At 43.7% G+C, this 118,481-nt stretch overlaps 3 protein-coding genes across 16 annotated transcripts; 2 read left to right on the top strand and 1 right to left on the bottom strand.

Moving 5' to 3' along the window:
* Nucleotides 1–486: 486 nt before the first annotated feature.
* lyl1 (LYL1 basic helix-loop-helix family member) lies at nt 487–18,259 on the top strand. Of its 6 annotated transcripts, none has more exons than XM_088603494.1 (5): nt 759–1,501; nt 1,855–1,961; nt 6,748–8,295; nt 14,084–14,178; nt 15,624–18,259. In XM_088603494.1, the coding sequence occupies exons 3-5, from the start codon at nt 7,712–7,714 to the stop codon at nt 16,163–16,165; spliced, it is 1,221 nt and encodes a 406-aa protein (XP_088459620.1). In that variant the 5' UTR covers nt 759–1,501; nt 1,855–1,961; nt 6,748–7,711; the 3' UTR covers nt 16,166–18,259. The 6 variants fall into 6 exon arrangements, with proteins under 6 accessions (XP_088459622.1, XP_088459623.1, XP_088459620.1 ...); XM_088603495.1 differs by having other exon boundaries at nt 759–1,557; XM_088603496.1 differs by lacking the exons at nt 759–1,501; nt 1,855–1,961 and adding an exon at nt 487–533.
* A 2,247-nt stretch (nt 18,260–20,506) lies between these two features.
* On the top strand, nt 20,507–45,195 carry prkcsh (PRKCSH beta subunit of glucosidase II). Of its 2 annotated transcripts, XM_088603490.1 has the most exons (19): nt 20,508–20,868; nt 22,612–22,672; nt 25,125–25,228; nt 25,667–25,783; nt 27,105–27,200; nt 27,514–27,571; nt 28,265–28,382; nt 28,637–28,766; nt 29,031–29,115; nt 29,517–29,595; nt 30,116–30,202; nt 30,882–31,037; nt 31,667–31,757; nt 37,797–37,866; nt 38,460–38,549; nt 41,044–41,118; nt 41,500–41,599; nt 43,620–43,769; nt 44,157–45,195. In XM_088603490.1, exons 3-18 carry the CDS (start codon nt 25,135–25,137, stop codon nt 43,758–43,760), a joined length of 1,587 nt encoding a protein of 528 aa, XP_088459616.1. In that variant the 5' UTR covers nt 20,508–20,868; nt 22,612–22,672; nt 25,125–25,134; the 3' UTR covers nt 43,761–43,769; nt 44,157–45,195. The 2 variants fall into 2 exon arrangements, with proteins under 2 accessions (XP_088459617.1, XP_088459616.1); XM_088603491.1 differs by lacking the exon at nt 22,612–22,672 and having other exon boundaries at nt 20,507–20,868.
* Nucleotides 45,196–48,850: 3,655 nt separating this feature from the next.
* Nucleotides 48,851–94,235, bottom strand: elavl3 (ELAV like neuron-specific RNA binding protein 3). Of its 8 annotated transcripts, none has more exons than XM_088603498.1 (7): nt 93,654–94,235; nt 72,165–72,384; nt 71,211–71,314; nt 64,909–65,062; nt 63,801–64,029; nt 60,228–60,266; nt 48,851–56,459 (listed from the first exon to the last, which is right to left on the bottom strand). In XM_088603498.1, the coding sequence occupies exons 1-7, from the start codon at nt 93,660–93,662 to the stop codon at nt 56,111–56,113; spliced, it is 1,104 nt and encodes a 367-aa protein (XP_088459624.1). In that variant the 5' UTR covers nt 93,663–94,235; the 3' UTR covers nt 48,851–56,110. The 8 variants fall into 8 exon arrangements, with proteins under 8 accessions (XP_088459624.1, XP_088459628.1, XP_088459627.1 ...); XM_088603502.1 differs by having other exon boundaries at nt 48,851–56,438; XM_088603501.1 differs by having other exon boundaries at nt 63,801–64,026; nt 93,654–94,234.
* Between the last annotated feature and the right edge of the window lie 24,246 nt (nt 94,236–118,481).

Genomic DNA, 118,481 nt, shown 5'->3' with positions numbered 1-118,481 from the left:
CGTTGGTCTTGTCATCATTGAAACGTTTCCTGTCTTTTGACTGAAATGCACGATCAGCCATGCGGACAGACTGTGGAACAGCGATTTTTGCTTGAGTTGCACAGTGAAAGCTGGAGAACATGGCTTTCAAAGTCCTGTTCTGTTTTAAAGGCTGCATACTCACTCGCATCTTTACATACAGGTGAAAATGCGCAGGTGAGACGTCCTTCACTTAATTCTGGTGTCACCTGGCACATTTCTGACTCTGTGCAAGGTGAGAAGCCTCACTGTCTCACTGGACAAAGGGACTTGGCACTTTCAGTGCCCAGTTGGCACTAAAGCCACAATGTCACTGACTGTACTATTGCCATTAGTTTCCATTTTCCTTTCACGAAAAGCTCTAGATGGGCTGTTGACGTCTTGAGCAAATGGTGCAGAAAAAGGGAAGTGTTTTCCAGGATTCTGCTTTTTTTTTCCTCTTTTGCAGGATGAAGCTGACCAGGGGGCACCAATGGCGTCTCACAGCACACCGCCTGCATGGAGAGCAGAGCTGTGTAAGATAGTTCTCTCCTGTAGTGCGTCCGTCTGTGTGCGCGCGTGCTTGTGTGTGTGTGTGTGTTGTTCCACCATGTTATAAGCCCATTTCCTTTTGGGATTGCTCCAATTCCCTGTTAGGCAGGACTGACCGGGGGAAAGATGGAGCTGGTTGTTGGGGGGGGGGGTTAGGAGTGTGTGTGTGTGTGGAGGCGGGGGGGCGTTTCCTTATCTAACAGGCACAGGCAGCTTTTGAGTCACTTATCAGCTCCAACCACATTGCAAAAGAGCATCCTCTTGTCCACTGAGCGAAGGAAATCTCTCCACAACAGAGCTCTGAGCTGCAGAGAGCCAGCTCTTTCCAATAGGCAGCCAGTCTACCTCCCCACTAGAGTGCAGGGAGAGAGGGAGGGAGAGAGAGGGAGCGAGGAGGGGTGGGAGCTGCCTCTTCACTGGTTCTGAATTTTTGGTGGCCGCCGCAGTAAACAAGTGACAGTAGGCGCGCGTTCTGCAGAGAAGACCGCTTTTGGGGATGAGTGTTCTTTCGCAGTGAGGATTTGCCAGCCTGGCTTGGAGTCCCCTTGGCTTTGGGGCAGCCGAAGACGTCCTCCCGTCGGCCTGGATGGTGAACCGTCAGCCTGCCCCCCCTCCTACCCCCATCAGCTGGGGGCTGTGTCGGTCTCTACAGATCGCCTCGCGCTGACTGGAAGGGCCATCAGCACCTCCACCGCGCGCCCACGGACTGGGGTGCCCAGCAGTGGGGTGTGTGCGCGTGCCTGCGTGTCTCGGGGGAAGAGGGGTTCACAAGGAGTTTGGTGCTGAGAACCCGGGAGCTCGTTACAGCCAGGACGTCAGAAACGGGATTAAAAAAAAAAAAAAGGGGGAGGAGAAGAAATTAAAAAGGAGTGCTCGCCCGAAAACAGAGGGGGAGAGGCAGCGGTGGAGGTGACGCGTGCTCCTGACTGTGGACATGGACTGGACACACCAGGTGAACTGGGCTGGGGGTTCGTTTGTGGTCTGTGAGCGTACCAGTGGGTTAACATGGTGAGTGAACCATCACAGTTATCCCCGGGGTGAGCTGTGCTGCTGTACAGGCAGCAGCAGTAATCATGATATTGCCTGCAGGGGTTTTCGGATTTTTATTCAGAAGTATTGTTTTTTCTTTTACAATATGTACTTGGACAAATCTTGATTTGTTTGCTTAGTACCACAAGTAATGGCTGACTCTGCTTAGGCTTTGAAAGAATATCACTTAGACTTTGAAAGATTATTTCTTGGGCATTAAAAGAATATTGATTTTGATCCCAAGTCTCTTTGGTTGCAATGTGTGTTGTGTTTCAGCCTGCGTGTGTGCTTTGCTGGTTCGTTATGCTGAGAGAAAGAGAGCTCACTGGTGCTTGATGCAAAGACAAACAGAAGATGAGATTCCTTTGGAAATGTTAAAAAGGGTGAGGAGTTTCAAACTATTTCAAGATTAAGGAGCTCCTAGAAACTGTTGAATTCTAAAGTTTTTATATTTGTGCACAAGTTCAAAATATTGTCATTCATTAGATTTAATTACACTTTCGTTTTAATTTTTTTACAGGTTTCCTGTTCTTAATTAAATCTAAAATAAAAGAAATGTACATATTAATAATTCGTATATAAAGATTTTCATAATCAAAACCTTAAACTCAACTATCTAATTGCTAGCTGTGCGTCATTTATAGTCTGTTTTTGAAATTCGTCAGTATGGGGAGGATTGATTTATTATACGTTATTCTCTTACATTAATACACAGACATGAGAGAAACAAAGAAATGTAGCGGTCAATTAGACAGTATTTCTAAACCTGTGTCGCCCTTCTGGACAGGCCGACGAACTTTCCTAACATAAGTGACATCTAAATCTACTTGAAACCGTGGCTGTTATTCTCCAAAGCTGTTTTCCCCAAACAAAACGACGCTTTACATTCAGATGGAGAACAATTAAAAGCTTAAGCATAATTACAGCCGGTTGCCTTATCGTTATTTTGTCAAGTGTAGTTTTCATGCACGGTCTATACCATATTCTTGATTTCCGATTCTTTTCGAAGACACGTTTCAATATTCTCGGGAATTAACCGGGAATCAATGTTACCCAGAACTGGGTACTCCTCGCCTTTTTCGTGTTGCCCGAAATCCAAATTTTGCGCTTTATTCCGCTTTCTGTGGCGTGACAGTTATATTTGGATGTAGATATGTTGCAATTCCTCCAAATCTTAAGCAACCGCCGAGAAAAGGGAACATTTTCATATTATTAACATTGCATCATTGAACCGATGAACTTTCTGCATGAAGACATCTTGTCGTTTATCGAATCAATTTACTGCCTTGTAGGTATTCAAATAAAGTCTCGTGACAATAAATGTTATTATTTTATTATTTTTACATTTAAAAACATAAAAAGTTGTAAAATAAATTATTTGTTTATGAACGGCCTGTAGGTAAAGGGTAGTTAATAATAACATTAATAATAATACAAATAAATGATATAATTCATTATAATTTGTTAAACAGTTTAAACACGAAACGCCCACACCAGATCACGAACATTTCTGTGAGGCATTTAACGTGTTCTTTTAACAGTAAAAATCTTAGTGGACTCCAGTAAACAATTTGCCTGTTATAGTTAATGCGTTTTTGTAATTTATCTTTCTAAAAGACATTCGATTTTTAGTCCGGCTGGAAGTTTAAGATATATATTACAAAAAGCAAGCTTGAAATATTTTTATTTTATTTTATATCCATAAAACCCAGTTCAATTTCGGAAACGGGCTTTTCAATAGATTTTTTTCCCGTGCCTAAAACGGGTTTTAAGAACCTATTGAAGAATCCTCGTAGGGTTAAACCTGATTCTTAGTACAAATGACTTCGATAATGTGCGGCTCCAGTGCGCTCTGTGCCCAAATTATTTTCCCAAAGAGAGCAGCCTGTGATCGAAAGCAGGTTTCAAAACGGCATGAGGTGAACGTGTTACGTGTTATTGAATTAATTGGAATCGCCTGCTGCGAATAACGACAGAATTGTAATACTCAGCAGGAATTCAAATTCCTAATTCAACAGAAATCGCCAATTGCTGCTATAACCCGAATTATTGCATCGTTTTATCGTTTTGTTGGTAAAGTTCGCATAACAAATAGTATCGATGAAATAATAATAATTACAAATGACTAATATTTTTTTATTATTATTGTTGTTGTTCTTGTTTCTTGTAAGATTCTCTATTATTTTGATCACATCAATGCCATTTTATCGAATATATGCATTTTGAGCGATAGCACGCTGTCAGTGCTACATTTCATCTTCATGACGAAGGTGTATAAGCTTGCTAGCAAATAGAACCAGTCGGTTTGTCAGTCATGTGGTCATAACTGAGGGAACAAAGCCTTCTAAAATAAATACGAAGAACTTCTAACAGCGGAACCCGTGTAAATACTGTAGCATTTATCGATCAGAGGGTAGTTAACATCTAAGGCCACGAATCTCTACTGTAGGTAACTCTTTCAGTCTCACTGATGACCGTAAATTTGTCTTCAGTTATAATTGCACACAAGAATAAAAAAAAAAAAACAGGTAAGAGACAACACAGTTAAATTTGACCCCAAAAAAATTAACAAAAGCCTTCATTGACGTTGTCACCCCGATCTGTTGTTTCATCTTCTACGGTATAATGTACATCTGAACAAAGGCTTTACATTTCCCGAAGTCAGATGTTTCGGTCGTTTGCGTGATAAATTCAGTTTAGCTCGGTCACACGTACCGGACCCGCGCTGGAACATTTTCTCTCATCCCGTCATTTCAGGGGGTAACTCATATTGTGGACCATATGCCCCATCACCAAAAGAGCCAGGTGGAGGCGTGTGTTTTCCCCCCAAAACACCAACTTCCAAATTACCGAGGAAGACAAAGGTCATAAGGTTTTTTTTCTTCACTCTAGCTCAGCACTCTTACATTGAACAGGGATTCGAACAGCCCATGCTGAGATCGCCAGAGCTGACCTCCATCCGCACAAATAATATCAGTCTCATTAGGGGTCCTCAGGATCTGGCACCTGAAAGGACAATGGTCCAGCATTTTTATAGATGTCCTTAGGGCATTACATACTTTAGTACTGGGTAAAGATATTGAATGGGTTTAGCTACAGAAAATAATACAAACTCCTTTAAATAATTGATTAATTGGTTAAGTACTGAAACTACAGTATGTGCATAGCTTAATGACTTAATTGTATAAATTCCCTTCTTTAATTGATCACAGTGAAATTATTCTACATCTTTAGAAATAGTTCAGGTGGGTAGCTGTGTCAGCATGCGTAGGCTGCAGAAGAACAAGTGAAGGTTTATTCAATGTTGAAAAGAGAAGAAAAGAAACACATTGCAGCTATGGAATAAACCTTTACTTGCATCTTTAGAAATAAGTGATTTATCACATGCTGGAGGAGGGGTGGAGCTGACACATATTTCTCTAAAAAAATGAGACTCCCATGAGACAAATATGGTTGTAGTTATTCATAGGCAAAAGCTAGACTCCCTGAATAACTATTACCTTCAATTATATTGTATTGGATTAGACCATCTGCAATGTTATTACAGTGGAGCGTGAATAGATTAAATTAAGTCTTTGCAGTATCTTCTTCTTGCTGTCATATTCAAAGGCAGATATGATTTTGGATTAAAAAATGAAGTATTTTAAAATCTACATCCAGCTTGATTTTCTTGATTTCTTCCTCCACAAGAAACTCTGGCTCGTCTGTCGTTGTCTTCAATTGAAATTGCCATTGTCTTTAATTGACTTTAATCTGAATGCCTGTGGGCGATTGAGCGCATTAACACGCGAGTCATATGTAAGGCTGCCTCAAATCATCGGAGGGCCGATCCTTCACTTTGAACCTCCTGTTCTTGTGCTCTTTTCAAGCTGAGCACACTCGTGTACACACACGTGTACTGAGAGAGGCACAGGGTTTCTCATTCTGCAGCACGACACCAGGAGGATGCAACAGCTGCTGCTGTGCCTCTCGGCGCCTGAGCTCAGTTTACACAAATCGAAAGTTCTCCTTGCGTTGGCCTGAACAAGCAGGAGCCGAATGAGGCTTGCGTGTTCTTGATCATCAAACAAGATGGACGGGTGGCTCTGGATGGGAGGAGCAGAGTCCCCCTGGGCGAGGGGGAATGAGACATAGGCTTTTGACCTGGGTGGTGCAGTGGGGGTACACCTGGCTGCTGCGCTTTGGGGGAGCTGACTCAACTTTCCAGGGCACTGGTATTGAGGTGTTGGCTTACAAAGCAGGTTCAAGCTCATCTTGGGATGACACAACCCAAGAGAAGTACAGAAAAAGGCAAATTGGTTTTGGATGAAGAAGCTGAGTTCTTGTGTGTGTGTGTGTGTGTGTGTGTGTGTGTGTGTGTGTGTGTGTGTGTGGGGGGGTAGTTTTTTTTCAAGAGGTTCAGACCAAGTCGGGCAGTGAAAGCTGAAGATTCCTCTTAAGGATGACAGCAAGGGCTCCAATGACTGAGTGAGTAGAAATGACCAAGGCCTACAGGTGGTGGTTTCATAGCCCACAAGACACGACCATTGTAACCTGTTTCCTTTCAGCAGGTTTCGGTATCTTATTATGGGGTGGCATTGATTTGTAAGTTGTTTTTCTTTAAACGAGAAGTCTGCCTTTTTCACCCAGTAAACTCTCAGCGGCGATATTTACCAGCGTTTCTGGGTGTCCAGGCTTAAGAGAGCCTAAGGTCTAAAATTGAACTACTTGATGTGAATTTCAGGCACTCCTCTGAAATGTTTTCATGTAGCCTGACCTGATAGCAGTTCAGGGCCCCCTGGGTTCAGAAACCAACCGAGCATCTTTTTTTCCGACGAGAACTTAAAAGGGTTACTTTAGGATTCTTCTCCAGGAAGAAGAGGCCATTTAGCCTGTCTAACTTGTGTACTAGTACATAACTGGTCCCAGCATCTCGTCCAGCTGCTTTTGGGAAAGAGGCCAGGGTACCGACCTCATGACTTCACGGCTGGGAAGATTGTTTCATTCGTCCACCACCCCTCTCGAATGAGAAGTCTGCACCAGAGACAAGGGTTCAAGCTGGGCCAGGAGCCAGCGCCTTCACTCGGAAGCCAAGTCTGGTTTTCACACATACAGTATGGGTGCTGCAAAACGTTGAGGGATGTAAAAAGACCTGCCTGAAGTTTCTTTTGCGTGTCTGTGTTTTTCCAGGTCCACACTGGAAGACTTCAGAATTCCTCTCTCCTCGGAAGACTTAGAGTGATCTGAGTGAGGAGCAGCTGATCATGTGAGCTCTGCAGGTCCCTGGAGATTACAGTCGCACACAACACACTCGCTCGGAGACGGAGCTTAAGGGAGGTGGTATCCAGTCTTCCACACAGCTGCTCATGGACCTCCATGGAATTTGGGAGCAGCATCCCAGTGGGTCCAGTGCATTACAAGCCCAAATCCGGCTGCTGGTTTTAGTGCTGGCGGGGCTTAGGGTCCGGCAGGCAAGATAACACAATCAGGACAGCCAGCCCAGCCAGGGAGCATCCTTATAAACACAGATCCAACGTGAGAACTCCAACACCAAGGCCTGAGTGAAGGCGGATGGCCAGACTCTCGGGGAGGGCCAGCGGAGAGAAACCCCTCCCCCCAAGCGGGCTCTGAACCCAGTGCGAGCAGCCACACATGACATCGCGGCTTTCGCACACGTCTCGGAAAACCTACCGGCCGCCTTAAAACGCCCGAGGGCGGTTCGCCTCGTGCGGAGAGGCGCGGCGGGCCCATCGCGGAGAACACGAGAGACGGCCAGACTCCAGGCCTGCCGAGGGGCAGAGACGCGAGGGGCGTCGCGGACACAGATGCCAGATCTGTAGAAAGGAGGAGAGGGGAGGCAAAGATACATGCATGGATGCCCACAGGCGTCCTGTATAACGGCATATGCGCTCTCTTGATCAGCCGCCCTCTTGCAGGCTCACGCCCACCCGCAGGAGAGGAGCATCTTGACATGCAGAGGTGATACGGACAGCCTCGAATATTTCCAGCCCCCGACAGACTCTCCCCGCCGAAGTGACCCCCGCGAGCGCTCCAACAGGAGGTCGAGCTTCGCGCAGCAGAAATATCCCCCCCCTCCGCCTCCGCCAGAGCACAATTCAAATTAAAAGGCCAAAGACTCAGACAAAGAAGCAAAATGATGGAAAAGCTGGAGCCCAGCGGCTCTCCCGCCCCCCCGGCCTCTGCTGCTGGTGAGCGCCAGAGCCCTCTCCAGACTGCATCTCCGGCAATTAGCAGCCCGCTGCCTAACGAGCAGGAGAGCGAGGGAGGCACATCCCAGGCCGCGGCCGCCGGCTCCCCTGGGGGGGCGGCCACCCCGAGTCGCCGGGAAGCAGCTGAGCCTGTTGCCATGGAAACCACCGGTCAAGCGAGGACGCCCCCTCTTCCTTCGACCCCTGCTTCCTCCTCCTCCTCCTCCTCCTCTGAACTGGCCCCCCTGCCACCCAACGTCCCTGTCATCAGCCTCGGCCACAGCAAGCCCCCCATGCCCCCCATGCCTGGCACGCCAGCTTTAGGGAGCAGAGTGGTGCCCACAACTGAACTGACTGCCCTGCACCCCATCCCCTCGTTAGTGCAGTGCCCTACGGACTCCCGGGTCTCCCAGCTGGCCGCCCTGACCGCTGCCACCCCTGGAATTCCAGCCCAGATGTCCCCCGTGCCCGTCCTGCCCAGCACCCTGCTGCCTCCTCAGTACCTGCCTGGGCATCCCTTTCTGAACAGGTAGACCCCCCGCCCATCTGTCCGTGTGTCTCTTTCAGGTTTGAGCAGAGCCAGCGGTACGATCAGGCATTGGGGCAAACAGGATGAGAAGGGGGCAGGGAGGCCGCACTCAGCTGTTACGAGGAGGAATTTTGGGTTCCGGAAAAACACCGGACGCCAAATCCGTGTTGAGTGGTGACCAATCCCAAACCTTGAAGGATAGGTACAGCGATGACAAATACAAATGTATGTGTTATTTGTCACATGAGGCTAGACTTACCTGCTGTTGGGACTTGGTGAGGACTGGGTGAAGGTCAGATAGGTGTTAATATAGAAAAAAACAAAGAATCGTAAGAGGGTGTGCTTTCTTTTTCACATTACTCTACATCCGTGACACGAAACAAGTGTCAGCCTTGGATCAGTGCTGGGGTGGCTCAGAGCAGTGCTCAAAGCTCTGGATCTCTAGCCCAGAGGCTGCAGGCCCGAGATCCCACTGTGGACAGTATGATCCCCTGGAGCAAGAGGCTTTGCCCTCATTGCCCCAGTCCACTACGCAATAGCACTGGGTACCAGCATGGGAACTCTGTGATGGACCCGTGTCCCATCCAGAGTGGAGTCACACACTCTGTCTGCTTAACGTTACTTAGATTGGGAAGATCTCTTTCCTGATGAGCCACAAGCCTTGAGAACCTTTTTTTTTTTTCAGTAATTTAGGGCGTCATTAGTTGAATAACTGTATGGTCCAGATTACATCAAAATATGTCCAATCGCAAATGAACAAACGCAGTAGCTGGCAGCATTTTCAATGTTGTTCTAGATGTAATATCTTCCTAGAGGCCTGTGATTTGTGATTGATTTCACCTGGGCTTGGGTCAGGGACGCAGGGGTGAAGAAATACATGCTGGGAAGTGAAGTTCAAGACCAAGGCAGGAAGTGAGGTCAGTGGCTTGAACTAAGAGATTTGACTGCTTTCGCAAAAGGTAGCTTGTGAACACTTCCCATAGTCCCATGCACACCAAGAGGTGGTTTTGAAAACTTGGTGGTAGTCATCAGTTTTGACCCTGAGACATGGGAGTACAGTACTGCAGTGAGCTCATAAGTGTCTTGTGCATCTGGCAGAGTGTAATGGGCATTATATTAATACTCGGGGGTTCAAAGGGACATTGCTACTTTGCTGAAAGACCTACAAATACAGAAAAAAACATTTGAATCTCAGCTCAGGAGGGAACCCCAACATTTTAAACTGGGGGCAATTACACAAGGTGCAACTGAAAGGCCAATGTAATGTGTTGTGTTGCACAACTCTTTGTAAGCATCTTACAGGTGCAGAGGACTTCTCTGATAGGCAGGGCCAAGCTCTGCAGTCTACACCCTGCACCCTTGATTATTTGATTTTGACCTTAAGGTTGCTGTGAAAATCAAAAGGCCTATAGCAGCCCTTGATGACCAGAGCTGGAGGCCCTTGACCTGCTGTACAGGACCTGTCCCTGCAATGGGCCTTTTCTGGTGCAGCTCTTCTTGGTTCACCACACATTGCCACACAGTTCCTGCCCCTGCAGGAGAGCGTTGCGATACTGGGCCGGCCACAGCCCACAGCCCACAGAGGCTGCACAGCTGTTGCAGCCTTCCGTCCCCGGGAGAAACACTTTCACTGCTGGCCAGAAGGACATCCTTTCATCTAGGTGGTAATGGGCCATTGAAACCACCCCTTCCACAGATCGATAATTGCTCTTGAAAGTTCCAGTTGTGGAACTGTATATACTCGGCTATACCTGAGGAAGGCGGAGCGGTGGCTCTGTGGCTAAGGATCTGTGCCTGCGGCTGGAAGGTTGCCGGTTCATATCCCGCGGCTAGCAGAGGAATTCTACTCCGTTGGGCTCCTGAGCAAGGCCCTTAACCCCAACTGCTCCAGGGGCGCTGTATAAATGGCTGACCCTGTGCTCTGACCCCAAGCTTCTCTCCCTGTCTGTGTGTCTCATGGAGAGGACATTGGGGTATATGAAAAGACAAATTCCTAATACAAGAAATAGTATATGGCCAATAAAGTGGTCTTATCTTATCTACTGGTGTTGCACAGAATTCTATAGGTTGTACTTTGCCAAAGGGCTTCAGAAAACTGTGCAGCACTAATTAGTTTTTGCTAGGGTGCTTTAGTTTTTCTCATGGTCTTATTCCTTGTATAAATGGAGCTGTCTTTTTCCTGTAGATCAATTTTTCAAGCTCTTGTTCAATACGCTGTGTAGTATAGATCAATATCTTTTTTTCCTGAAGGTCCTTCATACCAGGATCGGTTAAAAATACATAATAGTTCATTTTTCAACTGCCTATTTAAATTAAGCAAATGTGGATACTAGAAAAGAAGAAAACCTATACTATTTATAGATTAGGAATATGTATAAATTGTGAAATCTTTGTTTATTTAAATTTGCTCATTGGTTGAAATTAAGCACTCTTTGATTCAAATTCCTTCCCCCTGTCTGAATAGCAGCCCAGGTCTTAGTATGCTCATGGGCTCTGCTCTCTGATACAGCGTGACACAGATGCAGTGTCTAATTACTGACGCTCTGCTTCCAGCATGTTTCAATTCATCAAGTGTAATTTGTACCTTTAAATTAAAAAGTGTCTTGTAGAAATGATGCAGCAGAGCCTGCTTAATAAGAATGGAAAGCTTATTTAAAAAAAAAAACCTTAACTTGTATTTGAGCTTATTTTCTATTTTCCTTCCTGATTTTTTTCATGATTTCTTAAAAAAAGACATGCACCCCCACCTCTGAAGCTTCGCTGTGGTGCTTTTTTACAGTATGTGTGTGGTTTGTGTCACGGTTTTTCACCACACACTTATCACATTTGTGTTCAGTGAATGGCACCTACCATAACTGTCTGTTCTTTGCTGTGATTTCACTTTCACTGTGCCTTGCTGCGTTTTCTTGGCTTTTACCACACTATACTGCAGCACAGCTCTGTAAGGGTTTATGGGACTGATTGTCACTCCTGATCCCCTGGGGCCTCTGTGTTTCTCCTGTTTTGCATTCTTCACTTGAATCAGCTGTTCACTTGATGGGTTTTAATTCCCACTATTTCCAGGGATTAATAGTTTAATCCACTATTTGAGGATTAATAGTTAGCTGCAAATCCAGGGGGACTGTGGCCCTACAGGGCCAGGAGTGACTGGCTCGGGTCTATGGGCTAGAATCAGGAGCTGTGAAGATGTTTAAAACATGTGAAAGATCCGAAAGTAGTTTGATCGTCATGACTCCGGGTGGCATATTGGCGTACAGTATATGTCCTTGTCCTCATGGCTGGGCTGGCTGCTTCAGGACCCCACAGCTCTTAGTTCTCTAAGAAAAGAAACCCACCCAGCTTTCTGTCTTGCTTACACTCCCTTGAGATCAGTGGTGCTTCTCAACCCTGCTGCTCAGAACACTGTGTTATCATTCCAGATGACACATCTACATCTCCAGTGCTAACTGATGACTTACAGTAATTCATCTGCTTACTTGTACTTATTGTACTTACTTTTACTTATCTCTTTGGTCAGTCCTGAGTTTCAATAACATCTTATTTCCTTATTTCAGGGGGTTCTATTCCCAACAACATCAGCACGCAGGACCTTACTCAGCCTCTCGACTTGCTTGCTGTTATTTCTGCCTAAACAGCTCTTAATAAATATTATGATAATAGTTGGGCAATTGATGATGAAGAGACATGGGTGGGAATGGCACTGTATCAGACACGCCTAGATCTGGGAGTGACACTGTATCACACACCCCTACAGCTGGGAGTGACACTGTATCACACACCCCTACAGCTGGGAGTGACACTGTATCACATACCCCTACAGCTGGGAGTGACATCGTATCACACACCCCTACAGGTGGGAGTGACACCGTATCAGACACCCCTACAGCTTGGAGTGACACTGTATGAGACACCCCTACAGCTTGGAGTGACACCGTATCACACACCCCTACAGCTGGGAGTGACACCGTATCACACACCCCTACAGCTGGGAGTGACACCGTATCACACATCCCTACAGCTGGGAGTGACACTGTATCAGACACCCCTACAGCTGGGAGTGACACAGTATCACACACCCCTACAGCTGGGAGTGACACCGTATCACACACCCCTACAGCTGGGAGTGACACCGTATCACACACCCCTACAGCTGGGAGTGACACTGTATCACACACCCCTACAGCTGGGAGTGACACTGTATCACACACCCCTACAGCTGGGAGTGACACTGTATCACACACCCCTACAGCTGGGAGTGACACCGTATCAGACAGACCTAGATATGGGAATGACACCGTATCAGACAATCCTACATCTGGGAGTGACACCGTATCACACACCCCTACAGCTGGGAGTGACACTGTATCAGACACGCCTAGATATGGGAGTGACACCGTATCACACACCCCTACAGCTGGGAGTGACACCGTAACACACACCCCTACAGCTGGGAGTGACACTGTATCACACACCCCTACAGCTGGGAGTGACACCGTATCAGACACACCTAGATATGGGAATGACACCGTATCAGACACTCCTACATCTGGGAGTGACACCATATCACACACCCCTACAGCTGGGAGTGACACTGTATCAGACACGCCTAGATATGGGAGTGACACCGTATCACACACCCCTACAGCTGGGAGTGACACTGTATCACACACCCCTACAGCTGGGAGTGACACTGTATCACACACCCCTACAGCTGGGAGTGACACCGTATCAGACACACCTAGATATGGGAATGACACCGTATCAGACACTCCTACATCTGGGAGTGACACCGTATCACACACCCCTACAGCTGGGAGTGACACTGTATCAGACACGCCTAGATATGGGAGTGACACCGTATCACACACCCCTACAGCTGGGAGTGACACCGTATCACACACCCCTACAGCTGGGAGTGACACTGTATCACACACCCCTACAGCTGGGAGTGACACCGTATCAGACACACCTAGATATGGGAATGACACCGTATCAGACACTCCTACATCTGGGAGTGACACCATATCACACACCCCTACAGCTGGGAGTGACACTGTATCAGACACGCCTAGATATGGGAGTGACACCGTATCACACACCCCTACAGCTGGGAGTGACACCGTATCACACACCCCTACAGCTGGGAGTGACACTGTATCACACACCCCTACAGCTGGGAGTGACACTGTATCACACACCCCTACAGCTGGGAGTGACACTGTATCACACACCCCTACAGCTGGGAGTAACACTGTATCACACACCCCTACAGCTGGGAGTGACACTGTATCACACACCCCTACAGCTGGGAGTGACACCGTATCACACACCCCTACAGCTGGGAGTGACACCGTATCACACACCCCTACAACTGGGAGTGACATCGTATCACACACACCTACAGCTGGGAGTGACACTGTATCACACACCCCTACAGCTGGGAGTGACACAGTATCACACACACCTACAGCTGGGAGTGACACTGTATCACACACCCCTACAGCTGGGAGTGACACTATATCAGGGCAGAAAGAGAAACTGGAAATCAGATTAATCAGTGATGAAGAAGCCAGTGGTTAGCTAGAGCAAAAACCAGCAAACACAGCGTTCCTCCTGGACCAGAGCTGGGAACCACTGCTCAGGATTGTTCAGGTAGTTGCAATACTGGTTTTGTGTAAAAATAAAAGGCTCTGCTGCCCGCTGTATCAGTGCTTTATCCGTGGTGAGCAGTGGCCCTGGGCTTGTATGCACCCGGTAATCTTTTCTACTTTCCCTCCCTCTGTGCCAGTCCTTACCTGGGGTCATCGGCCAGCTTTGGAGTTTTCGCCAGCAGCCGCATGAAGAGAAGACCCTCCACGCACTTCGAAATGGACTTGCCTGAAGGTTAGCTCCCGCCTGCGGCCTGCTGCCTGCAGTGTGTCAGCGGGCGATGGCTTGGCACCACCCTGCCTTCAGGGACAGTATCGTAGCGTCTCATGTGGGCGCAAGGCTCACGGAAGAGTCCCGAGCTGGTGGGGCTCATAGAATCCAGAAAGCCACTAAGAATGACAGATTTAAAACTAAATCATTAAAAATATAGATAGTCATATCTATATATCTATTTCATAGTCAACAGGAAAAAAAGGTCTTTGTGATCAAACCGCCATCTGAACCACTTAATGTCTATATTTTAAAGAAGTTCAGGTGGGTAGCTGGGTCAGCATACGTAGTCTGCAAAGTAACAAGTAATAGGTTTATTCCATGCTGAAATGAGAAGAGAGAAAAAACAATGTTTCGGCTGTGGAACCTTCTTTGGGTGGGAAGACCACCCAAAGAAGGCTCCACGGCTGAAAAGTTGTGTTTTCTTTCTTCTCTTTTCAGCATATTGTAAAGAATATTGTCAGGATGTTTGATTTCAATTTTTACAGGATTGAAAATGTAATATTCAGGGTCAACCTGTAACACATCCTGGCTTGGGAAGAACAGGTCACATATTGAAGCAGGCATGTCTGCAGAGTGTTTGTGCTTCTGAAGTTCCAATCATGGAAGGGCTCTGGAGATTTGTGCTAGTTGATTTTGAAACCTGATCTCTGTGCCTGGGAGGGAGAGGAAACCGTAACGTGGGGCTGTGTGAGTTATCAGTTCCTGGATGGCCACGGTATTTTCTGACCTTGGTATAAGCAGTCTCTCAATCACTCAAGTGTTCTGACTATCTGAATGACTGGGGATCTCTCGGTGCTCTCCAGGCTCCTCCTAGCTTTTTATAAGATAGAGCAAAAGCCAGAATGTCAAGCAATATGTCAAGCACTGACCTGAAACCCAGCAAATCTTCAGTTTGTCCCGTTGTGTGCATGTATGTGTATGTGTGTATATTTGTGTATGTGAGGGTGTGCAGTGTGTATGTCTCTGAGTCTATGTTTGTGTGAGTGTGTACAGGTTTGTGCAGGTCTGTGTGTCTGTGAGTCTATGTGAGTGTGTGCAGGTCTGTGTGTCTGTGAGTCTGTGTGTGTATGTGAGTGTCTGTGAGTCTATGTTTGTCTGTATGTGAGTGTGTGCAGGTCTGTATGTCTGTGAGTGTGTGCAGCTGTGAGTGTCTGTGAGTCTATGTGTGTGTTTATGTGAGTGTGTGCAGCTCTGAGTGTTTGTGAGTCTGTGTGTGTGTGTGTGTGTGAGGGTGTGCAGGTCTGTGTGTCTGTGAGTCTATCTGTGTGTGTATGTGAGTGTGTGCAGGTGTGCAGGTGTGCAGGTGTGCAGGTGTGTGAGTCTGTGAGTCTGTGAGTCTGTGAGTCTGTGAGTCTGTGAGTCTGTGAGTCTGTATGGATCATGGTCAAGTCAATAATGAGAACCAGGCGGCTGTGTTGCAGGCCCGCCCCAGAAGCTGGCCCGCAGGGTCTTCACGAACAGTCGGGAGCGCTGGCGGCAGCAGAACGTCAACGGGGCCTTCTCCGAGCTGAGGAAGCTGATCCCCACGCACCCGCCCGACAAGAAGCTCAGCAAGAACGAGATCCTGCGGCTGGCCATGAAGTACATCAACTTCCTGGTCAAGCTGCTCAACGACCAGGCCTCCGACCAGGGAGCAGGGGGAGCTGCAGGCGAGGAGGACCGGGGGGAGGGGGAGAACAACAAGCTGGAGCTCCACGCGGACCTCCCGCGGGCCCCCCCCGGCCAACCGCACGCCCCCCCACCGCAGCCGGGGCAGGCCACCGCCTGCCGAGGCAGGGACTCCTCCGATTCCGTGGTTGCCACAGGGACCTCCCCCGGCTCCAGTTGCTACGGCGACACGGGCAGCCCCGACAGTGAGGAAAGCATGGAGTCCAGACTGACGGCCAAGAACGGGCTGGAGCTGAAGGAGCCGATGAGGATTGTAGCCGCTGTTAACGACCAGCGGTGACGCTGCCCCCGAGAGTCAGGCTGCAGGATGCGAACTGAGACGTGAATAAACGGGGCAGACTCTACGAAACAATTGGCAGGGCCTTTTGCTGGTGTCTGCTGAGCGTTTTGATCACGTTTTTCTGTAAAGGACGTCAGAGCACGTGCCCTAGACTGGGCCGCTCAAGCTGCCATGAACTGGGAGGAGATCAGCCATGCTGCTCCTCCAGGAACTTCTGGTTGCGACTTCTCTAAAGGATCGTGTATTTTTTTTATGTGGGTAGAGAAAATGACATCACCTGGGGTCTCATTATCAGTTCTTCTTCATGACGTTCTTGTTTTTGTATCTGTTTGGCTGCTGTGGTGGTGCAGTGAAGTTTAGGCATTTGTGGAGGATGCTCGTCATGAATTCATCTCGTACTGCTCTTAAATTATTGCCTAGTTGCTCTACTGATCTGCGCAGCCTTTGGCTTCCTGCGAGTTGGCTGATGTCTGCGGTGTTTTCAGCAGAAATCCATGCCTTTGTGTATCAGAACCACTGGACAAGGTCTTTTTCTTTGGGCTTTAATCAAGTAAGGGCAGGTGACACAACGCTGAGAAGCCAGCTTTGTCGTCATTTTTAACGTCATTTTTGAAGAGAGTGTGCGATTCACGAGCCTCCCCCTTTCACCTTTCCCTCCCTCTGGCTTTCCCAAAATGCTGCTTTAATGCAACCCTCCTTTTTATTTCCATCACCAGTCAAAGTAATATTGTAGCAATCCTGGGACATGTTTTGCCTTTTGCTTTTCAGCACTAACAGGCCTTTCTTGTCTCTGTGAATATTGCATGGCTCCTCACATCATGGTACAATAAATAGAGCTCCCTCTCATTTCACTGTTCCTCTATTCAACATCCTCTTATCAGAAGCCCAGGAGAAAGAAAGAAGTGCCTTTTTAAGCAACAGTACTGGCGGCTGCGGGCTGGTCAGATCAGATATGTTTAATATCAAAGTACTGTCTCTGAAAAACAGTAAACCAAATAGGCATTTATTCCTGTCCAAAGAGATTAGCCCAATACTCTGCTTCGGAAAAAGTGCAGCATGTGAACCTTTCAGTTTAAGACCTAGGGCTATCATAACCAGTAACCCCCCCCAAAGATCTCTATAGACACAGTCCAAAACACTTTCCACACAAAAGTATGAGGATCTCGACACATTTCCCCAAAAAGCAGCACTAGAAATACTAAGGGTTATAGATTTTCATTAGAATTGTATTAAGTGTAAGCAAAAATATTCTACTGTATCTACAACGAAGGGGATAAAGTATTTTTCAGTGTTTCTGTATTAGACACCTGGTGTTAAAAAATGTGAAGGGGGCGTGCAGAGCAAATGAACGCATTGAGTGAATTAGGGGTGGAGCTTCCTTTTAGAGTTCTAAATCTTTCCAATACCCCTGTGCTTCATTCATTCATATCCCTCTCTGTATAATCTGTTGCATTCTCGGTTGCTGTTTCTAATTCAGTTGGCCTTGCTAGCTATTCCTACAGTTCCGCCCCACACCAGAGTTCTGAAAACTCAAAGGCAGGAAGTGACTTGGGGAATGTTTTTGCAGTTGCACCATCATGTTACACCAAGGGGCTGAGAGTTATGCTAGAAAGTGCCCCCCCCCCCCCCCCCATTCCTTCCTGTCTTTAAACTTTACTTCTGTCCTTAAGATGTTTCTTTTTTTGCTTTGGGGGAGAAAGAGGGACAAATATAGTTCATAAGATCTTTTAATGATCTATTGGAGCTGTCGTGATATATTATGACAAAGAAGGGTAGTGTAACTGCATGGGATAAATACGGAAAAACAGAAAGATAACACTGTGTGGATTTACTGCGTTGACCTTTTGTAAGGGTGTTGTCCCAACTAGCAGCGCAATGGCTGGAGCCAAGCATAGTTCCAGGAAGTGAGCAACAGTCTTTCCAATTGACGATTCTTTGTTTTTGCAAAAGTGTGAGAGCATGGGCTAGCAGTTTGGGGGATAGGAGGGACTGAGGTTTCGAAATCCTGAGAATCATCGGGGTCTCGGGTGCGTGTGTGAGTGGATTGATTTAACAGTGTGTGAAATAAAATCAATTTGATTAAAAACAGAAGAACAGGACGCGTGTGTTACTTCGCCTGTGAGGGGCAGACCCAGGTGTGTCTTGGGCACAGGCAGTAAGATCCTTATCTCCGGTGGTCATGTGAGATAAAGGGACAGAGAGTTCTCGAGCAACGCACGCAGCACAACAGGGTAGGACAGGAAGCTACACGGTGAAAAGTACCCCCATCGGACCAGGCATGAATTCCCCTCCTCCCCCTCGCACCCAGGGCCGGTATGCTGGCATGGAGGGTGTGCCAAGCTGTCAGAAGCCTGGAATGGTAGCAGTTAGTGCTGTCTCATCGTCACCCAGCACTCTGCGGCTCTTTTGGGTGCCCAGCACCAAACGGAAGGAGAGAAAGAAACACTAAGCCAGCTCTCACACGCTGTGCCCCCTGTCCCTGCACAACAGGAAACGATCTTGCATAATGTCGGGCAGCTGCACACTTCTCCCTCAGATGCTGTCGTGAAGCTGCAGCCTGTGTTTTTTAATACAGCCCGGTTCGAGCACAGGGCGGCTCCAGTACTGACCATGCTCAGCTGTGTTTCCAAAACACAGGCCAAGTGCAGGCTGCAGGGAAATTCACAGCAATAATAGTCGAGGTGTGTGTAGCTCCTTTCATAGGATAGCCTGCACCAATAAGCAAGGGAGAGGACAGCAAGACGTGGCTGAAGTAATGAGGTGATGGTGCCCAGGCAATGTACTCTACACAGGGGTGTCCAATGGTAAATTAAAAGTCGGAATTAATAGCAGCTAATTAATAGCTACCTGAACAAACGTCATGGTCCTCTCTTGTCATACAGACTGAAAGCTTTTTAGAGGGAAAAAAAATTGCAAAGATGGGAAAAATTACATTATGGTTAAAACTCATATTTAGGATAGAGAAAAAGGTACAAGACTGCAGTAAACGTGTGATGTGTTGTGTTTGTTGTCTGTAGCTGCACACGTCCATGCTGGGGAGCTAGGGCCCCCTCCCCCGGTTTACCCCTTTCTACTCAGGACGGGTCACGCCCACTGCCTCCCGGGTGATAATGCAGGCGCAGATGTAGCAGCTGCCTGGCTGTGAGGCGGAGATAAACGTTTGACTTGTCTACTGGTGCACCCACACGCTCCACCTCTCCGATCAAGATCCAGCATCCACCCCCAAAACGGTGATTATTTTTATGTCCGTATCCCGTGGCGCAGTGGTTAGCATTGGGAGTCTGCTCCCTGTGTGCTCATGGGTTCCCCTCACGGTCCTGTGATGGACTAGCGTCCTGTCCAGGGTGTACCTGGATGGGCTCTGGCTCCCCCCAGACCCTGAACTGGACAAAGAGGTTCGAAAAGTAAACATATATTCTAAACTCATCTCAGATGAAGGCCCCTCTCGTCATTCCTTCCCTCTTTACCCCTACAGTCTGTTCAATCTCACTTTTGCACCAGTGAGTTAAGGTCTGTTACTCTTCGTCCATCAGATCAGACACCAAAATGTACTCATACCCCTCCTTTAAATGTAAATGTACATCAAACCAAGAGCTTCAAGTTTCAGTACAATATCAAAAATAACGACAGACATTATTTTACTTCATCACAGATATTTTTTTTTAGTCTTAATGTTTTAAAGTTAAAGAAAGATCTGTTTTTTTCCACATCTTAGTATTAGACATTTACAATTCCAAAGTATACTGTATCTCCTTTATATGTAAAATAATATGTGGAATAGTTTTTATTATTTATTACATATTATTGGGGGATTTTTTTGGGATAAGAAGAGCTTTGTAAATACAACGAAAAAATATTAACAGCGCTCGATGATAACTCTTTGGCGCCACCTTGTTGTTATACAGCAGTAAATAATATTATCCATTAAAGAAACTGATTGATACCCGTTTACAGCAGTTATGCACAATATTGAAGCAAAATATTAAAACGGTACAATACAATAATAATTTTATTTATTTTATATAGCGTCTTTAAAAGTAGCATCTCAAAGCGTTTTTACAGTAGGTGTAAAAAAGTTATAAGGATAGGCAAATTACAAAATAAGCACATCTAAGAAAAACGAGCGGTTAGAAGTAAAGAACCTGTTACCGAAACCCAAATATGAAAACAGATATGAGTGTGATAAACTATTACACTGAACATGATTTTAGTTTGACCGTTTTTGTTTCAACACGTTGTCTGCTGTGTTTAAGCGTGTTCACACCTCTGCACATCCGGTGAGGTCAATTCGGACGCTTTTGTGTGAGCCCAAGGCAAACCTGTGGGTTTCCGATAAGGTCAAAACACAACGAGCGCGGATCACCGCAACAGGAGCGTGTCTGGAGGTTCCCACGATTAAAGAGGAGACGGCTCGTTCCGTGGGAGCGGCCCTGGACGCGAGGACTGTCCGGCAACAGCCCCCGGTTCGCGGTACCAGAACCGGCCCCGCGGCCTTTCTCGCCTCCCGGACTGGGCCCGGTCCTTTCGGCGGCTGAGGGGCAGAAGACAGACGACGCCCGGCGGGTCTGTCTGGGAGAAGCGCTCCAGATGTGGTGCCCGCTCAGGGGGAGAAACCCGTTCTGGAGTGGTAGCTGACAGCTGGGCGGAGAACCTTATCAAACTGGAAAGCAGAGACGGGGAGGTACACCGGGAAACAAACAGGGGTAACGACTGGTAACTGTGTGTTAACTGTCTAGGACCCCCCTCCTTTAACGGGGGTATGATAGAGGGTGATAGACGGCCGTGTTGCCCGTTTTGGCCGCACGATGGCGCTGGGGCCCTGGGTTCAAGTCCGGACCTGGAGTGCTGTCTGTGAGGAGTTTATATGTCCCCCCATATTCGCGTGGGGCTCCTCCCAGAGTCCAAAGACATACTGGTGGATTCGTTGCCTTCTGGGAACTCTGGCCCTAGTGCGAGTGCGTGTCTGTGTTTTGTGCCAGTTTGTGCCCTGTGGTGGACTGGCGTCCTGTCCAGGGGCTACCCTGCCTTGCGCCCGTTGCTTCCCTTGGAGCCCGGAAGTAGTTGAAGGGATTAGAAAATGGAAGGATGTTAACAGCACATTAAAGGAATGTGTAGTTAACTAATATTCTGCAGATGGTGGATGCTTGATTAAAATAGATATAGGACATCCTGTTCTTTCTTTTAACGACACTGAAAGACGGGGGGACCGTATTAGTAAAAAGCTGCTCCGGGCGAGGTAGAGCCGAAATCAGCTGTCCCCGGACCCCGTTTACAACATTGTTAGAGCCCTGCGACCAGAATAGGTTTGCTGGAGGAGTGCTACTTCAAACTGGATTCGTAGGAATGCTAGGCTTTTGTGGACCGAAATGAACTTCTAAGGGGGGGGCATCCGTGCGGTTTGGCGATTTTTCTGTATGATTTGGTTACTGTCCCCGTGTGTGTGTCCCGCCATGGGCCGGTGTCCGGTGTGGAGATCTCATGGCCTCTGTCTGCCAGGCTAGACCCCCGCTTCTTCCTCCGCAGGGCGAAGTGGTGTTGGATGAGGGGTGGATAGTCTTATCTACCAAGCGAGTGCCAAAGAAATGATCCTCTTGCGTCGCACACCCGGCCTTCATAAAACCCATCCTTCCGCATTCCTTGCTCCGCATAGTGGTGTTTTCATAAAGCTACAGATCCCGTCCCAAGAGTCCCAGCTCTGAAAGAAATTGACAGTGAACCGGTGCAATTGAAAATATAAACCAATTTCGGGTTTAGGATTAACTCGAATTTTTTTTCTACATATATATTGTTTTATGTGTTTTTTGTGTTTTCTTTCTTCTCTTTTCAGCATGGAATAAACCTATTGTTCCTTTGCAGCCTACGCATGCTAACGCAGCTCCCTACTTGAACTACTTAATCCTGTTTTAACCCAGAAGGCGGACCTGCGGTGCAATTAATTGATCTCCGGTGGCGCGAGAAAATGATAAATGTCTTTTAAATGCATTTACAAATGGGTTTTGTTTGTCCAAGGACTTCTGAAATAAGTACTGAGGTTGATAACTAATTTTGCCTAAGAAAAGGATTTCCCGAAATGAGAGAAAAAACGAGGCGATCTTTGACAAAATCGTTACGGCAAGGTTCTAAACTGCATAAAATACATAAAAACAAGATAATATATACAATATACACTATAGTTACACACGTCTTCGAGGCATGCTAACATATTTTTACAGATCAGAGAAAGATGTCTCTCGGTAGATAACATAGTATGGTTTTCATTATTAATACTTTAAAACGTAATAGATAAATAGATAATACATTCTATAGAGATGTTAGTAAATGTAATTAAGAATAACCGTCGTAGAACTTTCTTTAAGAAAAATGCCTTGCTGGGTAACTGCCTTAAAAAACTACATTTCCCAGGGTGTCATGCCTCGCTTCCGTTCTGTTTTTTTTCCACCAATAAGATTCAGCCAACCCAGTACGAAGCAGACGTCGTTTCCTGGTTACGGACAGTGCGCGGAGGAGGTAAAGCGATTTTCTTTTTATTATTTTAAAATAACGTGTGTCGTATAATATGACATGAGCTGTATAAGCATTCTAAACGGACATATCGTTTTAGTGTCATACACGGTCGCGAAAATAAAACCTAACGGCACATTTGGAGCTCCAAAATGTACCGGTAGCGGAACCGGATTGTGGCTGTTCAAAGATCGCCTCGTTTTTTTTTCTATCATTTCGGGGAATTATTTTCTCGGGCAAATTAACTAGAGTTATCAAACTCAGTATGTATTTCGGACGTGGTTAGACGAACAAACCCATTTGTAAATGCATTTAAGAGACATTGATCATTTGCTCCCGCGACCGGAGATTAATTCATTGCACCGCAGGTCCGCCTTCTCGGTTGAAATAGGATTATCTGCAATTCCCCCTTCATCCTTTTCTTCTTATATTTTAATGGTTTGGGCTTTTCCTGTAGGAGCTAGGACACGAGCCATGCATTTCACACGGGACTTTATTTTTACCTGTCTCGCTCGAAAGATGGTGCTCCGAGGATATTAGCGGTAGTTTAGTAAATTGGCCCAGCGAGTCAGTGGCCCCTGCTGGCAAACCCATTTCCCTCAAACCAGTCCTGACCGGGAGTGCCTCTGTCTGTCCCGGTTTTAATTTCAACTGAACCCTTAATTAGGCTTATTGAACAAGTTAAAAACCAAGTGTTGTTTATCCTCACAGCACAGTCAAATAAATATTCTTCCTGCATCGCTTCCAAAAAATAGAATGAGAAGAACTGTGCTTCAGATTAATTTAATATTTCTGCTCTTTTATAGCTTTCTGAACAACCCTTACTAGTTGAACTAATGCTGTGCAGACACACGCAGGAATAATGCTCTCGTAATAATTGAATCGTCCGGAATGGTAGCACAGTGGTGAGCACGGCTGCCTCACGGTGTTGGTGTCTTGGACTCAGTTCCTGGGGTGCTCTCTGTGTGGAGTTTGTCTGTTCTCTCTGAGGTCACATGGGTTTCCTCTCACAGGCCAACTACATATGGGTAAGTTAATTGGGTTGTGCAAAAAGTGTCCTTGCTGTGAGTGTGTGCAAGTCTTTGTGTGTCTATCCTGGCGTCCTGTCCAAGGTGTACCCTGCTTTGTGCCTGTTTCTTGCTGGAATAGGCTCTGGTTCCCCCCTGAATTGGAAGAAGAGGATCGAAAATGGATGGATTTAATTCAAGAGCTGCCCTCCACTATTATAGTTTAAAAAACACCAAATAGGTTGATTTAAGGGCTTAACGAGGCAAGCTAATAAATTCAGTTGGAAGGAAAACCAGAAGCCACACTGGGAATCCAGGATAAGGTAATTCTGCATTGAACCAAAGGTGCAAAAGTCCTGTCCTCAAGGGACAGAATTCACCAGGTTCTGTAGGGCCTTCCTAAGGAAGGTTCAAAATATATTAAGTTTGTCCTAATAATCTGCTCATTTAGGTCATTAAGAACAGAGGAGGAATGAAATCCTATTTTCTAACCATTTTATCTGATTCAGGGTTGCGGGGGAGACAAGGCTTATCCCAAGGCAGGATACACCCTGGACATGACACGAGTCCATCGCCAGGCACACACAGACACAAACTTACACACCGGGGACACTTTTCCCAGAAGATAATTAACCTACAAGTGTGCCTTTGGATTGTGAGAGAAACCCACACAAACACGGGGAGAATATATCCACTCCACACAGTTCAGACCCCAGGAATTGCAGTGTATTATTCACACGCTCACCCCCAGAAAAGCTCAGTGGTCTCCAACCCTGGTCCTGGAGAACTACAGACATTACAGGTCACCCCATTGGTTTCGAAATGGTTGGGTTAATTGCGTTTTGACAACTGAAGCAGGTGATTTGCTCAACAGCAGTTGTTTAGCAAGTGACAAAAAATAAAATACGGACATCCTATGCTTCATAAAGATTACAGATCCTGAATTAACGGAATTACCTAATTTACTGACCAAGGCTAATCTCTTCCAAATTTTTACCAATCGCTAATTTAAAGGCTGATTTGGTCAGTCTGGCTTGCTGCTCAATTCTCTGAAGTTCTACCAATATACACGTAAATTGGTTTGCTTGTCAGTGCATCAAAGCTCTTTGTTGTCCCTTACTCATTTGATTTTGTGAGTGCCGTAATCCTTTATATCTCTCCCTTAAATGGTCTTGATTTTTGATGCAACTAGCGCTCAACACTCGATTCAAAATTTGTACTTCTCTACGTGATGTGTTGACACATTCATTCAGGAGGGGATGTGCGAGTCTTGTTTGCAGTTGAAAATAATTGATTAATAGAAGAAAAGAATAATAATTTCATTCTGACTGAATGGTTGGGTGAAAAAAAGCATACTGTTGGTTTTTGGGCTGCAGCCTGAGAAAGCCTGATTCTAGAAGTGTTAGCATAGTGAGAAAGCAGTTGTTAAAAAACAATTCTGTGTGTTTCAGGTGCTGCAAGATGGCCTGTTCTCAGCTTGTGTTTTTCCTAACCCTGAGCTGCTTGCTGGTTGCTGCTGTGGAGATACAGAAACCCAGGGGGGTGCCTCTCACCAGTGAGTGTCTGTCACCTGCTCTTTGCTTTGGCTCTTGGGATTCCAGCTGGCACACTCCGACTTCCACTTTGCTTTTGGAGTGTTTTTCATGCAGAGTAGTCAACCTTGATGATAGGCTGGCGGGGGGGAGGGGATGCTGTGTTAAAGCACAAGGCCTGGGGGTAGGGCCAGGGTCAGACTGTAAAGAAGCCTGGGAAAGAGGTTTAGTTTAGATTTAGAAATACTTGAACACAGTGCTTGGAATAGCAGAGGAGGTACAGTAGAGAGATTTCAGATACTTCTTAAAAGAGATTAGGATGTGCTTTAGTTGAAGTCTTGCAGAAATGGTCTTGTTGTCGCTCTCTGTTCTGCTATGTGCAAGGACACAAATGTTGCAAATTTGCAAAAATGCTTTCTACACCTCCCCCAGTGTTTTTTTCTCCCCAACTGCATTGGTAGATCGCCACTTCTACGAGGAGTCCAAGCCCTTTACGTGTCTGGACGGTACCAAGACCATCTCCTTTGACCGGGTCAATGACGATTACTGTGACTGCAAGGACGGCTCCGATGAGCCAGGTATAGCGCACTCCTACTCGGTGATTTGAGCACAGCTAACCTGAGTTTGGCATGGAGACTTCTATTGAATTGAATTAACCTTTATTGCCCCTAAGGGAATTTGTCTTGCGCATCAAAAAGCTCCTAAATACATAACATACAAAAATAATACAATCCAACAACAGTGCAATACCATAATACAAATGACATTCAACACCTTCACTATGTCAGAACTCTTCTAGTAACACAAAGATGAAAAAACAACCAATTACATAATAAGTCTAAAAACAACAATAATAATAAGATCCCTACCGGCAAGTGTATTTTTCATTATTCAACAATTAAATGCTTTTAGGTGTAAAGGAAGTAAATGGTCTCCTAATCTTCTAGACCTCATCTGTTGGGTTGGTTTTAATTCCTTAAAAGATACATTTAAAAATGAGACCAAGAGGCACTTCTTTACACAAACAATATTGTGGAAATCTGGAACATGACACCCCAGCCGTGTTGTTGAAGGCAATGTTCTGCTTCTTTCAGAAATGGCTGGATGAGATCTTGGGGTCAAATCAACTACCAAAAGGGCTACAAAGGTTTCAAGGGAAAATGGCCATTGAACCATTCTTTTATTATTAGATAGATATGTATCTCCCATTTGCTACCACTAGACTACTTCCAGACTCAAATGTCTGATGTAGGTCTCTGCAGTATATCAGTATATTGCCTTATATCCCCTGGTGCTCAGTTTAAACATGCTGCAATGCTCAGTTCTGCTCTATGGTCTTATGTACATTATTTAAATGCAAATGGTAGAACTCATATAATTCCTTAAAATGAGTCAGGTGAATGTCAGAGCTGCTGCACTACAGCTTTTCACATTGATGTAACTATTTTTTGGATTGTTGGCACTGCTTCAGTTCTGTGTTTTTTGTCTGTTTTTGCACCGGAACAAAATATTAAACGTTTTAGCTCCTGGTCTAAATCTCTTTTATAGGCACTTAATAAATCCCAAGAATGTGGAGGATTTTATCTTTACATAAAGCACCTGTCTCGAAGTGTTCAGTTTATTTTGCATATGCAGAGGTACTTGCCTTTATGCTCCTATAAACCTTACCAGAGGGCAGGGGAGAGAAATTTGAGAACCCAGGATGATTCTTTGGCAATACTAACCTTCCTCATACAGCAGGTTGTAAAAATGTCGACAATAGAAGGGAGCTGTACTCCAATAATGGAGTGGGCCGACCTGATCCGTAACGCCTTTTGGTCAGAAGTCAAGCTGCTGCCAAACCAGAAGAGAGTGTGACGGTGTCTCTCTCCACTCCTCTCCCTCTCCATTTCTCTCCAGGGACGTCTGCCTGCCCCAATGGGAACTTCTTCTGCGCCAACACAGGCTACAAAGCCCAGTTTATCCCTTCTTCACGGGTCAACGATGGAATCTGCGGTAAGCCTTTTCGGATCTATGGCTGTCGTGAGTCATGGACAAACTGTGAAGTTGCAGCCTGGTCTCAGTCTGTGACTGCAGTGGAGTCTGTGTTTCAATCTGATGCCCTGAAGCTGGTCAGTAGTTTCTGTTCCAGACTTGGCACAGAAATGCTACCCAACTCTTGTTAATTACAAGTGTTTGGTTTCATACTGTGAGTTAAATGAAGGAAAGGAATATATGTTTACTACTTTGTAAAGCCTGTCAAGGGATGTTTCTCCACATTTCCTCTTTACAGTGTGATTTTATTTGTTTTCTTCTGTTCTGCTGACAGACTGCTGTGATACCACAGATGAGTACAACAGCGGAGCTGTATGTGAAAACACCTGCAAGTGAGTCCTTATTTCAGACAACACTACCTGTAAACAATTATTTTTCTGTTATTACTAATTTAATTTGTTGACTTGCGTTCATGCAACTGGTTGTTATGGCAATAAACTTCATGCAATGTGAGTTTACTTCTTGTATTGCAGTTGTTCTTAACAAAGAAATTAAGATACCTGATAGCAAGTAGACAGGTTGTACTTCTGTTGTAATGTGTATATTGTGTATATCTAGAAAATATTAAGGACAAAAATCTGAGATGTAAATAGTGTATGCCACCTGTGTATGTGATACCTAAAAAGTATGAAAAGGTAAATGTCAGGTTACTTTGAACATTATTCTGCATATTACTTTTCCAGGTTTTGTAAAATGCTTTATTCAAGTAATTCTTTATCCAAGTGCTTCCCAAACTTTTCTTGTTTTATTGTGTTCTTTTATGTCTCAAACCTATCTTCGCACAGGAAATGATTTTAAAATAAGGTGCTAATGTTACAAGGTATATTCTAAGGAAGAGAGTGGGGGATCCCAGAAGAGAGTGGGGGATCCCTGGTTTGTGGATCCTGCCATGTGGACTAACATCCACTAGAGGGCATAGTTTGAGCTAGTTTCTTTGACTTTAAAGACTGGCATTGTTCACATGCTCGAGACATGGTAAATGCTTCTTTTGAGCTTTTCTATTAAGGATAACTGGTCTTCCCCAGGGAGCTGGGGCGCAAGGAAAGGGAAAGCCTAGAGAAGATTCGAGAGATCACTCGAGAGGGGTTCCTGCTCAAACAGCAGCTAATAGAAGAGGCAAAGAAGAGCCGGGAGGAGAAACAGGTGAAGGCTGGGGAGGGGGGTTACAATAGCTGTGATACTCCAGCTCCATCCAAGGGTTAAGTCAGATCTTACAGGTCCTCTTGTCATATTTCCAGTAAACATGAAATAGTTTTGTTAATGTCTGGACTGCCTCGGTAGATTCTCTCTCTCTGCAGCTGTATGTGAAAGTACACCTCTCTTGAATGCGCCACTTACAGAAAAAATAATGGGGTGAGTGCGGAGCCAGCTGATGTTACCACCTGTGTGTGTTGCAGAGGACGCTGGGGGAGCTGCAGGAGAGCAAAAAAGGGAAAGAGGAGCAGGTGGAAGCCTTACGGACTGTGAAGGAGACAGCAGAGCAGCCGGAGAAGGAAGCCAGGGAGCGCCACCTCAAGGCCTGGGAGGGTCAGTGCGCAACGGGCAAACGCATAGAGATGATGGCATTTTTTCAGCACCTAGCATTGCTGTTAAAAACCTGTTGCTGATAAAACCTTTAGCTGATACAAGATAACTGTCTGTTTCCTGTACAAATGTCTATCAGTGTGCAAAACTAAGAGACTATGCCTGGTTTCCATAATGTGTTAAGCAGTCCCAGGTGTGCTCAGGTCCCAAAGCATAGTGTTGATTTTGGTTATTGATGTTACTTTTTATATTCCGTTTTTCCTGCAGAGCAAAAGGAAGGCCTCAGAGTGGAAAAGGAAAAGGCCAAGATGGCAGAGGTTTTCCTGGAACTGGACGATGACGCTGATGGGCTGTAAGTTTTTCTGGCAGGTCTTGCATGGTACCATGCCTACATGGTAGGGTTCTGTTTCTTTCTGTCTGTTCTGTCTATGGAATTTGAAGCGGAATAGATCAGGACTGCCTTTCACGTCCACTACTGTCTCATCACTGATGTTTAGAAACTACTAATTCACAATATCTTTAGTTCTGATACATGCCTTTTTTTCTGCTGCTAGTTTCTAGGTAGAAAGCCTGTTAAGTTGGCTTCCTTTACATGAAAAAGCATTTTTGACTTATTAACATCTAATCATTTCCTGTAGGAATACCCACGAAATTGCTGATCCTTCCTTTTAAAGCAAAAGAGTTGCAGCCGCGGCAGTTCAAATTCGATGGTCTGGCCCAGTGATGAGCTGTGATGTTTATTTTCCCTTGCAGAGTTTCTGTGTCTGAGCTGCAGACCCATGTGGAGCTGGATCCAGACTCTGATGGCACCCTCTCGGACACTGAGGCACAGGTATGTGCTGGAAGCCCTCCTCCAGTCTTTGAGTCTCTGTCTATCTTCCTATAGGTATTCTCACAAAATGATGCACCAGTTTAAAACACAGAAGGCCTTATTGTACACTGGTGAGGGGTTTACTGAAGACGTACATACAAGACATAGAAAAAACTGAGCTCTGAAAGATGCAGTAAATTGGAAGCATGTGCACTGTGGTTTCTTGTTTAAGAAATTCTTATTTTGTATTATTCAGTTAGTTATTATTTCATTATCCGATTATTGTGAGTGTCTAACTCTCTTGCATGGTACTCAATTTGAGAACAAAGCTTGATTCTCTTAAAAAATGATATTTTTTTCATAAACTCTTTTCAATACCTGCCTTCTGAGAGTTTTATTTCCCTGTACAGCTAAAGTGTTTAAATGTCTGAGCTATGAGTATTTCAGGAACATCAGATTGGCATTTCGAAGTGCAAAAAAAGCATCTTTGAGATGGGAAGTGTAGTCCAGTGGGTTAATTAGTTTGTGCATTTGTCCACAGGAACTGCTAGGGGGATCCACTCAGGTAGACACTACTGCCTTCCAGAACACTGTGTGGAACAATATCAAAGACAAGTACAAATCCGAGGTGAGGAAGGTCTGGATAATTCTTACTGATTTTTCCCCAGAGGGGTTGTAGAGTACCTCTTTTTTTTATTGCCGTTTGTTTTTTTTAGTGGGTTATGAGTTCGCAAAATTTCTTTTTTAAAAGATAAAGTGAAGGGGTGTGTGATTTTCATGCCAGGGTTCTCAACATGATTATTGTCATAGAAGTGCTTTATTAATATAGATGCATTAGGTGGAGATTATTTTGATTGCTTAGACGGCGATCTTCTAGGTTGTACAGCCCATGTGCATATGAAGGTTCATGTGCATCCCTTTGTCAAATCAAGCCAAACCCCCTGGATTTGTGTGAAGCCATCCACACCCTCTTACCCCAACCCCAGTCTGTTTGAGGGTCTTTCTTCATATTAAGTTGTTAAGGTTCCCAACATGCACTGTTATTTTAAGAACTTTACCCATCTGGTCTTTATTATAAAGTGAGGATTTTCACGAAAATCTGAATATTTTTCAAATGAGGGCATTGTACATAACGATTTGTCAGATTGGAAAGTTTAAACTTTTGGAATATGCTCCTAACTGTGTGCTGAAGAACAGATGCTTGGACGCTGGCGATCTGTTCTATGTATCTGTGTGACTAAATGATGCAGCAGCATGTTTTTCCACGTGTTGACATGGGCTGTGAAACTCGTTCGTTCTGTAATCAGTCCCAACATGAAGGCCTGGCACCCCCACCAGAGGAGAGCCGGGATCCCTCCTTGGACAACGAGTCGGACTCTCACTATCCCGATGAAGATGGGGGAGAGGAGGAGGAGGACGATGACGATGAAGAGGATGACGAAGACCATGAAGATGATGACAAGGTGATTTTTTTTTTTAAATGTGACCTGCTAGCACCACACTTGTCACATTCTCTAAAATGAGTTCTGACATTTTCCTTTAGCCTTTTCCATTATAGATCGCAGGGATCCCGCAGACTGCAGCCTGCTGTCATTGCTGTTAATTGTATGCGTACAACAGACATCTGGTTTCTTAAATCAATTTAATACAGCCTGACGGGGCATATGTTTCAGAAATCACACTGTTGCTTGTGGTGTGGAATAGCGGGAATGAGGCACTGCGTGTAGTTTACAACTATTTAAGAAGCAACATCGTGAATATTGTCATTTATTTATGTAGCCGAAAAGCTTTGTAAGGAGAATTAACTGTTGATCTGGGCACAGCTGCAGAGGTGGGAGACATGAAATTGAGATGGAATTGATTCCTGGAGCTCAAGTGGTTTTCCTTTTCTGCCCCATTGTGTAAGCATGGTGAACTGTGGCTTGTCTGAAGGGCTGGCGGTTTGGTGTCTCTTTTTATGTGAAGTGGAAAGAGGTTTGATAACTCTGAATTGCCGGCAGCGACTTTTAGCCCCTCTTGTTTAAAATTGATCTGCCTCCTTGAAGTGTGGCACTCGAACCACAAAGCTGCGTTCTTTCTTCTCTTCTCTTAGGCTCCCCCCGTAGGACGCCCTTCAGAGAAGGCAGAGGAAGAGGAGCCAGCCATGCCGCCCTATGATGAAGAAACACAGGCTCTCATTGATGGTGAGTGATCACTGAGAGGAGCCAGTAAGGGAAGCTCAAAAAATTTTAGCCCAAACTTTACAAGGCTGTTTGCAGTGTTCTGCTCTTTGTGCTCATTTGTGCTTGATAAGCAGAGGGCGGTGGTATCGGACTGTAAGAGCTGAAACTGGCTACTGGCCCCTGCCTGTCTACATTTTAAAGACTGCCACATGGAATTGGTTAATGGTCCAGTATGATCTTTTATAACACGAAGTAAGAAGTGCTCATTTTGTAAGAATGCTTCCCTCTGATGGAAAGATAAGTCAGAGTTTTCATTGTACAACATTTATAGGCAGTGACGCATCCCTATAGGTCTCTGTGCATCTAAGCTGAATGTGCCTGTTGTCAAATAATTATGTAAGGTGAACATAATATTATTAGATACATAAAATCTTTGGTTTTATACATTTTACAAGAACGCACCCATACAAGAATGCATCCATAAACTAACAATGATTCAACTACAAACAATGACTCATATTCAGTGAAAAAACATTTTATGTGTGTTGAAACTCAAAAAAGCATTTTTTACAAAGTCACTCGAAGAAAAGCTCTGCAGACTGTGCCCCTTCAATGTGACTGAGGTACAATGTTTTTTAATATCACACGGTTCAGTGGAACCTTGGGGGGCAAAGTCTGGCCAGTGTCTTCTTTGACTTTACAGCCTCTTTTGAGATGACTTTGCCATCAGACCTTAACCTAATGACTTTGCCATTCATGGACTTAACCCATCCCCTCGGGTTTAGTTTATTGATGCAGTATACAATCTGATCATCTGAGACATCTTAGGGCTGGACAGCTCAATTAATCACTTTTTGTGCTCAAAGTCTGCTTCATAGTAAATCTGGTTTAATCAGTACAAAAACATGACTGAAATTAAAGGAGTGCTGGTATGGTAAATGATGAACGCTACTATCCCAAGAGTAATAGAGTCACCCAGAGCAGCACTATACCACAGGGCTGCTTTTGTGGTGGTTCAGGAATGGCCAGTCCAGGTCCTGGAGGGCTAGTGCTTCTGCTGGTTTTCTAGATCTTTTCAAATGACTAGCACCTAAAGAGCTGGGAGAAGACATTAAATTGGTCACATTATGCCAATAAGGCATCAGTTAAGGTGAGGAGCCTAATACCAGCTAAACTGAAAACCTGCAGTCTCACCGGCCCTCCAGAACCAGGATTGCGCACAGTTTTTAGTGTGTGCCACAGTGTGCAGCAGGGGGAGCCAGAAGGCTTGCTTAAGGAATGTGAAATCCAGGAGTTGGGTTGTCCAGCAGCCAGGCCTTTCTCAGACAGCACTGCTCAGACAAAACAGAACATGGTTACAGCAAGATCACAGAGTTGATTAGACTCTTCCTGGACTCCTGGGCAGTCACAATGCTGCTGGCAGTTCACTGCATTCTTAGCAACAGACTGAGCTGATGGAGTAATTAAGGGGCTGGCTTAAGGATAGGTGATCAAGACTCCTTGACTGTCTTAGCCCTGTTTGAGAGATGATGGAGACTCGGTCATGCACCTTGGAACCTTCTGCTGGCAAGTCTGGTGAAGCTAAAATTAGAGTAGGCTGAAGCAAATAAAAAAAAAGTTGCATTTGGCATGGTTTGATTGGCATCCAGCTGTGGACAAAGTGACAAAGGGGTTTCTTCTAATATCTTTGGATTCGCTGCTCTTGAGAAAGGAAATGTTCACGCCTTTTTCTGTGGTGGTTTGCCGTCTGCATGGATAGGCCCCCATCATTCTGAAAGTCTCCTCCATCTAGAATAGTAGTAGGTGAGAATGGACCTTCAAAAATTCCCAAAATTCAGATTTAAGGAAGGGTAAAATATTTTACAAAAGTACCAGATTGTCCGTTAGATCATTTTTTTTTAATTCAGTAGCTGAGGTATATTGGCAAACTTTGCTGAAGCCCAGATTGCTAGTGTTGTTCACAGAGATTTCTCCTCCTAATTTAGCATTTTGTACAATGTAAAATTGGTCATTAGTGATGACTGAGGCTCATTGAGGTGGGAAAGAAAATAATTAATACAATGCAATTAATGGTTAAAATCTGCATATTCAAGAACCATTGTAAAGCTGGCATCTGGACTTTTTGTAAAAGCCAAATGAATGCAAATTCTTTCAGGTATCCTAAAAATGCATTTATGAGCACCATAAAATACTTAGCTGTATTTTTTGGAACATATTAAAGCCACATTCAAGAAAACCTTGTTCCTCGTTTTCCTTTCTTCTGGCAGTTGCTGCAGGAGAAATTTTAAAATAAATATCCCATGAGTACTAAATCAAAGCTGCTTTGATTTGCAAAAGGGAGGGAGCCATGGAGGGGGTTGGGTTTGCTTTCAAGGAAGATATCAATGTCTGTACGAATCTTTCCTGAAGCTTCATATATTCTAGTCTCATTAGAATGAGAACTGAGTTTCTTTATTTGAAAATCTGCAGTCCCTGATGAGCAGCAGCGTTTAGCCCATTTCTCTAACATCGTTTTTCTACCTTTGCTCACAGAAAAAGGTCATAGATCAAAATGCTTAGAGAAAGAGGAGCCTTCTCTGACACGGCCTGTCTTTATTTATCCCTGAATTTAAGCAAGCGGTGCGATGGGTCTCATTCCTGATGTTGGCTACTCTTGGATTCTTAAGCAAGGATTTGTTTTTTCTTTCCTTTACCCTTTTCCCAATGACACACATGGTAGTTTTGATGGACTACTTCCCTCGCTGGGTTTGATCCCTTGTCCTCGTGAGGAAGGGAGCTGGTCTCCCCTGCTCATTACTCTGCCCTGTCAGGAGCAGCTCTGGTGCCTGTCTGTCCTCCTCTGGGAATTGAATACAGGTAGCATAGTCAGAAGACAGATGGGGGAATAACCTGATCATGTGTGTTCATACCCTGAACTGACATTTGCAGGATAACTTGTTCTACAGCTAAAGATTTCCCCTGTGAAAAGTGAAGTTGTTTATCTTGTGGTCAGTAGAGAGCTGGAGTTTTGTTCTTTTGATTTAAGCTACAAAAAAGACATCGCTGCTCTGGAATCAGAGGATAGGAGCATATATTACCAGGTGAAGAGGATTTGATGAGGGAAGTGTATTTCAGACAGTAAATATCAGGCATATCTTTACTCAAAGAGTGGTGGACATCAGAAACAAACTACCCAGGCATATCATTGAACCTGAAACCTTGGGTCTTTCAAGAAGGGAGATGTTTGGACCAATTAGCTGCAACTAACTAAATGACTTAAATGGGCCAAAAAGTTTCCTCTAGTGTTTATTTTACTGGTATGAACTTTTTGTGTTAAGCCAGTAATACCATATCAGACAACTTGGAATCAAAGACAAAACAAACTGCTGGTAATAACAACTGAGCCCTTTGGTTTGCCTTAGCTTGGTTTTACCACAGAAGCAGTTTTCCATGTCCCCTGAGGTTAGAAACTGGGTTCCTGCTGAACCTTCAGTCTGTATCTGAAGAGAATTGTAGTTTTTTCATGTTCTCAATAGAGACGTGTCATAGATTTGACTGACAAATGAGAAGAATATATTGGGGCTATCGGGCTTTTTGGTGACAGTCTGATTGTGTCTAGAGCCACTGTTTCCTCCTCGGCATCAGAAAATAAATACAGACAGTGTAAAATGAAAATTTGCATATGCCAGCTATATTACAGAAACAACCTTTCTTTGCACATACTTAGAATGAGTTGAAGAACCGCAGCAGGGCCAGATTGACAGCTCTCATCTATTCCTGTCTTAGACTGGCTGATCGTTATCAGGGCTTTGATAGGCAGCCTTGTTCTTATCTCCCAGTTTCTCTTTTTTATTTTCCCCCTAAATTTTGCTGCTGCTTTTCCAGTGCGCCACAAAAGCTGACCTTCTTTCTCCGTGGTGTGCATGGAGGCTGAAGATAAAGAAGAGAGCGGGCTCAGTGTCGGGGAACAAAAGATATTGGAGTTCCTTTGATTTGAGTTTCTCCTGTCCCCAGACGCCTCACGCTGCAGTTCGCACACACACAGGCACTCAGTGTTTTGTAATCCACAGGGGCACTTTTTTCTAAAGCCATCCCTAGTTTTCAAACCGTTTTAGGCTGGTCTTGGCAGGTATTAACAACAAACACAGGATTACAGCAGACCTGATTTTGCACCAGCCTGGCAGGTTTTTTAAGAAGCTGAGGGGTTTGTAGGAAGATTTGTCCCTGTGGGTTTGGGATTTGCCCATTCTGCCCATACAGACTTTAGCAGGTCTTGTCATTTTAAATCCATCCATTCTAACCTAGCTTTTTCCAATGCAGGGGCACGGAGCCAGAGCATATCTCGGCAAGCAGCAGGTGCAAGGCAGGGTACACCCTGGACGGGATGCCAGGCCATTGCAGGGCAGACAAACAGACACGCATGCACACACCATCACACCAGGGTCAATTTTCCCAGAAGCCAGATAATCTACCAGTATGTTTTTGGAGGAAACCAGTGTACCCAGAGGAAACCCATGTGAACACAGGTCATTATACTTGCCATTAAGCATCGTGCTTCAGGCTGAAAGGGCGAAAATTCCTAAATCATTTTCCATACTGGGTTTGTTACCATTTCAGCAAAAGAAAACCTCCTAATGCTACAAAATAAAAAGAAATATTCTAAACTGAGTCTACAATTATCATCTCAAAAGATGCATATCTCCTGATGCTTTTAATTTTTTGTGTGTTTCTGTCTTTCTAGCCTCAACCCCTGAGGAGGATTGTTAATTAGTTAGAATTTAATTAGGACTTAATTTGATAGCTGGAATTGGGCAGTAGTAGGATGGGAGACCTTTAATGAAAATCGGTTTATTTCAGTGTGTGGAGTGATGCAGGTGGGCCATCATTTGATGTTTTTGACCAAAAGATCCAATGCAGTGCTTCAGTATGGTGAGAGGTCACTTTGTAGTTCAAGGAGGTTGATGTTCTTCTTCTATAATTGTGGTCCTGTGACCTTGACCACTTGTGGTCTTTAGAGGTGGCTGTATTATTACAAGGAACACTAGCTTCCAGTTCAGGCTTGTGCTCTGTCCAGTCTAACCAGACGTCCCCAGCGATCTGGATGCTGTACTCTGATGGTGAATATAACAAGTCCCCACCTGCTGGCTAACTGTTTTGGCATTTTTCTGAATGAAAGGGACTATACAAGATTGTGTTGCCATTAAGAGCAAACAAAGTACCTTATATATGGGTTAGGAATTTCTTTATTTGCAGCTAGAAATGTTTGATAGTACAGATATCTCTATCTCCACTTCGTGATTTGCCATCTCCAGTGTATAAGTTGCTAGCAGATGTTTGCTGCAGAGATTATATGGGGGTGGTTGCCTTTGATTTTAGTGGCTTCACTCACCACTGACACAATTCGGATCAGAACCGATGGTGCAGCTTTGTGGAACATCCAGTCCAGCAGCTTTTCATGTGTCATATTACAGATAAGCCATAAAAATCAATGAACTTAATGCACGGCTCCCTCTCCGCCCAGATCTAGGGGTGCTGATAAGGAGCTGTCTGTATGGCTTTGGACAGATCTGATCAGAGAAGCGAGAGCCCATTACAGATAACGGAGATGGATGCAGCAAATTGCCCAATGATTGCATCTAATGCATTCTTCAAAGCCGAATCCGTGTCTCTCCTTTCTCGTGCCCTAGATTTCCAGGTGCCTTTGCGACAGAACACAGCTTTTTTTTCCAGGAGTCATACGTGGGGCTGTGCTTTTTTCTTGTCTTGTGCATGTGGTTTTGCAGAGAGGTCATGGAGCTACTTGTTCTTCAGCTGTTTAAATGACATTTTTTAATGAAACAAAGGTCCTAAAGAAAGCCACTAATGGGGCACAGCTGTAAAATTTATTTGATTTACAATGGTCTCTTATGATTCTAGTAGCGCACAGAAGAGTGCTTATTCTGTCCAGGTGCAGGAATTCAAAAAAACTGTTTTCCCTGTATTGTAAAAATGTTTCCCAGCTCTCATCTGTTTGTAGAAAATAAGAACACATTTCTGTTCTAATGACGCAAGTTTTGTATTTTGTGCTCCTTCCCTGTCTAGCTGCCCAGAAGGCCCGCGATGATTTCAATGAAGCCGAGAAGGGTCTTCGCGAAGTGGAAGATCAGATCAAGTATATAGATTTGATGTCTCCTCTGTTTTTTCGGCCTTTTTTCGCAAATTGAGCGTTTTGAGCAGTTGAAAGTAGCAGTTTCTAGTGCATCGAATAAATTCCCCAGTAAACAATTTTTCTAAAGACTAAAAAGTTGCACAAATGGTTGTTTTAAAGAATTAGCAAAATTGCTCAACACACCTAATCTTGGATACCTGCATTATTTTGAGAGCGGATCAGCATTTGTTAAACAGTTATTAAATTACGGACCAAAATGGCCATTTAAACAGGACTCTTACAATGTTTTACAATGTCTTACTTTCTTTGCTTCTGTCCCACTTCCTTATTCTCGTTCTTTGTGACCTGTTATATATTGTACTTTTTTATACTTGTAATTGACTGTTTTTTTTCACATTTTGATGTTGTCTGTAGCTTATGAATGCGGTCTTTAAGGAGTTTTTGTAGCTGCCTGGGAACAGGGGAGAAGTTGGAAAGGCTTAGCTTGAGACGGGGGTTGGTAGAAGTAGCAGGGAATCTGTGAATAACACACAAACTCATTTGTGGTTTTTGGTGTTTTGGTTATTGATGCTTGTATATCTCCCCATCCTGTGCAGGAGCCTGGAAAAGGAGATCTCCTTTGATTTTGGGCCAGGCGCGGAGTTCTCCTACCTCTACAACCAATGCTATGAGCTCACCACCAGCGAGTACGTATTCTACCAGCAAGTTTGAGTACTTTCTCCTCTGCTTCTCTTGAGAGTCAAAGTTTTTTTCCCCCCCTTTTCTTCTTTTGAATTCTTTTGGGGGAATTTTGACAGATCATATGCACAGAAATCACAGAAGACAGCGGAGCAGTTAATCAGTCGCTTGCATCTTGGAACAAAAGGCTGACAGAGCAAAACTGGGAGATGTTAAAATTATACACACGTTGAAAAGGCAGTGGGGAAAAAAGGAAAACAAAAATGTGGCCTACAGGAAACTGGGGAAATAAATGGGGCTTTTGAAAGAATCGAGTAAGACTCATTCAGTGAGTTGGTGAGCTTTTAAGAATTTAGCTGTAGATATTATGATTTTTTAGTTTTCTTTGGAATGTTTATTTTGAGGGGGGAGTTAGAGTAATGCTGACTTACAGAAAATTAATAACCACTGCTAGTGTGTGTTTTCTTTTGATTTTACAGCTGGGGCAGAAGTATTGTTTCTGCCTAATTGAAAAGTTGAAATTGCAAGGTGACTAATAAAATCATTGCAGCTGCTAATTTTTAACTTCCCTTGTAAACTGAATCCCAGTAGAAGAATAGTCTAATGCAACTCTTGTCTTTTTGTGTGGAAGACAACATGTCTGAATATGGGTGTGCTGTATCCGGGTGTAACTAAGAGCTAGATGAGTGTGTTGTCGAGGCCTGCGTGCGTATGGGCAATGTGCGGCATTGAGGTGTGCGCGCGAACTGCTCTTTGTAGAGTGAACTGTGTAATGTTGAGACGCGGGCGCTGTGCGGAGTCGAGGCCGAAGAGTGTGCTGTGTGCTGTGTGCTGTGTGCTGTGTGCTGTGTGCTGTGTGCTGTGTGCTGTGTGCTGTGTGCTGTGTGCTGTGTGCTGTGTGCTGTGTGCTGTGTGCTGTGTGCTGTGTGCTGTGTGCTGTGTGCTGTGTGCTGTGTGCTGTGTGCTGTGTGCTGTGTGCTGTGTGCTGTGTGCTGTGTGCTGTGTGCTGTGTGCTGTGTGCTGTGTGCTGTGTGCTGTGTGCTGTGTGCTGTGTGCTGTGTGCTGTGTGCTGTGTGCTGTGTGCTGTGTGCTGTGTGCTGTGTGCTGTGTGCTGTGTGCTGTGTGCTGTGTGCTGTGTGCTGTGTGCTGTGTGCTGTGTGCTGTGTGCTGTGTGCTGTGTGCTGTGTGCTGTGTGCTGTGTGCTGTGTGCTGTGTGCTGTGTGCTGTGTGCTGTGTGCTGTGTGCTGTGTGCTGTGTGCTGTGTGCTGTGTGCTGTGTGCTGTGTGCTGTGTGCTGTGTGCTGTGTGCTGTGTGCTGTGTGCTGTGTGCTGTGTGCTGTGTGCTGTGTGCTGTGTGCTGTGTGCTGTGTGCTGTGTGCTGTGTGCTGTGTGCTGTGTGCTGTGTGCTGTGTGCTGTGTGCTGTGTGCTGTGTGCTGTGTGCTGTGTGCTGTGTGCTGTGTGCTGTGTGCTGTGTGCTGTGTGCTGTGTGCTGTGTGCTGTGTGCTGTGTGCTGTGTGCTGTGTGCTGTGTGCTGTGTGCTGTGTGCTGTGTGCTGTGTGCTGTGTGCTGTGTGCTGTGTGCTGTGTGCTGTGTGCTGTGTGCTGTGTGCTGTGTGCTGTGTGCTGTGTGCTGTGTGCTGTGTGCTGTGTGCTGTGTGCTGTGTGCTGTGTGCTGTGTGCTGTGTGCTGTGTGCTGTGTGCTGTGTGCTGTGTGCTGTGTGCTGTGCTGCTAAGGTGTGAGCAGCAGAGCTGGGTTCTGACTCTCAATGAGGGTCCCTGCTGGCTGCGGGAGGCTGGTTGCTAGGCTACAGGTCTCTGGTGGGCTGCTATCAGCCGCGCGTTACAGAGTGACACATGAGGAAAGGGGGTGTGTGTGGAGGAGAGGAGGTAGAGGAGCTCATGACTACAAAGGAAGCCTAGATTCCTTTATTTTCTTTTGGTCATTGTTAGCACTTATTTTAGGTACAGCAGGCCCCTCTTTGTGCATCTAAAATACTGCTTTCACTTGCCAGGTCTGCTTTGGTTTTTTTTTTTACAATAGGTCCCTTTGGTAATCCATTATAAATTAAGCACTAAGAAGCTGACGAAAAGCCCAGGGAACTTGAGGGAATTCCCAGAATTTAAGGATTTCAGCCAGCTCAGCCTTTTTTTAGTGCCTGCACTATGTGTTAATTATAAAATTTAAAAGAGTTGTCAGTTGGGGCCTTTGATGCTGAATTCTTCCTTCCCAGTATCCCAGTTTTCTCTCCTCTGCTTCTACTGCAGAACTGAATCATGGGCAACCTGCAAAACACTTTTTTGTTTTGGGCGTTTTAACAAATTATATCATGGAGTTAATGAGAACACTTTTATTCCTCGTTTAAAAGCACAGTGAAGTTATATTAAATCATAGTCACAAACTAGGTTAACAAAAACCTGAGCATTAGCATGACCATTTTTTCAGAAGTTGCAGTTAAAACAATGAATGAATCCAAGGCCTTTTCTCACTCTTCACTCTTCTCAGGTACATCTACAGGCTATGCCCCTTCAACCGCGTATCACAGAAATCGAAATACGGGGGATCTGAAACAAACCTGGGGTGAGTTTTTCCCCAGTCTTTCAGAGTATTGTGAGTTCTTATCCGCATGTCATTAGTGCAACTGATAATGAAGCCTTCATAGGTTGGTGGTTAAGACCACAGAATGTTACAGTGAGATTATATACCGTAGGACAGGGGTCTCCAGTCCGGGTTCTGGAGAGCTCCAGTCCAGCTCTTCTTATAGGTCACCATAAATTGGCATTTCTTATCCTTTTCCATCCATTGGCACAATATCATAAAAAATGTGCAGCATCATTTCAGCCTTAAAAGAGACTAATTTTGGAGTGAGCAGGTTACACGTTTTTCGTCCTGTGTGACGCCGTGGTGGAAGAATGATCAAGCCGTCATTTGTACTGTTGTCTGTATGTCTCCTGCGTTTAGGTCCTGGGGTTTATGGGCTGGCCCAGAAGATAAGAAATACTCTGTGATGAAGTATGAGCATGGTACTGGCTGCTGGCAAGGGCCTAATAGGTCTACTGTGGTGAGTGACACAAGTGGAAAGTACATGAACGTGCTTTTACACAAAGGGTTGTGAGAGTAGGCGACAAGCTAACTGACCATGTTGTCAAAACCGATACCCTGAATTCTTTCAGGGAACTCCTGGAGGAGATCCGTTTGGCTGATTAGCTACTAAGTGCTGAAAATGGCCTTGTCTCTTTTGTGCACTTTCACCTGCTCTAAGGCTGTGGTTCACATTCTGGGGTGCACGCATCCCCTGGGAGTACGATATGCCCTTTCATGACATGACATGACAGTTTTTTTTTTAGCCGGTAAATCGAAAACGCAAATTAAGCACAGGCATGTAAGCCCACCTACTTTTTTTCATTAAACCTACGTACAGTATGTTAAGGTAAACCTAAAGTGTGTAATTTTTCATGTATTTCAAATTTGCAGTAAAATTAAAATATATAATTCCATTTCTTTCATTCTATAGGTTTTGAAATATCTTAGGTTTAAAGAACTAACCTACTTTCAGTGATTTTGAGACCCAAAGGGGTGCAGGCTGTGGTAAAGGTTACGAACCACGGCTCTAAGGATTGGCTGTTTGAAGCTTGTTATGTCCCCAATGCTACAGCTCAGGCACCATCTCAATACATTTCATAAAGTCACTGTATAGCTGTGCAAGACAAAGGCACTGCAAGCAGTCAATATTAAGCTATATGGTTAAGACCCTACGTAAAGTATAGGTGTACAATATATGAATATCCCAATATAAAAACGCTATGGGAAAGGAAGAAAAGCAGAAAATAAATAGTTCTTTTGTCAGTGTGGGAATTAACCAAATCCAATCATATATTTTAAATTAAGTTAGAGTGCAAAAACAAAACTAGCTGAAATGATGAACACACTGAAGCATTATTTTGTGTCACCTTTAGTGTTCTGCTGTAAGTAAGCACTGAAAAGAAAATAAGAAGCTTCTCCAAAGGTGTTTCCGCATGTAAGAATACTTTAATGAGTGCAAAATACATCAAATTTCAAATCAAATAACAGTCAGCTGGTGTTTTACCATTAATATAAGATTTATCTCCGCATCTTTGTGTCTCTGTGTGTTTCAGTACTTATTAACACACACCTTGTGTCTATGGTCTAATGAAATGTCACTGGAAAGAAGAAGTGGGGTGTATCTTTTTGGGTTAAGTTTTATTTTTCTGAAAATGGGATGTCTGACTGGATGTATTGCTGGTGTAATAGATCTGACATTCAGGAAGCTTAAAATACCTAGATATTCCAACAGTCTGACATGAATCCTTCTGCTCTAGTTATGGAGGGAGGTCAGTAATAACTAGGCTGCACTGCCTATTCCAGCAACTGATAATGTGGCTCTCGGGTAAACGTCAAGCCCAGAGATGCTGTAAAATGCAGTGGTATTGCTTGCATCAGGTTTGTGCTGTCTATTGCTGTCCTAGTAGTCTGTTAGAAGTTGTAGTTGAAGCCTAATACTGTGGGATCTGCAATTGCCACAATATTACAAATTAAGTAGGGCTCTATAGATAGCATTAAAAGAACAAAGCATTCAGATGTATGGTGCATTATAGATGACAGCAATGAATATAAGCGCTGAGTTGAAGGATTTTTAATTTTCATGCATTGAGAGAACAGAGCAAGGTTTTTATTAAATTGAATAAACTGAATGTGGGCAAAAGAAACTGGTGACTAACAGAAAAAAGAGACAGACATCAAAGCCTTTGCAGTTTTCTGTAGGTTTGTACATTGGAGCATTTAATCGCAGATGATTACACACGGGGGAGTAATAATTTGGCCTACCAAACGAAGCTCAGCGCCCGTCATTACTTGTCAGTCCTGCTCTGCTTTTGCATCTAGCTAGCCGAGCAATGAGGGACTGACCTTCCCCTTTTCCTCCAGGATAGAAATTCTATTAAAAATGGGAACGAGTGCTTTGGAACCAATGCAGCATTCAGTCCTGTATCTGTGTGTACAAAACTGTGGTTTGGATCAAATTCCTGGTGGTCATGGTAGTAACCAGGTCTCTCTGTGGGCAGGTCAAACTCACCTGCGGCAAGGAGACTACAGTGGTGTCCACCACTGAGCCCAGCCGCTGCGAATACCTCATGGAGTTCACCACCCCTGCCATCTGCCAGGAGCCCCAGCACCCTGATCTGTTCCCACATGATGAATTCTAGGCTGGAGTGGTGAGTATCCTTAGGAGGGTTTAAACCGGGGCCTAGAACTAGAACCCTGCTAAGGGTTCAACCACACAAGCACTTGACAATGGCAAGTGACAACTTATGCATGTGGAAAATCACGGCGCTTCCTCATTTACAGTTTCAGCTGATTCAAGTAGACGCTGCTTGTTTTTTACTGTTTCATTTTAAGGATCTCATTTGCAATGATAGCCCTAGAATTAACTGATTTCATTTTAATTGACTTCAACCTCACTGTTAAATGTGGTCCTGCTCATGCACTTTTTTTTATTTTGAATGGCATGTGCTGCACGTCCCGTACAAAATAAAAAATAAAAAACCCCAAGAAAAAACAAGGGTGCATTAAAACCCGAAACTATTTTTCTTCTTCTACAGGACCTCAAAAAAAAATTGGACCGGGTGTAACACTGAAAAAAAAAACAGAAGTGAAGATGTTTTGATCTTTTTTTTTTTTCTCATTTTAACATAAAAACCAAACACAAGCCACGTAATGTCAAAAAGTCATCATTCCCAGCTTCCGGACAAGGTGATCCGTCCCCCAGCACGGTGTGCACAGTGGCCGAGGGGTTGGGTCCTGGAGATGTGGGTAGCTCTTTGTCTGGGAATATTTTTTGTTTCCTTTTTTATCCTGTAGAAAAATCAAGAAACACAAAAGAGCCCTTTGATACGGAAAGCCCATCCACCAGGCTTGTGACTGGTCACTCTGGTGGTCTGATAAAAGGCTGTGTTTGTTCAGTGTGCAGCCTGAATGGAATTATAGCTCGTCAAACTGGTTCTGTTGTCCTATCTCACTTTGTCTCAGAATGACATGGCTTTCCGTTACAAATGTTTTTTTTTTCTTCTCTCAAGAAGTAACTGCTGTATTTTATATCACTGACTCATCGGTTATTGGCAATTTCCATCCGAGCTTCCAGTTGGACTTTTACCGTAAGGATAACTCTGGGTTTTACATGTTAGGGTCAGTGTGACCTTTGAACTCCTTGTACCGTCTTGTTTTGCCGTTGGGCAGATTCTTGATCATGTGAGTTTTCAGTCCAGTGTTGCAAAAGTTCACAATATGTAATAGCCAGTTTCTAAACATACATAGTTTACTGGTTATACAAGAACTCCTGAAACACGGGAACGTTTATTGAATTTGCTAGTTTTTTAGGAGTTGAAAAGGATGTTAAATTGGCCTGATCTTTCAGATTAATTATCAGCAGCTGATCAATAAAACCTTAACTGTAGTCAGTCAGAACAGAAAGTGAATCACTGCATTTTGAACTTGCCATGCTTCTGATGTATGATAAACAGGGGATATACAGTAGGCAACACTGTTAATACAGTGGTTAAATCAAGTAAAGCCTGAAAGGCACCTGTCTATAAACATCATAGTGTTTTCTGTAATCAATAAAACAAACAGCTTTTCAACACATCACGCTTTTCTTCTTTTCTAAAAGCACAATAAAATAAGTTGTTGGTTTTTTTTTTACAAAAACACATCTTGCTTGCTTGTCTGCTTGCTTATCCTTCTATCACTTTGGTCTGTGGTTTTGGAATTCAGTGCTGTGTTCGATTTCCATAGTTTGTGTGTATCCTCTTCTGATGAGCACTGCTTTGGTCATCTGCTTATTGCTACAGCTTTCGAAACTGCATTTGAAACTTGTCTGCAGGTATGTCTTGGTTGCTCCTGTGATCTGTGTTAGACCTGTCCTGAAACTGACGTTCTTTTGCAGAGCATGTTATCATTAACCAATTTTTATTATTCAATGTTCTTTTGTATTTTCTTGTCAATCTGGACTGTAGTGTTTATTTTTTCACAAGCTCAATGGCAGTCTCCATATGTAAATTCTTTGTGCTTTCATATTCTTATTTAGCAGATTGAAGATTTTTTAGATCCATTGTGCTTAATTGATATCTTAAAACAGCTCATTTTAATGGTTTGGATAGTGCGGGGACTGTGAAATATCAGATGTTCATAACTTTGGTTAATGTCAGCACTTGAATTGACCTCAATAACTTTTTTTCAGTTAATTCCAGCTGTCAGTTCCGTGCTCTTTTGTGCATCTGTTTTCGAATCTCTTGTCAAAGTCAAATCTGTAATCAGCTGTGTGATTGCCATTCTTTCAAATGGAGAAGCTGTGATCTGGAGCTATTAACTTGTTAAATGTTAAATACCTCTGTAGTATTTCTGTTTTGTGGGGACTGTGCTGCTCCTCTGAGGAAGAAAAAAGAACCAACACGGTGGTGGTCGCTTTAATCTTTAAACAGGGACGTGGGACTTAAGGCTGCAGGCCGATTTTAACATTTGTTGTTTTTTTTCCTTATTGCATCCCTTTGATGATTGATTTTTTTTTTGTTTGAAAATTAAAATGTCTCCAACCCACCCTACCTTTTCCGCCTGTGTGGATTTTAATGCTGTAGTCTTGTGGGTGACTAAAGAACAGTTATAAGGAACTGTAAGACCCCGCAGAGTCAACCTGTTCGTTTTTTAATGTACCGCGAGGAAGGCTCCTGGCTCTTTCGTCATATGTTGTTAGATCATTTGGGAACAGATCTCCGATCAGCTCTGATCAAACCAAACAACACCAAAATGAGCTGCAAAATTGTGGTTGATCAGGGTGCATTCCAAGCATGCACATTTTTGTCAGCATGCATGATTTTGTCAGCAGAATCCCTATACAGGGATAGGTTTTATTTTTTATGGGAGCTTACTGTAGCTCAGAGGTAAGAGGTTGTTAAACAGCACAGTTTTAACAAAGCAGACCGTTGGAAGATGGTCATCTCATTTTTCCACATTACAATTAAATGTTGATGGATATCTTCTGTATCATGATAAAAACATGGCATGAGCATGAGATCAGAAGTAGAATTGCTTGTGTAAACAAACACTTAAATTTCCTTCTTTTGTGTGCATATCAGTGATGCACGGGTCGGGTTTTTTTTTCCCGGCACCCACCCGGCCCGATCTAAAATCTTTTTTTTAACCTGAGGCCTCCAGACCCGTGGGTGTGAGTCAACTCGCGCATCACAAGTGCATATGCTACTTATGTTGCCTTTGCTCCAAACTCAGGACTTCCAATGAGGTTAGGTGGGTATATAATAAAATATATTATATACCCTCCCAATCTGGAAATGTTGACTGCTTTTGCCTCTGGTACCCCAGTGGGGGGGGGGGATTTGGAAATTTGTTGGCATGCTTCTCATTCATTTCACACACTAGGAGCTCCACTACACCTTACAGGAGAGGCAAAGCCTCCTTTGCTGATATCACTGCAAGCCTGCAGGCACACGGCCAGTTATGCAGTGCGAGTTGCTATATCCTCAAGAACTGAGAGAGCCCCTGACTACCACCTGGCCACCGCTTGGGGAGTTGAAGAACAATTGATTTTCTCTCCTTAATGATGGAGTTTAAGTTTGGAAAAACTTTGTAGTATCTCTGTATAAAAGCTCAAGCTATGTGATGAGCCATTTTCTATGGAAGGAGAAAACCACATCAGATGGTGTTTATAGTGCAACAGAGCGTGTCTCAGGTACTGCATATAGTCTCATGTTTCCTTTTGAATTATCCAGGTCCTTAAAGGTGAGTTGCTTGGCATTTCCACTGTTTACAGATGCCCTCACTTCTCCTCAGCTCAGGCTTGAGTGAAATGAGCATCTATGTTCTAGCAAGGCCTAGGACAACTACATGCAAGCGGAACCCCAAAAGTTAATCCACTGTGATTCTTAATGCATTTTAAGAATTTAGTTCTTCCACTGAAAGATCTATGGGTGGGAATTAAATGTCTGTTTCACGTCATGCTGTAGATCACAATGGAGAGCTCATGCAGAGCAGGGCAAGATGTGATCTGAAACATTTATCAACCCCCTTTTATTATTCCACTTATATAACCGCAGACTTTAATCAGCCAGCTGATGGAGAAGAGCGAGCAAACTGAATGTTCAATCCCCAGATGCCTCAGCCTTGCGCATATTCCTTGTTGTAACACGTACATCACAGCAGCCATGAATTTGATAAAGACTCTTGATTACTTTTAATGGTCTCGAATTGCAGATCTCTTCTGATGCTATGCTGATTCCTGGTATCAGAGGAAAAGTAGTGTATAATGTGGGTCATCCACTACTCTTGTGCTGCCAAGGGTTTGGCATAGTGCTCCATTCTAAAAAATGTGTGTATTCCTTAGATGAACTGCAGCTGCAAAATAGGGCCCAATCTCCCTTATGTGCCACTGAGAGTCATCAGGCTTGTCCTTGGCAGGGCTGGGGAATGTGTGTCGGGGTGTGGCCCTGGCTCCCCTCCTCTGGGGGAACAAGAGAATCGAGTCACTGGGTGTGATCAGTCAGTCACACTTATACTATCTGGCTTTTCTGTCAGGAAACAAGGGTACCCTGCAAATATCATCTGCAACTAAGGTTACTTTCATCCATTGCCCCATTGCCCCATTGTGACAGCGGTTGTCCAGGCTGGTTCTGATGCGACAATACTAGTGTTCTTTACAATGTAATTACACCTGGAGTAGCTCCAATGTTGTACACATTTCCAAAGTCATTTTGACTACCCTGCACAGTAGTATGTTCTTTAATACAAGCAGGAATATTCTGCATGGCAATGTGATTGTAATTCAGAAAAGATCATCCTTGCCAATCTGCATCGGTTAACTGCTTGCAGCGAGATTGCAGTCGTGGTCAAGCATTATGGTTGTGGTATCAACAGCTACTCGTTCACAATGACTAGAGGCAGCGATCTTTTCTGGAGGTCCTGATATGAACCTGCGCCCCCCCCCCCTCCCAACCACACACACACCTGCATTTTAATATTCCTCTCAGAGACATTTTTGTGTGGAAAAACGAAACCACTTTTCACATAGTTTTGGTGTGTGCATGAGTGCGTCTGGTATCTTGGTTGACCTCAAACCTCTTAGTTCTGGAGGGCTCTCATTTGAAACTGACAAGAGGGAACAGTGTGGTGGGGTTCGCTGAGCCAGTGAAACACGGCCCTCTTAACAAACAACATGGGCCCTGTTTTATGTGGCATGTCTTTACTTCCATTTTCGCTCAAAACAGGAAGAGAGAGAGGTGCACAAGGAAGGTTAAGATTCGTAACTTTTATTTTTATTTTTTTTCTGGCATGAAAAGTACAAATAATTAAACAATTCCATGAAAAAGTCTTAAAGCGTCCTCAGCTGAAATCCCAGTAATAAATATCCTAAACTAAACCGCAAGATTTTGTTCTTTTTCTTGTTGTTCTTTAATTTTTGTTCGACCTTTTGTTGTATTTGACAATTTGAAAAGTTTTTTGTTTCTTGTTTATTTTTCCCCCACTTCTCTGACATTGACTCCATCTTTATGATTATTTTTTTAACCATCCAAAGAAATGTTGAAAAGTTAACACAGCACAGGGAATGTAGAGTTACCTCCCCCAACTAAATACAACCAGAAAACAGAACTGGAGGGAAAAAGAAAAAAGATAAATGCTGCCCCCAACTAATGCTTTCCAAATCCCTTGTTTTTTAACACTGTTTCCCGCAGTCAGGCTGTTAGAATAGCAGGATTGCTCCTGAAAACCTCCACTTTTTTATTGCATCACGCAGTGTGCTGATGCTAAACCCCTTCTCAGTGTGTTTCCTTTCATTTTGCCTATGCTTCCAAATTTTCATCACTGCCAGTTTAGAAAAACAGAGGCTCATCAGTCTTACCGACCCAAAAACTGGTGTCATTTGCTGTTGGTAATAGGCCTTCAACAACTATGTGGTCAGGAGAGTGTGCTCTGGAAAAGATCAGCAGCGTGATTTAGCCATGGTTTTGTTTGCCATTGCTGTTCTTTGCAGTGGTTTGTCAGCATGTGAAAGATGCAAAAGAACTGTACTGTCACTATGGGTCCCACAAGGCCTATTTTGTACAACAACTAGAACAGCAGGGAAACATTTTTACCACTTTTACCATTAAGAGGCTTGCAGGTTGGCTTGCCGTTACTGTATTTATGGCAGGAGGGTATTGCATTGTGCAAACATACTTCTCACCTAATCTCATGCAAAGCCTTCAGGAGGGAGAGACCAACTCCCAGCTGTGTACTAAAGACACCAGTGCCTCTGTAATGTGTTTTTTTTTTTTGTTCATAAAGTCACAATAATTGTTCAATTCATTCTCCTGTCAGCAGTAAGGGGGGTCAGCACAGTCCTCTTATTACAAGCATTTGAAGACCAAGACCTGTGGCCCAGTTTGGTGGCCTGTTCTTTGATAGAATGTAAAGATTACAGGAATCCCACTGTGAGATTCCAAAGCCAGTTTTTAGGATTGTAGGATTGCTTCAGATTGCCTCAGTTATTTGAAAGCACTGAAATGGATTGAAGCAGTGCGACTTCGGTCGAATCTGAACATCAGATTTTATAACACAGCAACATTTATTTTTTTATTACTATTTTGTCTTCTGAGAGTTTGTGTTTTTTTCTCAGTGTTTGATTGCTAGTTAAGTCCTATGGTAGCAATCAAAGTGTTGAATGGGAAATAGCTTTTTTAAATACATAAGTAAATATTAAATAAATTTAATATTTAATTATTAAATAAATAAAGGTTCAAAGTACTTTTTCCCAATAAATGAAGGAAGTTCGACATTGGGCAGTTTGTTCTTTTTTATTTATTTTGCTTTTGACAGTTGCGTTATTTATTGAGGAAGGGAGGTCTTTAAGTCTGGAAATGCTTGGAAAAAACAGGCTTGTGAACATAATTTTTTGTACAACATGAAAATGAAAGAATAAAAAGGCTTTAACAAGACAAACAAAACACAGGTAGTTAAGTCATAACATCTAGCACACAAAATGTTTCTAAATATTTGTTGACTACACACTTCAGATTATTTTTTAAATCAGTGCACTCTGCCTATGGAGAACGGTTCTCAAGCGTAATTTTTAATTGTTTTTTTCTTTTCCCTTTTAAGAAAAAAAAATGGCGTAACCACATAAGCAGAAATTAAAAATTAAGTCGTTTAAACTTGCAAATATAATGAAATAAACCATAAATATACACAAAACATACTTTATACGAGGCAATAATAATCATAATAAATAGTTTTTAAGTTAACAAGAATAAGTTAAAACTACAAGCTTAAAATCGCCCAAATAATTACAAGTTCGATGGCGCTATCTTTTGTATCTTCCCTTTTTTGTTGTTGCAACGAAAGCTACCACAGACTTTTACAAACACAATTGAACACATTTCGATTTTCAAATCAAGAAAGTCTAACTAATTCTAAAATCTGCAAACAACTTAAAACTGCAACTAAGTATTTAAAAAATCATCTACGTTTCTTCCGAAATGAAAAGCGAAAAAATCTTAGACCCATGTGTTTTCTACAGTCAATATCAACGACACAGAAAACGCTAAAATTAACAGCTTGTGAAACTGATATGTAAAACAAACCCGTAAATTGGAAAAAAAAATGAAGAACTCAAGATTCTAGGTTTTTTGAAACCGACATGGGTTGTAACAGAAGAAAAAACATTGAAAAATACAGTATCCCTTTAAGGTAATCTTTTTCTTCTCCGTACTCAAAACTATTTTAAACTTAACCAAAAAGGTTACGTCACAATTTTCTTTTCAAGTCGTCGCGGATATCGAATTACGCTGTTTGTTCTTTGTTGTCAGAATACAATGTCTCAGGGTTTTGGGAAGGGATATTGTATATTTCGAGATATCGCAGCTCTTAGTGCTTTTCATTACTTGGGTAATTACCCATTTTTTCTTTGTATACTTCTATCGCATTCCTCAGTCGATTTCAATTAGACATTTCGTTTCTTAATCGATTTCAGTTTATCGTTTCGTTTCTTTTCTGAAAAAATATATTGTTCTCGGTCAATATAAAATTCGAAGCACATTGCACTTGGTTGTTCCACAATACGGAAGAACACGCTTTATTCTCAAGCGGTATGGTATGTATGTCTCATCTTGTTTATTTTTTCTTTTGTTCTTTTATTGGGCTGTAAATGCATACAAATAAGACTTCGACAAAGGATCTTTTAAATTACAAAAACCATCAGGCCATTTTGCTCTAGGTAACGCAGTATATACATTATACAGAAGGTAAGTCTCAGCGTTTAATTTTGATTCCCGAGTTGCGTCATCTTGCCTGTTTTTCATCGGTGCGTGTCAATATATGAGTTCTGTGCAACAGACGCATTAAGTTTACAGAAAATTTGCTTTGATATTTAAAAAAAAAGATCCTTCAGCTAAGCATCATAAAAAAAACGAAAGGTAACGGAATTTCTCCCTAATCTGTAAGAGTGCTTTCTTCTCGGTTTTGGCCTCAGTAAGAATTGTTTAAGTGTTGAGAATGGCCCTTATGGAGAGTCTAAACTGGCTGGGAGCTAGTTTAAGATGCCAATGAAGATTGCTTACCAATTATTTTCTAAAACAATAGGGAATCTTTTTTGGACAGATTATCCTGAATGGTGTTTTGGGCAGGGTGAGTTTACTGTCCATTCAGTTCAACGAGATTCACTTGTTCAGGTGCTTCTCAGCCACTTCAAGATTGTCATCTTCTAAGGTCAAGAAGATCACGGACGTGCTAGTTTGATCGGACTGGAATGAACAGTAAAGTTAACCAATGCATGGGAACCTATCGCCGCCCTGGAGAATCACTGTGATGATGGCAGCAGACTGTCATTCCCGCTGGAGTTGCTAAGCCGGAGGCCTTGGTCTGTGGATGACTCCAGCTCTCCGAGAATTTCGATTATGTTCCTCTTTTTGGAGACCTCAGTGCTAAGAGATGCTGCACAGCGTCTTTGTATCTGTCCAAAGATTTTACCTGTGGGAGTTTTCTGCAATCACAGTTGGCGAACAATTGCAAATGAAAAGCAATCTTGCAACAAATGATCTCCCTTCATGGAGATGAAGCCGGATGCAAGTAGTTTTTTTCTCTTTGCTTTGCTACATGAGAAAAATGTAAACGGCCAAATTATCAAAGGTAAAAAACCTTTTCGCTTAACTTGGGCCAGATTTAGTTTCCGTAAGGGCCAGACATTATCCCTTTCTGTATAGACGTCGAGGAGTGGAGCAGAAAGGAAAAGAATTGAATTGCTAAATTTCAAACACACAGAGGTTCAAAACAAGTCCTCAAAAAAGAGACACGTTAAATTTGCTTTTTGTTGTTTTTAACCGTAAAAAGCTTTCTTTTTTTATTCATGTTTTGTATTTAACAATCAAGAGCGCACGTGACACAAACATTCCTCTCACCCCCCCATTTTTTCACCTTTTTTTTAAGTAACCCCCCGAAAAATGAAACAATGTAGCCTGTCAAAATATTTTCTTTTTTAAGCTCAAGAATCAGTAAAAATTCTCAACAAGGTCTTTTTCCTTTTTTATAAAAATAGATTTATTTTCTAAAGCAACCCTCTTCACATCAAAGAGATAGTCCTCTTTGGCTAGTTCTGCGTTATTTAGAAAAACAAAAAGTCATTTGAACACAGTTACCGTAATTTTTTTAATTTTTTGATTTTTTTTTTTGTATTTTTATATTTTTGTCTTTTTATTTCACCTCCTGGAGTGCCTCCCGTACCCTATCCCAAATGTGGAAAATATGGAAAATATGAAATTGTTAATCTTTCTTAGCGTTTTTATTCCTGTTGCACCCCTTTATCTCTCAGTTGAAGTTGAAAAGAACAAGGAAGATCTAGTAACGGACAGACTGCGAAGTCTCTAATGCATATACCAGCTATTTTCGGGTTTCGGTTTCTCCTATTCTGAGTGGGGAAAGTGTTCTTTTCCTTATTTTTAATACAGTAGGTAAAATATATATATTTTTTAATGGGGTTGTCTTATGGAATTTTAAAGAGGTCTTACATGCTTGTTCTAGCTTGATTGGTTTTCTGATTTTGTTTGCATTTTACAATTTGTATTTCAGTCAGGAAGGCTGAAAGGGAGAAAATAGGTCTGTTAACTTTCAAGACCTGTGAGGGAGAGGAAAAACCCTAACAGCGCCAGCCAAGTAGCTTTACTCAGCAGGCCAAAATCAAAGCTTCCTTTCGCAGATTTCAAATTTTGTCTCCCTCAGTTTTATTTTCTCTTTGTCTACAAAGTGAAAACAATCTGATTGGTTAGATGCTTGTTTCGTAATGTATGATTCCCGGAGCATGCTTCTGGTTGTTTCATACCTTTCGGCTTCTGAAGCGTGCCTCTGGCTGTTTCGTAATGTTCGGTTTCCGCAACGTGCCTCTGGCTGTTTCGTAATGTTCGGTTTCCGCAATGTGCATTTGTTCGTTTCGTAATGTTCGGTTTCCCCAATGTGCATTTGTTCGTTTCGTAATGTTCGGTTTCCGCAATGTGCATCTGTTCGTTTCGTAATGTTCGGTTTCCGCAATGTGCATCTGTTCGTTTCGTAATGTTCGGTTTCCGCAACGGGCTTCTGACTGTTTCGTTATCTTCGGTTTCTGAAACGTGCCTCTGGCCGTTTCATTATGTTCGGTTTCCGCAGCGTGCTTCTGGCCATTTTGTAATCTTCCATTTCTGCAACATGCTTCCGGCTGTTTCACAATGTTCGGTTTCCGCAGCGTGCTTCTGGCTGTTTCACAATGTTCGGTTTCCGCAGCGTGCTTCTGGCTGATGCGATTAGTTTGATCCAGAGCCCTGTTTCTGAAAGTGGCAAGCGGAACGCAAGTGCAGAAATAAGCAACATATGGCTGTTCACGTTTTCAAAACTGTCTGTAGGGGGCTCAACCAGATAAAGGTGTTCGCAGGCTTAAGTCTGGGTCATGTTACTAGTTCACTGCGGCGGTGTTAAAGTAAACCACCTTTGGATCCCTTTCTGTTGGTTTAATTTGGTATCCATCTGTCTACGTGAGTCGGATTTTGTTATGGAAACCTCAGAAACACAGTGAGGCTATGGATAGTAATTACACCAGCAGTCAAGGCACCGTCCCCTTCCCAGATTGCAGATTTTGACTGTCGTGAACATCTAAGAGTTTTAGGCTTTGACCTGCTGGGATAGGGGTTCATTTTCGCAATGAATGAATGTCAGGGGATCACCTGGAAATCCACAAAATTAAAGAGCCAGTTTAGAATTCCATAATCAACCCCCCTTGTTTTAGAAAAAAAATGTTATAAGTGGGACTTTCCTGAAAAGAAAAACTAACATCGCTGGTAGCTGTTTTTCACACGCATGGTCTTTAACACATTGAAACTGCCGCAGCCTCGGTGTATAAACGTTTTTTTTTCTTCGGTTTGCCTGTTCGTGTGTGAGCAAGCATCTTGTGTTTTTGTCCCCCTTCCCCCCCCCCCAGAGTTTGCCATTTTAAAATCTTAAATCTCATCCCGCTGTAAAATTAGGAAAGAAGCTTCTCTGTTTAAATTTCACTCGTTCGCGACCTTGCTCCCACTACTCTTCTATACAGCCTAAAACTGGCTAGAAACCTCTCGTGACTGGGAAACGCCAAAGTAGATTTGCACCATAAAGTTGATCTAGGAAACAGTAGTCAAAGTTTGTTTTATAAAATTGCTTGCTTACTTGGCTGTTACAACCGCGATATATATTGATATATATTTATATATTTATAATATATATAAGCTAACACTGGCTTTTTGTTTTTTTTGTGTTTTTTTTTTGTATTTTTAATAAAAATCGTCGATTGCAAATACCCAGTGGGAAACTAATCCATTACGATTATATACTTAATTCTTGCCGAAGTTTGGTTCTTGTACTCGCCCCCTCCCCTTTCCCAAATGTTTTGTACGTATCAGACAGAAGAAGATAGGGAGCAGGTTGTAGGGCAAAATCGCATAACTGTACTTAATTCTAATTTTTTTAACTCAATTTTTGCTTGCCCAAAATCACGTTAACTTGCACAGCACTGCTCTTCACCACCCTGCGTCTCCCCAACTTCCCAGTCCTGCGTGGCATTAGCCGAAATCTCATCCCTATGTGCTGGGGTCCCTGTTGCCTATAGAGCAGTCCTGTGCTCGTTTTGGCTACAGCAGTGGACTGCATAAATAGATACAGCACATGCAGCTTTGCTTCCTAGAACCTTTCCTGAATAGCAACTTCTAAACTCTATAGACACCGATGTGACTGCAGATGCTACACGCCATATATGCTTCAGTACAGGCAAACCTACAGATGCTCTATTATACTGTTAAATGATTACCAGTAGGACTGTAATTTAATCTAAGTCAAATAGGATTTAACCCAAATGGGGGCTCCCTTGCTTTTGGTGAACATTTTTGTTTTCCTAATTTCCTCTAGCGTTTTTTGCTCACTGTATATTCTTCGTTTTGATTCTGTTTGGTTTTTCTTTCCTTCCTACAAGTTTATCCTCTCCATTCCCCCGCCCTTCCCCCCTCCCCCAGTCTTCTTCCTTGACACCTCATGCCTTGTGCTGCTTGCTGGTCTTGAAGGACACCTGCAGCACGCGGTCGCCCAGCCTGTAGCCGTTGAGACTGGCGATTGCCATGGCGGCCTCGTCGTAGTTGGTCATGGTGACGAAGCCGAAGCCTTTGCACTTGTTGGTGGTGAAGTCGCGGATGACCTTGACATTGGTGACGGCGCCGAAGGGTCCGAACAGCTGCCACAGTACGCTCTCGTCGGCCTCGGGCGACAGGTTGTACACGAAGATGCACCAGCCAGCTCCCGTGGGGCCTGTCAGGTTGACTCCAGCTAGGCTGGTCATGCTGTCAATGGTGATGGGTGAGAACCTAGGGAGAAGGGAGGGAGAGCTACTTTGGGTGTGATTCTGAAGTTCTCAAGTTGGCCGCACTCTACGCAATGCATTATGGGTGTTTTTTTCTCTTTAATGGCTAATCTACTGTGTGAAACAATCCACGAAAAACAAAGTAAAGGCCCTAAGAACATAAGACCTTAGGGGCTGGTTTCTGTAACCAAAACAAAGCAAACAAAGTCAAGTATGTCAGCAAATGCAGAGCTCTCTCACTGCATCAGATGACACAGTATGAGTATGCTCTCAATCCAGAGTTTGGATAAAAAAATGAATAAGGAACAGCCTTCGTCTTAGTTTGTATAGCCAAGAAATCTGTTTCGCAGTTTCTGCAAACACTAGCTGGTGGATAAGTGTAATTGTCATGTCACCACTGTATGCTACAGAAGTGCAAGCCTGCTGGACAAAAGGCTAAAGAGAAAGGGCTTTCTTTTTCTTCATTGGGAAAACAATGAAGAACCATTGCCTGTTAGCCAGTGAGAAATTACAGGTAGCAAAACCACTGAACATTAGGAAGAGCTTTCGCAGAGTTTGGTCCAGCTGTCTTGGGAAGAAAAATGCAGCACAGAGTCGCTACACCTCAGCTGGAGCAGCTCTGTAGCAATTGGCTTTTTTTTTTCTATCTGTGCTTTTCAAATAGCTCCCTCTCCTCTCAGTTCGTTTGAAAAGGCAGAGATGTTTCAGCCTTGTTGTGTAGCACAATTCTTAATAATTAAAACTTTTGAAGGCTAAAAATAAGAGCATTCTTAGACCGCCTGTGAGTCATGCTCCTTGGGAACTAGCGGCATTGTGTGACATGAAAGATGTGTTAAGGTCAGAGAATGAATGAGTGCATTGCTTTTTGTGATAAGTGATTATATCCTTCAGTAGAGTTTTTCTTTTTCTAAATGCCATGAGTATGCGACACAAAAGCATGGCTGTTTAAAACTAAGTGCTGTCTTTCAAATACATTATTTTCATTTTTTTTTCAAGTTTCTTAAAGCACAAATTATCTGTATTCCTGCAGGATTTAAGGGTGCCAGGATTCCTGTCTGTGTCAGTCACTTATGTTGAATGAGCATGGTAGAGTTTTGTTTATGCTGGGTTTGGATATTTTTGTGCTTAAAGGCACTGAATTTATTTATTACACCTACAAAGCCCTTTCTCTCCCTAGCCTCTAAAGGAAACCATTGCAGAGAAACTGAAATATCTATTTCATATCGAAGACCTGACCCACAGTGCAGAAAAAAAATCTAAAAATACCCACACTGTATGTGTTTGATGATTTCTTGTATGTCTGTGCAAATATTGCATATGCCTGGGCTGTCCACCCCTGGTCCTGGTGTGCCACAGTCCAGCAGGTTTTGTAAATCTCTTGAAAGCTTCAGCACCCAATGAACTATGAAAAGCTGCTAAACTTTAAAATCCGTAATTAGCACAAATGGGACATTAAGAGCTGAGCTGGTGTGAAAACATGCTGACAATGTCCCTCCAGAACCAGTAGTACACTCCCTCATCTCTAAGATAGGATAATGAGCCTATGCATTCTCAACACCTGCCTGGAATAAGTGAAATATACGCTATGGTCACAGGCTCTGTGTTGATTGCTGCCACACACATACAAGAATCGATCTTTTGCATACAAGACATTTTTGGATTTTTTTCACCTAGCTCTGCAGTTCAAGGCTTCCACGATATGAGAGACAGCCACGTGATATTGAACAAAACACAGATAAACCTAGAACAAAAACCAAAAACTCAACGAAAACTAGAATATGCCCAAGAGAAGAAGGAGAGAGACACAAACTGAACTCCAAAGGGAAATAAATCTTGATTTTTTTATCCATGCTGGTAGAAGGAAAGCAAAAAAAAGAAAAAATAAAAGTTAGTTGAATAAAGGAAGAAAACAAAAAGAAAAAATACTGGAATTTAACGCTGTTAAGCCAGTAATCAATCCTCTTTGTGGACTTGTTCATATTACCTTTTTACCTCTTGTACTTTTGAAATGCGACTGGGAGTTCATGTCTTGCTCTTTGAGACCCATGTTAAGACTAAGCTTAAAATATCTTCAACAAGTTCCTTACTTTGCTTTTATTACGTGCGCGCGGAGGGTGGACTTCACTTAATGAAGATCTAAATGAAGTAATTTCCTAGATCTGCATTTAGAGGAAAAGACCGAACATTAAAAGAGTTGTTGTTGTTGATCCTGTACTCTGATTTGATTTTTTCTTTTAGGAACCCAAAATACAAGCCGAAACTTTGGGAAATGATTAGCCAATTCATTTTTGTGTTGAATTCTAGCGAGACAATAATATGCATTGACAGTGAGAGACGCATTGCCAATTTGGCACATCAAATAAAAAACACTCGCATTTAATTTTCTAATTCCTTCGCTTGGGACCCGTCTGTTGTTGGACTTCTTTGGCGAAAGGCTCGTTTTGTCAGAGCATTTAATTAAAGACTCTCCCTTTTTAGTTCCAATTAAAAATTCATGGTTGAATATTTGAAGTGATGAATAATTCAGTGGCAACCTTGGTTAGCTGGATGAAGACATGCAAGCAAGTTGAACGGCTCTCGTGCACTCCGTTTGTCTCGGCTAGCAGTAACCAGACCTACCAGGCTGATCTTTCTTTCCTGTCCTAAGATTCTCCTTAAACGCAAAAACATGTCTTTCCTGTTCTTGTGATTAAATGTTATTAGTTTCTGCAGAAGTTCAACACATCCTGAATGGTATTTACTCCTGATGCATAATTAAACATCTGCATAGAATGTTAATTTCATGAGGAGCAGATTCTGTTTGGGCCTCTTTTTCTTTTTTTACAAATTCTTTCTTTTTTGTATTATGTTCATTGAATCTGGAAGCGCCTATTGCTTTTTGAAGAGTTGGCTCTCCAGCAGGTCCTTCTGCCAGTTCGGGAGGGAGCGAGACATGCAGGCATTCTCCTCCAACAAACCCGCCTGCAGTGCCATTCGTCATCTGCCGCGCCGTGAGCTCCGCAGGGCCTGATGGGAGCATCGGCACTGACTTGGGCAGTGCTGCGTCTCTTTCATCTGAGTGTGCCTGGCAAGACATGCTGTTTGCCTGGGAGCCGGGAGAACCCTGGCTTACTCATGCTGTCACTAACCTGGCGGCACTCTGTGCTGTTTGAGCACTGACAGCTTGTTCGGCTGCCTGCAAGCACGACGGAACCGTCCCAGTCCTCCCTGCCTTGCTCACGTGTGGGAACAACCTTTGCTTTAGGATCAACTAGATAGTCCAGTTTACAAAACTCTGTTGCCTTCGTTCCAAGTGTGCCATTGCTGAAGTGTTTTTGAGAAAAGTTCTGCGTGGAGGTAGGCTGTGGCTCTAAATTTCTTTTTGTTGGGTTTTTTAGCAAGTTTCAGTCCAGGGCTCTTCTACTGATGGCTAGTTGCGCATGCGATTTCCCTTCTTGTATATTAAGGTTTTATTTTTAGCACACCTCTAGAAGGACACAATGGTAGATCTGTACAATTCCTTGCAAGCCCACCAACCCCAGCGTACATTATGGAAAGGTTTTGTCCCTCAGGCGCTACCCGTGCATTGTGGGAATCTAGCCATACGGTTGTGGATGATGCATCCTGTAACTACACAACCCTCCCTCTTGAAAATCAGAACAGATCCACTGTGAGGATGAGTCGATTACTGGTTCAGTCAGCAGATAAATGTCCAGTGACACTGCCAAATTTGAACTTGTTCGTGTTTGTATATACATATTGTTTTGGGCTATATTGACATGGCTAGCCAGACAGGCCTCGGAACGTTCATTACCTCTTGACTCCGTAGCTCATGTTAAGTAAATTGTCGAGTCTGCAATGGAAGAGGGGGAAAATGGAAGGGGGTGCACACGTTAGTAGAGAGTTCTGCGAGACAGAAAAAAGAGGCCTTTTTCGTTTTAAACGTGCACTCTTTCCACTTCTTCAACCCTGCAAGCCCAAAAGAAAGATGCTGTAGGCATAATTCACATACCTGCATACTTCTAAATTTCTGCAGTTATCTTTTCCAGGGACTACATTGTCCTTTTTAAAGTTGATTTGTTGGAGAGGATCAAAGAAATGTGTTAATGTTTACAGCATTAAAGCATGTGTGTTAGGTTTGCAGGTTTCCTGTGGTGATACTATATATTTGGTTACTATGCCTTCCCACAATTAGTTTATCTTACCTACCCCTTATGCACTGTGTATTAACAATGCCTTCCTTTGCTTTACATGGTAGAAATTTGTAAAGGCATGCAGTTGCTTCTTATTACAAACAGATAGCATCTTTCTGAAATCTGGTATAATTCTGTCCGAGATGGAGGTGTGGGGATACATTATTTCCTAAAGGGATGGTCGTAGGCCTCCTCATAAGTAAGCTTTGATTCTCAAGTGCCTTTTCCTCGCTGTTTTGAACGAAGTTAGATAGCTGTGTTAGTAAAGCAAAGCGGTCCGAGGTTGCGTTCCCTTGGCGGTGGGTGGGGGGAGGGAGAGACTTTATCTGACGACTATGTTTATGTTGGCTCCTGTTCACAGCCCTGCTTTCGTCTGAGTCAGCGTGGGACGGCCAATTGGTACTGCCTGCTCAAGGGCACACTAGCAAAAAAAAAATGTCCCCTTTGTATCCCTACTTGCTTCACCTAAATTCTTTCTCAAAGGACAATAATGCTTGATATGTTTGTGCATGTCCGTACTGCTTTGGTGCTTCAGATTACATTGAATCAAGGACAGGGAAAGTGAATTGAGAAAATGAGTTTTCATTAGTCTGCTTTAGATCATTGGTCCTTCTGCTGGACGTGTTGGAAACGAGAGGGTTTTCACGAATAGTTTCAGACAAACCCTGTTACACGTCACAATCCGCTGACTAAGCACTTTGGCACAGATTTGGCGTTGATGCTCTTCCCTGAGGCAGTGCAGGCTTGGCCGTGAAGAGGAGCAATGCTGCACTATGTTAATTTTAGGTTTCAATGTAGAATTGAGTTTTTGTTACCAGTCCTGCTCCGCTCGAACAGGATCAGCTGGAGTGTTTAACAGTTGCATCTGGAAAGTTGCCCGAACAGTCAAGGACGCTAAGGCCAGAAGTCGTGCGAGGTTAGGGGTTTATCTTTTCACTCTTAGCTCGGCTTAGTTTAACATCTTACAGGAGAGAGATTAATCTGGGTTAATAAAGTGTCATGACCAAGAAAAAACACCTGGATTGTGGCCATAAAGACCTTAATGATCCTGCAATCTGAAATGCAGGTCCCTTCCTTCAAAACATCTTGGTGGGCAGTCATGCTCCGTAGAGCTATACAGGTTTGTGTTGCGTCTTTAGCTGTGCCTCTCCCATGTATGTTTTTTTTGCCTCATGCCATAGGGGTGAAGAAGGGACAGTGCAGTTTAAAGGAAAAGGGAAGAGAAAAAAACAAAAAGATTCTTGGTTGTTTTCACTGTTGTCACCCATGACAGCACAAGCAAGAGAGGAGAGTTAGAGAGAGACCGCTCGGACACTTGTGCACGCCAGCGCTCGCGCTCGGCTTGTCGCAGCGCAAGGAATCAGCACAGCGCACTTTCCTTCCCTGGGCGGCTCCTCGTACGAGAGAAGGAGCAGGCTAATGGACTGTGAGCAATTCAAACCAGACAAGTGGCAAAACCTTCAGAGCAGGAGAAGGCCATAAAGCAGCTTGATTTTTATACACTGTCGAAGTGGAGGGTTGGGTTGCACAATTTCTTTTTTTCAAATGCCTCCTAAATAAAACCTTTCTGCTTCCTTGCTAGGTGAAATGTAGTAAAAGTATTTTTCATACACATCCTTTATGAAGTAAATCTTTTCTTCTGTTGCCCATACATGCTACTTTAAGTGTAGTCACTTTTCATTACTTTAAGTTTCATTCTTCTTAGGAGAAGAAAGCCGCATAACACTTCCATTGTGTGCATTTTAGAACATAAAATCACGAGCCCTCTGTAACATGCACTTCACACAGTGCTGGATCAGCCCTGGGCGTTGTCTGATTCCCCCAGAGTAAATCTAAATCGCTTTCAATTTCAACCCTGAGCCTCGCGTTTTATTTTAGCATCCGTCAACTAATGGCAAGTAATTGGTCTTCTGCAGCTGCAGAGCTAATTGAGCTATTGATAGTTAGAGTGCTTGTGCCACTCATGTGATCAGCATTCATATGCTAAGGAATGTAATATCGCTTAAACACAGTTTGTTCTAAAGAAAAAAAAACAGCTGCAGATGAAATAGCACATTTCAAGCAAAACAATGTGTAAAAATTGGCTCACAGATAGGGAGGTGCTCCTAGTGAATCTCTTCATCACTGCTTACCTCTTAAGGCAAATTCAGCTCCAATTGTACAACGAGCCAGGTCAGGAATAATCTGTAGGCTAATTGCTCAATTGAAGGTAAATGTGGTGTCGAGTGGGTTTAAAAAATTAAATGTGCGGAAGTTGTTGAACAGTTTCATTTTGCAAATCAGGTAGCGTTGGTTATTTGCAATTTCAGTTTAATTCAAACAAAATTCAGCTTTGTTTCTCAGGGCTCAACTTGAAAGGTGCTTGTCTCTAAGTAACAGATTTTAATCAAGGGTTTTGATAGGGATGGGTGTCCTGTCAAGACCTCTTCATCCTCTGTCATCTCAGTATGCGTGGAGCATGATGTATATCTATACATACTGTATATAAAAAGAGTTTGAGAGCTTTCTTATTATAAAAAGTAATGTACAAGTATGTACACTCACTATCTCTATTATGTTAGAAAAAGCTTCATGATCACATTGTTTGCTACTGAGCTACCAGGATAAAAGTACTAACCCAGTTTTGCAGCTTTTCTTTGAAGGTTTTTTAAGTTGAAGGATTTGCCTTGATGAAACCCTGTTCGTAAAGCACATACAGTAGTGCGTATATGAGCACAATACATTTTTTTCATGTTAGCCCCATGAGAGTGTTTTTTTTGCACACAGCAGCAGCATCTTGTAATACTGTATTACCCGCTGCTCTGTCGGTCAGGGTTGCCAAAACCACAACCCTGCAATTGAAAAGCATCAGAAACAGACCACATTCTTATCACTGTGGTCATCCTGTGTCTTTGATGGCAAGTGCCTTTTTTGAGACAAAAACTAAAAATGTTGGTCTGCCGGAAGGCATTTGAAACAAAGAAGCGTGCAGAATAATAGGGAACTGGAGATCGGTCAGTCCTTTTTTACGGGGCTCTTGGACTTGCAGCTTGTGAATTGCATTTCGTAGGGGGGCAGCAAGGTACTGAAAGAATTTTAAAGGGCTGAGTGCGACACTCTTGTACTTTGGATGGGACTGGACTGTTGAGTACCCAGGCAAAATCCGATGCAACAACGCCACCCCGCCCCCTTCGCCCTTCTCAGTGAGGCAATACCTGAATCTCTGCGTCTGGTGGTGCAGGGGCCCGGTGTAGCGGCGGGCGGCGGTTTGGTACAGCTGTGTGAGCAGGGCCTGGCCGGTCTTCTGGCTGGGGTTGTTGGCAAACTTGACAGTGATGGGCTCGGCGGCACCCAGTGGCTTCTGCCCGTTCAGCCCCTTGATGGCCTCCTCAGCCTCGTTGCGCTTGTCAAACCGGATGAATCCCACTCCTCGTGATATGCCTGCTCCGGGGCAAACAGAAATGTTAGGACCTGGTGTGGAGTAATGCCTCGGGCCGGACCTCCTTTTGCAATCAAAACTGAAATTCCCGAAAAGGTGGGGGTGATTTCTGTGCCGGTCTCTCTCCCGAAATGTAAAAATCAGTGATTGGAAGCTGGAGAATTTCATTGTTGACGGGTGAGTGTCTTCATTGGGAACATGATGGAACATGCTCAGTTCAAATTCATCGCTCAGTCTGGGATAATGAATATATTGCAGATTTTCCTGAGCGTGTAAAGGCTCGGGCTCTAAATGTGTGTTCTTCTGAAAATGCTAACTCCTCTTAGACAGATAGTAGAGATAATGGACTGAGGGGATGGACTTGGGGTTTAGGTCAACCTGCTCAAAGGGACTTAGCACTTTCGGACATATAGAAACCCAAAGGAATTTTGCCCAAAACAAAAAGTCTTTTAGATTGTATGGACATCTCTGCAAAAAGTCCCTGGTCTTTCAGTCGTGATTATATTTAGCGGCATCAATAAATGCAACAAATGCCATTGTTTCCTATGCTTATTTGTTGTGTTCTTAATGCCTTTCAATGTATTTTTCTGGGGAATTTTTTCCACATTTTGCCTCCACATTGATAGGTGCATGCACACACAGGGCAACGAGTGGAGCAGGAAGTGTGTACGTATGTGACAGGTGTGGCTCTCCCTGCCCCTGCCAGCTTGAAGGCTCTGAGGCCACTCCCTAGCTAGTGATTACCATGTCCAAGACCTGGTCCTCTGCCAGTTTGTACCTGTTTTACACTGTCTAGGTTTCAGAGTCAGATGGTGTCTCTTCTGTAAGTGGCTAGGTGCATGAGTCCTGTCACGCGTAGCTGCAGGAGTGAGTCAAGGCTGTACCTGTCACCTGGTCCACCAGGATGCGCGAGGTAATGATCCGGCCGTACTGAGAAAACAGCTGCTCCATCTCTTTCTGGCTCATGGTCTTGGGAAGCCCGCTGACATAGAGGTTGGCATCACGGATGGAGGCTGAGCTGGGCCGAGCATAGGACACCTGCAGGACAAGGAGGGGGTTGGCTTGCATTAAATCTCATGTCATGGCATTCTGTATGGAGGGTGTGATTTTTCACACTATAATGAAGCACAAGGCTGCAAGACAGAACAATTTATAGTACAGGATTGCCAGTGTCCTCGCAACATTGTCAAGCCAGTGTTGTCTTGAGATGCCTGTCTTATGTAGGGACTCATTACAGTAATAGCAGGTTAATGTGGCGGCATTAATTTAGTTCATCTCTGTTACAAAGGCCATTGGGTATGTTGATGGAAGACGTGAAACAGAGTTTTTTTAATCATCCCACAGAATGATTAGGTCTGTTCTCGTTTCTGGCTATCCCAGCAAGGGACAGATAGCTGATTTGAATGTAAAAAAGCCAGAAAATTTCAACAGAGCTGTCTTGGAGCAGAGCTCCAGCTTCATGCTGTGATGTCTGTTTTTCACTGATGGCTTTTGCTAAATTAAAAAAAAAATGGAAGCCGAGCTCTAAAGACATGTTGCATCTGTTGCTGAGGATGAAAGGCAGCCGAACAATAGGCATTCCGCTGTACGGCGGAGGATTTGTGGTGACTGAGTGCTTATCTTCAGATGAAAAGAGATGCCACTTGATGTTCCTAGATCTGAAAGTCTGGCTGACACAACATACCATTAAGGAAAGCACCTGATGTCAGCCACGCACAGATAAGCCATCTGATGCAGCAGTATGGCACAAGGTGTGGACACAGGCGGCTGTGTGTGTGGGGGAGGTGGGTGGGCGCTGCATGGATGTAGTTTTCTCCATTGTGGCTACTGTGAAAGGATGCTTTTCTTTCTGCATCTCCCCATTACTACCTTATTCTCTTCTTCCTCCTGCTCTCTTTCCCTTTTCTGTCACTTACTCTTCTGAAGTTGTTCTCTTTCCTTCTCCTTCCTGCTCTTGTTGTCTTTCCCACTTTATCTCGAACCCTGTTTATAGTCCCTATTTTTCCTCCTGTCACTCTTACTTTCTTTCCCTTTTTTATTTTGCTCCCTTCCCCTGCCTTTCCATTAGCTGTCTTCCAGGATTGGAGCATCCCCTGGTGATCCTGATAAAAGGATCTCTGAGTGCTCACACAATTGGATTGATAGCACCTTTTTCCTTTTTCCTTTCATTTCATCCCTGTAATGTTTGAAAAGGGTGGTCCCTACCAGTGGGCACTGTGTAAATACTTGTTGTGTATTGAATTTTGATCAATAATCTTTTTTTTTTCAAACTAGGGGTGCAAAATCCTTAGGCTGCATCCTCATTGCATATATACAGCATTTTCTTATTGACAGGCTTGAAGTGAGCTTTTTTACAGGTGGGGCCTGGTGTAACTGGAAGAGATTGGGTTTGAGTGCACCGGCCACATATATGTACTATATGTATGTGTACTCCTGCTGTATAACTCAGTATATACACATCTAAAAAAGTAAATCAAATGCTCTGGCAATTCTGTTTCCTGTGGCTGGAATGGGGGAGAGATTCCTTGTGTTGTCCAGTTCTGAGTGGAACATAGAGAAATATTTTTGGTTTGTTCTGTGATCTCTTGGTAGAGTTGCTCATTGTGAAAAAGAAGAGGATAGGATTGAAAGGCGGCCTACAAGTAGAAACGCCCAGAAGCTATGATGTATGCTGTCTACTGTCCCTGATGCAGTCTCTGCCACGCCTTTTCTGTATTCCTAATCTCTCCAGATGGTACATTTCCTAATTTCCTATACTTTCCCCTTTCAGCCTTCACGCTGGCTTCCTTGTGATTTTCCATTAACAATGCGCTTCCACACACAGACACACACACTCGCATGCAGGGGCCTTTGCATCGCTCGACTGCTGGCTCTGTCCCACAATGCACTGGGGCGACTGTTGCTCGCCGCACAAAAACACCTCAGTCCCTAGAGCCTCTCCCATCCCTGCCGTCGCCACGGCAACACACCGGCCTACGCATCTGTCAGCGTGCACTGCATTTCAAGGTTACTGATAAACTCGCACCCCCCATCCACCCAACCTCCCTACCTCACACCCCCTTATCTCACACCCTGCTGAAAAACTGACTTCAGAGAACACAAAAGAACACAAAAACAAGGAATGGGTCATGAGGCTTTTCAAGAAAAACACCAACAGCACCAGTATGTTTCTTTGTTTTCAGGTTTGATTTTTCACAGCATCTCACCTATGCAGTCACATTTTGATGCTCAGAAATACACAAGCAATGTCACCTGTTATGAGCACGAATGAAAAACATGACAAGATGCTGTATCATCAGACTCTCTACTCAGCCTTCTTTACTTGGGTTTGTACAATCTCTAGTATCTCTCTTGGAAGTCAAAGGAAACGGTACAGTGTCCCCATCCCAAAATTGGGACTGGACTCGACTGCATTTTTGGTAGCAGCCTTTTCTCCTTCAAAGATATTCTGGCTTAATTTTAGTTCTATACTGATTCTTCATTTAACTGAATTTGAAACACGATTGCTTACACTTTTTCTCTTTTTGTGTTCCCTAAGAGTGCAACATAAAATTCAGACCATGTGATGTTTGAAGCCTGCCTTAACGGCACAGATCTCGTTATCCATTGAATGATAAACGGTGTCTAGGGCTCCCTACTTCTTTTGTAAGAAAGGATCCTATTCCAAGCTTTGCACATATGTAGATTGAAAACCCAGCGATTGGTGTTTAGATGTAGCCTGGCCTGCACTCCACAGGGATACAGCTCAAGGTCATTAATCAAAGGCAGGCAAATTCTGTTTGCTGTTCAGTTGTTTCGCAGGCCTAGCATTCGCCCTGCTTCATAGCCAGTGAGCTGCATTAATAAATCATCTCCTTTCGGTAGAAAAAAAACAGCGCTCAAACCGTGTTGAGAGCTACAGGTGTTTTCACGGGGGACCTGTCGGTTCTGCAGCTTTCCCTTCGTTAGAACCCAAATTAATGAGCTCCATCTCCCCCTCTCTCTTGCTATCGCGCCTCTGTTCCTTGGCCTGAGGGGAGAGGCTCGGCGCCTCTCGAATGAACATGGATCAGCCTCCACGGTGGAGCAAAGGAGCAGATGCATCAGCCGCAGAGATAGAATCGAGCACCCTCCCCTTCACCCTGCCTCCTTCCCTAAATTTACTCCCCAGGGGGGATCTTAGGCAGCCAGGTAAAAGGGATAAACAGACGCTGCCCATACTCATCTGCAGCATCATCATCGCAACCAGGCAACAGCTCAGCAGGCAACCTCCCTACCACCTCCCAGAGCAAAACAGGTTCAGGCCAACACTCACTCTCTGCAGGTGTAATTAGTTGCTCTATGGAAAAGAGATGAGCTTTTCCAGGCTGATGTCTATAGAGCTCAAGACATGCATGTTGTGTGTCCCTCCTCCCCCTCCCCCATCAGAACCACGTCTGAAATTTGTTAATTGGCCAGAAGCTCAATTCTAGTATAGCTTTCTGGGATACATGAGGGCTCAGTGAACTTGTGACCAGTCAGGTTTAGCGAACGCTATGTTTATTGCACTTGAAAATTGAGTCAATAAGCTTTTTTTTCTAAATAGCCAAAGCTGTGTTACTAGGTGCCAGTGCTTCTCTCTGCTGTGGTGACCCTAATTGTTATTAACATGTCAAGTCGTATTCTGTTCCAGAGCGCTTTGTGGTATGTTTGCAAGTGGCGTTTCTTCCACCCTCCTGTCAGCACGGAAGGCCGTCAGAGCTGCATGCGCTTGCCTGCGAACCATGCCCGTGTCACAGCCATCTGCCCACCGCGAGTGACACGATGTCTACAGCAGCCCTATCCTGCCCACTGCGAGGGCCCACTTTAGTGCTATCCTGCCCACTGTGAGTGACAGTGCCCACGACAGCGCTATCCAGCCATACTGTGTTACATAGCGCCCAGGGAAACACTCTGCTGACCACTGCGAGAGCTATGGGGCCCACTGTAGTGCTGCCCTGCCCACTGTGAGTGACAGTGCCCACAGCAGCATTGTCTCCCAATGCAGGAGGAATGCCATTCTCACTAGTCACTGCAGACTGCCGGGTTTCCTGCAAACCATTGGGGTTCAGTTGAGGGCAATCTCAAGCCTGTCCTTGGCACTTGGACCCCTCCAGCATGCCCACCTGTAAGAACTGGTCACCTGTTAACCTGCTCTGAGCTCCACAGTGCCAGCCAGTGCCCCGGCCTTGACTGCAATTGGTGTGAGCCTGCAGGACCCTGCCAAGACGCAGGTTTGCTCTTATGTTCGGAGTTCCTTTGGCTAACTAACTCCATCAAACCCTTGAAATTCATTAACCTCGCTCACTGTAAAAGTGTTCTTACTGCTCTGATTGCTCGACAGATTGAGCCACACATATTTGTGGGTGAAAAAGCAGCAAAGTAGCTAATTATTGTACATTACAATGGAGATGAGTAGGTTGTGTTGACATAAATACAGTGGTGAAGAAGATCGCATCTTGAGGTCCTGCGAAATGCAAGCTTTTTAATTTCATCTCAGGAGTGGATGAGGGGAGCTCCGCAAGCTGTCCCAGGTGATAAAGGGGGGATGTGGTTATTAAAACAGCAGCTGGGTTGTTATTATTATTGAAATTAGCGTTTTTGCAGTGAGAGAGGGGGAGTGTAGCAGAAGCTATATAGTGGTGGGGGAAGAGGGGGTAAAGGTGATTTTTTTTGTTTCAGAAGAGGGAGGGGGGAGACATAGAAGAACCAGCTTATTAACCTTGTCCCCTCTCTCCCTCCCACAGTACAGATGGCCTCCTGTGATTCCAAAGAGACCATATGGCCGCTAATCCTATAATTGGCATTCTGGGCTCCTTTTTTGTTTTTTTTTCTTTAAACTTTTCCATTCCTCTGGCTGCGCTGTTGTGGTCTGGAGGTGTGAGTTTCAGATGCTACGCGGAAGAGGGGCTGTGTTTAATCGTCCTGTCTGATCCGCCCCACCCCCAGCTCTCCCTTTCTTTCTCTCAGTCTTTTTACCCCGGGGGAGGGAAGCGCTACACCAGTCTCAGCCCTTCACTCCCCTCCTGCCCTGCCAGCCCCCAAAGTCCTGACAACGGAACAAAGGAGCCCCTAATTAGGCGGGATGTGTTGCAGATGGGGTCTAGCCTAGACTGACCCCCTCACCCTCTCCGAGTCAGGCTGCCTTAATTACATTTCCATCACAATAGGCCCTGGCGCACTGGCACTCTCTGCCTCCCGACCTCCTCCTCCTCCTCTCTCTGTCTTCTCACGTTCTCGCTCCCTCTCTTCATCGCACACACTCTTGTTGAAGCTCTTTGTTTCTGGTTTGCCCTCTTCAAACTGTCCCTTTCTCTCTCTCTCTCTTTTCTTTCCTGTCTTCCCTTTGGGCTGCTGTCTGCTCCCTTCCCTCTTTCGTCTCCTTTTCCACTTGTTTCTGTCTTCGTCCATACCTCCTCCACACACATTTTTACTTTCTCTCAATCTGTCTACCATCCTGTCTCTCTCTCTCTTCCCCTTGGATCCCTCCATCCTGGGCCCATTCATTGTGACTCTTTTTCTCTGTCTTGTTCTCTCTCAGTTTCTGTCTCTCCTTTTTGGAGAGCTGTACTTCTTTTTCTCATCTCTCTCCCCATCTTTGGTTTTTGGTGTCTCTAGTTTCCTCTAGTCTTTCTTCTTTCTTTTTATTCTGTTCCCACCCAGTGTGGAATCTCCGATTGGGCCTTTTTGCTTTGGCTCCCTGTGACACCCTCTGTCGACATGCACAGGGAGAAAGAGGAAGGCTCTTTGGACTCAGTGTCCCATCAAGCCTTTCGTGGTTCACAGGTTCATCTCAAGCTACATGAGCGATGCATCCCTGTGATGTCACCGCAAACTGGTGGGTTCCCGGGAAATCACAGGGATTGCTCTCTGCTGGGATCCCAAGAGTACACCCGGCTGACTAATCCCACGTCCTACCCCCACTGACACTGAGCTGAATTGAGCATTGCCAATTGGGAAATCCTGGTCATGGTTGGCTAGCAAAATGTCCCAAAGTCGAACCCCACGACAGAGCTCAACCTGCCTTTGTCATTTTGGCCACCCTGAAACCATAAAGAACGTTGCCTTTTTTTATTGGCCACCTCTCTCTCCCAGTGCATCCTTCTCTAGCATGTGGGCTGCAGGAAGGTTTGTGTGCCTCGGTCATTCTGGAGTATTTGAATGGTGATGGAAAGATTGGGTTCCCTACCTTGATTGTTTTGGTTTGCAGTTTGAGTCCGTTTAGCGTGTTGATGGCCTTGTCGGCGTCGTTTGGGTCGACATAGTTTACAAATCCATAGCCTAAACTCTGACCTGCAACATCAGATGAAAGGTGAAGGGTATGATCAGTTGGTTGGACTAATTTATTGACCCACAGAGACCTGCCACATGAAAACGCAAATCCTGTCGTCCACCAAAATGGTTTGCTTTTCCCACAGTGCCAAATGGTATAATCATCAGCTTTTTGCATGACTGTCTGCATCAGGCCCTGCATGAAGGAATACGGTTGTGTTTCTGTCCTAGTTGTTTCATCCAGCTTGATCAAAACAGAAAATTATTTAGTTAATAACATTGTGTTACCAAGATATTCTGGAGATTTTGCTCTGTATCCAGTCAGTGTAAAAACAAGATTGGTGTGTTATAGTCCATGTGTAACTAACGCACCTGTTTGTTCCTATGTATCGAAGCTGATTGGCATAGAGATACATTTAGCCATGAGCATCATTCAGGAAATTATTGATTTGTAATGCCAGTAGGCGAGACCAGGGGTTGTAAGATTCTGTTAATATTGAATGATTTTGGTATTTACTAAGTGGAAAAAAAGTAGATAACTGTGTGTTGTTTTATCTTTTATGCAATTTATGAGGATTCAATTTAAATAAACACCTCTGTGTTTGGGCAGGTGTCAGACCTTGACTTAGGCTTAGGATGTGGAAAAGTACAATCAGCGATACTGAATATTGATGATAGCAGGAATTGAACTTCTGTTAGTTCACTTAATTCTCACTTAACACATCAGTGAGTACCAGCTTCCACATATGAACAATTAACAATAAACAATAATATATTTTTTGGGGGTATGGACCATCAAGGACTAAAGTGTGCCCAGTTTTTTGGAGGGTGTTTTGGAATAATGCAGGGTAATTGGTTATCATGGGGTTACCTGTGATTTTATCTCTGACCAGTTTGCAGGACTCAATCTCTCCGATGCTGCCAAACAGGCTCTTGAACTCCTCCTGGGTCATGTTCTGGGGCAGGTAGTTGACGATTAGGTTGGTCTTGCTGTCGTCCGTGGAACCATTAGTGCTGATGACAGGGCCATTGGGGATACTGTTGGCGGTCGGACCGTTGGACACCTGAGTTTCCATTGTGCTGATTATCTGCTGAAGAAAAGAGCAGTTCTGCTTAGAGACCCTTGTTTGAAACATCTTGCCTGTTTATTGTTTTATTGCTTTTTTCTGTATGGTTCTCAATTATTAAATCTGTACAGCTTGTTGTATTTTTTAGAAAGATTCTTTTTCAGTATAAATTAATGGAAATTGGACAGCTAGCAATGCACAAAGATCTGAGATCCGTTTACTTAACCATTTAGCACTTAAACACATGCAGCACCGATAACGCTCTGACCCTTCTCTTCGTTTTCCTTTAAAATTCAGCTCAAACAAAACTAGTAAGCAAGCGTGGGGTAAAGCAGTCTAACTGTCACAGATACCGAGAGTAATGCAGGAGATGATCAAAACCAAAATAAGATATCTTTGCTGAAACACGAAGTGGTATGGGTTCCCTGTCTTATGACCTCAAAATACAAATTTGACAAATAACTTATCAAATGCAGTGGTACAGGTCTCAACATGGGCAGCAGGACCACGTTTTGATGCTAAAAGCTTACAGGTTTCATGACATACTCTACCATCCTCTGCTTGGATCTCACCAGTACTGGTATTGGAGACCCCAAAGGAAAACCAGACTGCGGCTATAAGTGGTGTTGGTGGACTAGTAAGTGGCACTCATGCCTATGAGTACAGTTTCTAAACCACTGCCCCAGAACAGTGATGGGGGACACCGTGTTGTAGAAATAGCCATTCTTCAGATTCCGATAAACTGAAACACGTTAAAACGATAAACTGGCATCCTGCTTGATAATTAAAAATCCCATGCTACTGTTCTTAAGAATAGAGGTGTTAAAACCCCATTGTGTCCTGGCTGGATTCCTTCATTGCCTCTCTATACTCCCAGCTTAGTTCAATTGGTGAAGCAGTTTCTCATTCCTCCACTTGATCTGCAGTTTAGTGAGGTTGTTAGTGCATAATGGCTGCTATGTGTCACTCAGGAGGGGCTGCTCTTCAGGTTCTTTCTTATATGGGAAGTGCTCTGGGATTTTTCAGAATAAGAAGTGCTGTCTAGCTAAATTAAATCAAATATTGTTATGATCATAATTAATATCATATGATGGTAAACCTAGATAAGGAATTATTATGCCTTGTTGTATGTTTGCATGTATTTGGGTGTGATCTCTGAAAGATGACTGAAGATCACATAAGTAAATTAATGTTTAGTCTGTCCAGATAGGAACATGAAAATTACAAACGCAGGCTAAATAATTTATGTGGCTAAGAGTACAGAAAGTATGAATCAGCGTCACAGATGTACTATCTCCTCTGTGCCTTGGGGCCTGTGTTGATGCCTCTGCGACACGTGACTGTAACACTGATGAACACTGGCAAAAGTGTGTCTCTCTTTTCAACTCGGCCCTTGCACTAGAGGCAACAAAAATGAGTGGAAAAATTAGAATAATAATGCTCTGAGAAGAATTTCTGTGTTTGTCTTTTTAGCAGTTTTCCCAAATCTGGTTGCTCATTGCATGTCAAGTATTAGTCTCCGTTTGAAAGACTGAGAATTGCATGGGCCGCAGAGTATAAAAGAAATAACCATGAATGTAAGAAAGGTGACATATGAGAAGAGGCCATTTGACAGGTTTAGCTAATTTGTTTGCCATTAGTTAACTGATCCAAGAATTTCATCCAGCTGTTTCCTGAAAGAAGCGAAGTATCCGCTTCAACACCATAGCTGTGTAGCTGTGTATTGTACTCCCACCACAACACGAAAAAGTGCCTCTTGGTCTCACTTTTAAATGCACCTGCCCTCAGTTTCAACTTTCGTCCTCTGGTTCGGGTTTAACTGAGGATTGCCATGTGATTACTGGCAGGACAGTGTCTCTTTAAATAGAGACCGATGGAAGATTCCTTTTCTTTAAAAAAAACTGCTGCAGTCTGAAGCGCTGTCCCCAGCTACCTCTGTGCCGCCGGCCACTCTGCTGCATTCCAGATGCCACTGCTGCAGCCTCTACCCCCCCCCCCCCCCTTCTCTCCCTGCCTTTCACCTCCTGCCCAGTGCATGAAGGCACTGTCTGTCAAAAGCCATTACATCAGACACCCTCTGACACTGATGGATGGCACTGAGGAGGCTAGAGCAGGGCAAGGAGAGAAGGAGAGGTTGAGGGGGGAGAAAAAGGCTCACAGAAGACCAAGTCGGTACTGTGTTGGTTTTTTTTCTTGTCCTATTAGGAAATGTGCTGACTGCTGCGAAAGGCTTTTTAGCTGAACTAGAAAAATCCCTGCTTCTATTATTTCATTATTTTCTTGTGCTGTTTTTCTCGTGAAATCTTTTTATTCACTCCCCCCACTCAACTTAACCATAAGCTGCAGTGCCTGGCTTGGTGCACGTTAAAGAGCCAGGTTCTGTGCTCCCAAGGCATGTGGCTATAGCATGTGTGCAGTTCAGGCTGAAAAACAACAACAGTGCTTTGTCACTCTCATCCCTCCCCATGCCCCTCAAAAGTGAATATATTGAAAATTACCTGATAATTTATTAAGACATAAATAACTTTGTATTTAAATGCCACATAAACACCTATCAATATCTAGTATTAATACCATATATGAGCCCCATGACAAGATTTTATTGAGCAACATTGACCAAGAGATGAGACTGATGCAATCCAAAACCAAACACAAAACAAGGACAGCCACAAACCCATCTTGAATGCAGGACCTGAAGCATCTGTAATCATGATGAATGTCTTCATCATGTCATGGAAGACATGATGAAGACATTCATGCCACAGATTAAGGAAACGTGATAATTCCATTGTAATTTGTGTGTAGTAAGAATTAAAAAATGTTGTCCCCATTCAGCCGGAAAAGCTCTTTTTATAGCTACAGGTTAAACTAATAGCCTTCACAGAGTATATCCTCAGGAGTGTATCCTGATGGGATCATTCATCATCTGACTATATCCCTAATTTGACAGCTGTAACAGCCAGTGGCAACAGAAAGTCCTCTGACTGCCTCACTGGAATACCCTCCCCTCTCTCTGCAGCTACAAAACTGCTAGGAGCTGTCCTTCTTTGACACACACTGTGTATATACAGTACCTAATACAGACTTTCTTGAACAAAGTATTGAAATTCCTGATGTGAGTCTTGGAGCCTTACAGTGGTAACTAAGGGAGGGTGTGATAGACTATTGTGGGGTGTAGTCTGTCTTTATAGAATCAGCATAGATCACTGCTCCTCCAAGAGCATTGTTTCTTTAATAATGCATCTGTAGCTAAAACAGATAACTATTTGTAATGTTCCAGAACCTAAACTCTGAATGAATTTTGAATTGTAGAGCTAGAACTCTAAAATAACAAGGCTTTGAAGGTCCTGTAAAGGTTTTCAGGTCTGGTGCAAAAAAGAAAAATATCCACTTTTGTTAGCAGCTAAAACAACAGTGAGTGACAAAGAACACAGAAAAATGTGTGTCATCCTTTTCCCATATGAAGCCAATGAAATGTTATATTAAAAGTCTTTTTAAAAGCTGAAAGATAAGGGACATTGTTTTATATTGTGGCTCAAAATGATAGTTTCAAAGCTTGTTTCTGGAGTAAGCATTTCCTCCATTTTTTTCAAACTTCATCTTGTAAACTTTATCTTGTTCTGCGAAATGATTATAAATGTTATATACTCCTTAGTTTCTCTTTTCTGTGCTTGCACTGTCCCTGGCAAATGCTGCATGATTCAACGTGCGCAGCCTCAGAAATTGAGGAGCTCACAGCGCTGGCTCAGGAGCAGAACTGTTTTTTCAATATCCCAACCCCCCGAAAAAGCTGTCTCAGTCCCCCATGCTCCTTCGCCGTCTGGCCCTCTCTTGGCCCTCTTGCTCTGGGGCCTGGGTCCCCTTGTCCCGTCGCCAGGGAAACTGCTCCCTGGCCACCGGGCCCTCGTGGTTAGCTTTTGTTGTCCGCTCAGCTGCACGCTCAGATTCCTATCCTGCACAGCAGCCTAAGCGAACAGGCATCTGTCACAACCCATACGGCTTCAAAGCCTAGGGGCAGAGGAGGAGAGAGATTAATTTTTAACCCCAGTTCTGCGATGAAGAACTGGAGTCTTCATAGCCTCTCCTTGTCCAGGTTCTGATCTGTGATACCCTGTGTGGGCCTTAAACCTGCAATATGAAGGATTGATATGAAGTGCTTCTAGTTCAGGAGAGCATCAAGAGACTTTTATATCTTTTTGTACCCGTAATTAGATCATTTTCCACCCTATATCACTTTAATTTAGCACGTTCCAGCTACTGTTGCTGAAATAACAAACAAAATAATATTCTGGGACACAATTGCTTACAGAGCTACATTGCGCCTTTCCTTTTGGGATGAGAAGCTATAGGGTTTTCATTTTAAAAGTGTGAGGGAAAAGGAAACAGATAGGCCAATAGCACAGGCGTGCTTGAATGTGCCTGCAATTCAGTCACGTCAATGTAAAGATTGTAGTGGGAGTAGAGGGCTGAATAGTATGTAATTCCAAACTGGGCCAACGCTCAGCTGCATGTCAGTGCCGCGTATATAAATATGTATGTCTGCTTATCATTCCTCTGGTTAGCCTAATGCCTTTATGTCACACTCACTCTCTTGCTGTGATGCTGATGTCTGATCTTGCTTCCTCCCCTGACACATTGCAGTACATCAAAATCACTTGACAGAAGCCCTCTGGAAGTTGGCCTTCTGGATCTGCTGGAACAACTCGGTGTGCTTTCTTTTTTTGAGGGGGTGGGAGAGGCTTGCTTTGTGTTTGCAGCTACGGAATGGCCTTGCTCCTGCATGGACCCGTCATGATTAAGCTGAGGAGCAAAATGAATAAAAGGGTGAAAGCAAGGTAGGTCTGGGAGTGAGGGTGAACTGCTTTTGCAGAAGTGGTTCTGAAGTCAGGAAGTATGAAGCCCCACTAGTGGCTCGATCCCTGCAGCCTCTTCCAACCTTTGTAAGTCTGTCAGCTCTTCAGCAGCCGCTGTCTAGGCTCTAGACGCAGAACTACTGTCGGGGATTGGAGAGGGGGGAGGGGGCAGAGGAGGATAAGACGAGGGTCTATTTTTAGTCAGCACTAGATTTGGCGTTTTCACTCTAGGGTGCAACAAAGTGAGTGTTATAACAGGCAGCAGCACTGGATGCATATATGTATTTGTTGGGAATAAGCAATACTTGTGAATCATCTGCTGTGAAAGAGATGCAGACATTTTGCTCATCACAAAAGGCTCTGTGGTTATGTGTAATGGCAGTGAACCCAGAAAATCGAGCAGTTTCAGCTTTCCTTTAACTTGTTTTCACAATTGGAAGTGGATTGGGTGCTGCTTAGGGTGCTACCCAATCAGGTTTCATAGTTTTCAGCCATCCAGTAAGGTTGTTCCCTTTTCTTTCACTTGTTATGGTGCACCAAGAATTTGCTTCCCCTTCTGTCACCAAACCCAAGTGGCCTAGTTACATATTCATAACTATCTGCTATCTATATGCTGATTATGCACATTTAACAGTGCTCTCTGCACTAAGCAAGTTCTAGAAGTGACATCGCTCACCTCTGAAATCAAGACAGACACTGTAGACAGAAGAGGACCAGTTTTTCAACGTGGTGGAGTTATCTGTTGCTTAGGTATTGGTGCTGAGTATGCTTGCAGCCTACAAGCGACCGGGACCGAATCCCGGCAGGGGCAGGGAGAACTACACTTGTCACACCTGAATACGGTTGTCTTACTGCTCGGTTTAAGGTAAATATACATTTTGCTTGGCTACTTTTATGTCATACGTCTGCTTTGGAGCAAGTGAAGGTTTATTCCATGCTGAAAAGAGAAGAAAAAAAACAATGTTTCGGCGTCACACCCAAAGAAGGCTCCACAGCTGAAACATTATGTTTCTTTTCTTCTCTTTTCAGCATGGAATAAACTTTTACTCATTCTTTTGTAGCGTGTCATGCTGACGCAGCTACCCTACGTGGAACTACATACTGTATGTCTGTTTTGCATATTTGTTTTAGGATCTTTTGCTGTGATGGGCATCCATTGATCAAAGGGCAAATGTCTAGCATGCCCTGCTGTTTTTGCCAGAATTGTCCACTAATCAATGAATCTTAAATTGCTGAAATAATGCAGTGATGCGGATTGTGCTTGACCGTGCTTGTCAAATTGATCCAGCAACTGATCCAACCACCGGCATGAATACCGCCGCTGCAGCAGTGCAGCATGGGTGAGAGTCCCGTGCGCAGTTACAGTCAGGCTCTGCCTGAATCCTTTCTTCTTTAACAAGAGACACAGTACAAGGGTGTCTTCCAGGCAGAAGCCTGGAGAGGGCAAATCTTTGTAGAATTGATATATACTGTATATAGCGAGAGAGAGAGCTGAACTCCTGATTCAGTGATCTGGGAAGAACACGCATACGCCCTGCGAATGACTGACACAACAAGGCATGCACAGTGACAGCGCTAGCAGTAGCATAGAGCTAGGAAGAATTGCCAGCCATTAAGAGCGCAGAAGAAGAAGAAAGCTCTACAATGAACAGAGGCACAAAAAAGCACACAGAGCCGAGAGAATCTTTGCTGTCACTGTCGCCTGGGAGCACTGCGCAGCAGACTTAACATGCAGGAGGAGGCAGGAACGTGGGCATCCCTATAGCTCTACTTTAGGGAGTGCTACAGTAGATTACTGCAATGCATAAGAAACATTAGGGTGGCATGATTGTGCAGTGGTTAGAATTGCTGCTTCGCAGTGCTGGGACCCTGGATTTAATTCTGGACCTGGGGCGCTATCTGCGTGGAATTTGCATGTTCTCCCTGTGTTTGCATGGGCTTCCACTGGGTGCTCCAGACACGCATGCGTGTTTGTGTCTCTGTGTGCCCTGCGATGGACTGGTGTCCAGACCAGGGTGTATCCTGCCTTGTACCTGTTGCTTGCTGGGATAGCCAGCTCCGGCTTCCCAGCAACCCTGTATTGGATAAAGGTTGGAAAATGGATGGATGGATAAGAAACATAAATGGTGCTACCACCAGTCCTTAGAAATAATATTAAAGTTTTCCTTTTTATATAAAATGTGAAAACATTTTGTACGTTAGAGTTCTTGTCATTTCAAGCACAGCCTTATAACGTTTTCGAGTGTCATTATATTTCCAGGTATTTCAGAAAATACATATAGTATAATAGATCCATATGCCTGTTGTTGATGGAAATCAGTTTTATTAATCAGTTGATTATTAGAACTCTTAAATTATAATGTTAGTTAAGCATTTATAGAATTAATTTACTAATAATTATTAGACTGCGTTAGATTCTTTTTAAAGAAATTAAGATTGGTTCCCAGTTTCTTCACACACCATGTGAAATGCCTTGTGATTTCTTGATAACGATATAAGATGTGGAAAAATGTTCAATGATCTGATCTGCATGTTAGAAATTCCAGGACCATGTGATTGGCCTGCTTTCGCCAGTGCACAGTTTCCCCCCCGTCTGTGAATAAATCTGTGCCTTTGTGTGGCGGTCGGGTGCGAATAGTGTGTGTGTGTGTGTGTGCAGCACTCAGGCTGGGGAGGAAGGGGAGAGGGGGGAGGTCAAAAACAAACAGAGGGGGCCCTGACAATGAGGCGCTGGGCAGCGCGGACAATCGGCCGCTGTGAGTGGCATTGTGTCGCGGATGCTCTCGTTGCCAGACACGGATCAGGACGGTTCTTAAACATCCCCTCGCACATGCTGCCTCTGACTCTGTGAAGGGGCCCATTTACTGCTACAGCACCCCCATCCCTCAGGCCCTGTCCACCCGAGCCCCACGCCCCACTGCCCTACGCGGAAAGCGGTGTAGCACTGACAATCCATGGTCTGCATTATTGTAAAAGTCAAATATAATGTAGAGAGGCATGGCAAATAAGGGCATAAACCAGGAGACACTGTGACCAAGCAAACTACAATGGGTGAGCCGTAGCATAGAGGCACCTTACAGATTTACTGTGGTTAGATGTGTTGGTTACATCATGAACTCTGACCCTGTTGAGCAATCTTTTCCTTTGTCATCTGAAATCCCACTGCTCTGTGTTTTTCCAAAACAGAAAAAATTTTGTCCTTAACTACTGAAATGACCAAAATAAAGGGGGAGGGGTAAGGGGTAATGATTTCTCTTGATTCCTTCTTACCTTAAACAGAACACACCAAGGTATGGTTCGCTAGTCCTGTTTCTGGTCCCCTGCTGTTTTCCCTAATCTGCACCGAAGGCCTTCCTGTTCCCTGTGTTCTGGTTGTCATGAGCACAGTCTGCAGTGTCCCCAGTGTGTCTGCCCAAGATGCACACAGCGCTTTCTTTAACTGGTCTCTGAACACACTGCCTCATGTGCTTAGTAACTGTTGGCCTTGAACACAGTCTATAATGGCAACTCTCAGCCCAGGTTGTTGCAGATTGTCAAATCATTTAATTTTAGCCTCTGAATCCTTGTTCTTTTTTAGTTACACTCATCTTTACTTGAAAGCCATCCTTGAGTTTTGTTATTCTACCTCTGAGCCATAAAGAAAAGGGATGAGGTATGCTGGTATAATGCTTCCGAGACTCCATATGACAGCACCTTTAGCAAATCTGGGGTGAAACTGCAACAGCTATTTGCTTTGAGCAGCAACATGCCTGTCTTTCTTAAGACCTGCATTAGATAATTTCTTGTGATCTCTGCTCTTTTCTCATGTGGAGTCCATGAGCCGTGAGGCAGTCAATTAACGGAGCTGAGTTCTCAGTGACTGGGGCTTGTCGCAGGTTTATTGATTGTGCATGCGATCCACTGTAAGCCCAGAGCCTTGCAAAGCATATGGAGATACACTGCACAAGAAATCATGTAATTGCATCAATTCACCAAGCATGAAATGGAGAAGACACAAACACCATCCTTACACCATTTTCAATGGAGGTTGATTTAGATGTCAGTGGCTGGAAATCAAAAATTTATACTACAGGCTTGGAAATACTGAATCAAAATCGATTCTTGCCTTTTCTTTTCAGGACAAACTTTCAATGCACCTGGCATGTTTTTTGACATGTTTCATAACACTGGGCAACGAATGCTGTGGAACGCAGAGACATTGCTAGGTCAGCCTACAACACTTTCATATCAGCTAGTTACTTGCCTTTTTATTAGCGACCCAACAAAAGATACATGAAAAGTAGCAACTGACTGGAGGTGGAGGGGCATTGGGTCAGGGAGAGAGAGAAGATATTATCAGAATCAAATGTCCTGTTAAAGTGCAGGATCTTTCTGATGGCAAAAATGAACATGCACAGCAGCAACCTGCAATTTATAAAATGCCCTCAAGCATTTGCCACGATTCCTGCATTGGAAAAATTAGATTGGAAATTGGATAGATGTATTTATCACAATTTCCCATTCCTAATGTTTTGTATATACAGTTAATCTGTAGCTGTAATCCAAGGCCTTGCTGCTTGTCACCTATTATAAACCTTGGCCAGTGGATCTGTCTTCTTCACTCACGCCATCTGCAGCGTAATCCCAATTAAAAAGGAAACTTCATCCCAAAGCAGCGCTGATAATAAATAACTGTTTTGCTGTCTTTCAGATGCATTTATTGTCATTGCAGATCATTAATAGGCTATTTATCATTAAAATGCCAAAACATATGTAGTCATATGGCCACATTAGGATATGTTTGTAGCAAATATCTATGTTACGTTTTCTTGTTAATTTTTTTTAACCCATTCCCTTGTTAATATGAGGCAGTGGTTTTGTTTGACTCAGCATTGCACTCAGAAGGGGAGAGACTGAGGCGGCACATGGGTTTCAATCAGCTTCCAAGGGGTGGGGCGCCCCCCCCCTTCTGTCAAGGCAATGCACATTCCATCTTTTTTTCTATCCTCCCTCCCTCCCCTGTTCTTCTGCTTCCATCCAGCGGACAGCCCTGCAGCTCATGCCTTCACCCGTCCTTGAGCCAGGAAGCTTGTCTTCCTGGAGGGCCGCGCGCCGGAAAACGGGAGACGAGCGCGTCACGCCCGCCGGAAAGCGCGATGCCTCTTGCTGCACGTTTATGCCTCCCTTCCTCCTCCCCTGCCGCCCGCACACAGCTAGAGCGCTTCACTGTGAGCCTGTGTTTTCATCCTGCCGTGAAGCCTCATGCGTGCGCAGTGTGCAAGAAGAGACCAAGTCTTTTGTCATGGCGGTCATCCGCCATACAAAGATTAGGATCGAGGTTTCTTTCCCTTTAAAATATTGTAAGACAGCATTTTTCTTCTTTATAGCAGTGAAAGCAAAAGATATTTGCCTTTGCATTACAGCTTGGATTGCACTGCAGACTTGGGTGGCAGTACTGTATATATTTTTTTAGTTTAGCAGTAGATTAACCAATTTTACGGTGGAGAACTCTTATCCAGCAGTAATCCATTAACTAAAAGCTAAACCGGACTTGTTCAAACTCACGTCTGTTTCGCATGCTGGTTTGATTTTTTGGGGGGGGGTTGAAATTTTGCTTTCCTCATGCAGTTTTAATTGTGGGATTGTACAAATCCGACACACTCCAAGCCCTTTGAAGTTCACAGTGTATCTTATCTTAAAATAGGCCGTGAAATTCCCTCTGATAGCAAGTGGAAAGCCGAGTTCGCTCAAGGCACTTTTGTTTTTTTAACGATTTTGAAAATAAGAGAAAACAAGAAAAAATGTATACAGAAAATACAATCCCAGTGACCTCGGTGTGGTTCATGGCTGTGACCCACAGGCCTCTGCTGGGTTTTAGCAGAGTCTTGTTTGTGGACTGATGGCAAATGTCACGTGAGAGATGGCTCAGAGAGATGTAATGGCTAGCTCAAGAACGCACATCTCACAGCACGCCACGCAGAGGGCTGGTAAAGGCTGCGTGTAGCCCGGGTCATTAATAACAGGATCATCCGGGTTCAAGGGGCAGAGCTGGATTCTGAAGTTTTAAGGACATACTGTACCAAGGTGAAGTCCCAATGAATTTAAGTAGCTTTATACCTGTGCAAAATCTAATCAAGCCAAGCCTTATTGCGCCTGTTTGCCTAGCACGTGTATATTGCTCTGGCCGTTGGAGCTCTACCAATGGCAGAGCAACTACAGTACATATGATTACAACAGCCTGCAGCCAACCAAAGAGCATGGACAGCAGCCAGCACTGCCAGCTCTTGCTACTTCATCTTCTTCGAAGCAACAGCAAGCACGGTATCTTAACTTATATGCAACACTGGATTGATTACAGATGCAGATTAAGCCTTAATTGTAAAACACAAACACAAAGCCTGTTGATTTCAGAGCATTAAAATGCCTTGAACTACACCAATAAACTGAAGAAACAAGTTTAAAAAAATGTGTGTTCTACCCATTTACAGACAGAGCAATAATCTCTTATTAGAACACTGGGCACTAGAACTAGAGGAAATCTGAAAAGAAAAAAGGAGCATTTTATTAATTCAAGCTGCTATGTATACCTTGTGTCACAGGAGACCTGGTTTAGGGATAAGCCTTTTTTCTAGCTAAAATGTCCATGTCCCCAGCATCCTTTATTTTCTGAATAAAATGCATGATTCATTCTATGGGTCTTAGGAACAGCAGCAATAAAGACTCTCCGTCAATATTTAATGAAGTGCGGCAGACCTGCAGAGTGGCCGGGAGGGGGAGTGGGCCTGTTGCTGGCATGCAAACATGGCAGCCACGCTGCACGAACCATTCTGCAGATGCCACTCTGCGTCAGAGTTTAAAAAAGCACTTTGAGAAGTGACATCCTTCCAGCCTTATCAATAAACCTCTTTTACCTTTTAGAAAAAAAAACCCAGAATAAACTCTAAACCAAGAGATTTGTACCCAAGATTAACTGCAAATGTTAGTGTTTTACTAAACTTTCAGTTTCTCTAAATCAGCTTTTTATTCCTTCACAGTTACGTGTATTGCTTTTGTTATTGAGCAACCCATTGAATGAGATTCCTTAATGAGATTCTCTCAGCATAAGTTCTCAGATCTCCTGCTATTAAGCGCTTCCTTCCATAGAAATCTATCATGCACACTCTATCAGAGCACACTCTTCCATTATGCTTAACTTTCTGACTTCACGCTGTCCCTCAGACTCTGTGCTAATCATCAGGGTTCCTTAATTCCCAATAAAAACAGTGAATGTTCCACTCTGCATTTAGTGGAATACTGTAACCTAAAAAGAAACTTTAAATTACACGCATTATACATCGAACAGCACACACAGAATACAGTAAATCTACAGTCTATGCAGTTAACTTCAGCTTCTCATTTTGATAGGATTTCCCTTTATACATTATGTACTGTAGGTATATACAGTATGTAAAAACCTGTAATATGTAAAAAATCAGTAGATATCTCTTACATTATGACTAGCTTACACATTTCATATCGGAATATTTTAAGACTTTAGGATTCGGGAAAATGCATCTGAATTTACGTACTTCTATGTCATGTTTGATTGACTAGTAGGACACAGAGTTTCCATTATAATTCTGGGAGTTACCCAGCTGCGTAATTTACAACTGCAGGAACACTTTTTAAAATAAGCAAAGTGAAACACAATACCTACTAAACAGTTTAAAGGGCTGCATAAACTTTTGCCTAATTGCTGGATTTAAGTGCACTTAACCTTGGCATCTGGATTCTATGTCATTGCAAGTCTTTGCTCCAGCTAATCCTTAATTATTGATGTGATCTGCTGCACCTGGGTTAATTAAGCAATTCAGGATTAATTCGATTCTTAATTCATTGGAAGACTCAAAGTCCTGTAGCAGCACGGCCTAAATGGTTGCCAAGTTAACAGCACGTTTGATGGTTCACTGCAGGTACTGCTTCTCTGTGTTCTCCACAGGTAAATGGCAGTTTGATACCAGGCACGGAGGCAGTAAGGGTCGTTTCAGTTGTCGGACAGTTATTAAGGTAATAATCCACCCCCTATTGTAGTGGAACTGGAAACAGAAATAGGACAGGTGCTTAATGAGAGAGAAAAGACAAGAGCAGCCTTTCATCTTTTCTGTCTGGATTCTGGAGTCCTCTTTAGCCATATCGTTCTCCTTGTATGCAAATAGCCCTTAATTGCACTTGCTTCAAGGACAAAATTGGCCACAGATTTATTGCAGTGCACTCGTATATGTGATAAGTACAGTGCAAAAAGTGTAGTTCGACTACACTCCTGTTGTTATTTGGTGTCTTGATTGAACGTGTCCCATCACTTCCTTTCCTAACGAGAGGCAGCTGTCACAGCTGTTTTGTAAAGCTTAACCCTTTCTCTCCCTTAATTCCATGCATGGGTGCTGGGATTAAGGATAGGGGGTTCAGGCTTTGGAACACTATGAAGGTCGTGCCCTGGGCTTTGAGCAAACCAGGAAAAAGTTAAGAAGGGAAGAAATCATTTTTATCAGGAACACTTGAAGCAGACGTCTCAACCTATGATGGCCCTTGTTGAGTAATGAAAGCAAGGGCTGTGTTAATAGGCGCCAGCAGGCATTCTAAAGCACAGTCAAATATCGAACTTGACGTAACTTGGCCTCCCCGCTCCACCGTTTCTGAGGACAAGCGGCAATTTAAGTGAGTCTGGCCCTGAATTTGGCTTCCGTTTACACTGCTTTCCAGCCCAATGATTCTTTTCTAGGCTTTTTCTTTTTTTATGTTGTAAATAGATCATTGCTCCCAGGCACAGAGCAAAAAAACTGAACCACAGCATTTCCTTACCAATAATCTGATGAACGTAAGATTTCTGTTCTGAGCTGGACGTTGTCCAGGTTAAATGCCTTTCTTTCTCCTTCCCATAAATGATAGATAACTACCTAGACTGCTTATATCTGATGGCCAGTTACCGCTGGGTAGAAGAAAGACGTTTCTTGACACACAAATATCACCCTGTCCCCTGCTGTGTTATTGGTATTCTCAATTGCCGGGTGGGTTGAAGTTGCAAATTTAAACCAGGCTTGTAGATGTCAGTGACCAAAAGCTATGAGTAAAGCAGGAGAAATTATATATGCTAATGACATGCTATTTTCAGTTGCATTACTAATTTGCTTTTTGTTCCCTGAAGTAGAATTGAAGACTAAGCACGGCTTAGCCCGAGTCTTTAAAGTAATGTTGCTCTACAGCTTAGTCATGTGGAAATTTATGAATTTGGGCCGAGTGTGATGCAGACGATATTTATAAGAGGTGATGCATCGCGCAGTGCTGCAAACCTGAGCAAGGTTGATTCAGGATGTTTCTCAGACAATACAAATCTCAGTCGCTTGTTTGGGAAATGCAGGTTCTCTGAAGGACAGGAAGTGTCCAGGTGTAGTTTTGGATTGTCAGCATGACAGCCATACTTTTACACATATCCTGTCATGTTTCCTGTTTATTGTGATGTTCTTAGCTTTAAATGATCTATATGAATTAGACTGTATTCATATTATGTATTAAAATAAGAGTTCAGATCCTGCCTTGTGCTTATCCAATGCTCATTAGGCAGAAGCATTTTCGATACACTTTGCAGAAATGTGGGGACTGAGTGTGCCATTTCTGGTTACCCATGTGTGACAGTCATCCTGCACCAGTTTCTCAGCTACAGCATAGTAACAGACATCCACAGACAGGCTTTAATTTTATTAATGCCTCTAGGTTTATTTCCCTTATTGTTTCAAGAAACCACAGGATATCAGGATGGTGGTTTAACATGTTGGTAAAAACACAGTATGTCTTATGTACCATAAAGTATAGGATGTTTAAGAATGTTGTGATTAATTCATCCTATTACCACATTTATGTTTAAAATAGTTGCTTCTAATTGCAAATTCATATCTAAGGCTCAAAAACCCATTAAGGAACTTAAATGTCTTCCCCCACCTTTCAAAACAATGATTAGCTGAGCATTTATCTAAAACATGAATTCCTGTTCAAAGCAGAAAAATATATTGTATTTTAAACAGGAGGTCCTGAGGTGTTTATTTGTGTTTGTAGATAAGATCCAATTCAACCAAATTCAACTTTAAAAAAATCCCACTTGGTTCAGAGTCCCTGTTTGTGTAAGTGGGTCAGTGTGGTACACTGGGAAATTTATAGGTCTTAATGAAATAATCTTGCAAGGATAACATGAACTGTTTTAGTTTCTATTCTATCAGCATTCCTCCTTGACTGCAGGTATATTTCACTTAAGCCCACACAGAATGATAAAAATAAGGACAGTTATTATTACTGCAATCCTAATGCTATCTGTGAAGACAGGAACATTTTTAATAAAACCTTTTGTACTGAAAATGGGGCAGATTATTTTGAGCTGAAGACAGAATGGTAAAGCTCAAGTTTTAAGGGGCTTTTTGTATACAGTAGATGTGCTGTATTTATATGCATAAAAGAAGATGCATGTGGCCTACCTGACGGGACCATATTTACGTCTGCTTCAATTACATAATGCTGTATAAAGCAATTTTATTGATGCTGATACCCTGGTTTCTTTCACAAAACAGCTGGTTGACGTCCCTGGATCAATTAGTTGCTAACTACCAAATGGGTTAGATGTGTTGAATGGCTTCCTCTCGTTTGTCACCGTTCGAATGTTCTTAATGTGCTGTCTATATCTGTTGCGATAAAGCCGTAAACGTTGCTATTTGTTCTGGTTTTAAAGGTTTTGAGCACAGGACAAACACACCTTGCTGGCTTTAAATTAAAATTAAAATGGACCTAGACCCCCAAAGAAAATTTATTTTTGGAATTCATCAGTAGGTTTTGCATACTGTATTTACATCTGTGCTATTTGCTGGCCTTGACAGTGTAGAATTACATTGTCTCTGTTGTCTCTTTAAGGAAGCTTACGTTCTGCAACAAATACATCTATACAAGTATAAACCTTTGACTTGGCCTTCTGGTTCAGATTTGTCATCTATGTAGAACCTTTGTTTAATATACAGTACAAGGTCTGAAATGGTTTGAGCTGTAAATTATGGAAAACGGCAAGACGACAATATTTCAATTTTCAGTTATACAATAAGTGTATGATGACAGTGAATTCACGAAAGTTGGGGATGAATCCGGTTTCGTCATGTAGAGAATATTTGACTTTAGCTCTTAGTCACCAAAAATGTCCTGATATAGTATTTTAAAAGTGCGCTGCTCCGTTGTTTGCTTTGTATCCTCATCGCGCTTCTCCGTGGCTCTCGGTGAAGGCATGCGGACACACTAAAGATCATCGTCCCCGCCTTCTCCTGGACCAGGACTCCAGGGTTGTAATTGAACTAGCCCTTTTCTTCGCCTGGTGAAAAAGCCAAGATGGACCGAAGAACCAGAACACCGCGATGTCTGCTGAAACCCCTAGTGAAACTTTGCCACCATAGACTAGCCTGTTAGTAAGCTCTTCAGTTTGGTATAAACTGTGGTTTCCATCACGGAGTTAGCGTACCATAGTATTTCGTGGTATTTGGGATGTAAAGGAAGCGATTATGACCGACACTCTGCAAACGTTTAAACTAAAATGCCGAGATTAGAAAAAAAAAGACAGCGATTTGAATTTCTAAGGCGGTGCATGGGTCCCGACACTCTCCCCCGCTGAACAAGCGGTGAAGACCTAGAGACCGCGGTCATCATCGGAAGCAGAGCTCCGCGCACATTCTGCGTCCGGCTTGTGTGGACTTGTCCAAAAACCTTTCCACCAACGGTGGTGTGAAGTTATGACCTTGGCGAGGACTCGCACAGAAACTGTTAAAAACCGGCAGAAATCAATTCGAATGCGTCACAACTAGAGCCCAAATACCAGGACGCTCTTCCGAAAGATGAGCGAGTACGTGCCTAACAGTGCTCGCTTAGCTGTCACGGTATCTTGGCCCCTGCTTGCTTTAAAACATTAAGAGCACAAACTGCTAACAGGGATTTACAGAATCCGTTTATCTCTCTAATGCATCAGCTAGTAGCCTTAGTAGAAATAATTATAAGATTAAACGAAGCAGAGGCGAAATTAAATTAGCCAGATCTTCGCTGCAGTTTAACAGGAATCCAAACACATCAGCAGTCGTGCAACAGAACTGCCAATCTTCAAGCGCAGTATTTCGAAACCTGCTATGTTATTGACACGCTGCCGTATTTTTTTCGTCTCCTGCGCCGATGTTCTACTTAAATATTTTCATCTAATTGTGTGTATATATAAAAAAACTCTTGGCCTAATGAACGCCCTTGACTATAGCTCCGAATTTGCAGTGGCGGGCTGTAATATTTTATACGAATTTCTAATTACGTGGTAGCCATGATTCGCTCATCAATGTCTTGGGGTACTAATGGTTCCTTAACGCGTTAATGTATAAAAGATTAAAGATCAGATAAATGCTAATTAGAACACAGTCTTATTTGGCAATTAGCAGTAATAAAACAGTGTAATAAGGTGAACATTTATAGGTTGTTGATACCAAATGCAGGGCTAGGAATGCGTTTTAAAGAGGTGTGTAGCAAAAATGCTTCCGTACTTTAATGAAACGGCAGTAAACGGCTAACTGGCGACCTGGGCTTGATTGAGGTGATGCGGCTCGTTGGCGTTAATCACCAGTTCGCAGTGCTACAGTACGGATAAACAAACGCATAATCAAATCACTGACAAAAATACTGCTTGGTGTCGGATACACGTTGACAGAAATACTGTATTTATAATGTATTATTCATTTTGCATTATTTTAGGAAGGGATGGGCTTAGTCTTCACAGCCACGTCTGGCAAGGACAAGCTGAACAAGCAACAGCTCGTTCCACCTCACTGGGAATAACTGTGGTAGCTGGAAAAGCGAGATAGTGCGCCATTCACTCCAGCCAACCCCCATAGGACAACAAAGCCTTTTTACCATTGTAGTTTGGACGCAAAAGAAATTTGACCAAGGGATCAAAAATGTACATAAAAAACGCCGCTTCTCCGTATTGTGCCATGTCGGTTGTCTTTTAAACTCTTCTCAGGGCTATGAGCAGAGCCTTAAGGCTCCAGTTTTGCTCGGCCGCGATTAAAATTCTCTCGCCTTATTTATATTGTTAAGACTTATGTTATAAAGTCTGTCTATAAGTCCAAGTCGTCTTTTCTCGCTCACGAACAGGTGAATATTAACGCCTGTCACGGCATAAATCGCGATGCGAAAATTAAAATGCGTGATTGACGAAACAGGCCTTACAGAACTGTTTGCCAATTTTAGGTTGTACACGCTGTTTGTCAAAAACAATGTGTGATATACATGCAACTCGTATCTCCTTCGAGGGTGAACATTCAATGCATGCGTTATGCATATACAGCATATACATGTATATACACTTATATGTGGATGTATGTATCATAATGTTTAGGCTCGGAGATTTCATGAATAGAAAATATGGGGTCTGATTGTTTTTGTTAGCACGTGATAATAAGATTTAGTAAAAGTCTGGACATTGATTTATGTTTTAGCTTGTAACCGGCCCATTTTCTCTCCTTTGTCCCTTGTAGTTTCCACTTTTTAAGAAATATATTTTTCTTACGTAACAAAATACAGGGGTGCTCTGGTAGAAATCTTCAATAGGACATCGGACCTGATTACATCTTACATTCTTAGGAGAACTAATAAAACATGGTATATGTTACACAACATGTTACATGTGCATGTACAGTTCCCAGCTGACGGATTCCTTTTCGTATACACTCACGATAACCATCACGCCAAAGATCCCCATTAATGTAAAAAAAAGCACAGTACACCGATATAAATGCCCTTATAAATATGAATCTACTGTATCTAGCAGAAGTGGCGTCCCCGTGTCCTTGGGCTGTGACCGCCGTGCTGGCAGAGGGGTCTGACTCAGCTGTTTTAGGACCGCGTGGCCAGTCTTTTCTGCATTGTCCGGGCGCGAGCCTCTCTAGGCCTTTCCCCGCAGCGCGCTGTCAAGGTCTTCGTCACTGTGTCACTGAAAGGCGATGTGGTTTAAACCGTGCGACTGGAAACGCCCCGCAAACCCTTGCTTCACACTTCATTAGGCTCAAAGGAAGGATGGGGGATATTTTTAAACAATTTAATTATTTATTTATTTTGGGGGGGGGGGGGGGGTATTTTCTTTGGATTGCCCGATTGTTTTTCGCACCTTGGGACGCTGTTACGGTTCACTTACAGCATGTTTTTAAATGGAGCTGCACAGAGGTCATTTCGGACAATCAAAATACAGTAGCTTGTTTTTTGCCGTTATAACGCTGAGCCTTGCGGAGAAATGAAACGGTGTGTGTAAAACCCGCGTTTATTCTTTTCCTCATTGATGGGGAGTCGAGCTCCGGACGGAGGCGACAGTCGGAGCTTAAACTGTAACTTGTTAACAAAACATATACTATTCAGAGACACCGTGTTTTTCGAGTACAGCAGGGTCTTAGATCGAATTGTTCTGTGGGATTTCAGCGCACTTAAGGCCTATGGAGAAACAGCAGAACCTTTTTTATATTTATATAGAATCTGTGCAGGGGTTGCAGCCTCTGTTCTCAGTCTGATAACATAAAAATATTTTTGTATCACAGAAATAAGCGGGTGTGTTGGGTATCCAGCTGAAAAGTGTAAAATTGAAAAAGCCGCGGATTAAAAACGAGTTTTTATGGGTTTCTCGCCTGCGGTCATGTTTAAGTACAGAAGAATATTTCGATGTCGTTACCCGCTCGCCCAACCCGTCTTAAACAGAGCTTTACACGTTCGTCTTAGACATTTGTTTCTAGCCGATAGCGCGCCTTTTGTACGAGTTTTCCGCCAGGCTCGGGAGCAGACAAAAGGATTCAATTATTTTCCATGCTGACAGAATAAAGCTCAGTCCACCCATTAATTAATTGACGAAGGAGACCGCGGCTCAAGAGCGCTCCTGCAATCCGGTTTCACTGACCGCCAGAGGCGCCTCCCTCGTTATGTCCTCGAAAGGTACCGGGGCTCAAGGACAGTGCCGACACGCCCAGATCTTTCCAGCGCAGGGAAGAAGTGAAAGCATCAGGGGTGTTCTGCCTTTTGTGCCTGAAGAATGTTTCTTTCCATCAGTTAGCAGCGGTACCCTAAACATTTCTATTTCTCGAACCCCTGGTGTATGGGGTCCAGAGCCCTCTCCCCCCGGAGTGTACCAAGAATCTTCAAAGACACTTCTATGTTCAATACATCAGCGCAAAGCAGCATCTGTATGGGTGGATGCTTCGCACAAAGTACAGTAGGTACGAAGGGGACTAAGTGCCCGTCTCCGGCATCTCCTAACAGCGTTCTGAAATTTCCAGCCTATTTACTCAGCCGCATCGCAACTAGAACCCTAAGGAATTTCTTCTTGCTTTGGATTCGGTGCAAAAGTCAAGGAAGCGTAATTTTCCTCTGTCGCTCTTGCTCTGGCTCTCTCCCCGCGCACCCCCCCCTCCCCCTCGAGCCCCGCTCACGCGCGCTGCCTTCTCTCCTCTCTTTCTCTCGCTCTCGTGCTGCCGCGGCGCATCCCGACCCCCTTCCCAGCCTCCGAGCGCTCGCGCAGCCTGCGGGGCACCTCGTTTTGTCAGTAAATAAAAGGAAAACACAAGATTCCCCGGCATCCGCACAAGCAGCCAGCGAAGACCAAGTCATTCTTATGGATGCTGCCCCCGCCTCTGCCGTACAGTACAGCGCGGCTACAGTACAGTACCAGAGCACGGAAGCGCCGCTACATCCGATGCCATATTAAACCGTTCGACATTTCTGCTTTCCCACGGCTCCTCAGGCAGCGCACGTAGGTGGGGAAGATCAGGATCATATCCCCAACCCCCTGTCTTTTCAAACTCAAGGAAAATCTGCATATTTAGATGATTAAACCAATAACCGATAAACACAGAAAAAGACGAGCTGGAGAGGTCGGGGAGGGATGACATGACACAGATATTGTTAGAAATTGTCAACGTCCCGTTCCAAGCCGGATCATACACACACAACACCCAAGAAAAGCAACCAGCCGAGTTAAATTCTTAAGATAAAGGTGTCACCGCTCGCTGGAAGCTCGCAGGACCCAAGCCAGCGCTGCTGCATTGGTATATATCAGATTACTTACACCCAGCTTAATCGTTAAATCCAATCAGTGCTGTCTTTGTAGCCCTGCAAAATGCCACAGCTTAGTTCATTGCATAATGTGCAGAGGAATAAACCTATTTGAGAACATCTGTGCTACATGCATAGCATGTTCCAATATAATTTTGCTTGCTGCTGACGTATGGCTGTGTACTATTGTACATATCCAGTATGTACAGACCATCACCAAAACTGCAACAAATGCAAATCCACCCATTTGCCATAATCACACATCTCAGCCACATGCATGCAAAGGGCTAATTGTGCTCTAGCAGTGCGAGAGAGGGAAGAGAAAGGAGAGATACGTACAGTAACCATTCTTAATGTGCAAAGGAAGTTGGAATTTAGCTCCTTCTGTTGCTGAGGTGGCGAGGCGTTCGCGCGGTTGTGGTTGTGGTCGGCGTTCTTCTTTCAGGCAGGTTGTCGGGGTTGTTGTTTTGTTGTTTTCTGACAGGGGAGGGGGGGGGAGTAAAAAAAAAAGGAAAAAAAATGGGAAGGAAAAAAAAAATCCCGAGCCAAACCCCACACGGTCTTCCAGACAGCCCTGGTCCTCTGCGGCGCCGTTCGGTTTCTCACACCCAGAGAGATCCCGCAGAGGAAAAATCGAAGACGCCGAGCGGCCTTCGTCTTCAGCAGGATGTGGAAAATTGTGCTCTCCAAAGAGACAATCGCAGAAGAAGTGAAATGTGCGTCTCTCGGTGGTGGGTCTCCCCTAGATGGGTGTTTATATATATATATGTTAACGTGGATTAATTCTTTTTTTTTTGGTCAGTCTGTAGCATCAATGTGTTTCTGTTTTTGTATAGCTGGCTCCCCGCTGTCGAAATCCAGGCTCCCTTAAAGGGTTCTACTGCTTGTGTGTCTGTACTGCAATGCAATTCTTCTTTTATGTGTCCGTCTGCCAGGGAAAGGCTCCGGCTGATTGGCTCCTGGCTCAAGGAGGGTGCGGTGACAGCGCAGCCATTAGAGGCTGCTCCCTCCTATCGCAGTCAGTGAAAGCCCATGGCTAGACACCCCCTTTTCTCCCCAATCCCACCCACCTCCTGCCCCCCTCTCTACCCCATAAAACACAAGAGATGCTCCGTTAATGGAACATGCAGAATGGAACTCCACCTGCATTCGGAGAACAGAAGAACAGCGCAGAAGGATTTCACTTCGGCACCGGGCTGCCGGCACCGACGGGCCTTAAGAGGAGCGTTTGTGATGCAGGCGCTTTCAGTTTCAGGAGCTGTCTGATGCTTCGTGTACAGGGAGCAGCTGCAGTTTGCACTGTAGGCCAAGCTTTCGTAGAGCCACAGTACACAGGCTGTTTATTCAAGTGTATTTCAAAAGCAGTGGTCGCCAATGATCGTTAGGATTTTTATAGTTCTCAGTTGTCTTGTTCTTGGTTCAGATCTTATTCATACTTCTTTAAGAAAAGCAGGATTGTGTATGTTTCTTACTTTTTTCTTAACTTTAAGCGTCAAATAGCTTTGGTAGTTCACAATTATCTAAATGTATTGTTTTTTGCCTTTAAGTGGCCTGGACCATTTTTATTTGTTCAAAAAAGTGTGTTTCAGAGCAAAGCTGTTGATCTATTCCCATCCTCAAAGTTCACCTGTGTGAGAAATGGATTGTAGCCTTTGAACGGGGGCTGCCCTTTCTAGCCAATTGCAGGCCTTGGTGTTGTATAATACGAATCGCTGCCCAATGAGACAAAGGCGGTGGAAAAGCCCTGTGCCCCCTAAGCCAATCAGGACTGGAACTGCAACAGAAAAGATGGGTCTGCCCCAGTTGAGAAGGGCAGGTCCCAGTACAGAGAACATTGTTTCAGGTTCGCCATTGTTACCTTGCTCTTCTGGCAGTTGTAATTAGTAATTATTCTAAATTAATACATTTTCTTACAAGCGCAAAAATAGTAGTAAACTGACACCGTGGAGTCCATCTTTGTGATATCAGTTTCTGAATGTTTTTCAGAGGGGTTGTTTTTGCACTACTGGGAGGACAAATATTAACTGGGTAAGCCCTGGTTTTTTAATGCACTTCCACATAGTTTCCTGTTGTCTTCTGGTTCCAGTTTCGCTGTTTATTCTGAAGACATGCGGTGGGTTGACTTTGTCGCGGCCTTTGAGTAGTCCTGTCTGTTCAATACCGAAATGGTAAAAATGTTCAGTTCCTTCAGGAATTTCCTACACTGATTTCCTACATTTTTTAACCATACTTTGATGCCTACAATGTGATAAAAGATATAATAACCCAGCTGCTAAATGGAGAGTATATGAAGTCATTCAGAGTATTTGGTTGGAAACTCTTGGCAGTGTCACACAGCTCTGTGTTGAGTAGTGTCTTTGGGAAGAGTCAAGCTCCATGGCACTCGCTGATTAGTGATCCCTTGTGTCCAGTTGATCGGCATCATCAGCAGATGCCCATATACTGCTAAGCCCTCTTGATCCAGGGAGTAGAATGTTGATTTGCACTCAGAAGATTCACAAGAATATCCCGATTGACTAATTTGCCAGAGTTGACTCAAAGACAAAAGTCGGTGGTTTACGAACCCAAGGTTGCATGATTTGACACAGTCTTATTCTTTTGTCATCTTCAACCTCTGAAATAAGAGCGAAAGACTGCCCAGTGCTCACACCCACCATTCAAAGCGATGTGATGTGATACTTCTTGAGCATCCCTGCATGCCAGCCATGCTGCTCACGCTGCTGTCAAGTCATCATGCACTTGCGCCAAGATGGGCCCTTGCTGTCAATCAGTCCACGCTCCTTCTGCACACATGATTGACAGCACCTATTATTACACACCTCGGGGAAGTGCAGAACCATGCTGAGGATTAGAAATGAGCAGCCTTGACACACAGGATGTGTCCCTGGAGATAAAATGCCAGGCAGAACATGGAGCAAGCACAAACACATCTGAATGTGGAGGCCTGGCTCTTGTAGATTGTGACTACCTACTTCATCACAGGTAGTCAAGCAGGAAATTCAGTTACAGATTCAGCTATGGGATACTATCATTCACTGTGTCTTCCACTATTTTAGGATGCATTCATTTTAATATGTAATGGCTCTGCCTCTTTTTGTAATACTTCTAGGTTTGTTATTAATTTTATGATTTTGTAGTAACAGTTTAGTGTCTTTTTTGTAGTAAAAACATTGGTGCAGCTGTTAGCATTGTTGCCTCACTGTGCTAGGGTTCTGGGTTCAATTCCACACCATGGGTGCTATCTGCATGGAGTTTGTATGTTTGCCTGTTTTTTTTTGCTGGTGGGTTAATTGGTTTATGGGATTAACTGTCCCTGGTGTGACTGTGCCTGTGTCTGTCTGCCCTGTGATGGACTGACCTCCCATCCAGGGTGTATCCTGCCTTGTACCCCAATAATAATAATGCAGAAAGTTTGTTTGAATTTAAATTGGCCCTCTTTTTAAAAGACTTCTACCCCTTCTCCTCGCGTCCATACTTTCACTTTAATACGTTCCCTCTCTCGCTCCTTCTCTTTCTCCTTGCCTTCCTCTCCCACTGTTCAGTTTAGCTCTGCAGACACTGGTTGTTTCATTTCATTTATAATTTATCCCCTGCCCCAGGACAAGATGTGTGACAAATGACCTATTTTTCCATATCTTACATAGCTTTTTCGAGCTGTGCGTGGGGGGGGGATGGGTTGGGGATGGAGTGGTGGTGATGGCAGGGGGGGAGATGTGCTTTTTTTTTCCGGGCTTGTTGAGTTGGAGCCGGGGAACTGGACTGTCATAGGAGGGTGAGGACCTCTGTCGAGTTTTCAGGAAGATGGTGGGGGGGTTTGCCAGTGTAGTCCTGTCACTCCAAGTCAAACCAAGCTGCCTGACCGCACAGCCAGCAGATATCACATGTACTGGCAGCAGGCTCTCTGGCTTTCTCATGCAATGTCCTTTCTGTACATGCACAGTTATGAACTGCCATGCTGTTCAGATGCAAATCAGAGCTTTAAACCACACTTACAAGTATGGCCAGGGCCCTGTCACAGGACGTTTACAGTGAACAGTATATTTTCAATTATATATTTGCTTCCCTCCCATGGTTTGCCAGTGACTGCAATACCGCAATAGTAAACTGTGAACATGTGTGAGGCTCATCTTTAATCAAAGCGTTGTGGGAGAGTGGAACAAGCTGCCTAGCCATGCATTGAAGCTGATACCATGGTCTCTTTCAAGAAACACCCAAAGGGTTACAAACAACAGGAGGTCATTTGGCCCATCTGGCCTTTGTGGTCATTAGTAGTTAATTGATCCAAGGATCTCATCCAGCTGTTTCCTGAAAGAAGCCAGGCTTTCGGCTGTTCAAGTGATACTGTCACACAACTAAAATCAAGTATAAAGAAATGTCTCTTGCGAGGCTACTGCTGCTCCACACTACTGCCTGTAGTGCAAACATTCCCAGAACATTACATAGACAAAGTCCCTGCTGACTTTTCTCCTGCATTTCATTCCTACTGGGTCGTGATGGTTAATAATGCATTTAGCTTTTGCCTGATGTGAGTCTATCCTTTCTTTTTTACAGCAAGCGGTATTTAAGTTTTTCACATTTGGCTGACTGGCCGAATGCTGTACCCATGATAGAAAAGGCAGAACAAGTTTTGCACTGAAGCAAAAAAGCTGTGAAGACTTTCCTGTTGGTGTCAGGAGATAGAACACGTGGGTTTCCACACTTCTGCAAGTGTACTGCATAGAGACGTGGGTGAGACGACAGTACATACCAATGATCACAGATTATTTTCTGTCTCTTTTTGCTGAGCTTCCTCTGTTCTGTTTGGTGTTCTCTACATTAACCTACATAAGACCCCCCATGTCTACTTTTGGAACTACAGTGTCTAATTCAGCTTTATATGAAAGGACATGCGCTTATCCTCTCTCAACACACTTGTCATGTTATTGTGCGTGTTTTTTTAATGACTTATTTATCACACAGCACTGCGAATCGGGAGAGTCACACGGATTAGCTGTGGCCAGCTCTCCTCTCTCAGTCAGACCTCAGTCTCTCTCAGGGCCTGTCTGGGTCGGCGTTCGCTGTTCTGTGATCTTGACCACCTCTTCCTTTCAGCATCTTCAGCTCCGTGGAGAGAAGGTCCCAGGCCAGGCGAGTGCAGATCAGTGAATATTGCACTGCTGTGGCTCTGTCCCTGCTCGTCTGTCTATCTGTCTGTCTGTCACAGCCTCCCTCGGGGGCTTCAAGAAATGCCGTCTTTAATTTTGCATGGAATTTATATACATTTTCTTGATCGATTCCTTTTGTGTCCGTAAAACATTTTCTACATGCGCGCACCGTCCACATGGAGAGCCTGTGCCAGTTTTAAAGACCTGCATTGCTCCCAAAATCAGGAGCTCTTTCTGAAGTGCCCATTGCAACTGGGGACATTTCAAATATTCTGCTGGCCATGGGGTAAACAGGTGCGTTTAACGCACCCCACAAAAAATGCCACAGGGACCTGACAACATGGAGAATTTGAAAACCATGACCGACCCTGACCAAAGACTCCGATGTAAAACGCTCCATTTTAAAAATGTACATCCAGAATCCAAACTCCCAAACATCAACAGGGAACAAATTGCCTGCTCCAGCAGCTGGTTTACTTTTCCAGGGGCACCAGGGGTACAAGCACAGAAAACCCTGTTTCCCAGAGTCCCTGCGGGTGTTAGGGTCAGCTTTCCGTTAGCACCTGATGAAGACAGGGAAAAGGTAGGTGAATTTTTTCCGCTTCGTGGGTTCAGTTAAGTTTTGAAACTCGGAGATGAAATGCAAACCATAAAGTAGCAGAACACTCAGGGGATGGGATTGTCTACACTTGCATTAGCGAATAAGGGTCAGTAGGATCAAATACATTTATTGCTCAGCCTGTCTTCAAGACCCTGTACATCTTAAACCATAAAAAATAGCTAACTTTAATCAGCATTATGCTGTAATGGGAGTAATGTTTATAATTGCTCCATACAACCATGGATGGCACCTTCTTCACAATTCTGTTTTTTACTGTATGACAATTACAGTATGTTAAAAGAAACAAGAATATAACTCTTATTTTAAAACTGTAATGATCTACCTTACCAACAAAGCTTTTTTAACAATAAGAGAAGGATTACTTTTTGTACAATGATATAAGCCCAAGATGTTATCTTTTTTCAACAAGTTATTTGATCCTTATGAAATGAAAATTTTATTTTTTAGTCTTTGTAAATTGAATTATTGTCCCTTTCATTTTATGGTTATTACGTATGTTTTTTTTTTTTCGGAAGTACCAGTAGCTAATATTAGAAGTTCTGCATACATCGGGCTCTTATCTTTAAAAGAAAAGTGTTTTGACTTTTATCTTTGGCTTTATTTAAGGCAGAAAAGGAGAAGAATGCCAAAATGCAAAGTGTCTTGTAGTATTCTGTAGATGGTGCAAATAGAGCCTTTTTTCAAGTTCTTCAGAACAGAGCAATAATTTTTTTTTCAGATTTTGTGCGCAGGTCTTAATGTGGGGAGCATTCTAAAATGCATCAAGTATTTGGAAAGTTGGCAATTGAGGAAACAAGGCCTGACATCTGCTGCATAATTGCTGTCAATGGAGCTAATTTGCCATTTTCCCATCATACAGTTATTGAAAAGCAGGTTGTTTGGAACTCATGCAAAGGAAAAATCGGATCTCTCTGTCCAGAGTGGTTAGGGTTTTCATCGTGAAACAAAATGTTTTTTCATCATCAGTGCGGTTTATTCACTAAGTTTTGCGTTTGCATGAACTGCTTTGTGAGCAGAAAAAGACACCTTTTAATACTTTTGTGAGGTAGCTTTTTAAATACCACTCCTAAGAGGGTTTTGTGACTTTGATGGATGGCGTTCCTGTTTTCAAAAGGGATTTTTTTATTCAGCAGCTTTTCAATGAAATCATTTTTTTCATTAATTCACTTCCTTCATTTTAAATTTGGTATTTACCACTGCTTTTCCTTCTATAACTATGCATCAATTTGCTATCACCAGTTGGTTTCCTTACAGTTTTGTCCAAATTAGAAATTGCTAATGGCGTATGAACGTGTTGTACCTGTGCAGGAGAGAATGAAACATACAGACGTGAGCCTGTGACGTTCCCACCCGTTGGAGCTGTTCATCTTTTGACATGCTGTGAGCCCCACAGTACTTTATAGAAGGGGTTCCCACTCCTGGTCCTGGAGACCCATGCACTTCCTGGTTTTCATTCCAACCGAGCTTAAATACCGTATTTAAGGCTACCGTGAGCTAACAATCTGCTTTATTTGAATAGTAGGAAGCTTATTTTTTCTACTTGAACAATGCTCAATACTCTCACCGTATGCAGCATAGGCACCTTTAAAGGGCAGTAAAAAGTTAGGCCCCTTGCAGTGTGGCTGTTGGGAGCAGACTGATATCTTTAAGTTAAGATCACTTAAGTGGCCCTATACAATTTCTTGCATTAGGAATTTGTCTTTTCGCATACCCCAGCTTGCCCTCCATGAGACACACAGACAGGGAGAGAGAAGCCTGGGGTCAGAGCGCAGGGTCAGCCATTGTACAGCACCCCGGGAGCAGTGGGGATTAAGGGTCTTGACCAGGGGCCCAACGGAGTAGGATTCCTCTGCCAGCCGCAGGATTTGAGCTGGCAACCTTCCAGCCATAGGTGCAGATCCTTAGCAACAGTGCCACCACTCCACCCCTTAAGCTCAAGGGTTAGGTACAGTATCTCCCCTGGTTCCACTTTGTATTGGTTGGTTGTTTTTCTCATGTGGGACATTTTAGCCAAACTACTATATCTGTAATAGCAATGTCAATGTGAAGTGTGTCCAAAACTCCCTGAAACTTTTGGAATGTTGCAGTGGTAAATTGGCATAGCGCTTTGTCGTTTAACATTTATTTTCTTTGCTTTGAAACATGTTACCATACCTCTCTTGAACAGTGAATTTATGGTAAGGATTATAGAGGCTTGGCAAAGCACAGTAAAATCATGGTTGGAGTGTGGTAAGGATTAGAGAAGCATGGCAAAGCATAGTGAAGTCATAGTTCTTTCGTTATGAGCCCACTGTGCTGTATTATAAGTCACTGGGTTTTTGTAAGGGGCAGAAGATGCAGCCTTGTGTTGTAAAAGACTGAGCCCCCCTCCTACAGGGAGAAACAGCCTTCCTGCTTCCTGCTCACAGCCCCTGCCCATCCCTGCCCTCTCCCAGGAACAAAGACAAGTTCTTCATGTTTTCACCTCTCTTCTAAGCCTAATGGATCAAAATCACTTCTTGGACCAAGACCACCTGAAATGTGCTTTTTGCTGATTGTAAATCAATTATCTCCAGTAATCACAGCCCTCATCAAGAATCCACATCCGGGCCCAGTTTTTGAATAAAAAATGAGGTATCGTCAAAACTCATTTTCTTTCTGCTTCCCCTGAAGGTGCAGTTAAGTCTATGCTGGTTTTTTTTCCTAGTCCATAAGTCATATCAAGAAGAGAAGCAGGTTATATAGGAGCCATCTCCTTCTCGTGCTTATTAATAACCATGTCTCCGGCACATCGCGTTAATAAAGTAGTACCTCACGCGGCCGAGAACTAATCGCCTAAGGCGGCTCATCAATGATACATTTACATCGGCTCTGATAAGACAGCTGGAGCATGCCCTGTGTACCATGGTAGCCCATTGCTCACTGTCTATCCCGATAAATACTAACTCTGTGCTAAATTAGAGAGAGCTTCTCCCAGCTGCTGTACAGGCCATTGCATTTCTATTAATTATTAAGTTCAGAAGGACAAAGCCAACGCTTAGCATGTACAGTTAAATGTATGCTGAGTCATATCTTCCTTGTCATAGCGCTGCTCAGATCTATTAAATGTCTGTGCGGTACTGGACTTGTGCGCACTCGAAAATCTGTACCATATTGACTGGAGCAGCAAAATGAGAAGTGAGATCAGCTGGGTAGGTCTGCAGCTTCTTTGTACAGGTAGAAATTGTAGGAGAGAAAAGTCAGATTTCACTCTCATATTAGGTTAAACCCTTTCCTCATACAGATTTACTGCTGTATACCACAGCAAATGTTAAGTACAGTGAAAACATGCTAAGAGTATAGTAAGGCCTCGAGGTGTATAGCAAAGCACAGTGAAAACATAGTAAAAGCATGGTAGGGATTAGAGAGGCATGGCAAAGCACAGTAAAATCATGGTAAGGATTAGAGAGGCATGGCAAAGCACAGTAAAAGCATGGTAAGGATTAGAGAGGCATGGCAAAACTTAGTAAAATCATGGTAAGGATTAGAGAGGCATAGCAAAGCACAGTAAAAGCATGGTAAGGATAAGAGAGGCATGGCAAAGCACAGTAAAAGCATGGTAAGGATTAGAGAGGCATGGCAAAGCACAATAAAAACATGATAAAAGACCTAGAGAGGGGCAGGAATACACAATGTTAACAGGCATAAAAAAGTGAAGTGTAGTGTACAAGCAAGCTACAGTATGAACAGCTGCAAATCAGTGCGCAGTAAATTTTCAAAACGACTGTAGCTGCAGCCTATCCACTGCACACACTTGTAGGAATGCCAGGAGTATTTTATCCACCTCATGAACATGTGTATATTTCAGCAGTAGAACCAAATCTGCCATGCCTTTCCTGTTGCTTTTATAATTGGTCACTGTGATGAACACAAGACCAGCTTCTCGGCATAACTCTCACAATTCCTAACGAAGCGCATGCTAAATTTCCAGCTTGCGAATCAGATTGTGCTACTCACAGGAGGAGGCGTCTCATGTTCAGTTTCTTGCCTTTTCATCCGCTGATGTATAGTAGCTGGATTTAGGCAGAGGTCGCTCATCGGAGTCGGTTTCCACTCCATGCGTCCTGAATGCACATTTCCACTCCCTTAATGAGGATCTTTACCAGGACGTCTTAGCCAGGGCTGCCTGGGAAGATCAAAAGGAACTCTCCCTCTCTCTGAAATTACAGTGATTTTGCTGTTTTAATGCCAGTGCATTAGCTGCCAACTGAAAGCAAAGCAAGAGAACACATAGCTTTTTTTTTGTTTCAAAATTAGCACGTCAATACTGCTGCAAGATGTAATGCTGACCTGGGGAGGGAGTGTGGGGGGAGGGGTTGTCTTTAGGATTTATGTATAGATTTGTAGAGATAGCAGGTATAGAATACATCAGTCCATAAAGAAAGGGAGATGTGCAAAGCCTGAGAAGTGTATAGTGGACTTGAATGAGAGCACCAAAGTGGTCTTATGTAATCCAGAATGAAATAACTATCTGAGATTCATCTTCTGACCGACGATAGATATTAGACTCCAGCTTACACATCATAGCTTTGCTGCAATTATCCTTCTTCAGTTTTGCTTGCAGACTTGAAGATGTCTGATTGTAGAGGTTTTGGCAGTCATTTCAGTATAATGTGAAATCTGTCCGATCAGATAAGAGCAACTGCAAGGCATCACAAGGCTTGTGGTTTACAGTATCAAGCATTGACAATCTTACTTAAGCTTGCCATTAGGAACAGGCTTCATGAGCAGAGACACTCTACTCTACTATTAAAATAAATAATAAGATGCTCTTCAGGGCTACTTATGATACCATTTACCATCAAGCAAAAAAAAATTGATTCGAAACTAAAGTGTTCAATATTTTTCAATGCCTTCTTCTTTAGATTAATACAGTTGGTGCAGGGGTCAATCTCTGTTTGAAAAATGAAGGCAATGTAAAGGGAAATATGGAAAAGAACAGGTATGACTCCACTGTTGGACCTCCAGCTCTGTAAACAAAATGAAAAAGACTTTGTACGATCCCTGAGCTTGTCGAGCTGTAACACACTTGCTAATAGCCTTTTTCACAGCAGGGCATGTTTGAGCTAAAAGGACTTAAGATATGGTCATCCAGAAAGCGTTTCCGCACCACGTCCGTGCTCTTGCCCAGAACAGCGGTTTGCTGAGCATGGGAATCTCAGAGCTGACTCTGCCATTGCCTGGGATTTTACATAATTGACTTACATAAGGACAAGCTGAGATGAGTATTAGCAGAGATGAATATTGCATGAGGAAAGTGCTAGTTAAGTATTGATAAAGCCCAAGAAACCAAAACCTGCCATGGACTGTACGGGGCGGCCCTGCCGGGCCCGTTCTTGCACTGAAGCACGCAGGTCTCGGGACATCAGATGCATGTATAGAAACAATATCTTAGAGCATGTTCCTCCTTACAGGTGGATCCTGCAGAACTGCTACGAGATCTGGAGTGACGGGGATGCGGAGCAGATCTTCCCACCTGCATCGACCGGAGTGTGTGGCTCCTTCCGATGGGCCCTGCGCTGGACGACAGAGGCAGCTGGAGACATCCGAGGGCAGTGAGATCCAACAGTGAGTGTTTATCGTGAGAGGGGCTTTCCTCAGAGTTTCTCCAGAGCCCAGCACCTTCCTGACTACAAGGGTTTTCACACTGTGTCTGTGCAATGCAGCACCCCTGCCCTGACCATGCGTGGCGATGGATGTGAATGACTATTGTCCAATTAGTTAAAGACATGGTAGGAGAGGACTCCTGCATAGTAACAGCTGCCTGTGTTTACCTCAGGTGCCCAGATAAATAATCAGATTATCATCAGCCCAACATCTTTCGTTTTGCCAGCTGTGGTAAACTGCAGAGCTGGTTCTCTTGTCATTTGTGACGCTGTGAGTTCTTTGAGACAGGGAGCAGATCTGATCTGGCCATCTCGGAGGCTGGCTTTTCCCTCCTGGGGCCACTCGCTGTGGTGAAGGTGTGCTAGCCTATCAAGTCATGGTAGCCAGTGTAGCACTGATGCATCCTGTGCTGTTGGCATTGAGCCCCGAGGCTTGCTGGCAGGGACCTTCTGCCTCTAATGAGCAATCTCAAGAATTAAACTCTGTTAAAACGGCAGAAACAATATCCTTCCGAGGATAAAAAGCAATCCGGGGTCGGAGAACCAAAGACGTTCCCGCACTGGGTCACAATATTATGCAGTAATAATGTTTTTAAGGGTGAGAGATCCACAAGACTGCAAACTGTCCCTGTGCCAGCACTCTGCATCTTACGCTTGCTGCGCCTTACATGCAGGTTAATTTTTAGTAAGCTCGGGAGGTACTAATAAACAGAAAACAGTCCCCATCTCCTGAGCTGATGAAAAGATCTTCCGGATCCAGGGAGAAATCTGCGTAGTAAAAGAGGTGTGCCACACACTGAACTTTCAGCTGGGAAATAAAACTGTGTTGTGTGCCTTTAGCTGAAAAAAACTTGCACACAGCCTGACTAAAATAACACTCACAGAACTTTGACCTGGCCTGATCCTGCAGCACAGCGTGTGTGATAACCCCTCCGGGACCCCCAGGGCAGCCAGAGGTGGCACGCTTTATTATCGCCATACATGGGATCCCGTCTTCCTCTTTCTTTGTACCCAGAGCAACTGTTTGTATTCCCCCCCCCCCCCCAAGCTGACCCCTGGTCAAACCGGAATTCATTCAAGGCATCTGCAAGGATCTCTTCCCCATGGCTTTTGTCATGGCAATGGCCAGCGTGACCCCTGTCAGCCTCCGAGTGGGCTGTGTAGTAGAGCATGGGAGAGATGTGGCTGTGGGGTTTGGGAAAAGAGTTTTTCAGCCACCTGAACAACTAAATTGCTGCAGCTGCCCTGGTACTACTCCTGCTCTTACAACTTAAAACATATATACTTACTACCACTTACAACTGTCCTATATTGGCAGCACCGTACTTGCAGTACAACATACACCATACTTAAAGGTTACACCCTCATTCTTACAACGTAGAAACTTACCCCCACTAACAACTGCCCTATCCTGGCAGCACCGTACTTTGAACATCCACCCTCATATTTATGACTTCAACTGCCCTATCCTTTCAGCATTCCCACCTCATGCCTTACTTCTGTCTCAGCCAGAATACTCCAGGAAAGAGCTCTCTGCTGCTCTTCTGCAGGCCCTCCCCACTGTCACCCCCTGTTCTGTTTCTCTCTCTGTGCTGATTTCTTTTTCATCTCCGCGGGTCCGCATGCGCTTTTACCACTCTCGTCAAAACCACGTCAGGTTGGGGCTTCGTGGGGCCTTGTCTTAAACTCGTTTCTTTCTCTGAGCGTTTGTGCCGTCCTGAACCCCCGGCGCTCTGTGGATACTCCGCAGCTGCTCTCAGCTAATAGCAGAGCTGATGAAAGGAATTCTTTTTTGTTTGTTTTTTCGCAAAAAGCCTATGTTAAAAACAAAACATTTTAGTTAAGTAAAACCTGGCAGACAGGATGAATGCAGAGTCCCTGAGCCGAAGCCCCTATGATTTAAACTCCCAACCTTATCGCATGTTACTTTTACTGATATAAAAAATGCTTTCTGTCATGGTCAATGAAGACCATAAAAACATCAGTATGGTTACAAACTAGATGAGGCAGTATGGCCCATCTGACCCATGTAGCAGGATCCCAGGATCTCATTAAGCCATTTCTTGAGAGACAAGGAATCAGGTTTAACAATATAGCTGGGCAGCTTGTACCACACTCCCGCTACACTTTGTGTAAAGAAATGTCTCCTATTTTCAGCTTTAAATGCATTTTCAGTTTCCACCTGGCTTCCTCATAGTCAGCAGATGGACTATAATGAGTTCACACTGAGCGCCCTGTGAGAGTGTTGATTTTCCAGCACTGAAGAGTTCAGTGTTTGTTTCTGGGAAAGGACAGTTGTCCTTCAGGATGATTTGTGGTAATTCCCGGTCCTTTCCTCCAGCTGGGGAGCCTGAAGATTTACTTTCATTTTTTATTTTTTCCAAAGCTGTACACCCCTCCCCGACTTTTCAATTCTCTGTTTGGCTTCTGTTTTCTCTGAAGAGCTCCATTGTTCTGAGTGGAAGGAGGCAGGCTTGATTGCGAAGAAAGGAAAGCACAAACACGATTCTCGCAATCAGCCTGGCCGTCCTTCACCCTAATTGCTTCCTCGGCTCCTTGGTTTCCTTGTGATGAAGATGGAGCATCCTCAGCGAGATTCCCATTTCCAGAGAAAGGCATGGCGAACAAGCTGTTGCAGTACAACAGTTCCAGCTGTTGCTGGAAACTACCGATCAATCACGCACCTTTCTTGACTTGCACAGTGGCAGCATTTCTATTACAACATTAGTATTACTATCTTGAGTAAAATAACTAATTACGCATGCCTTAGTGCAGTGTAAGAGTAGTAATATTTAGGTTTACAATATTTTTCCTACCGTGAAAATTCTGATAATTATTTTTTGTTTCCTAGAATGGTATTTTGTTTTGCCTTTTCTCCAGGGAATTTCTCCATGTGAATTCATTAATGATCAGTGATGGGGACTTTGTCTCCGTGCTAGCCAGCCTCATAAAAGGTGCTTCCCATGCTGGGCATTTGTTAAGCTTAATATCGTCCAATACACACCTCCTTCCTGGACCAATGAGCTGAGTGGTCTAATGGAGGTGAGCTGTTAATACAGGCTTTATTTTATTTAACCATGTGGCCTTATTTATTCACCTTGATATTTTCTTCCCTGTGGTATATGCCCATTTAAATGCATATTAAATTAGTCTATTTTGGAAAGTTGACCTGAAGCACTGTAGAATTGCCGATAACCTCCAACGAAAGGATAGATCTTTTAAATTTTTGAATCAATTTCAGAATCAGTCATCCAGAAACCAATAATTGCTAATCGGCTCACACGCCCCCCACTGCGAGGCGCACTTTGCCAGATCCGTTGTCCTGTTTGCACACTGCAAGGCCCTCAGTGCCCGCAGTAGAGCCAGCAGAGCAGTGGGGCCCCTGTCGCTGTAAGCACTGCCGGCTCACCAGGGTCAGACGTGAACCAGTCAATGAGTGCTGGTTGAACAACAGCCATGGAAGGTTTTACGAAATTATTTCATAACCCTTATCCCATTAGATTTTGAAGGAATGTTTTTTGTTTTGGGGATTTTTATGCATGGATGTGCATGCATGCAAAATCTATATACTGTGTGTTTCAGTACGCACACTGCTGAAGCACATGCAACGCTGATTTTTCTACAAACAGTAGTGTGGAACCTAAATACACTTAATGACCCCCTTGAAGAGACCATTAGTGAGTGTTGTTATGCTTTCTTTTTTTGTCAGTAAACACAAACAGCACTTATCCCGATAAATAGATCTTTGTCTTGTTGCTGTTGCTCAAAAATATTAGCACTCCTCTTTCTGAAAGGCTATAAAAGCATGAATAAACATTTTTAATTAAAGGCCCTCTTTGGAGCTGTAGATTGCTCTCTTTTCTTGGAGGTGTGTTGCATTAATGGACATTTTCCCCCCTTTGATGAACAATGATGCTAATAGCACTTCAAGATAAATGGCTGGCTAGATTGGACCCATTATATTGATTGCCCTTGGTGAAGAAGAGAAACGGCCTCCTGTCACGACCCTGTTTGGTTGACTAAAACTGCCAGTCAGACAGCATCACATCTTAAAGATCTGTCTGCGGGCATCTAAGGATCATAATGCCAAGTTATCAAAAGAAAAAAACAATTTCACACCGTGTTCTGGAATGTTTCTACGACACATTTTCGTTACATGCAGTTAGTTTTTTTAACTGATGCAGAGCCATTCACCTGAGGTTCCGGAGGCCTGCACAAGCGATCTTGAGACATTCAGCAAACCCTCCGACCTTTCCTCTCTCATGGCTTCCTATACTCTCGGTCAAACCGAGATCCTGTAATTTGCTAACGCTTGCGTAATGCGCCACATGCATGAGCCACAGTCAAAGAACTGTCTTCTAACACGAAGAGGAAAACAGGTGTTTTAACAAGGTCCGCTCTGTTGAAAACCCTACAGCAGCCATTGAGCCTCTGCGCACTCACACACTCCCTAAACCCCCCTCACCCCTCTTCCATCCCCACTGCTCAGCGAGGGCCTGTGTTTGTGGCTTCTCCTACGGGCTGGCTCTTTTGCATTTGAAACGGCCCCCCCATTGTCCTGCTTAGGGCTGATTGTGCCTCTCGAAGAGGAGCAGGTGTCTCCATCACTGAGAGGCTTTCTGTTGTCAGGCCAGGGGTGCTTGTGCTAGATGGGTAGGCGGAGTGGGTGAGTAGGGAGGTGACATCAGTCTATGGATTTGCACTCTTTACATCAAAAAAGTGGCTTCATAAGCAGTCCCTCCCTCCATCCTAATTTCCTGCATGGCTTTTCATACTGGATTGTGGCTATCCAGTACTCTGAAGCTGCTCCCATTAAGGGCAGCTTTACTTTAGCACTTGCACCTGCCCCTATCATGAGGGCTGTATCTTTGCCACATGCAGTTAGCATGTCCCAGATCCACATTTTTTCTCTCCCTCAACGATCTGCTAATGTATGGATAATGAAAAAAACATTTTTTGGTGATCTAACAAATATCCCTCATAAATTAAATATCCCTGATATGTTGTGGTAGAATAAACTAGAAAATTGTTTGGGATGGCAGAAGCAAGAAGCAAGGCTAGCTTGTTCCAGACTCCCACAACTCTTTGGGTAAAGAAATGCCTCATGTTCTCATTCTCAAATGCATCTCCCCTGTTACTTAGACTTTCAGCTGTGTGTGCACCTGAACTTAGTTTCTACTTGTGTACTTATTTAGTGGTTGAGCTTGGAGTAGCCCACTAGACTGACTTTGTCAGTACACTCAGAGATTTTGGATTCTTGTATCAAATCCCCATGCAATTACTAGACTGAGGATATGTGATTTGCACAGATGACTTCGTTTATACAGTATTTACAGCTCCATTTATGTGTATCTCAATTTCCTTGATTGCTGCTTGCCTCCTTTAACAATTCCATTGCCTGCTACTATTTGCCTCCTGGGGGCTGTTGCTGGCTGGTTAATACTAGTGTCTCTGCTCACCAAGCAAAAAGGCTTGTGAGTTATAACCATGCAGAGCAGCCGTCTCTGACAAACAGGGGTGCCCAAACATTACAGCACCTTGACAGGTACAATTATGATTTATCTCAGGTCTTCCTCCCACCAAACTCAATCCATTGTTTCCTGCATTTCCATAATAATATATTATTACCCTTGCTGTGGATATTGTTATTGTGACAGTGATGCCAAGATGTCTTCTGTTACAGCAAATGCTTCAAAGCCCACTGGCTAATAATGCTACTAGCATTTTTTATTTAACCTTTGTCACCCATTACTGTTTATAAAAATATAATGATTGGTTGTTTTCGTTTAAAGTTTTGCAACACTATTGCAATCACTGTTTCTGTGCGTAATGGAGGTTTAATTTTACCCTTACATTGCAGTTCGAGAGTTTATCATATTGCCCCTTTTCTGTGATTTAGAGGAAATGCTCATAAGGATGGTTCTCCACTGCAGCCTCAGCTCTTGTTGGTGCGTCTCTGCCGGTGACACTGTTCGGTCAGGGGGGTCAGGTTAAGCCCGATCTTCATGCCACATTCTTCGAAAGTCACCTTCCTGCGCCGCCTTCCTCCCCCGCGAAGTCTCCGCAGCCCCTCATTTGCGCATTTCGGCTCACGCAACCCCCACCCCCACCCCCCCACTCACACTAACCTGAGCTCTCTGTGTGCAACGCCACCTGACTCTATTTATAGCACAGACATGCTGCCTCTGCCAGCATGGTGCTTTGGCAGAAATTCATTTCCCCGTTTATTTATTTATTTCAGTGCTTCTGCTTTAATTCTGTCAAGATCTGTTCATTCTGTTGAGATTTAATCCTGTTGTGCAAGAAACATCCTTTAGCTTTTGCCACCACAGAAGCTGTGAAATTTCGGCTGACATTTCATTTTTGTTTTTGAACCCCTTGCTCCCCCTCTACATCCCTTTTTCAGTTTTGCAGTTGTTTGGTTTTGGAAAAAAAAAAGTACACCAGCAATACAGAACGGCATTCCTTTTTGTTTGAATTCACCTGTGTTGCTTGGTGCCCCCATTCTGCGTGGGTGCAAAGCTCCACGAAGCTATCCCTAACATCTGTAATCCATCATCTTCATCACCTTCTACCTTTTAGTCGAAAACTTGTTGTTTTTTAAAAAGCGTATCCCTTGAATGAACAAGAGCTGGAAGGACAGTTGTTATACTGGGCTTTGCAGTCGTCTTAAAGCTGACGAAGGTCTGTCGCCCACCGTACTGGCTAGAGTTGTCTGGAGGCTGAAGGAGTTGAGCTGCTCTTCCCCTCCTTGACGAAAGCCTGCTTTGTGTCCTGTAGAGCATTTCTAAATCAGCTTGGAGAACTCAGTAAAGAGTACAAGCCAGAGGTGGCAATTTGGATATTTTGAAAACCATCCAGTCATTTCCTAACGGAACCTAGGACATTTCCAGGGAAATGTGTACTTGTGTTAATGAATACTTCTGTTTGACTATTAGGTCTGATGTCATCCTCGGGGCTGACTTCACAATACCTTTCAGGATATTAGCGTCATGCTGCTTGTAGCCCCCTCTGATCAAGACAAAAGAGACATTGTATAGAACATTCTTTTTAATGCCAAGAATTAGGCTAGTTTCTGTATTTTTTGTTATGTCTTTAGGCATCCTTACCCTTTAGGTAAACACTAGACAGTAATTCTGCCAACGTGTCATTGTCATTTGTTGTGAAGTTCACCTGAGCAATCACAAAGCAATCAGTTTTTTTTATTTATTTTGGTAATATGTATACTACACCTTGCAATGTATCCATACAAATATACACACCATTAGGAATTGTGCAGTTTTGGCTTGGTATAAATATTCAATTTCATTTTTACTGTCTCTGCCAGATCCAGCACAATGCACAAGGCACCAGGATTTATGTGTGTTCTCCAGCTTGTTCTTGGTGACTTTTCGCACATGAGATATTTTAAGCAAATATCAAAACTGCCCTGTTGCTGTGTCAGGGCCCTGCAGGTGTGTTACATGAGTATGCATCAGGAATTAACATAAGGCAAGTGACCAAGCTCCAACAATCTAGTGTTTATTTCCAAAAGCAGACATGCTTGCGGCAAGACCGTTATCATCTTAGAAAACAAAGCACTGTTGTTTGCCAAATTGAACCCGTTTGAGTATGGAGTGGGTCTGATTAAAATTCCACAGGGACGTCTGCGCTGTCTTTTCCCCTCTATTTCTTGTCGTTTTTTTTTTCCAAAAGGCAGTTACGGCGCGCGCGCGCACATCAAGCATTTCTCTCTCATTTTTTTTTTTCATTTTAATCATTGTTCCTGGCGTTCGGGATGACCTTGTTTAGTTGTTGAATGGAGTGTGTGAGTCAAGCTCTGACTCTCCAGTGCACTGCGCGTGCTACTGCATACTAAACACCTCTCCTTCGCTCCGGCTCTCTCCCCCCCACCCCCTCCCCCTCCCCCTCCCTTTCCCTCACACCCCCTCTCTCAATCTGTTCCTCTCGCAGTTAGCCCCCCCCCCCCTCCCCTGCTCTCATCTCACCATCTCTCTTTGCAATTTACAGTCCTGTCTCTATCTGTCTGTCTCTTCCTGTCTCTCTCTCACTGGCTCTCAGTACTGTAATATGGAGAAATGCTCTTGATCACATTGGGAACAATGAGAATGTGGAAGAGGTAAAAGAGCCATTGCCCAGCACTCTGTGGGATACTCAGCACACCTCTTTGCTTGGGTGTCTGTACCCTAAAAACAGCTGTTTTTAGGTTTTTCTCCAAGTCTCTGCCCTTCCCTTCCTGCACACACTCTCAGGTATTTTTCTGAACACAGTGGGTTTGGACGTGAGGAAATCTGCCTCTGATTTCAAGTAGGATGTGAGCCACTTTCCGAACCTGGAATTTGAGAATGACCCACTTGTGGCTCAGGGCTTTACATACGCCCATTCTAACCCAGGGATTCCTACAGTGTTCTGCACAGAGGACCACTTCTCTGGCTTTTAAACCGGGACCCCTACCAAAACGTGATTTATCTCAAAAGGGTTTTGTTTTAAAAGGTTGCGGTTAAAATAGATAAAGGTCTTCCACTTTGATCATTGTTAAAATAGAATTTTAATTTAAATAACATAACTGACTGTACACTTTATAGCATAATGACAGCAAAATCACATCTCTCTGCCTCCAACAGATTGTGAGATATTGCAATTGAAATGTTAGTTGGTTTGTTGCAGACCTGAAGCATTGACCTTTCATAACCTCTAGACTACTGGTCTACTCTAATATTAATGTAAAATTATAACTAATTAATAATAATAATCATTTCTTGCATTTATATAGCACTTTCATACCAGAGAACACCAAAGCACTTCACTGTAGAAGGGGACCCACTTCATCCACCACTCAAATGCAGCGCCCACCTGAGTAACTCTCTGCAGCCATTCTGCACCAGCAGCCCCACTGCACAGCCAGTCGGGGAGCAGAGGGATATCACTTCAGCAGTTGGATTAAGGGGGGTGTTTATGAAGCTCAGATTGTGCCAGCTGATAGTGAAATTCTGTCAGGACACCAGGTTGAGACCATGAGGTCTTTAATAACCAAGTACTCGGGACCTTGGTGCAACTTTTCATCTGGAGAACAGCATCTCCTACAGCACAGTGTCCCCTGTCACCTCTTTGGATCAAAATGCATATGGATAAATTAATCAATTCTGGAGCAGATGGAGGAGCGCCACCTACTGGTCTACTAATGCCCATTAGGGAGCAGACACCTGATTGTTTTGTAAAGATCTCCTCTCCCATGACTGACCAAGCTCATCTTCTGAGACAGGGCAAGATGGTGCAATTAGAAGGTGGTAAAGCTACTGCCAATTATGCTGTTAACCCATAAACAAATACAAGTGAAGACTGTAAGACTGAAGCTTTAAAGGGTAGATTGACAAGATTTACAGTATCTAAGCCGGCCTTTCCATCTGCTGTCTGAGGCAAACTGTTACCTCCAATCCAGCTAAATACTATAGGTCTCCTTTTTATTGGAAATACCTGTAAGGTAATGATCAATTAAGCAAGCGATCTTTTCAGTTAATACAGCTGTGATTCTAGAATTCTGAAAGGCGCTCAGATTTTGGTCCCCAATTACCTACTCAACTAAAAAAAAATAATACTTTAGCAAATCGCCATGCACCCTGACTATAGGCTGCAGGATCCCAACCCTTGAAGTTGAAGATATTGTCCATGATTTATTATAATTAATATAGCACAGACCCATTGTCTGAGGGGGGGGGGCATCAGTTTGAGGGGAGGAGTTTTCCTTTTCCTCTCTGCCGTGCCCACATGGTAGACTGTCGTTACGATGTTGACAGCTATGTCATTCCATTAAGCGCTCTGAGGCTGTAGGAGCCGGAGCTCTCCATGGTCTTGAACTCTGCCTCAGCCTCTGTACCGTATAATGTAGAAGATGGGCACACTTTCAGAATAGTAGTTCGGGTGGGTAGCTGCGTCAGCATGCGTAGGCTGCAAAGGAACAAGTAATAGGTTTATTCCATGCTGAAAAAAAGAAGAAAGAGAACACAACGTTTCGGCCGTGGAGCCTTCTTCAGGTGTGTGAAGGTGTGTGTTCACACACCTGAAGAAGGCTCCATGGCCGAAACAGAATGACCTATCAAACTCTGTTTATTATTGGTATCAGTTCTTAAGTTGTCAGAATAATCAAGAGACTAATCATGAGATATGTTGTTCGTGATTTGTTGTTTCTAAGCCCCACGGAAACGGGGACAAAATACGCCTTGGAGAAGGCTCATTTATGGTGCTGGTAGAAGCGACAATTATTTATATTACTGAAGTTTGGATCACAATACTTCATATAAAATAACAACAGTGTGTCGCGTATACGTATGACTTAAGGAACTTGCTTATTAGAATTTGGACATAGGCTCCTGCGAATAGATGCTTTATACCGCGACATCTGAAGGCTGTATTTCCTGTGGCCCGGACACTGGTTCTCTCACACCCTACACACACGCACGCCTGGAGTCGGAGCTCGCAGTCTGTTGCTTGATGTACCCAGCACTGACACATTTTCTTGTTCGCATCTGAGGCTCCCTGACAGCTATGCAAATGAAACCTGAATATATTCCCAGATATAACCTCGGAAAAGGCATCTCATCGCTATTCATAGACAGCCAAACGCCGTCACCAAAGATGACATGTATATAGCGCTCAGACACAAAAGCCAAAGCTCTATGCATATCATTTCATTTAACCAATTAGCAGATTACTCGTCTCTACTTTTTTTTCTCCCCTTAATTGACAAAAAGGCATTTCCCCGCAAATCCGATTTACGTCTTGCTCCGCTGTGAACATAAACAATTTTCTGCAGGAGAATTTAAACGGATTTTATTGCGTCTTCCCATTCACTGCTTTTCTTTCTTCTTATTATCCTCTGCTTCCCCCCCATTGTGCATTTCATACGTGCTTGACTTATGTCAGCTTTCATTTGAGTTTCATTTAGATTAACCTACGCGGCCCCCAGCCCCCGACACAGCCCCCTGAACGAAGCGACACGTACGAAGAGAGCTGGCTTTAGCCTTTCAAATCCCTGCTAACCTCTGCGGTCACCTCGACGGCCGTGATCTCGAAGATGCGATTCCTAATATTACTGCAAACAAAACAAAAAAATGCGATTATAACCAAAAGGGCAGTTCTGAGCCGGGATCCGGGATTGTCCTCATCCACTTGGACTGGAGAAAGAGCACCAATCCCAGTAATTAGCAGTGTTGCCCTTCAGAGCAGTGGGCAGCAGACAAGGGGTTACGTTTATTTAAGGGGATGATGGAGAAGGTCCATTTAAGTCTCTGTACCTGGATTCTCTAGTTTTAGTCCTCAAGATCCATGATCCATCTATTCTTATACAGTAGGTCACCCTGAATCACTTGTTTTTTAAAGATCAGGACCACCTGCTAGAGCAATTGATCAATTAAACAAGTAAGCATCACTGGTGCTGGAGGGGCAGTGAATAGAGAAGAAACCTCAGATTTTTTCTCCAATTGGTCTCTAAATTGCTTAATTGAATGCACCTCCTATTTAATTGATCAATGTTACAGCACATTGTTGCAGGTCTTTAGAAATTAGTGATGTAATGTGAAGGTTACCTACAAATCCTACGGGACTGTGAGCAAGTCCACAGGGGGCACCTTCTTTCCCCAGTTTCCACCATCCTCGCCTCAATTCCTACAACTCTCAGGATCTTTTCCTTCCAGGTGAGAAGCGACTGGGAGACACTGCTCTCACTTTCTAATGTACCCCTGGCTTCTATCAACCTGCAGACGCCTGAGCGAGTCACTAACAATAGCACAGCCTCACAATTATCAGCTTTCGATAAAAAAGAAAAGCAAAGCTATTCTCATAACCCCTGCGGTAACCGCTTCAGTATTTTTAATGGCTTTTTTGAGGAAGCGGGTAACTGAAACAGCTAATGCCCTCACTGAATATTCAGCACGCATCTGTCTGATGCCACGTGTGCCCGCGACTGCATAACAGAATGTATGAATGTCATTTAAGAAAGCAGCCCAGAGTCTGAAGATTGAGGTGTTTTTTAAGAAATGTAATCCCTTATTTATGGATTATTTTGCAGGGCCGGTGGAGCTCTGCAGTAATGGTAACTGGTCAGAAATATAACTTGATTGTGCCTTGCATACGACGTTTAGCCATTTCTCGTAGAGGAGGGAAAGGTGATGGTACAGTAGGTCTTCATTTTACAGTAAAACTAAAACTAATATTTTTCACTTTGTGTGTTAAATAAAGAAAAGAGTTGCTTTAGCTGAAATAAAAGCAGAATGAATCCCCTTCCTTTCCCTGTAGGCATTTCCAGTAGGTATGGAAATACCTCCCTGCATGCAGGTTTCAGTTTACTTCCGGGTCATGCTCATTAATGGTAGGGTATGCAGGTGAGCTGTGGAGTGTGAAGAATAAGGAGGTTCATATGTAATCCGGGGGCAGCATAGTGGCGCAGTGGTTATTATTGCTGACTTGCAGTACTGGAGCCTTGGGTTCAATTCCAGACCCTGGACCCCACAGTCCAAAGACATACTGGTTAATTGGCTTTTAAGAAAACTGGCCTTGGTGTGACTGAGTGTATATGTGTCTGTGCTATTTTGTCTGTGTGTGCCCTACGATGGACTGGCATCCTGTTTTGTGTCCATTGCTTCCTGGGCTAGGCTTTGGGCCACCGCGCCTCTGTATTGGCCAAACGGCTCTGGAAAGTGATGGTGATGTGTAATCCATGTCCTCAAATCGCTTTGGTGGCTGAGCTGCATGTCTACCGTGTCTCAAGGCTGTGTTATTTATTGTTTGAGTCTCCGTGACGAGTATGACCAGTTCACCACAGACCTTTTGATCTGGCAGGGTTCCTTTTTAGTCTGATGGTGAGGTCATAGAAAACTGAAAGAAGATCATGTCTGTGGTTCTAAGAGGGTAATTTCAGGGATGAAGAGGAGAGCCAATTAGGACTGAACACACCAGGCACTTGATTACACAGAGAGACCTGGGGAGTGCTTGAAGTCTACACTAGATAACCTCAGGAAGCAACTCTTTTGCGAATTGCGAAGAGTGTCCAATAAGAGTTGGATGGACTGAATAGAATTTTCTTGTTCGTGATCCCTGTGATCCTTGCACAGTTATGTGGTATTGCTTTAATGACAAACTTTTTTTAAAAATCTAGGTGTTCAGTCACATCTGAGTTTCCGCAGATTGCATGATAAGGTCCATGGTGATTTTAAAGAAGGAGTTCCCCTCTCCAACTGTGCAGAGGTCAAAAGTCGCATGTGGAGCTCCCTGCTGGAAGTCTCACAGGTTCATGAACCACGCTAAAGCTCTCTGTGCCTCTTTAACAAGTTCTAATAAATTCGCTTCACAGGTTTGGGTAAATATAGACGTGATGTGCGAAGGCTTCAGTCTGCATTATATCGCGAACTGTCAGGAGCTGCCGTCACATGCTGAGAGCGAGAGCGAAAGGCGCGTGCCTTTTTAATTAGGAGGGTTCAACACCGCATCATATCACTGGGAGAAAAATAGAGTTGAAATAATACTTGAACTGCTGAAACCCTCAACATATTTTATTTCAGAAGTGCAAATCCATTTCCGTGTTATGAAAAGCCACTACTTTGTAACTAGTGCAGCCTGGGCGATTGGGTCTCAAAAGTCTGTACGATTTGTTCTCATTTGTGCAACAATACGACTAATTGCGGGACATCGGGACTGACTGTCTCCTGCTTTCCTGGATTTTCTGGGGGGAGGAGGTTGGGGGGTTACTGTCTTTTCTGAGCTTTTGAGTTTAGGAAATTTGTTG

This window comes from Lepisosteus platostomus, chromosome 13, assembly GCF_059453375.1.
Source record: "Lepisosteus platostomus isolate fLepPlt1 chromosome 13, fLepPlt1.hap1, whole genome shotgun sequence".
NCBI lineage: Eukaryota > Metazoa > Chordata > Actinopteri > Semionotiformes > Lepisosteidae > Lepisosteus > Lepisosteus platostomus.
This window is presented reverse-complemented; position numbering and strand designations above follow the sequence as displayed.

Excerpts from the sequence above, each read along its gene's own strand:
- lyl1 (XM_088603496.1), top strand. The coding sequence starts at position 7,712 with ATGATGGAAAAGCTGGAGCCCAGCGGCTCTCCCGCCCCCCCGGCCTCT. Across the intron at positions 8,296-14,083 it reads GGGCATCCCTTTCTGAACAG|TCCTTACCTGGGGTCATCGG; the intron begins GTAGACCCCCCG and ends CCTCTGTGCCAG. Across the intron at positions 14,179-15,623 it reads CGAAATGGACTTGCCTGAAG|GCGGCTGTGTTGCAGGCCCG; the intron begins GTTAGCTCCCGC and ends AATGAGAACCAG.
- prkcsh (XM_088603491.1), top strand. The coding sequence starts at position 25,135 with ATGGCCTGTTCTCAGCTTGTGTTTTTCCTAACCCTGAGCTGCTTGCTG. Across the intron at positions 29,596-30,115 it reads TCTCGGACACTGAGGCACAG|GAACTGCTAGGGGGATCCAC; the intron begins GTATGTGCTGGA and ends ATTTGTCCACAG. Across the intron at positions 37,867-38,459 it reads GAAGTGGAAGATCAGATCAA|GAGCCTGGAAAAGGAGATCT; the intron begins GTATATAGATTT and ends CATCCTGTGCAG.
- elavl3 (XM_088603498.1), bottom strand. Across the intron at positions 60,267-63,800 it reads CACCAGACGCAGAGATTCAG|ACTCGACAATTTACTTAACA; the intron begins GTATTGCCTCAC and ends CTTCCATTGCAG. Across the intron at positions 56,460-60,227 it reads ATGAGCTACGGAGTCAAGAG|CTCTCCCTCCCTTCTCCCTA; the intron begins GTAATGAACGTT and ends CACCCAAAGTAG.